At 39.0% G+C, this 144,179-nt stretch overlaps 1 protein-coding gene and 1 pseudogene across 2 annotated transcripts; one reads left to right on the forward strand and one right to left on the reverse strand.

Annotated features, from left to right (window-relative positions):
- The first annotated feature begins 731 nt into the window (after window positions 1–731).
- NMD3 (NMD3 ribosome export adaptor) lies at window positions 732–77,740 on the forward strand. 2 transcript variants are annotated; one of them, XR_004349730.1, is made up of 18 exons: window positions 732–852; window positions 1,406–1,462; window positions 2,563–2,697; window positions 4,827–4,923; window positions 9,523–9,603; window positions 12,459–12,587; window positions 12,864–12,954; window positions 20,403–20,481; window positions 21,401–21,497; window positions 24,325–24,442; window positions 30,672–30,817; window positions 37,210–37,322; window positions 38,096–38,168; window positions 39,434–39,540; window positions 40,443–40,513; window positions 40,838–40,948; window positions 67,718–67,840; window positions 75,760–77,740. XR_004349730.1 is itself a non-coding variant. In XM_032630868.1 (16 exons), exons 2-16 carry the CDS (start codon window positions 1,419–1,421, stop codon window positions 40,966–40,968), a joined length of 1,512 nt encoding a protein of 503 aa, XP_032486759.1. In that variant the 5' UTR covers window positions 732–852; window positions 1,406–1,418; the 3' UTR covers window positions 40,969–42,212. The 2 variants fall into 2 exon arrangements, 1 of the variants encoding a protein (XP_032486759.1); XM_032630868.1 differs by lacking the exons at window positions 67,718–67,840; window positions 75,760–77,740 and having other exon boundaries at window positions 40,838–42,212.
- A 60,408-nt stretch (window positions 77,741–138,148) lies between these two features.
- Window positions 138,149–139,120, reverse strand: LOC116752559 (annotated as a pseudogene).
- Window positions 139,121–144,179: the final 5,059 nt, after the last annotated feature.

Consider the following 144,179-nt stretch of genomic DNA (forward strand, 5'->3'; position numbering starts at 1 on the left):
CGCAAGAAATGGGAGGCCTTCTTTCATGACCTTCTATAAGGCGACCTTGCTTATTTCTTGAAATTTGGGGTGAGAAGACAGAAAAAGAATATGGTTGCACTCTTCAAATATTTGAAATTCTGTCATAAGAAAGTGATTAGACTCTTTCTGAGCTGCTCTAGGATCAAGGTATAAAGTCATAAGGAAATATTAAGTGCGCTATGGGGAAACACATTCTAATAGAGTGGTCTGAAAATAACATAGACTTCTTCACAAATAGTTATTTCTTACATTTCTTTCATCTATTCAACAAATATTCCTTGGAGCAGTTAGGATGTGGCAGGCATTAGGCATATAACGGCGAACAAAATAGACAAAGGCACTGCCCTCGATGGAAGTTACTGTAATTTTTGTCCAACGTGGTACCGTTTATAGATAACTTTTATATAATCATTTAAACAAGAAGCAAGCTCCCAATAGGGGTATCTAAAAAGTGGCTCTGAGTGAACTCTGGCCAAGAAGATCGGGAAGGACGATAACCAAATAGAAGAGTTGTAAAGTCTGTGTGAGTCTCAGGCGCCATAGGACGAGAGACCCAGAGAACCCGCTGCCTTCTCTCCCTCATCTTTTCCACCAGCCTGGCCTCCGCCCCGCCCCGCCCTCTCCGCCCTCCGCTCGCCAGCACCCTCCCCTTTCTCGGTCCCCCACACGCCGCTGTGATTCGCGCTGTCGGCCCGCGAGATTTCGAGCTATTCTCTCGCGAGATCTTCAGTGTACTGGAGTCAGCTGTGGTGGCAGCTGACTAGGCGGTAGGAGCTGGTCCTGTTGCGGTTTTTCGGCACATCTGGCCAGAGTCTGGCCCAGAGGCGCTAAGTAGGTTCTGGGGGCCGAGACCCGGCTTGCAGTCGTGCGGGGTCCCTAAGGAGAGAGGGGGACAGACTCCCTGGGCTCGGGCTACCTCGGGCCGCGTGCGCGCAGCGTGTGTGCCGCCGGCGGGAGCCCGCGTGAGGCCTCACCCGCGGGGTGCGGGGTCGGAGTGGGGTGGGTGGGTGGCCCGCAGGTGCGGTGACACCGCCCGCGGACTCTTACAGTGAGGTTCGAGGCACGGTGAGGGCAGCGGTGAGGGCGTGGGGTGTCCGGTGAGGGCCCGGCCCCCTCTGGCCCCTCCTTGGGTTCGCCGGGGTTGGCGCCCAGGTGCCGCCTGAGGTCAGCGCGCAGTTTAGTGGCTCGAGGGTCTTGCAGACGGGAACCTCCGGAATTCGCTTCTTTGTGTTATTAAAGAAATTACTTCTTCCAAAGGTTCCAGGTGGAATTGGTTTTTCTTATTTGCGGCTTTACGAGGCTTGGCTGCCTTATTCAGAGAGGCAGAAGGAAGATGAGTAACAGATGTCTTAAATCTTACTATTCTCTCTCTTTTTAAAATCAGGATATACAGAAAAATGGAGTATATGACAGAACCCGTGAAGCACACACCTGGACACATGTGAGTCGCGTCCCTTTTCCCCCATCCCTCTTAAGTTTAAAAATGTTAAAAGTGACTCTTTGAAACTTACTGTGGGGAAAGCTTTTCTTTGCGGGGTGGGGTCGGAGGGATTCTTTTGTCTTAAGTGGGAAAAATGAAAAGCCTTGTTTCCTGAGAAAAACGAGTTCATTTTTCGCTGGGAAGTTTGTGGTAGTAAATACTGGTTTAAGAATGTTAAAATATTCACTGTACATTCTTCTAGGTTGGCATCAGCCATTGACTTTTAAATTTAAGGTAATTAAAATGTAATAAAATTATGTATTCATTTGTTCTGTCTACTACCCACATTTCAAGTCCTCAGTAGTCACATTTGCCTGGTGGTTACCATAGTGGACATCAGAGGTTATAGAACTTTCATTCTGGGTAACGTCAATGATTCTTAAACATTTTGTGTTCCCAGTACACCTAGGGTTATGACACTCCCATCATAGTGAGTCACTAGACATGATACTCTTTCCATCCTCCAAAAATTTTTCTCCTTTGGGTTAATGTTTACATTTTGGCAGTCCCTGTGCTATACTGAGGCTTAAAAAAAAATTTGCCTTTGGACTCTAAAGCTGTCTGATGATTACTATTAGCAGTTATTTCGCCTCTCTAGACCCTTTGTACATCGGCCATATTTTGAGGCTTTTTGGAATTGCGGCCATCCTTGGTTTTTTTTCGCCTCAATAATCCAAGGTTTTTTAATCTACTGCATCTTTGAAGTCAGTTTTTTAAAAAGGGCAGAGATATTATGGCCTAACTTGAAGGCTTTGGTTTGTTTGTTTTTTTATTATTATTTTTTGTTGAAGTATAGTTAATTTTTCAGTGTTGTGTTAGTTTGTGGTGTACAGCAATGTGATTCAGTTATATATATATATATTTTTTATATTCTTTTCCATTATTGTTTATTACAGGTTATTGAATATAGTTACCTGTGCTATACAGTGGGACCTTGTTGTTTATCTCTTTTATATATAGTATTATAGTTTGTATCTGCTACTCCCTGTTTGATAGTTTTTTAATTTAACCTGTGCACTTATGAAATCTAATTTGAAAAACGTATGCTTTGTTTATTTAAGCTTGTGCTGCGATTGCGGTGTCCCGATCAGTCCAAATCCTGCCAATATTTGTGTGGCTTGTCTGCGAAGTAAAGTAGATATCAGCCAAGGCATTCCGAAACAAGTCTCTGTATCTTTCTGCAAACAGTGCCAGAGGTACGGTGTCGTACTATTTTATCCTGCTTAAAGTTGAAATTTGTATGTGGGAGAGCCACCAGGATATACTGACAATATTTTAAGAGTGTTAAGATATTCACTGTACATTCTTCTAGATTGGCATCAGCCATTGGCCATATGTGGCTTTTTAAGTTTAAAGTAATTAAAATGTAATAAAATTAAGTATTCAGTTCTGTCTGCTACCCACATTTCAAGTCCTCAGTAGTCACATGTGCCTGGTGGTTACCATAGTGGACATCAGAGGTAATAGAACTTTCATTTTGGATAACGGCAATGATTCTTAAACATTTTGTGTTCCCAGTACACCTAGGGTTATGACACTCACATAATAGTGAATCACTAGACATGATACTCTTTCCATCCTTTAAAAATACATGCGATAAGATACATGTAATAAAGTGCATGTAATTGAGATTTAAGTTTTATTTATGTTGGCCTAGTTAGAGATTTTAGAATTAGCAATTTTGTAGTGTTCTTTTCTATTTTTCTCTGCTAATTTGGTAAAGTTAGTGCAAAGGTATTTGAATCTGTTCTTTTTCTGTTAAGAGATTAATAGGTTTGGTGTATACAATTAATAGATACAAGTTTATGTTTTTAAGGGTGAGAGCAGATTTTAAAGACATATTACTATTAATTACCATGAAGCTTTTGTTTTCCGCTTCAGTCATTTAGAAGCCATGTATGATAAAAAGCACCTTATTTTTTAAGTAATTTAGTGGTGTGTTTTAAATTAAAAATCATGTATTAATCTTCCCATGTAACTAAAATGACTATAGCTGATGGAAAAACAGCTCAGTATATCATATCTAGGATGGTCTGAAATGAAGACTGGATTTTAAGGCAGACTTCTACTGAAAGTTAATGTTTTATTCCTTTTATGTTTTCTTTAGTCGTTGGCATGAACAGCTTATGTCTAGGAGGCCATTGAGTAATACAAAACTACCCATTGAAACTACCCATAAAATTATATGCCTGTGATTTCCCAAATGGGTTAGGACTCTAGTGGCTCTTAACTTTTTTGGGAGGGAGGGGTTCATGAATCCCTTTAAGAATTTAAAAACTGCATCTTCCCAGAAAAATACATTAAAACAAAGACATGAAACTTGTGTACTGTTTCAGGGAGTTTATAGTTTGTAAGCTTGGCAGGTGTGAGGATTAATCTATAATAAATATTCGCTACGCTTAAGAGCATCGGTGGAAAAAAAACACTGGACAAAGAATCAGGAGACCCAGTTTATCTTGAATTTCTCACAAACTAGCTCTTTGATACTCTTGGCCACTTCACCTCTCTAAGCCTTAATTTTCTCATCAGAATGAAGGGGCTTTATTAGATGATATACGAAGCCCTTTCTAACTCCAAAAACATGCTTATAACAAAGGGACCTATATAAATAATTTTTTTCAGTGAAACTTTAAAAGTGAAAATCAGACTATTTACTTAACAAGTAAGGAAAAAAAAGCATTCACATGATACATTTAGAAGTATTAATTTATTGAGCATTTGCTGTATGCTAGGCACTGTCCTAAGTCCTGAGCTGACTGGGCTAAAAAACTTAAAGTACATACATAAAGGATTTCAATTTTAATTTAGTCAGGTTTTATATAAGATTTAAAATTTTACAATTTAAAATTTGAAAAGGGACTTTGAAGTAGATAAATAGTCTGAGATATTATTGATACATAGTATTAGGTACTAATTTACCTTTTTTGTGTGTGAGAAATAAGCAGTTCTTAAGCATTTTAGATGTACATTGTAAACCATTTTAATGCTATTTGGAGGTGATTTTTTCACCTGTTTCAAAGTATAGCTTCAAGGAACATTGGGGCATTTTGTCATCCTCACTGGAATGCTTATTGGTGCTTGAAGTAATAAGACCTTTTAATAAGTTATTTCAGATTGACTTTTTCAAATACTCAGAATTTTATCTTTTTAACTAAATTACTTGTCTAACTGAAAGTTTTCTGGAACTTCTAAAATATATTTTGGTTAAGTGCCTCAGATCAACCTTGGGTATTATTAATTTAATAATCATTGTTACGTCTGCATATTCACATGGAAATTTTTTTTATTTCTGAGAGATCCTGAATTTCAATATATTTTCTCTCAGATATTTCCAGCCACCAGGAACTTGGGTACAATGTGCATTAGAATCTAGGGAACTTCTTGCTTTATGTTTGAAAAAAATCAAAGCCCCTCTGAGTAAGGTAGGTCAAATAGCTAAAATCAGTTTTTGTGGGGGGGTTCTGTGTGTGTGTGTGTGTGTGTGTGTGTGTGTGTGTGTGTGTGTGTGTGTGTGTTTAAGTGTTTAATCTCTCATTTTCAGATAATCCTTGTTTGAGTAGATTTTCCAAAATAACTACTAAATGCTACTGTTGGTAAGCACACTACTACAAATGCTGTTTTCATTTTTAAAGTTGTATATATTCTTTTTTAATGGAAATGAAAATCTTTTTGCTTTAGAATCAAATTTTTTTCATTCATTATTTGAGAACCTCTTATGTGCAATAATCTTTACTGAAAATGTTTATATAAAGCCATTGCTAAACATAATTTGGAGGCTATAGTATTAGGGCTATGGTATTCGGTTTTTTTTTTTTTTTTTTTTTTTTTTTAAATTTTTATTTATTTATTTATGGCTGTGTTGGGTCTTCGTTTCTGTGTGAGGGCTTTCTCTAGTTGCGGCAAGCAGGGACCACTCTTCATCGCGGTGCGCGGGCCTCTCACTATCACGGCCTCTCTTGTTGAGGAGCACAGGCTCCAGACGCGCAGGCTCAGTAGTTGTGGCTCACGGGCCTAGTTGCTCTGCGGCATGTGAGATCCTCCCAGACCAGGGCTCGAACCCCTGTCCCCTGCATTGGCAGGCAGATTCTCAACCACTGCGCCACCAGGGAAGCCCCGGTATTCGGTTTTAAAAAATTTTTTGTTACTGCTCTGGAAAGAAAATATTTGTGCCTATTACTTAAAGTCAGGGTATAAACATCTTCAAAAAACAAATAGGGTTTGTTAGTGTAGTTAGGCGCTCTACATAACACTTTCAGTTTTATTTATGCTAAACTTTATGACTTATTTCCACCAGGTATATTTGTAATTGAAATGGCTTTTTTGGTTTGTCGAGCTTCAGATTCTCTTAAAACTCTGATAAAATTACATGTAAGAGTTCCTTGAAGTTTTTCCCTTTATTTTCCTTGTTTTTTCTCCCTGGAATTTGTATCAATCAAATGTTGGCCCTACTAGCTGAAAGCTTTGCCTTTTTGCCCTTGTATTGTTTTTAATCTTTTTTTTCCTGTGTTCCTGACAGTTTCCTTTATCTTCCAGTTTTTGTATTAATTTTCTTTCAGGAGTAATATTTTAAGTTTAGAGTTTTTAATGTTCTTGATACAGTCTGTTGAATATTTCTGAAGGTTTAATAATATGCTGTTATTGTTTTTTACTTTCCTTCTGTTCCCTGATTTGTCTTAGTTTTTTTTTTTTTTTTCTCCTGGAGTCAGTTTTTGTGTAATTTGGTCTTTTGTTTTCATACTTCAGGCTTTTGTCAGATGTTCATTAATAATTCATTAGCATTCAACAGATGTTTATTAACTCAACTCTGTGCCAATCTACTTTTGGTGTTAGGGATATGGAAGTGAATGAGAGAGACGAAATCCCTGTCTTAGAGAGCTTTTATTTTAGTTGAAGGGGAGGGTGTAGAGTAGTCAATGAACAAAATAAATAGGTATATTAAGAGGTATAAATTCTGTGGAGGAAAAAGCCAGAACTGTGCAGGGAAGAGTTGCAATTTAAAATAGAATGGTTAGGGGAGGCCTCATTGATAAGGTGATACTTGAATAAACATTAAAGGCAGTAGAGGAGGGAGCCACAATCTGGAGGAGAAGAGCATTATGGGTAGACAAAACAAGTGTAGAGGCCAAAGGTGGGAGAATACCTGTGTGGTTAGAGTGGAGTGGGGAGGGAAAAGTAATTGGGGATGAAGCCAGGGAAGGCATGGAAAGTCAGTAGGTCAGGCCTTGTAGGCCCTTTTGAGGCCTGGTTTTTACTCTGAGTATAGTGGGTATAGAGCAGGGGTCCCCATCCCTCAGGTCGCGGACAGGTACTGGTCGGTGCCCTGTTAGGAACTGAGCCGCATAGCAGGAGGTGAGCAGCGGGGGTGGGTGAGCGAGCAAAGCTTCATCTGCTGCTCCCCGTTGCTCCCCATTGCTGGCATTACCACCTGAACAACCGCCCCACCCCCCACCCCCGTCTGTGGAAAAATTGCCTTCTGCAAAACCGGTACCTGGTGCCAGAAAGGTTGGAAGGTTGGGGACCGCTGGTATACAGGGTATAGGGCAGAATAGTGAGATGAATGATTTACAGTTTATCAGCTTCCTTCTGGCTGTGTTTAGAATAGATGTGAGGGGCATGGGCACCTTTAGGAAGCGCTTGTAGTAATCATGAGAAATGATACTTGGATCAGTAGTAGAGGAAGTGAGAAGTGGACAGGTTCTGGCTGTATTTTGAAGGTAGTCAGTAGGATGTTACTCATGAAGCTGGATATATGTTTATGAGTTGGAATAGTCAAGGGTGACTTCCATGGGTCTTAACTTGATCAGCCAGAGGAGGGAGTTACTGATAGTGAAGTAGGAAAGGCTTTAAGAGGAGCAGGTCAGGGGACTTCCCTGGTGGTCCAGTGGGTAAGACTCCTTGTTCCCAATGCAAGGGGCCCAGGTTGAATCCTTGGTCAGGGAACTAGGTCCCGCATGAGTGCAGCAGCTAAGAGTCCGCATGCCACAACTAAGACCTGACACAGCCAAAATAAATAATAAATACATAAATAAAATTTAAAAAAAATGAGGAGCAGGTCAGGCAGGAGAGATCAAAGCTCATCTCAAAGTGGTGCTTAGATGTCCATTAGACATGGAAGTAGAAATAGTGGGGAGCTGGATAAATGAGCAAGGGAGTGGTCCAGACCAGAGATAATAAATTTTGGGTGTGATGGTATTTAAAGCTACAATATTAGATGAGATTTCCTAGAGAGTTTAGAGAAAGGGAGAAATTTCAGGACTGAATCCTGGGATCCTTTAATGATAAAAGTTTGAGAAGATGAGAAAAAAAATCAGTCATTACTTCTAATTAGCTGCAGGGAGAGCAATATATATAATTAGGAGATCTAGAAGGTGAAGGGAATGTTCAGGAAAGAGATTGAGGATTTTGGAAGTTTTGTTGTTAGTGAATGTTGAATTCCAGAGGCCAGTAAAAGGTTTTCAGGATTTGGGGAGGAGTGTTAGATGGGATAGAAAAGGGCATATGTGGACTTACCTGGTGGTGCAGTGGTTGAGAGTCCGCCTGCTGATGCAAGGGACACAGGTTTGTGCCCCAGTCTGGGAAGATCCCACATGCCGCGGAGCGGCTGGGCCCGTGAGCCATGGCCACTGAGCCTGCGCGTCCGGAGCCTGTGCTTCGCAATGGGAGAGGCCACAACGGTGAGGCCCGCGTACTGCAAAAAAAAAAAAAAGAAAAGGGCATATGTGGAACCATATGGAGATTGGAGTGTGGGAGATGGGGGAGTGACTGAGGTAATGGTAAAGAAGAATTAAAGGGCTCCATAAGATGGATTAGTCCTGGTTGTCTGAGGACAGATGGTGTGGTGAGGCTGAGGAATGGGGAATGCAGGTGGAGGCTGAGGGAATAAGAAGCTCTCTGTCACCCTCTGTACCTGGTGTCGCTTGTTGACTACTAGGCTTTGCTTTAGGGAACCAGTAGAATGAGGAGGGTTTTACTCTGGACGGCTGTACCTATACTAGCTTATCTAGTTCTTACCAGAAAGGTCTTGATAAACTTATCTGCCTGCTCTTGTCTCCCAAATCTGTTATCTACAGCTCAGATTTCTCCATAGAGCTCCAGACCAAATAGATATCTCACTATCCACTGAACAGCTTCACTTGGGTATCTTAGATAAATCCTCTTAAACTTAAATGTCTGAAACCAAATATAGCACATTCCTCCCCATTTAATCTGTTTTTTATTTGTGTCAGAAAAATAGTGTTACCTAGATGCCCAAGCTGGATACTTGACCATCATTCTAGAATCTTCTTTTCTTCCTTCCCATATCCAGTTATTATTAAATCCTATAGATTTTATCTCCTAAATAGCTCTTGGCTTGGATCTTTCTGCTGCTGTTATTTCCGACCCCTCAGTTCAGGTCAACTACAACTCCTGCCCAAATTATTGAAACAACCTCCATTTTTGTTCTCCCACCCACTTCCTCAAAACACCCATTTTAGCCATATTGAGCTACATTCAATTTGTCACATATGGCAAACTGTTTCTGGCCTCTGCTGATTTAGCAGTGAGTTAGCATTGTGGATTCAGTATTCGGTGCATGAGACTCCTTGTAATGAATGTTCATTCTTTTTTTTTTTTAAGCCACATACATATTATAGTGAGAATAATAAAAGTAGAAACCTTTGTTCATGAGATTTCTAGTAGATGATGAGGTCATCAGGTCTTTGTTTTCTTTTAAAAAGTGTAATTTCCATTCAAAAAACTATACTGTTTTTAGGGGAAAGGAGTTTTTTTCTATGCAAGTATTTTAATTTTTGCTTGAATTATACCAGTTTCATTAATATAGTCATTAGATTTTCCCTTTATTTGCTGTTTTTGTTGCCATACCTCTGATGATATCTTTTTTTTTTAAACTGGTGATGTTGGGTAGATTAATCATGGATTCCTTAAGCATCTATGAAATCTGTTTATTAATGAGTTATTCTCTAATTTCTTTTCTCCTCAGAGGGGAACTGACGTTTCTTTTTGTTTGTGTTTTGTTGAAGGTACGGCTTGTAGATGCAAGCTTTGTTTGGACTGAGCCCCATTCTAAGAGACTTAAGGTTAAACTAACTATTCAGAAAGAGGTAAGCTATACATAATTTTCTCAGCATGGTTTAAAGTATAGGTAGGATAAGGAGACAAAAGACCTGTATGCAGAAAATTATAAGACACTGATGAAAGAAATTAAAGATGATACAAATAGATGGAGAGATATACCATGTTCCTGGATTGGAAGAATCAACATAGTGAAAATGACTCTACTACCCAAAGCAATCCACAGATTCAATGCAATCCCTATCAAACTACCACTGGCATTTTTCACAGAGCTAGAACAAAAAGTTTCACAATTTGTATGGAAACACAAAAGACCCCGAATAGCCAAAGCAATCTTGAGAACGAAAAATGGAGCTGGAGGAATCAGGCTCCCTGACTTCAGACTATACTACAAAGCTACAGTAATCAAGACAGTATGGTACTGGCACAAAAACAGAAAGATAGATCAGTGGAACAGGATAGAAAACCTAGAGATAAACCGACGCACATATGGTCACTTTATCTTTGATAAAGGAGGCAGGAATGTACAGTGGATTGTACAGTGAATGTACAGCCTCTTCAATAAGTGGTGCTGGGAAAACTGGGCAGGTACATGCAAAAGTATGAGATTAGATCACTCCCTAACACCATACACAAAAATAAGCTCAAAATGGATTAAAGACCTAAATGTAAGGCCAGAAACTATCAAACTCTTAGAGGAAAACATAGGCAGAACACTATGACATAAATCACAGCAAGATCCTTTTTGACCCCCCTCCTAGAGAAAAGGAAATAAAAACAAAAATAAACAAATGGGACCTAATGAAACTTCAGAGCTTTTGCACAGCAAAGGAAACCATAAAAAATACCAAAAGACAACCCTCAGAATGGGAGAAAATATTTGCAAATGAACCAACTGACAAAGGATTAATGTCCAAAATTTATAAGCAGCTCATGCAGCTCAATAACAAAAAACAAACAACCCAATCCAAAAATGGGCAGAAGACCTAAATAGACATTTCTCCAAAGAAAGTATATAGACTGCCAACAAACACATGAAAGAATGCTCAACATCATTAATCATTAGAGAAATGCAAATCAAAACTACAATGAAGTATCACCTCACGCATAGTCAGAATGGCTATCATCAAAAAATCTAGAAACATGGGGCTTCCCTGGTGGCGCAGTGGTTGAGAGTCCGCCTGCCGATGCAGGGGACACGGGTTCGTGCCCCGGTCTGGGAAGATCCCACATGCCGCGGAGAGGCTGGGCCCGTGAGCCATGGCCGCTGAGCCTGCGCGTCCGGAGCCTGTCCTCCGCAACGGGAGAGGCCACAACAGTGAGAGGCCCGCGTAACGCATAAAAAAAAAAAAAAAAAAAAAAATCTAGAAACAATAAATGCTGGAGTGGGTGTGGAGAAAAGGGAACACTCTTGCACTGCTGGTGGGAATGTGAATTAGTACAGCCATTGTGGAGAACAGTATGGAGGTTCCTTAAAAAACTACAAACAGAACTACCATATGACCCAGCAATCCCACTACTGGGCATATACTGTGAGAAAACCATAATTCAAAAAGAGTCATGTACCAAAATGTTCATTGCAGCTCTATTTACAGTAGCCCGGAGGTGGAAACAACCTAAGTGTCCATCATCGTATGAATGGCTAAAGAAGATGTGGCACATATATACAATGGAATATTACTCAGCCATAAAAAGAAACGAAATTGAGCTATTTGTAATGAGGTGGATAGACCTAGCGTCTGTCATACAGAGTGAAGTAAGTCAGAAAGAGAAAGAAATACTGTATGCTAACGCATGTATATGGAATTTAAGAAAAAAAAATGTCATGAAGAACCTAGGGGTAAGACAGGAATAAAGACACCTACTAGAGAATGGACTTGAGGATATGGGGAGCGGGAAGGGTAAGCTGTGACAAAGCGAGAGCGGCATGGACATATATACACTACCAAATGTAAGGTAGGTAGTGGGAAGCAGCCGCATAGCACAGGGAGATCACCTCGGTGCTTTGTGACCCCCTGGAAGGGTGGGATAGGGAGGGTGGGAGGGAGGGAGACGCAAGAGGGAAGAAATATGGGAACATATGTATATGTGTAACTGCTTCACTTTGTTATAAAGCAGAAACTAGCACACCATTGTAAAGCAATTATACTCCAATAAAGATGTAAAAAAAAAAGTATAGGTAGGAAAATGAGGGGCTATTGGTAAATTATATTATGACTTGAACAGCTTAAAAGGAAACAAATGCACTCTTAATTTTAACCCTTTGTTTTCTTTTGGATCATCTGCACAGATGATCAGGTTGATAGTAAGCAGCCATTGTTCATGATAGTGGGCTAAGTTAATCTTCTCAAAGTCATTTTTATTTGGAATAAGATTGAAGTAAAAACATGAGCTAAGGCAGTGCTTCTCAAACTTGGCTGATCAGTTGACTCACAGTGACTGAATCAAACTGGATTCAATTGGATGTAAGATCCAGGAATCTATTAAAGCTTCCCAGGTGATTTCTGATGATTGCCTATGTTTGGGGACAATTAAATTAAGGAATGTCTTCTTTTTTGAGAGTTTTCTTGGTCTCCTAAGGAAGACACACACATGCATATACATGAATATATAGCTATGAAAATTCTTCAAAAAATATCCTTACAACACTTCAACTAAAGGTAAATTTGAAATGTTAATCTAATAAATCCTATGGATTAAACCTATATATCTTTCTTGAAATAGTATGACTTAGGATTTTAAATGTAACTCATTTGTTGTTGATTTCCTCAAAGCATTCATGGAAGAAGATTTTAAGTTAAATATTGAAGGATCTTCTTTTAAGAAAGCTATGTTATTAAACAGAAAGGAAAGAATGAAAGAGTGTGATGGTTTTCTTTGTCAGGTGATGAATGGTGCTATCCTTCAGCAAGTGTTTGTGGTGGATTATGTAGTTCAGCCCCAGATGTGTGGAGATTGCCACAGAGTGGAAGCTAAGGATTTCTGGAAGGCTGTGGTTCAAGTCAGGCAAAAGGTAATGAGAGAAAGATGATGTGTGAATCCTCCATCTTGTATTTCATCTTTGTCGGTTATAAATTGCGAGTAAAACTTTCTCCTTTCCCCTCTTTCCAAATCGTTCAGGCAGTAGGGATATTCCAGGTCTCTGGGGCATTCACCTTTAGAAAGAGATCACTGCCACATTTTAGATAATCTTTAAAGGTTGTTTTTGTTTTAAAAATCAGTGTCCTATATCTGTAGATGGCTTTTTTTTGCATTTCATTTATTAATCCAATAATGCATTTATGTTTAGACTTTGCACAAAAAAACTTTCTACTATCTGGAACAGTTGATTTTGAAATATGGCATGTACCAGAATACACTTCGTATCAAAGACATTCATGGTGAGTTAAAATTTAAAGCATTTGAAATGATGTCAGAATTTTATTGCAGCTATCCTAAGGCGTCTTTTATCTTTACTGATAGTATCTAGAATAGTACTGTCCAAAAGAAATTTCTGTTAGGAAGAAAAAAATCAAATATTCAATAGCCATATGTAGCTATTGAATATTTGAAATGTGGTTAGTGCAACTGGGGAGCTGAATTTTTAATTGAAATTTACACGAAATAGCTACCAGATGAGTAAACCAGTAACTACATTAATAGAATGTAAAGTGGTATGATAGAAATTCGTCAAAAACTTATTTTATGTAGAGGTCAGTTTTCTGATTGAAAGAAAATTAGTTTTGAGATCTGTGAGTTGAGATCTGTGTAATATTTTTGTTTTTCATATGCCTAGCGGCATTTGTGCTGGATACATTAAATCAAAAGGCTAAACTCAGTAATAATAAATAGTGATATACAAATGATATAATTAGATTTCTTGAAGATGGAATTTAAAAATGTGTAATTTCATAATGGCTCCTCACAGCGTGTTCTGTCTTAGCACTTACTATTGATGTAGCACACTTTTATATACTAGCTGATGGATAAATATTTCTTTAATAATAGAAAAAATAAATATTCTTTAGCAAACTCTTAAGTCTCTTGCTAAAAGTTAATATTTTTAGTTGTAGGACATGTGTATAATTTTCCTGGTTGTTAAAGTACAGGTTTAGAGATAGCTATTCTTGAAGGAATGACCAAATTCTTGTACTACTTATTTTACAAGTGTAAGCTCCTCTGTTACTTACTGATCTGTTAGTCATTTATCTCATATGTCTTGAGGAAAGTAATTAGAAGTGTGATTTTAGGTCCTTAAATGGGAAGAAATGAATATCAGTTATGTCACCTGGAGAAAATCTTTTAAGCTTTGTATCTGATTTGAGTGCATTACCACTATAAGGTTAACAGTCTAAATTTGTAAAACATAGTTTACTGAATACTTATTGTGGGGAAGGTACTTTGCAGCCTGTTTAACATGGTGCCTGGATATTTGTGGCTAGCCATCAGGCAAAAATACACCTTTGTTCTGAGTAACTTTGTTTTGAGTAACTTTTGGGGATTAGGGGATCCTAATATTCTAGCAAAGGAAGCAGAAAACTCTGATTATCGTTCATCACCAGGGCAGAAATGTCCTTACACAGAATTTTTTGTAGCAAAACACTTGGATACATTCTGGTACATACCTTTGCAGTCACTTTAAAAATCAAAAATGCTGGAAGTTTAACAATCCTTTTTTTCATCCAGAGGAATTAATCTACTTTTTTTCCCGCTACTGGTTCTTGATTTGATGTAAATGAATCTTTTGTTTGTTTGCTTGTGTGTTTGTAACTTTGTTTTTAAAATCATAACAATTGTAAAAATTTAAACAGAAGTATATATGAATAAAGGACCTCTGTCCCATTTATCCACTTGTTATTCCCAGATGTAGCCCCTTAAAACAAGGTATTACAATGTGTACTCTGTATATGAATTGTGATAGCATTGGTTTTCCCTCATATATGAGACTGTTCTGTAATATTCTGTGACTTGCCATCTTAATATATTTAGAAATGTTTCCACGTCATTGCATATAATCCTATTTTATTATTTTTAACCACTATGGTTGTGTATTTGTTAATCAGTATGTTTTTAATTGTTTAGTTGTTTCCTATTAACTGGTTTACAAGATGCTCTAGTTTTTTTGTTGCTACAAACAGTGCTGTAATAAACATCCTTATGTTTGTGCATAGTGGTTTTTCTGTGGGACTGAGTTCAGGAATTGAAATTACTAGGCAAAAGTATGCAAATGTTAAATTTTATATATGTGCTGCTAGATTGTTTTCCAAAATGGTGCCAGCTTACAGTCCAATCACTTGTGAGAATTTCTGTTTTTCCAAACACTTGCCAACACTGCATAAGATTGTATTGGACTTTCTAAGTTTTGCTGTTCTGATGAAGAGAATAAAGGCATCTTGTTTTTATTTTCATTTCCTTGATTACTAATGAGGGTTAACATTTTCATATGTACTGGTCATTTATGTTTATCTAATGTGAATTGTCTGTTCTGCATATATCTGTTTTTTCCTTACATATTTTGTGTCTGTTATTTAGTATATCAATCTCATTACGTGTGTGTATTATTACATATAGAGAGAGAGGAGCATGCAGAGCATGTGTTTGAGTGTGAGCCTGAGAGAGCAGATACTTTCTTAACAATGTCTCATATCTTTTATCATCTAAATTTTTTTTTCTTTTTCTTTTTTTTTTGTGGTACGCGGGCCTCTCACTGTTGTGGCCTCTCCTTTTGTGGAGCACAGGCTCCAGTCGCACAGGCTCAGCAGCCATGGCTCACAGGCCCAGCCGCTCCGCGGCATGTGGGATCTTCCCGGACCGGGGCACGAACCCGTGTCCCCTGCGTCAGCAGGCGGACTCTCAACCACTGCGCCACCAGGGAAGCCCTAAATTTTTCATTTTTTAGTTTTGTATAGCTATGGCTTATGACTTTCTGTCTTACATAGGAAAGTTTTTTATACTCCAAAGATATTTTTAGAAAGTAAATTTCTGTTTTACTTTTGGATCTTTAATCTTACCTGGTAAGAGTTTTTCCCAGAAAGTTAACTTGCATTGTCTCAATACTTACCTACCAAGTAGTCTGTCCTTTCCCCACTGATTTGAAATATCTCCTTTCTTATATATACTAAATTCCTTTGTACACATGGCTCAGTTCTGGTTTATTTTGTCCCATTGCTTTTATTACAGTATGTAAATTATACTTTATAGTATGTGCCCTTTTATTAATTCTTTTGTAAACCTTGGTTGATAGTGAGTAAGAGCATGGATTTTGGAACCAAGTTTTGTGAATTTGAATCTGTGTCCCACTAGTTTTTTGCTGTGTGACCTTAGGCAAGATATTTAACTTCTCTGAGCCTCAGTTTTCCCATTAATAGAATAGAGAGGATGATAATAACACTACCTCATAGGATTATAGTGAGGATTAAATAATTTGTGTAAAGCACTTAGAACTGTGCCTGGTGCATAATCATGTTTATTTAGTTCTTTTCTGTATTTCAGTGACATGTTATTGTTTTCATTGTGAAGATTTTGAATGTTTCTAGTTTTTTTGGACTATTCTATGCTTCTTATTATTGTGGATGGCAACTGTTTTCATTATATTTTCTAAGTGATCATTGCTAGTATTTTGGAAAACTTGATTTTGTATGTTGATCTTTCTGAAATTTCTTAATCACTAATAGTTTACATTATATTCTTGTGTCATATATTCATGATAATTTACTAGGTAAATTATTGTCTGTACACAATGATAGTTTTATTTCTTCCTTTGCAGTATTATTCCCTCTTTTTTTCCCCTTTGGCTAGGAGTGGAGAATAGCATTGAGTGGTAATGTATCAGGCATTACCATCTTTCTGTGTTTCACCCCTAAATAGAATATTTGTTGAGATTTCTATCTGATACATATGCATACAAAGTTATATTTAAACTGTTCTGTCCCATCATGCTATCAGTTACGTTAGTGACATTGAAACAGTTGGAGTTTTCCCCTCTTTCTGCATACTGTTAATCAACATGTTGAAGTTTTGTAAGAACCTGCCCAGTAAGCCATCCAGTTTGGTATGAGGAAAGGGTGTAAAGGCTCTTCAACTCCTTTATTAGGACGTTAGTCTTTCAGGTATTATACTGCTTCTTGAATCAATTTTAATAGCATTTTCCAAGGAAATTCACCATTTCGTCTAGCTTTTCACATACTTGGCATAAAATTGAACGTGGTATATATATCATAGTGTTAAATCTCATCCATAACTATCGTTGTATCTTCTTTATTTTTGCTAATGTTGTTTGTCTTTTTTCATCTCCCTTCACTTCCTCTCTCTCCGCGTTCCCATCAGATATGCCAAAGTTTTGTCTATTCTAGTTTTTTCAAAGAGTTAGTTTTATCAAGAAAGTCTCACTTTTTCTTAATTTTTGCTTTTGTTACTAATCCTTCTATTTAAAAATTTTTTTAATTGAGATAGAATTGTAGAATTGACATAAAACATTATATTAGTTTCAGGTATACAATATATTGATTGAATATTTGTGTATATTGCTGAATGGTCACCTTATTAAGTCTAGTTAACATACATCACCATACATAGTTATACAATTTTTTTCCCTTCTACTTTCTTTAGTTTTTTGTTTGAATTAATTGAAAGCTTAGTTTATTTTCAGTTTCTAATATGTAGACTTAATAAATTTTCTGAGTATCATATTGGCTCTGTAGCTGGTACTTAAAGCTGTCTTTTTCCACTACCCATTGCATATTTCTTTTTTTTCTCACCAAGTATCTCAGCTATTTGATGCTCTTGAGTACATACCTAGGTGTAGAATTGCTGAGTCATATGGTAAATTTATATTTATCTTTTTAAGAAACACTAAAGTGTTTCCAAAGTGGCTGTATCATTTTATATTCCCATCAGCAGTGTTTTAGGGTTCTAGTTTCTGCATATCCTCATCAACACTTGCTATTGTTTCTTTTTATAAATAGCCGTTTTAGAGGATAATTTGAAGTGGTATCTCATTGTGGTTTTAATTTGCATTTCCCAAATGACTAATGATGGTGATTATCTTTTCATGAGCTTATTAGCCATTTCTGTATCTTTTTTGGTGAAATAGCTGTTTAAGTATTTTGCCCAGTTTTTGATTGGGTTGTCTGAAGTTGTAAGAGTTATTAAAATATACACTGGATACAAGCCCCTTATCACATATGATTTGTAAATATTTTCTCCTAGTTTATCTTTTCATTTTCTTAATGGGGTCTTTTTTTAAAATTGTGATAAGAACACTTAACATAAAATCTACCCTCTTAAATTTTTAAGTGTATAATACATTATAGTTGACTGTGAGTACAGTGTTATACAGCATATCTCTAGAGCTTAATCTCTTGCTTAACTGAAACTTTATGCCCATTAACTAGTCACTCCTCATTTCCCCCTCGTCTCTGGCAACCATCATTCCACTGTTTAATTCAATGAATTTGACTATTTTAGATACGTCATATGAGTAGAATCATGCAGTATTTGTCTTTCTGTGACTGGCTTATTTCACTTTGCATAATGTCCTCAAGGTTAGTCCATGTTTTTGTACATTGTAGAATTTCCTTCCTTTTTAAGGCTGAATAATGTTCCATTGGAGGTGTATATCACATTTTAACCATTCATCTGTTGTGGAAACAACCTAAATGTCCATCATCTTGGCTGTAGTGAATAGTGCTGCAGTAAACATAGGAGATCTTGATTTCACTTCTTTTGGATAAATACCTAGAAATAGGATTACTGGATTATATGGTAGTTCTATTTTTAATATTTTGAAGAACATCTGGACTATCTTCCATAGTGTCTGCACAGTTTTATATTCTCCGTAGTAGTGTACAAGGGTTCCAGTATCTCCATGTTCTCGCCAGTACTAATTGTCTTTTGTGGGTTTTTTTGGTAATAGCCGTCCTGACAGGTGTGAAATGTAAACTCATTGTGGTTTGGATTTGCATTTCCCTGACGATTAACAACATTGAGCTTTTTTCATATACCTATTTGCCATTTGCACATCTTCTTTGGAGAAATGTCTTGTTCCTCTGCCTGTTGCTTAATTGGGTTATTAGTTTTTTTTTGCTGTTGAGCTGTAGGAATTCCTAATAGATTTTGGAGATTAACCCCTTTGCAGATACATGGTCTGCAAATATTTTCTCCAATTCTGTAGGGTTGCCCTTTCACTGTGGTGATTGTTTCTTTTGCCGTGTGGAAGCTTTTTGGGTTTGATGTAGTCTCAGTTGTTTATTTTTGTTTTTGTTTTGGTGTCATCCATGAAATCATTGCCAAGACCAGTGTCATGAAGCTTTTTTTGTATGTTTCCTCGTAGAAGTTCTATAGTTTCAGGTCTTACATTTGAGTCTTTTTAATCTGTTTTGAGTTGATTTTTGTAAGATGAGTTCAATTTCATTCTTTTGCATGTGGATATCCAGTTTTCCCAATGCCGTTTGTTGAAGAGACTATCATTTCCCCACCATGTATTTGTGGCACACTTGTTGAAGATCAGTTAACTGTGTATGTGTGGATTGATTCTATAGACTTGTCTTTTTGTCGATACCATACTGTTTTGATTACTGTAACCTTGTAATATATTTTGAAATTAGGATGTGTGATGCCTGCATGAAATGGTGTCTTTTGAATTGTGAAACTTCTAAATTTTGAAGTCTAATTTATCATTTTTTAAATAGCATGCTTTTGGTGTCATGTTTAAGAACTCTTGTCTAATTGATATCAGAAGGATTTTCTCCTGTTTCTTTCAAATGTTTTATAATTTTAGCTCTTATATTTAAGTCTAACCCTTTTGAGTTAATATTTGTGCATGGTGTAAGGGTCTAAATTCATCTTTTCCCATGTGGATAGCCTGTTTTCCTAGTGAAAAGACTATTCTTTTCCCAATGAATTGCCTTGGATCCTCTGTCAAAGATTTATTGATTATAAATGTAAGGGTTTATTTCTGGATTCTCAAGTCTGTTCCGTAGATCTATATAATCTATCCTTAATATACTAGTACCTCACTGTCTCAATAAAGTTATTGAGTTTTGAAATTGGGAAGTGTAAATTCCTGACAACTTTGGTCACCTTCAAAATTGTTTTGGCTATTCGAAGTTATTTTAGTCTTCCTAGTTAGCTGAGTTGTTTGGAAGAATATCTCTAAACATTTCTTAGCAGGTAGTTTGCTTTTAGTTATCTCTTTGCTGCTTATTTTTAATGGTACTGCATTGTGATCAGATAACATTGTAGTAATTTCTGCTGTTTGGAATTTATTGAATTTTTAAAATTCTTAGATGTGATTATTTTATGAATATTCTATGAATTTTTGAAAATAATAGTCTTTCTTGGGACCATGTTCTACAATGTCAATTAAATCAACCTTGATACTTGGTTTTTCAAGTTCTATGTATCCTCCCTATTTTTGGTCATTTTGGTTTTGATAGTCTTATACTCGTCTCCCACAATGATTGCATGTGTGTTAACATTTGTTAATTTTATTCTTTTTAATAGTTTTTGTTTCCTTCATCTCAGTGCTGTGTTATTAGATGAATTCCTATTGTCTTCTTGGTAGATTGTTCCATTTATTACATAAAATATCCTTCTGTTTAATATTGTTTTCTTTTAACCTTAATTTTATTTTGTCTGAAATTTAAATTGGGCATCTTGTTTTGTTAGTATTTATCGGATTTGTCTATCCTTTTGTCAAACAAGCCTTTAGGTGATAACGGTATTCCTGCTGTGCTATGGCTAGAATATTGTAATTGTTAAATATGCATTGAATTTTTGGTATAGTCATGTTAGCAGAGGAAAATCTTACTTTGTGGTATTATTTTAACATGGCTTTTTTCTTTAAAAGATGGTCTGGATTTCTATTATTCCTCAAAACAACATGCTCAGAAGATGGTAGAATTTCTTCAGTGTACAGTTCCCACTAGGTATGTTTTGAACGTACATGTGATTAAATCCAGGGAACTGGGAATGAACTTAGGTCACATCCATTCTTCAGGCTTTGGCATCCTATCTTAAAATATTTAAATTATAGTAGGGATACTTACACAGTTAGTAAGTATTTATTGGATTAGCCATTTTAAGGGAAGTATTAGCCAAAGAGCATTAACAATCTCTTTGGGGAGCTAGACCTCACCCCACAATAGTAAGCACTGTAGTACTGAACCACTGATTGAATATGTTTAAATAAGCGAGAAGAAAAACGGGGGTAGAGGACTTTGGGGAGAAACTTCATGGAAGAGGAAGAACTTAAGCTCATAAAATGGGGAAATTTTCAAAAGTAGAGTTTGTATTGAAAAGTGAGATTAGTGTGAACAATGACTTTGGGCAGGCATTAGTGTGGCTTTTTTTTTTTTTTTTTTTTTTTTTCTTTTGCAGTACGTGGGCCTTTCACTGTTGTGGCCTCTCCCGTTGCGGAGCACAGGCTCCCGATGTGCAGGCTCAGCAGCCATGGCTCACGGGCCCAGCCGCTCTGCGGCATGTGGGATCTTCCCGGACCAGGGCACGAACCCGTGTCCCCTGCATCGGCAGGTGGACTCTCAACCACTGCGCCACCGGGGAAGCCCTAGTGTGGCTTTTAATGGGTGCTATATGTAGACTAGATTGGTCTAAGCCAAGGGCATGTTTTGGAGGTTTTCAGTAGGTAAAGTTGAAAATAGGTAGGGTGCAGTCAGATTGGTGAAGGTTTTTAAATGAAGTGGACTAAATGAGGGTTCACCATAGCAGGCATCTGCTGTTTCAGACCTTGGACAGTAATGATTTGTTTTGATGAAAATTTATATTCTCGAGACTTGTTACAAGTAAGGACCTTTCTTTTTTTATATGATTAACTTTTTCTCTTAACAGATACAAAGCCTCACAGAGACTGATCTCTCAGGATGTCCATAGTAACACATACAATTACAAAAGCACTTTTTCTGTGGAAATTGTTCCAATATGCAAGGTACTTTTTCTCATTTAATTAATCCATGTCCTTCTTTCTTTTTTTTTTTTTTTTTTTTTTGCGGTACGCGGACCTCTCACTGTTGTGGCCTCTCCCGTTGCGGAGCACAGGCTCCGGACGCGCAGGCTCAGTGGCCATGGCTCACGGGCCCAGCCGCTCCGCAGCATGTGGGATCTTCCCAGACAGGGGCATGAATCCGTGTCCCCTGGATCGGCAGGTGGACTGTCAACCACTGCGCCACCAGGGAAGCCCAGCTTAATCCATGTCCTTCTTAATCGGTTTATATGTAATTATTAGGTCCTGGTTTCCTTCTGGGATTGGTTAAACATTTAGAAAACTTCCTTCTTAATGGTTGCTGACACATTTCAGCCATGTTAAAAAGATGTTTAAAAGTAATCATGCTTAAAATTATAAATTTTTGGTGTACTAATTAAAAGGCCTGGTTGCAGTTTTTATGGTGCGAATTCCTTAAACTTTGCAGTCCTAGTGGACACTTAACAGTTCTGTGAAACTTTGAATATAGGAAATTACTTTAAAATAATTATCAGTGAACCACTTTGTGGAATATATGCAAACTGGATTTTGGCATGATAAAATTAAACAGTATTGTGGAAAGGAGATCACAGAATTATTTTTGTGATTTTTAAAAAAAATTAATTTATTTATTTTTGGCTGTGTTGGGTCTCCGTTGCTGCACGTGGGCTTTCTCTAGTTGCAGCGAGCGGGGGGGCAGCTCTTCGTTGCGGTGCACGAGCTTCTCATGGCGGTGGCTTCTCTTGTTGTGGAGCATGGACTCTAGGCACGCAGGCTTCAGTAGTTGTGGCACACGGGATTAGCTGCTCCGCAGCATGTGGGATCTTCCCGGACCAGGGCTCGAACCCATGTTGCCTGCATTGGCAGGTGGATTCTTAATCACTTCACCACCAGGGAAATCCTTGTGATTTTAAAAATATAATCTGAATAACACTTAAGACATAGATTATCATTTCATTAATTGTACTAAGGTAAAACTCTGCTTCAAAAATATAAATGAATTAAAATTCAACAAATAGTTATTGAGGATCTATTGTATAGAAGGCTGTGTGTTAAGGATTAAGTACTAGAGGTCTCTGCCACATAGGAACTTGCATGTCCATGTTTAAATCACTAATAATAAATGCCATAATTTATTGTGAGCATTCTACATAAAGTTATTATCTCTTATACTTATTATTATAAGTATATTTCACCTCTTCAAGTCTCATAACAACGGGAGTAAGTCATATCATCATTTGAAGATGAGGAAGTTGAAGCTTGGGGAGGTTAGATGACTTGCCCAAAGTTACATAACTACAAAATGATGAAGCCAGGATTTGTGTCTAGGTCTGTGACTCTGAGGCTTTAAAGTTATCACTAATTTATGGTGTAGCACAGTACCAGGGATGAAATGATGGCTTAAAACCGAGTCAGCAAATTTTTTCTGTAAAGAGCCAGATAGTAAATATTTTCAGCTTTTAGGCTATATAATCGGTTTTGCAATTACTCAGCTGTGCTGTTGTTGCACAAAAGTAGCCATAGATAATAGGTAAATGAAGGACTGAGGCTGTGTTCCAGCAAAACTTTATTTACAAAAATTTGGCCTGAGGATCTTATTTGCAGACTCCTAGTTTAAAACGGTGAACATTTTCCTGGTGCAAAACTGGAGAAATATGAATCTAGGTGTGAGGGCATATTTAGGCCATGTGTATTAAGTGCTTTGAGAGACTCATACAGGTATCTGGATAAATACACAGTGTAAAGAAGTTTTTTCATTAATCTTTGGAGACTTACTAAGTTAAAAAAAAAAAAAAGGAAAAGGACTGAACTAGGTACCATTAGGGAGGCACAGAATGTTCCTTCAGTGGGGGAGGCTTGTGAATAGATAAAGCTTAAAATATAACCCAGATCCTTTTTATATTTCAATAACAGCTTAAAAACAGTAAACCACATTGGTGGTAATACTTCCTGATGCACACATAGGCATATGTGCTTTTAAGGGGGCGTTAGATCTTTGATTTCATATTGGTACATGTAGACAAGAAGGAGGAACACGTGGCTCCTCTGAAATTAATTTTTTTTTAATAATGGTTATTTTTTTTAAAAAATTATTTTTAGCTGTGTAGGGTCCTCATTGCTGCATGAGGGCTTTCTCTAGTTGCGGCGAACGGGGGCTGCTCTTCGTTGCAGTGTGTAGGCTTTTCATTGCAGTGGCTTCTCTTGTTGCAGAGCATGGGCTCTGGGCACGGGCTTCAGTAGTTGTGGAATGCAGGCCCTAGAGTACAGGTTGTGGTGCACAGGCTTAGTTGCTCCGTGGCATGTGGGACCTTTGCGGACTAGGGGTCAAACCCGTGTCCCCTGCATTGGTAGGTGGATTCTTAACCACTGTGCCACCAGGGAAGTCCCTGAAATTAATTTTTATAGAGATTAAATGAAGGCACAAATAGATTAGAAAATCACTCTCCTTCTGGTGTTTATAATACTTTGCTTGGAATGTAAACTATATTAACATAGAGTAAAAAGCAGGCGTTCACACTAATAAAATTGAAACAAAATAGTTTGGTGAAGGATCTGGAAAATATTTTTTAAAGCATTTTTATTAAGACAGATATTCCCATCTTAAGAAGGTGTAGCTTATTTTCTGTTTCTTTAAGGTCTGATTCTGTTTTTTAGGCCCTTTGTTGATACATAGAATTAAAAATGACATTTTGGTTTGGGCAAATGCGCTTGGATCAGCTTTACATTGATGATTGTTTACTGGAGACTGTTACTTAGGATTTCCTTCATACTAAATGTTAGTTCTTATGCCTAGGATAATGTTGTTTGTCTGTCTCCAAAACTGGCACAAAGCCTGGGAAACATGAATCAGATTTGTGTGTGTATTCGAGTAACCAGCGTCATCCATCTCATAGATCCAAATACCCTACAAGGTAAGTTTTCGAAGCTATTTGCCTTGACAGTTCTCTCCAGCAAGTAGTAATAATTTGTTAATGTTGTTAATTTTATCAAGCATTCTTAGTAACGTTGTTTTAAAAAAGTACTATACAGTGGTTAAAATTTTTACCATACAGTTTTTTAAAATACTGGAATTTTTAAAGCTTTTAATAAGTTATCCTTGTATTTTTTTGTTTGAAGAAAGATTTCTGTGAACTTTTAAATTTTTATTAGTTGTATTCCATTTAGAGTATAATTGCTTTACAATGGTGTGTTAGTTTCTGCTTTATAACAAACTGAATCAGCTATACATATACATATATCCCTGTGTCTCCTCCCTCTTGCATCTCCCTCACACCCTCCCTATCCCACCACTCTATGTGGTCACAAAGCACTGAGCTGATCTCCCTGTGCTATGTGGCTGCTTCCCACTAGCTATTTATTTTACATTTGGTAGTGTATATATGTCCATGGCACTCTCTCACTTCATCCCAGCTTACCGTCCCCCTCCCCGTGTCCTCAAGTCCATTCTCTATGTCTGCATCTTTATTCCTGTCCTGCTCCTAGGTTCTTCAGGACCGTTTTTTTTTTAGATTCCATATATATGTGTTAGCATACGGTGTTTCTTTTTCTCTTTCTGACTTACTTCACTCTGTATGAGAGTCTCTAGGTCCATCCACCTCACTACAAGTAACTATTTCGTTTCTTTTTATGGCTGAGTAATATTCCAATGTATATATGTGCCACATCTTTATCCATTCATCTGTTGATGGACACTAAGATTGCTTCCATGTCCTGGCTATTGTAAAGAGTGCTGACATGAACACTGTGGTACGTGACTCTTTGAATTATGGTTTTCTCAGGGTATATGCCCAGTAGTGGGATTGCTGGGTCATATGTAGTTCTATTTTTAGTTTTTTTTTTTTTTTTTTTTGCGGTACGCGGGCCTCTCACTGCTGTGGCCTCTCCCGCTGCGGAGCACAGGCTCCAGACGCGCAGGCCCAGCAGCCATGGCTCACGGGCCCAGCCGCTCCGCGGCATGTGGGATCCTCCCGGACCGGGGCACGAACCCGTGTCCCCTGCATCGGCAGGCGGACTCTCAACCACTGCGCCACCAGGGAAGCCCTATTTTTAGTTTTTTAAGGAACCTCCATACTGTTCTCCATAGTGGCTTTATCAATTTACATTCCGAGCAACAGTGCAAGAGGGTTCCCTTTTCTCCACACCCTCTCCAGCATTTATTGTTTGTAGATGTTTTGATGATGGCCATTCTGACCGGTGTGAAATGATACCTCATTGTAGTTTTGATTTGCATTTCTCTAATGATTAGTGATGTTGAGCATCCTTTCATGTGTTTGTTGGCAATCTGTATATCTTCTTTGGAGAAATGTCTATTTAGGTCTTCTGCCCATTTCTGGATTGGGTGGTTTTTTTTTTGATATTGAGCTGCATGAGCTGAATGTATATTTTGGAGATTAATCCTTTGTCAGTTGCTTTGTTGGCAAATACTTCCCATTCTGAGGGTTATCTTTTGGTCTTGTTTATGGTTTCCTTTGCTGTGCAAAAGCGTTTAAGTTTAATTAGGTCCCATTTGTTTATTTTTGTTGTTATTTCCCTTTCTGTAGGAGGTGGGTCAAAAAGGATCTTGCTGTGATTTATGTCATAGAGTGTTCTGCCTATGTTTTCCTCTAAGAGTTTGATAGTGTCCGGCCTTCAATTTAGGTCTTTAATCCATTTTGAGTTTATTTTTGTGTATGGTGTTAGGCAGTGTTCTAATTTCATATTTTTACATGTACCTGTCCAGTTTTCCCAGCACCAGTTATTAAAGGTGATGTCTTTTCTCCATTGTATATTCTTGCCACCTTTACCAAAGATAAGGTGACCATATGTGTGTGGGTTTATCTCTGGGCTTCCTATCCTGTTCCATTGATCTATATTTCTGTTTTTGTGCCAGTACCATACTGTCTTGATTACTGTAGCTTTGTAGTATAGTCTGAAGTCAGGGAGCCTGATTCCTCCAGCTCCATTTTTCTTTCTCAAGATTGCTTTGGCTATTCAGGGTCTTTTGCATTTCCATACAAATTGTGAAATTTTTTGTTCTAGTTCTGTGAAAAATTCCAGTGCTAGTTTGATAGGGATTGCATTGAATCTGTAGGTTGCTTTGGGTAGTATAGTCATTTTCACAATGTTGATTCTTCCAATCCAAGAACATGGTATATCTCTCCATCTATTTGTATCATCTTTAATTTCTTTCATCAGTGTCTTATAATTTTCTGCATACAGGTCTTTTGTCTCCTTAGGTAGGTTTATTCCTAGATATTTTATTCTTTTTGTTGCAGTGGTAAATGGGAGTGTTTTCTTAATTTCACTTTCAGATTTTTTGTCATTAGTGTATTGGAATGCCAGAGATTTCTGTGCATTAATTTTGTGTCCTGCTACTTTACCAAATTCGTTGATTAGCTCTAGTAGTTTTCTGGTAGCATCTTTAGGATTCTGTATGTATAGTATCATGTCATCTGCAAAGAGTGACAACTTTACTTCTTTCCTTTTTGGAATCCTTTTGTTTCTTTTTCTTCCCTGATTGCTATGGCTAAAACTTCCAAAACTATGTTGAATTATAGTGGTGAGAGTTGGCAACCTTGTCTTGTTCCTGATCTTAGTGGAAATGCTTTCAGTTTTTCACCATTGAGCACGATGTTGGCTGTGGGTTTGTCATATATGGCCTTTATTATGTTGAGGAAAGTTCCCTCTATGCCTACTTTCTGCAGGGTTTTTATCATAAATGGGTGTTGAATTTTGTTGAAAGCTTTCTCTGTATTGATTGAGATGATCATATGGTTTTTATCCTTCAGTTTGTTAATATGGTGTATCACATTGATTGGTCTGCGTATACTGAAGAATCCTTGCATTCCTGGGATAAACCCCACTTGATCATGATGTATGATCCTTTTAATGTGCTGTTGGGTTCTGTTTGCTAGTATTTTGTTGAAGATTTCTGCATCTGTGTTCATCAGTGATATCTGCCTCTAGTTTTCTTCTTTTGTGACACCTTTGTCTGGTTTTGGTATCAGGGTGATGTTGGCCTCGTAGAATGAGTTTGGGTGTGTTCCTCCCTGTGCTGTATTTTGGAAGAGTTTGAGAAGGATGGGTGTTAGCCCTTCTCTATATGTTTGATAGAATTCGCCTGTGAAGCCATCTGGTCCTGGGCTTTTGTTTGTTGGAAGATTTTTAATCAGGTTTCAATTTCAGTGCTTGTGATTGGTCTGTTCATATTTTCTATTTCTTCCTGGTTCAGTCTTGGAAGGTTGTGCATTTCTAAGAATTTGTCCATTTCTTCCAGGTTGTCCATTTTATTGGCATATAGTTGCTTGCAGTAATCTCTCATGGTCCTTTGCATTTCTGCAGTGTCAGTTGTTACTTCTCCTTTTTCATTTCTAATTCTGTTGTTTGAGTCTTCTTCCTTTTTTTCTTGATGTGTCTGGGTAATGGTTTATCAGTTTTCTTTATCTCTTCAAAGAACCAGCTGATGTTTGCTATCGTTTCCTTCATTTCTTTTTCATTTATTTCTGATGTGATCTTTATGATTTTGTTCCTTCCGCTAACTTTGTGGTTTTTTTGTTCTTCTTTCTCTAATTGCTTTAAGTGTAATGTTAGTTTGTTTGAGATGTTTCTTGTTTCTTAAGGTAGGATTGTATTGCTGTAAACTTCCCTCTTAGAACTTCTTTTGCTGCATCCTATAGGTTTGGGGTTGTCATGTTTTAATTGTCATTTGTTTGTAGGTATTTTTTGATTTCCTCTTTGATTTCTTCAGTGATCTCTTGGTTATTAAGTAGTGTATTGTCTAGCTTCCATGTGTTTGTATGTTTTACAGATTTTTTCCTGTAATTGACATCTAGTCTCATAGCATTGTGGTCAGAAAAGATACTTGATATAATTTCAGTTTTCTTAAATTTACCAAGGCTTGATTTGTGACCCAAGGTATGATCTATCCTGGAGAATGTTCTGTGAGCACTTGAGACGAATGTGTATTCAGTTGTTTTGGATGGAATGTCCTATAAATATCAATGAAATCCATCTTGTTTAATGTATTATTTAAAGCTTGTGTCTCCTTATTTATTTTTATTTTGCGTGTGCTGTCCATTGGTGAAAGCGAGGTTTTAAAGTCCCCTACTGTGATTGTGTTACTGTCGATTTCCCCTTTTATGGCTGTTAGCATTTGCCTTATGTATTGCAGTGCTCCTTCATTGGGTACATAAATGTTTACAATTGTTATATCTTCTTCTTGGATTGATCCCTTGATCATTATGTAGTGTCCTTCTTTGTCTCTTGTAATAGTCTTTATTTTAAAGTCTATTTTATGTGATATAAGAATTGTTACTCCGGCTTTCTTTTGGTTTCCCATTTGCATGGAATATCTTTTTCCATCCTCTCACTTTCAGTCTGTATGTGTCCCTAGGTCTGAAGTGGGTCTCTTGTAGACAGCATATATATTGGTCTTGTTTTTGTATCCATTCAGCAAGTGTATGTCTTTTGGTTGGAGCATTTAATCCATTTACATTTAAGTTAATTATTGATATGTATGTTTCTGTTGCCATTTTCTTAATTGTTTTGGGTTTGTTATTGAAGGTCTTTTCATTCTCTTGTGTTTCCTGTACAGAGAAGTTCCTTAGCGTTTTTTGTAAAGCTGGTTTGGTGGTGCTGAATTCTCTTAGCTTTTGCTTGTCTGTAAAGGTTTTAATTTCTGCATGGAATCTGAGATCCTTCCTGGGTATAGTAATCTTGGTTGTAGGTTTTTCCCTTTCATCACTTAAAATATGTCCTGCCACTCCCTTCTGGCTTGCAGAGTTTCTGCTGAAAGATCAGCTGTTAACCTTATGAGGATTTTGAATGTTATTTGTTGTTTTTCCCTTGGTGCTATTAATGTTTTTTCTTTGTATTTAATTTTTGATAGTTTGATTAATATGTGTCTTGGCATGTCTCTCCTTGGATTTATCCTGTATGGGACCCTCTGCATTTCCTGGACTTGATTAACTATTTCTTTTCCCATATTAGGGAAGTTTTCAACTATAATCTCTTCGAATATTTTCTCAGTCGCTTTCTTTTTCTCTTCTTCTTCTGGAACCCCTATAATTCGAATGTTGGTGTGTTTAATGTCCCAGAGGTCTCTGAGCCTGTCCTCAATTCTTTTCATTCTTTTTTCTTTATTCTGCTCTGCAGTAGTTATTTTCACTATTTTATCTTCCAGGTCACTTATCTGTTCTTATGCCTCAGTTTTTCTGCTATTGATGCCTTGTAGAGAATTTTTAATTTCATTTATTGTGTTGTTCATCATTGTTTGTTTGTTCTTTAGTTCTTCTGGGTCCTTGTTAAACATTTCTTGTATTTTCTTCATTCTGTTTCCAAGATTTTGGATCATCTTTACTATCATTATTCTGAATTTTTTACTCAGGCAGACTGCCTATTTCGTCTTCATTTGTTTGGTCTGGTGGATTTTTATCTTGCTCTTTCATCTGCTGTGTGTTTCTCTGTCTTCTCATTTTGCTTAACTTACTGTGTTTGGGGTCTCCTTTTCGCAAGCTGCAGGTTTGTAGTTCCCGGTTTTTGGTGTCTGCCCCCAGTGGCTGAGGTTGGTCCAGTGGGTTGTGTAGGCTTCCTGGTGCAGGGTACTGGTGCCTGTGTTCTGGTGGACGAGGCTGGGTATTGTCCTTCTGGTGGGCAGTACTGTGTGTGGGGTGTGTTTTGGGGTGCCTGTTACCTTATTATGGTTTTAGGCAGCCTCTCTGCTAATGGGTGGGGTTGTGTTCCTGTCTTGCTAGTTGTTTGGCATTGGGTGTCCAGCACTGTAGCTTGCTGGTCGTTGAGTTGAGCTGGGTCTTAGCGTTGAGATGGAGACCTCTGGGAGAGTTTTCAAAGCCTTTTGATATTACGTGGAGTCGGGAGGTTTCTGCTGGACCAATGTCCTGAACCTGGCTCTCCTACGTCAGAGTCACAGACCTGACACCTGGCCAGAGCACCAAGACCCTGTCAGCCACATGACTTTTGGGGCCGCCATTGTAGATGAAAGTATAGGTGGAGTCTGAGTGTCTGAAATCTGCCTGCTGGGTTGCTGCTGCTGAAACCCTGGAGGCGGGCTCGGACGCTCTGGTCGTTCACCTGGGACTGCATTTAATGGCTTTTGAAATACTTCAGTTCTTTTGTTCTTTAATGTTCTTTGTTTATTCTTAGTTGCAGATATTGATGGCAACACTTTTTGGAGTCACCCTTTCAATAGTTTATGCCATCCCAAACAGCTAGAGGAGTTTATTGTTATGGAATGCAGCATAGTCCGAGATCTAAAACGCAATGCAGGTGCTGGAATGATATCAAAAAAGGTAAGTTCCATCCTGCTTACCTCCCCCTAACCCCCAACTTACTGTTTTAGTTTCACTATCTCTCTCTTTTTTTTTTGTATCTTTGTTTTTAAAAATTTGTTGGTAATCCCAAAATGTGGTTCCAAATAAGCTAACAGCACATTCAGTTAAAAATGCATTGTGTGTTTGTATAACATTTGCTTTTAACATGTGGTCATTGTGGTGAAAACTGTCAGACTTATACTATCTAGTAAGTTAACTTTTCCTCTTTAATATTGGAAAAATTAAAAAAATATTATTATGAAAAAGCATTTCCTTTCCTTTTGTACAGAAGGACCAAATGACAAGCTTAACCCTCTTTTGCTTTTTAAAAAATTTCAAACATGTTCAATTAAATATATATATATAATCACTAATTACTGAATACTTCAATAATCATCTCTAAAACATAGAAACATTTTCTGTATAATCAAAGTACTATCATACATATAAACTGCATAGTTTGCCAGATTTCCTTATTTGTCCCAAAGTGCCTTTTATGGTTCATTCAAACCAGTGTTTAGTTGGGGACTGTATATTGAATGTGAATATTGTACCTTTTAAATATTTAATAACAGCCCCCCCCATTTTTTTCTCATTCATTTTTTTATGATACCAACTTCCTAATGCAACTAGGGCATTTATTTATCTTGTGGATCTAGTGTTATTGTTTCCTTATGATGTCATTTTTTAAAAAAATTTATTTATTTATTTTTGGCTGTGTTGGGTCTTCGTTTCTGTGCGAGGGCTTTCTCCAGTTGCGGCGAGCGGGGGCCACTCTTCATCGTGGTGTGTGGGCCTCTCACTGCCGCGACCTCTCTCATTGCGGAGCACAAGCTCCAGACGCGCAGCCTCAGTAGTTGTGGCTCACGGGCCCAGTTATTCCGCGGCATGTGGGATCCTCCCAGACCAGGGCTTGAACCCATGTCCCCTGCATTAGCAGGCAGATTTTCAACCACTGCGCCACCAGGGAAGCCCCTCATGATGTCATTTAACTTGCTTCGTAATCTCTTATATTTCCTTTAAACTGGAAAATGGATCTAAAGTCCTATTTAAGTTTAGGTTAATTTTTTTTTGGCAGAACATTTCAGAGGTGATGCTATGTACCTTTTATGATATATCAAGAGGCAAGTAATGTTTGGCTGTTTATCTGATAGCCAGGTGTCTCCATTGTAATTTAAGAATTTTTTCCCTTTGCTACTACCCTCCCTCCTCCCTCCCTCCCTCCCTCCCTCCCTCCTCCCTCCCTCCCTCTCAGATGGCCTCAAATGTAGCCAGTAGGAGCCCCTTCAGAATAGTTTCTATTTCCTTCAAAAAAATATTTTTTAATGACTTACTGTTTTTAGAGCACTTTTAGGTTTGCAGCAAAATTAGGAGGAGGTAAAAGATTTCCTGTATACTCCTTGCCTCCACACACGCATAGCCTCCACCATTATCAAATGCCCTTCTCCTGCCAAAAGAGTGGTACATTTGTTACAATTGATGAATCTACATTGACACATTATAATCACCCATTGTCCATATTTTACATTAGGATTCTCTCTTGGTATTGTACTTTCTATGGGTTTGGACAAACGTATAGTGACATGTATCCATCATTGTAGTATCATGCCAGATATTTTCACTGCCCTTAAAATCCTCCGTGCTCTGCCTTTTCATCCTTCCCTCACTCCTAACCCCTGGCAATCACTGATTTTTTTTTTTTTTAATACTGTCTGTATAGTTTTGCCTTTTCCAGAATGTCATATAATTGGACTCATACAGTCTTTTCATATTGGCTTCTTTCACTTAGTAATGTGCATTTAAATTTTCTCCATGTATTTTCATGGCTTAATAGCTCTTTTTTTTTTAAGTGCCAAATAATATTGTTTTGATGTACCACAGTTTACTCATTCACCTACTGAAGAACATATTGGTTGCTTCCAAGTTTTGGCAGTTATCAATAAAGTTGCTATAAACATTCTTTTGCATATTTTTGTGTGGACATGAGCTTTCAGCTTCTTTGTGTAAATACCAAGGAGCATGTTTAGTTTTGTAAGAAACTGCCAAACTGTCTTCCATAGTGGTGGTATCATCTTGCATTCCCACCAGTAATGTATGAGAGTTCCTGTTGCTCCACATCTTCACCAACATTTGATGTCAGGATTTTGGATTTGTCAGTGTGTAGGGCCTTCCTAATAGGTATATAGTAGTATCTCATTGTCATTTTAATTTGTATTTCCCTCATGACACATGATGAGGAGTATTTTCTCATGCTTATTTGCCATCTGTATGTCTTTTGGTGAGGTGTCTGTTAAGGTCTTTGGCCCATTTTTAAATCAGGTTGTTTGTTTTCTTATTTTTGAGTTTTAAGAGTTATTTTGGTTAAAAGTCCTTTGTTAGATATGTTTTTTGCAAATATTTTCTCCCAGTGTGGTTTATCATCTTATTCTCTTGACATTGTCTTTCATAAAGCAGAAGTTTCTAATTTTAATGAAGTCCAGGTTATCAACTATTCTTTCATGGATCCTGCCTTTGTTATTGTATTGAAAAAGTCATTGCCAAACCCAAGGTCAGCTAGATTTTCTCCTTTGTTATCTTCTAGGATTCTCATAGTTGTGTGTTGTACACTAAGGTCTGTGATCCATTTTGAGTTAATTTTTGTGAAGGGTGTAAGGTTTGTGTCCAGATTGACTTTTTTTTTGCATGTCAGTGTCCAATTATTCTAGCACCATTAGTTGAAAAGACTGTCTTTGTTCCATTGTCAAAGATCAGTTGACTGTATTTATTTGGGTCCCTTGTCAAAGATCAGTTGACTCTATTTATTTGGGTATATTTCTGGGCTCTCTTATTTTGTTCCACTGATGTATAATATTTGTTTATTCTTTTGTCAGTACCACACTGTCATGATTACTGTAGCATTATATTAAGTCTTCAAGTTGGGTAGTGTCAGTCCTACAACTTTGTTCTTCTCCTTTAAAATTGTGTTGACTGTTCAGGATCTTTTGTCTTGGTATAACTTTAAAAGCAGTTGTCAATATCCACAAAATACCTTATTGGAAATTTTTTTTTTTTTTTTTTTTTGCGGTACGCGGGCCTCTCACTGTTGTGGCCTCTCCCGTTGCGGAGCACAGGCTCCGGATGCGCGGCCATGGCTCACGGGTCCAGCCGCTCCGCGGCATGTGGGATCTTCCCAGACCGGGGCACGAACCCGTGTCCCCTGCATCGGCAGGCGGACTCTCAACCACTGCGCCACCAGGGAAGCCCTGGAAATTTTTTTTAATTGAAACATAGTTGACATACAACAGTATGTTATTTTCAGGTGTACTACACAAGTGATTTGATATTTTCATGCATTATGAAATGATCGCCATGATAAGTCTAGTTACCATCTGTCTCCATACAAAATTACTACAGTATTACTGACCATATTCCTTATGCTGTATATTACGCCTCTGTGGCTAAACTTGTTGGGATTTTGATTGGAATTGCATGAATCTGTAGGTCAAGTTGGGCAGAACTTACATCTTGAAAATATTGAGTTTTCCTGTTCATGAACATGGAACATCTCTCTGTTTTAGTTCTTTGATTTTGTTCATCAGAGTTTTGTAGTTTTCCTCATACAGATCTTATACATATTTTGTTAATGAAATACACCTAAGTATTTCATTTTTGGGGGGGTGCTAATGTAAATGGTATTTTTAAAATTCAAATTCCGCTTTTTTATGTTGGTATATAGGAAAGTGACTTTCATTTATAACTTTGTATCCTGTAACCTTGCTGTATTCCGGGAGCTCTTTGGTCCATTTACATTTTCTATGTAGATGACCATGTCATCTGCAAAGATAAGTTTATTTTTACCTTTCCAATTTATATATACCTTTCATTTCCTTTTCTTATCTTTTGTATTAGCTAGGGTTTCCAGTAGGATATTGAAAATGAGTAGTGAGAGGGAACATTCTTGCCTTGTACCTCATCTTAGTGGGAAGGCTGCAAGTTTCTCACCATTAAGTATAATGTTAGGTTTAAGGTTTTTTTTAATAGATATGCTTTATCAGGTAGCAGAAGTTCCCCTCTATTTCTAGTTTACTGAGAGGTTTTTTTTTATCATGAATGGGTGCTGGATTTTGTCAAATGCTTTTTCTTTATTGATATCATCATGTGATTTTTTTTCCTTTTTAACCTGTTGATTTGATTAATGGGCTACATTAATTTGATTTTCACATGTTGAACCAGCCTTGCATACATGGGTTAAATCCCACTTGGTAATGGTGTACAGTTCTTTCATGTTTTGTTGAGGAGTTTTGAATCTGTGTTCATGAGAGATTGGTCTGTAGATTGCTTTCCTTGTAATGTCTTTGTCTGGTATTGGTTATAAGGTAATGTTGACCTTGTAAATAAGTTAGGAAGTATTCCCTCTGTTTCTGCCTTTGGGAAAAGATTCTAGAGGAATGGTATAATTTCTACCTTAAATGTTTGCTAGAATTCACCAGTGAATCCATCAGGGCCTGGTGCTTTCTATTTTGGAAGATTACTAATTATTGACTCAATTTCTTTAATAGATATAGGTCTATTCCTTTGTTCTTTTGACATGACTTTCCTAGTCTTTGAAAGCATCCTTACTTGGTGGGACAACACCACAACATTTTGGTGTTCCAAAATCACAAAATCACATAATTCCTACCCCATATCTGAAATCAGGTGTTTCTTCAAGGATGTAAGTCTGATTTCTTCTACTATAAAATAGTATTTAGAGGCCCCCCCAAACTGTATAGTAGCAGTGCTCATTTCTATTGAGTGCTATTTCTATTGAGGTAATATTGTGTCTTGAGACAAAAATAACTTCCAGTAACTTGAGAAAATGGGAATGGAAGAATTACTTTTCATATTTTTAAAATAAAAAATTTGATTATATGATTAAGAACAAACGTTTAGGGTTTCCCTGGTGGCACAGTGGTTAAGAATCTGCCTGCCAATGCAGGGGACACGGGTTCGAGCCCTGGCCCAGGAAGATCCCACATGCTGCGGAGCAACTGAGCCTGCGCTCTAGAGCCTGTGCTCTGCAACAAGAGAAGCCAAGACAATGAGAAGCCCGCGCACCGCAACAAAGAGTAGCGTCCGCTTGCCTCAACTAGAGAAAGCCCATGAGCAGCAACAAAGACCCAATACAGCTGAAAGTAAAAACAAATTAATAAAGTTATTAAAAAAAAAAAAAGAAATGTTTATCATTTAAGCACCACCACTTCCCCTCAGGCATATATAAAACTACTTTCTTGGGCTTCCCTGGTGGCACAGTGGTTGAGAGTCCGCCTGCCGATGCAGGGGACACGGGTTCGTGCCCCGATCCCACATGCTGCGGAGTGGCTGGGCCCGTGAGCCATGGCCGCTGAGCCTGCGCATCCGGAGCCTGTGCTCCGCAACGGGAGAGGCCACAACAGTGAGAGGCCTGCGTACTGTAAAAAAACCCCCCCAAAAAACAAGCTACTTTCTTTGCTTTCAAAAAATGCATTTAGCTAGAATTTAGTGTTTCCCTGGTGATTCGATTTTTTTTTCCAGTTTTTTCCTAAATCTGGGACCTGTTATTTCAGTTTCTTCCCCTCTCTCTACCTCTTCTTTTCACCTCTTTGAGATTCCTTAATTCTATCTATAATTCTTAGTATTTTGCTCTTGATCCCATTTTACTTGGTTCTGTTTTTGTTAGTAAAAGGTATTGGCATGTGCTATACTTCATTCAGCCGCGAAGTTGGAAATGTCAGTTACAATTGCTTGTAAAATTCCATGTTGGAAAGGGACATTAATGGTTTTCTGCTTTAAAAGTTTAAACTTGAGATGATGTTTCCATGGTAAATAGTTAAAAAAAAAAGTTATACCTCAAAATAGTAGACATTCAAAAAACTGATGAAGATTTGGGTTCTGTTGTGGTGGTAGTGGTGCTGCTGGGATTGCTAGATTATTTTCTCTGAAGGCTGTTTTTTTTAACCTTATGTGTAAAACAAGGGGTTGCTTAAGATATTTTCTGGATTTAAGATTCCCCTACTTTTTTAGTTATTCTTTTTGCTCAGTCTTTGTTGGCCCATCTCCCTGTGAGAACATTTCTTTTGAAAATTCTACATATGTGTCTGTTTTTAGGTGACAATGTTAATGTTTTATAAAAGCCTTGAATAAAATTTTAACAAAAATATTTATTTTATGAATTACTTATGAGTCTTTTTCTGTACTCATAATTCAGTAATCTGTTAATTTTGACAGTGTTTCAGAGATCTGGAAAATAAAACAATTTCTGTCTTTAAAACGAAAATCAGAAAACCAAAATCAACATTGTATTTAATTATTCTATGAGATGCTTTTTAAGGTATGCATAGATTATTGAAGAGTTCATTTTCTTTCCTGTTAAGCATACCCTCGGGGAAGTCTGGGTACAGAAAACATCTGAAATGAATACAGATAAACAGTATTTTTGTCGCACTCATTTGGGACATCTTCTAAATCCTGGAGACCTGGTGTTGGGGTTTGTATTATTTTATATTATTTTAAACTGCAGACTAGCATTGCAGATTTTCTCTGGGAGCCAGCAAAGCTATCTAAAATAAAGTTGTTTATCTTAAAAAGAATTTAAGAGTTCTTAGGAGCCATATAGCTCACTTTATTTTTGATAACTAAATGAAATTATTGATTGGACAGAAACCCATAGTTATTCCATGATTTTGAGTAATTGAACCCTGAAGTAGTATGATTAGATTATGTTTGTAGTTTTTGGGGGGAGCAGGTAGTTTTTTATTATGCATATGCTGTTGTTAAAATATTTCACTTTTAAAATATGGCAGCTATATATGTAAAGGGTCTTTATAGGCATAGGATAGTCCATTCTGATGCAGAGCTTATAAGCATGCCTTAAACGTTATTTTTGCTCTTAGGGTTTCAGTTCCTTTTACTAGAGAATGAGGGGTGTGTTGTTTTTGTTGTCTATAAACTGAATGGAACCATGTAACTGAATCCTAATGTTAGACTGATATATAAGTCTGTTTTGCTTCTTTTACAAGAGTATAGTAAGGTGGGCAATAATGGATGACATGTGAAACTGAGAGATAGAGTGCATTATTATCTTTACCAGGTCTGCAGAAGGCTGTTCACTGTATAGTACACTGCAAAACTTCTAAAGTGGGAAAGCGTATTAAATGTTTGATCTTAGGAGGAACTGTTAGGTGATCATCTATAAAATAAAAAGTTACCTGGAAAGAGTAAGTGTTTTTGTCATTAAGTGTTTCATTGTTTTCATTTCAGGTTTGATTTGGCCAACTGTAACTTAAATGATGAGCATGTCAACAAAATGAAATCAGATAGAGTCCCAGATGTGGTAAGGCTTTAGATTTTCCTCTTTTTCATGTGTTGAAGACGATTGATGTAACTCTTATGAGTAAGATGCATGAGTTCACATTTTTGAAAGTAATCAATTTAGAGATTTCTTTTGAAATTGCAGTTAAGGTATAATAGCAAAACCTTCATTTAAGATAATTATTCTTAGTGGATAAAATCCAAGATTTATTGAGTTTTTTGGTTGCTCTTATAATCAAATTTTCATTCTGTCAAAATACTTGATAGTATCTTTAGAGTAAAAATAAATTTGCAGCTAAAAATGATGACCTTTAGAATTTATCCCTGTTCATTCTTTTAGGCTCAGCTTATTCCATGTATTGTTAAGAAGGCATTTAGAGTTAAAACCATCATTCAGGTTTGAATATAATTGTAGTTGAAAATAATCTTCACAGTGTTAGGTCTTAGAGAAAGAATGTTACTTCTGAAAAAAATCTGTTAAATTCTAACATGAGTTTATCAGAATCCTGAGTAACAGTGAATGTGAAATGTGAAAGACCCTATCTCCTGTTTGCTTTACTTAATCTTTTAAAATAAACATTGATCTCTTTAGCTGTGGGCAAAAATAAAGTCATGGTATAAGAAAGGCTCCCCTCCTCACCACCCAGTTGTGCTTTTATTAATTAATAAATTAGGAAATAGGAGCATGGTTTCGGTGTAATTCTAAATAGGTATTTTTCAAAAAGGTCATAAGAGAAGATCAAATGGTCTTACATAGGTTTTGTATTATAAAGTTATTTTCATTTATTCCACACTTTATTAAATTGTTCTAGGATATACAGTTGTGAAAATATATATATATAATTCTGTAAGTGCTTATTAGTAGGAATGAAAGGGAGAAAAATGTCTGCCTGTAATAATGTTTCAGAGTGATTTATGTGAATGGTAGCTGAAAATGGAACTTTGGTGTAAAGGAAGAAAAAAAACCACCAGAAACGAAATTTTTGGTATAAAAAATTTTAATTTTCAGTCACTGGAAAATTTCAGTTAGTAAATTTTAACAGTTATACAAATAATGGCTAAATGAATTCTCATAAAATATTAAGTACATTAATAAAAATGTTAAAAGTTCTCTTGACACCACTTCTTGATCCCTACTCCTTTCCCTTAAGGTATAACCACTGTCATTAGTTTAGTGTCTTCCTGGCATTCCCATAAGCTTTCATTTTAAAAATTTTGTTGGATTTTGAGGTCCTGTTACCTAGTTCCCATTTTTTGTAACTTTGCAAATATTTCTCTTACTTTTAGGTGTTAATCAAGAAGAGCTATGACCGTACCAAACGTCAGCGTCGTAGAAACTGGAAACTGAAAGAGCTCGCAAGAGATAGAGAAAACATGGATACGGATGATGAAAGGTCCCACTTTCTTTATATTTTATATGTTGTCTCAAAGGAAATTCTTATGATAAATCTTTATGGGTTTTTTTTATCATAAAGAAATAGTCACCACATGCTTGCTCCTTGCACTCAATATTAATTTTCTGTTCTTATCAATATGTTGTTTGGATCAGTATGAACAGATGTAATGACATTTAACACAGATTTAGTTATTATTTCCTGGGTTCTGACCTGACAATTGCAGTGTTATTATTGATGATTCATTTGAAAATATAGTGAGCAATTACCTTGTGGATATCACAAATAGCAAAGTATTACTTATGATTTAGTATAAAAAGAAAATACCACATAGATATCAAATATGCTGTTTTTCATACAACTTAAGGAGAAATGAAGATACTGTGTTCTAGAAAAGTTTATTGGATGATTGGAAAAGTGGCCTTAATGATGACATTAAGTTTAAATAAAAGTTGTGTCATGAAATGTGAGTGGGAAACAGCAATATTTCTAAAATATAGTCTCATAGTATAATTTAAAATACGTATATATAAGTATATAATGTTAAATAGATATTGTAAGTACATATTTGACTATTTCATCTATAGTCTTAAAGTGTGTATTTCAACTTGGCCATACATTTTTTTGGGGGGAGGGTAAAGTATGAAGGGGTCTTGTTATTGTCTTATATTTAATGTCACCTATATTCAGGTGTGTATTTTTTTTAATAATGTAATTTTGAAAGAAAAGAATTTTTAAAAACCTGTTAGTATTTAATTAACATCCATACTTGACCTTCAGTTACTATTTTTAAAGATTTTAATACTTGGAACACACTTATAATGCTGAAGATGAAGAAAACATTAACTTCATACTTTCTTGGTAAAGGTGAAATACTTAAATGTTTCTTTACCCTTCTATAGGCAATACCAAGATTTCCTTGAAGATCTTGAAGAAGATGAGGCAATTAGAAAAAATGTGAACATTTATAGAGGTTGGTGAATTAGGAGCATTTGATTTAAGTTGTAGCTTCTGTAAATAAATATATTAACCCAGTATGAGTATTTTGGTATCTTAAACTCTGATTCCATAAATGACTTTTGTCATTTGTCTTTAAAACTACTGTAAACATTTACCACCCCCCAAAAAAATCCCAAACTTGCACAACAGTAAAACTTATTAAAATGTTGTTTACTGTACCACATTTGATATCATTTGCATCCTAGCATGATCCCTTCCTTAATTTGCTGACCCCTATACAAGTATATTTGTATATTTCCATAGTTGTATTTGAAATCCTCTTTGTTTTTTTTCTTAGATTCAACTATTCCTGTGGAAGGTGACACAGATGATGAAGGAGCACCTCGAATTAGTCTGGCTGAGATGCTTGAAGACCTTCACATTTCCCAAGATGCTACTGGTGAAGAAGGTGAATCGATGATGACATAATGAGATCATGTTGTAGATGGTTTCCACATCCGTAGGCTCAGGATGTTGGACAAAATAATTTTTACTGTCTATTCTGTCTATGCCTTCATATTGAGAGAAGAGAAATTTAGTTTTAAACCTGACTGTTTTGATTGTTCACTTGAAGCACTGATAAAGGTTGATGGCTTTGAAGTTTTAGATAAAAAAATGCAGAATGTAATTATTACTGATATTTAGGCCATTTTACATATGGAATTTTATTGGTTTACTTTTTTATCAGACACTAGTATTTTCACATACTATAGCTCTGGGTTTAAAAGCTCACAAGTTCTGATTCCTTGGAGGTTACCTAAATCTTCAAGCAGAAAACAAGCTTTCATATTCTTTTTATATTGATTGCTTTAGTAGAAGAGCACATGAAGAATCATTTTTAATAAGAACTTGCCATGCACTTAGTCCACTTTAGATCATTTTTATGTCTTTGGGATAGAAAACTTGGGGTTCAGTTTATCGTTGGACATTCAGTAGGAAAGCTGTCTTTTTTATTTGTAATATTTACATCTTCAAAAGCTGTTAAGCTGGAGATTATCTTAATTTTCATTGAAGAAGAAAGTATATTTAAAATATGTGTAGATTTGTAGCAAACAGTATTTAAAGGTTAAATAACAATTTGTACCTTTGTTGTTTTGGCTTGTGCCAGCAGCTTACTGAAGTAGCTACTTATGTCATAAAAATGTCTTCCTATCACTTCAGGGATTTTACTTTTAAAATTTTGGTTTACAAGTTAAGAAGGAATTCTCTTTTTATAAGTTTCTATCACTGAACACATCACTATCAAAAAGAATATTAGAATCCAGCATATAGTTGATGAAGTAATGAAAATGATCTTCATGCTTTATAAAACCACGAATCAGATTTGAATGAGGAATGCCTTCCACATCCTTGAAGGATAAACATTGGCTTGGGTTTTAAAGTGTTCTGAAAATGAAGTATTAAGATCCTATTTCTGTAAGCAAGATCAGACTTACTAAGCGCTAATTCATAAATTCTATACATACCACTATATAAGGAAATTGAGTAAGTGCTGAATAGAACATTTTCCTTTTTTTAAGATCAGACTCCCTAATTCTGAAGTTTTGAATAAAGGCCTGTGCTTTCTAAAGTGGCTTCTGTCTGCATATTTAAAGTTTTTACCTGTGGTCTGTGTTTACCTCTTCTATGTCAAGACTTTAAAAAGCATGAAAATAAAAATGCTCTCCCCCTTTTTTGTGTCCTTGAAGTGATTATGTGGGTGTCATATTTAAATTTCATGCAGGTTTCTGAAGTAGAATTAATGTTATTTAAGTATTGTCATATGACTTTCCCACTGAAAAATGTAATTTCTCACTAACCTTATTTAGTCTTTCTTGTTTTCATGTTGTGTCTTTATGAGTAATGAAATCTGTTGGTTGAAAGAAGGCTGTGACAAGATGAGGGAGTATAGCTAAAAGAAAAGCTGTTAGCCAAGAGTGCACACAGTTATATAGCCTTGATAAATCTATCATTTTAGAGGATAATTTCCAGGCTTATGTCCCAGAGTTGATACAACTTGAGGATGCTGGTATTAATCAGAATAACAGGAACCTGATTTATAACCCAATTTATAATTATTCTAAGTCAGTATGATTGATTATTTTTTTGTGGCCAAATCTGCATTTGAAGCTGCTGTTTTATTGGCAAGAGGCACTTGATGAGCAAGGAAACAGTTGAGGGGAGAGAGTTGCTTGTGTGGTTAGATGTTTAACAGCATCAAGCTAATTCCTTGCCGCAGTGGAACCCAGAATTCCAGACTTTGTGCTAGAGCACACTTCTCTGATCAGTTCTGAGTAAGTGCCAGGAGCTTTCCCATGACTCTTAAAATTTTAGTAAATGTGTTCATGTTGAGTCCCATCCTTTATTTTTTTAAAAATAAGTTTATTTATTTTATTTTTGGCTGCATTTGGTTCATTGCTGCACGCGGGCTTTCTCTAGTGGCGGCGAGCGGGGGCTGCTCTTCGTTATGGTGCGTGGGCTTCTCATTGCGATGGCTTCTCTTGTTGTGGAGCACGGGCTCAGTAATTTATGGAAAAAATAAATATCTAAGATTGTATGTTGCTTTGGGTTCTCTTATGTCTTTAGACTTCTTTCATCTGGATCCATTCCTGATTTTTTTTAATGTAATTGACATTTTTTTTTTTTACCGTACGCGGGCCTCTCACTGTTGTGGCCTCTCCCACTGCGGAGCACAGGCTCCGGACATGCAGGCTCAGCGGCCATGGCTCACGGGCCCAGCCGCTACACGGAATGTGGGATCTTCCCGGACTGGGGCACAAACCCGTGTCCCCTGCATCGGCAGGCGAACTCTCAACCACTGCACCAATTACGGGAAGCCCGTAATTGACATTTTTGAAGAGTCCAAACCAGTTGTTTTATAGAGTGACCTCAGCTTAGGCTTGTCTGACTTTCCTCTTGATTAAACTTATGTTAAGCCCTTTTAGCAGGACTTCCCCAGACGTAATGCTAAATTCTCAATGCATTGCATCAGGAGACGTATGCTGTCTATTAGTCCAGATGTTCTCAAATGTTTTTGGGTTATATTAGTTGGTTTTCTGTTTGAAGGGATTAAAGGATTTAATCCTTTGCAATTGTTATTTTAACTTGATTTTTCTTTTTAAATTCATTAACTTACAGATGGTGAAGCTTATGCTTTGATTTACAGTTCTTTGAATTTTAACATGTGTATATTCATGTAATCACCACTAATTAAAATACAAAAAAATGCTATCATCCTCCCCAGTCCCCCTAAATTCCCTTTGTTTTCAAACCCTTCACCCATCCTTAACTCCTGCCAACTTCCAATCTGTTTTCTAACCTCATGGTTTGCTTTTTCCAAAATATGTAAATGCAGTCATACAGTGTGTGACCATTTGAGTGTGGTTTTTTTCACTTAGCATGGTACACTTGAGATTCATCTAAGGTGTGGTGTATATCAAGAGTTTGTTACTTTTTATTTTGAATAATATTGCATTGTATGGATGTACCACATTTTATTCATTCCTCTGGCGAGGCACATTTGAATTTCCAGGTTTTGATGATTAGGAGTAAAGCTGCTTTGAATATTTGTATACAGGTTTCATTTTATTTGGATAAATAACTAGGGATGCGATTGTTGGATCCTTATAGTATTTGTATATTTAACTGTTTTCCAAGTGGTTCGTGCCTTTTTGCTTTCCCACCAGAAGTGTATCAGCATCTCAGTAACTGTGCATCCTCACCACCACTTGATGTCATTTTTTTAAAACCATCCTAATAGGTGGTTGGTTGTGTCCTTTGTGGTTTTAATTTACATTTCCCTAATGGCTTATCATGTTGAGCATCTTTTCATAGGCTTATTTGTTATCCGTATATCTTCACTGGTAAAATGGCCGTTCAAAACCTTTGCCTACTTTTAAAAATCAGATTGTTTTCTTTTCGCTAATCTTTTCTTTTGTTGCTCACATTATCCCAGAATTGGCTAGTGGGTGCCCCATCAGTGTGGCTCCTGTGTCCTTTTGCCAGGTTCTTCTCCATATATTTGAGTTTATTCATGGATGCTGATAATGTAACTCTTTGAGTAGGTTTTGGATTTCCCTTGTTCAGGACATGTGTACAGTCTCCTCTTGGCTTATTTTCATGATGGGACCAATTTTCCTAAAAATAGACCAATTTTCTTAAAAATAAGCGAGCCTTAGTTGAGTCAGCCTGTGAATTAAGGAATCATGAAATAGCATCATAAGAAACACAGATATAGGCTATTCATTCTCAGTTTATCAATTCTGTCACATGTTAAAATAGCTTGAGCAGTAGGGTGGTGAGCCTTAATGAAGGCAAGAAATCAGTCTCAATATCTCTTTGAATTTAACAGTAGTGTAAGGAGAATAATTGATTTGATACATTTTGAAAGAACCACCTTATTGCCTAGGAAAGAGGCATGCTTGAGGATGCCTCCTGGTAAAACAAGATCTAAATATTTTAAAGTTATTAGAAGTAGGTTTGGCAGTCACTGTGTTTCTGTAGCAGTGCTGCTTGTACAGTTGCTCACTGACTTATGATAGTTCAACTTAGGATTTTTCACCTTTACCATGGTGTGAAAATGACATGCATTCAATAGAAACCATACTTTGAATTTTTATCTTTTTTTTTTTTCTCTCTCTTCTTTTTCCTCCTTTGGCCGCGCTACGCGGCAAGCAGGATCTTAGTTCCCTGACCAGGGATTGAACCCACGCTCCCTGCAGTGGAAACACGGGGTCTTAACCACTGGACCACCCGGGCAGTCCTTGAATTTTGATCTTTTCCCAGGCTAGGAATATGCAGTACGATACTCTCTTGTGATATCGGTCAGTGGCAGAGAGCCTAGCTCCCAGTGCCATGAGGGAGTAAACAGTCAAGGTACTTACGGTCATTCTGTACACATATAACCGTTCTGTTTTTCACTTTCAGTACAGTGTTCATTAAATTACATGGGATGTTCAACACTTTATTATAAAATAGGCTTTGTGTTAGATGATTTTGTCCACTGTAGGCTAATTAAGTATTATGAACATTAAGGTAGGCTAGGCTAATCTGTGATGTTTGATAGATTGGGTGTATTTAAATGCATTTTCAACTTAATGATATTTTCAATTTATGATGGGTTTATCAGGACCTAAACGCATTGTTTTATCTGATGGAGGTTTTGTTTTGTCTTTGGTGGAGTCGGCACTGCAATGGTGCCTGTCACATTTTTCTTCTAACACAGTTTCACATAAATACGGTTATTTAAAACTGACTTCATAGTGTTGTTGTGAAGTACTTTAAGATAATATATGGCACTAGTGAACGAGTAATTCTAGGGAAGCTATATTATCTAAAAATAAAAGCATGTTTGAAGTCAGCTTATCTGCCATCTGTTAGCTCTGTGGCCTAAAATTTCTGAACCTCTAGTTCCTTATCTTTTAAAAAGGCACAGTGGTGTTCTTTTAAAACGGAATAGTAGTGTTCACGGAGTATTGATAAAATTCTTAGCAGGGCTTCCCTGGTGGCACAGTGGTTGAGAGTCTGCCTGCCAATGCACGGGACATGGGGTTCGTGCCCCGGTCTGGGAGGATCCCACATGCCGTGGAGTGGCTGGGCCCTTGAGCCATGGCCGCTGAGCCTGTGCGTCCGGAGCCTGTGCTCCGCAGCGGGAGAGGCCACAACAGTGAGAGGCCCGCGTCCTGCAAAAAAAAAAAAATTCATAGCACAATCAGTATGCAACAAGTTGTAATTATTCAATAAATAGTATCTGCTTTTAAAATTTATAATCACAGTTCTAGTGTTTAGTATTCAAGTAAGTTGAGCAAACAAATCTTACGCTTATATGTTTTAGAGCAACATAGAGCTTATTCTAGAAAATGTGTATGGCACAGAGAACTATAAAGACAAATCATAAATTGCCCATATTTCCAGTAGAGAGAGATCTATCATTTAACACTTGGCTGTTTTTTCTTTTTTAAAATAGACTTTGATTTTTAATAGTTTCAGATCTTCAGAAAAAGTGAGAAGATAGTACTGAGTATATCAAACCCAGCTTCTCCTGTTTTTAACATTTTACATTTTAACATTTTATATACTTTGTTATGCTTAATAAGCCAATATTGATATATTGTTATTAGCTAAGTCCATAGTTGATTTGATTTCCTTAGTTCTTATGTAATGTACTTGTTCTTTTCTGAAATCCTATCCAGGATACCATGTTACATTTGGTTGTCCTGTTTCCTTAGGCTCCTCTTGGCAGGGGCAATTTCTCTGAATTTCTTTTTTTTGATGAACTTAACAGTTTTGAGGAGTACTGGGCACAGATTTTGTAGGATGCCCCACTATTGAGGTTTGTCTGATGTTTTTCTCATGATAAGAATGGGATTATGGGTTATTGGGAGGAAGACCACATGCAAAGTGCTATTTCCATGACATATCAAGGGTATATACTGTTAGCATGATTTATCACTGTTGATGTTGGTCATGGTCACCTGACTGAGATAGTGTTTGTCAGGTTTTTCCACTGTGAGTTACTCTTATTTTTCCCCTTTGCATAATGTACACTTTGGAAGGAAGTCACTGTGCACACTCCACACCTACGAAGTAGTGAGTCATGCTGCTTTTTCTTGAGGGTGGGATATCTACATAAATTATTTTGAATTCCTCTATATGGGAGATGTGTCTCTTTTTTCCCATTTGCAGTCATCCCTCCATATCTTTGGGTTCTGCATCCACTGATTTAACCAACCTCAGATTAAAAATATTTGGGGAAAAAAAGAGTGTATATACGTGTATAATTGAATCAGTTGCTGTACAATAGAAATTAACATTGTAAATCAACTATACTTCAATTAATAAAAGTATTTGGGACAAAAGTTCCAGTAAGTTCCAAAAAAAGCAAAACTTGAATTTGCCAAATGCCCGCAACTATTTACATTGTATTTGCAACTATTTACATAGCATTTATATTATATTAGGTATTTTAAGTAATCTAGAGATGATTTGAAGTATATAGCGGGGTGTGTCCAATATGCAAATACTGTGTCTTTTTACATAAGGGGCTTGAGCATCCTCAAATTTTGGTACTTATGGAGGGTCCTGGAACTAATCCCCTGCAGACTCTGAGGGACAGCTGTACTAGTTTGTTCAGTCATTTATTTAAAGCAACATGGACTCGTGAGTACTTATTTTATATTTTGGGTTATTACCTAATACTATTTTACTTTGCTCTTTGAATTGTTCTAGCTTTGGTCACTTGGAGCTCTTTTGGTTAGCTCCTGTGCTCCTTTGACATAACCCTATTGGGCTTGTGTATGTAGATTTTCTTTTTTCTTTTCCTCCTCTTCCTCTTCTTCCTCCTCCTCCTTCCCTCTCCTCTCTTACCCTTCCCTCTTCCCTACACCCCTCCTCTCCCCTTGTCTCCCTCTCCCTTCACATTCGCATTTCCTTATTCTCTGCCACCATAATTATGGCACTACAGAGTCATTTTGTATATTTACTACCTTAGAATCAGCCATTTTGCCAAGAAATTCTGCTTCCATTTATTGGAGAATGGTTTTAGAAACCAATGTCTAGGCACAAGGAATGCTTGTTGCTCCTGTGTGTCATTTCTTTTACGCCCTCTTAGCTGACAGGCTGAAAAAAAATGCTTTTATACTAACCTATGTATTTACACATATTTATAAGTATTTCTATATGTAACTATCTCTAGCTACATTAAGCTAAACATGAGTTCATACTGTCTCCAACTCTTAATTCATTACATCATGGATCAGTCTAACTTCCCTCGTTTATCTGTAAACTCCCACTCCAATAGTAAAATAAATAAATAAAAACCCTGGTCCCTGTCATCTGCCATTCACTTAATTATTCAATTCTGGTATACATGTATAGCTGTATCAGAATTGTTAACCTCTGCCCATTACAACATTATTTATTACAGTAAGTGCTTATGTGCAGTTCCTTTTGCCTTTAGTCTTACAGACTGCAGTCATTTCCAGAGTTATTTAGTGACCTAAATAAACCTGCCACACCTCCTTCAGTGAGGTTGTTTTTATATATTTGTAATACAGTTAGAATCTCTTGTCACAGTCTGCGTTTAATCCCCTAACCTCCTAAATGATTTTTTTTAATTTGCATGGATTAGGTTAAGGTTCATTTTGTGCTATAAAGTTACATGGGTTTTGACAAATGCATCATGTCTTGTATTCACCATTACAGTATCATACAGAATAGTTTTACTGTCCTAAAAGTCCCCTGTACTTCACCTATTCATCATGAACCCCATACCCTTGGCAACCACTAATCATTTTACTATCTCTATAGTTTAGTCTTTTCCAGTGTCATACATGTGATATACATATCATATATACATATTATATGATATGTAACCTTTCATACTGCCTTCTTTCACTTAGCAATATGCCTTTAATGTTATTCTATCTTTTGTGGCTTGTTAGTGCATTTATTTTTATTGTTGAGTAATATTCCATGGTATAGGTGTACCATACTTTGTTTATTCGTTCATGTGTCAAAACATATCTTGGTTATTTCAAGCTTTTGGTGATGATTAATAAATCTGTTATAAACTTCCATATGCAGGTTTTTGTGTTGATAAAGGTTTTCACATCAATTGGTTGAATACCTAGGGACATATTGATGGCTCTTATGGTAACACTATGTTTAGCTTGGAAGAGACTATCAAACTGTCTTCCAAAGTGGCTGTGCCATTCTACATTCCCACCAGCAATGTGTAAGAGTTCCTGTTGCTTTGCATCCTTGCCAGCATTTGGTATTGTTAACTTTTTTGATTTTAGCTATTCTAATAGGTGCATAGTGGTATTTCATTGTTGTAATTTGTAATCCATGTTGACAAAGGATGATTAGCATCTTTTCATATACTTAATTGCCATCTGTATATGTTCTATAATGAGGTGTCCAGATCTTTTTTTTTTTTTTTTTTTTTTGTGCTACGCGGGCCTCTCACTGTTGTGGCCTCTCCCGTTGCGGAGCACAGGCTTCGGACGCGCAGGCTCAGCAGCCATGGCTCACGGGCCCAGCTGCTCCGCGGCATGTGGGATCTTCCCGGACCAGGGCATGAACCTGTGTCCCCTGCATCAGCAGGCAGACTCTCAACCACTGCGCCACTAGGGAAGCCCTGTTCAGATCTTTGGCCTTTTTTTTTTTAATTGAAGTATAGTTGATTTACAATGTTGTGTTAGTTTCAGGTGTACAGCAAAGTGATTCAGTTACACATACACATATACCTATGGTTTTCAGATTCTTTTCCCTTATAGGTTATTACAAAATACTGAGTATAGTTCCCTGTGCTATACAGTAGATCCTTGTTGGTTATCTATTTTATATATAGTAGTGTGTGTATATGTTAATAACAAACTCCTATTTTATGCCCTCCCCTTTCCCTTTGGTAACCATGTTTGTTTTCTATGTCTGTGGGTCTATTTCTGTTTTGTATATAAGTTCACTTGTATCATTTTTGTTTTGGATTCTACATATAAAAGATATCATATGATATTTGTCTTTGGCAGCCCATTTTTATTTTTTTATTATCATTTTAAAATTAATTAATTTTGGCTGCATTGGGTCTTTGTTGCTGTCTGCGGCTTTCTCTAGTTGCGGGGAGTGGGGGCTACTCTTTGCGATGCGCGGGCTTCTCATTGCGGTGGCTTCTCTTGTTGCGGAGCTTGGGCTCTAGGTGCGCGGGCTTCAGTAGTTGTGGCTTGTGGACTCTAGAGCGCAGGCTCAGTAGTTGTGGCGCACGGGCTGTTACTCCACGGCATGTGGGATCTTCCTGGACCAGGGCTCGAACCCGTGTCCCCTGCATTGGCAGGCAGATTCTTAACCACTGTGCCACCAGGGAAGCCCTGGTGGCCCATTTTTAAATTGAGTTTTTTTTCTTTCAGTTTTACTGAGATATAATTGACATGCAGCACCATATATATTTAAGGTATACAACATAATGATGTACATCATGAAATGATTATCGCAATAAGTTTATTGAACACCGATTATCTCATATAGATACAGAATTAAAGAAATAGAACAAAATATTTTTCCTTGTGATGAGAACTCTTAGGATTTACTCTTAACAACTTTCATATATAACATACAGCAGTGTTAATTATATCTTTATTGAGTTTTAAGAGTTCTTTGTGTATTTTGGATACAGGTCCTTTATCAGATACCTGTTTTGAAAATATATTCTTTATTTGTGGCTTGCCTTTAAAAATATATATGAAAATAATATATGTATATGAATTATTTATATATAATATATGTAATTTACTTATATATGATTATGTAGAGGTGAGATCATACTGCCTGTTTATTTTTGTACCTTCTTTTCTCTTTAACATTATTTTATAAACCTTCTCTAAACCGTTAAATTTTTTAAAAGGTATTTAATAATAAAACAATATTCCACTGGTAGATTGCAGAAATAGCCCCAATTCTTTACTCTTCACTGTGTCCATTCCCTTTACTGTAATTTTACGATAAGACTAAATAATAAACATTTAAGGATTTTCAGGTTATATGGTCTCTGTCACAACTATTCTGCTGTTGTAGCCTGAAAGATCCATAGAAAATATGTAAATGAAAGGAAGTGTCTATATTCTAATAAAACTTTATTTAAAAAAAAAAGGCAGGGGCTTCCCTGGTGGCACAGTGGTTGAGAGTCTGCCTGCCGATGCAGGGGACACGGGTTTGGGACACGGGTTCTATGCCCCGGTCTGGGAAGATCCCACATGCCGCGGAGCAGCTGGGCCCGTGAGCCATGGCCGCTGAGCCTGCGCGTCCGGAGCCTCTGCTCCGCAGCGAGAGAGGCCACAACGGTGAGGCCCGCGTACCGCAAAAAAAAAAAAAAAAAAAAAAAAAAGCAGTAGGTCACATTTTGCCTGTAGCCTATAGTTTGTTGACCCCAGATGTAACTTTGTAGTGCCCTTATACTCTTCTCTGGGTTTTGGTGATTAGAATGAGGTGGAAGTTCTGAGTGTAAGATTCAGGAGGACTTGCACCTCTGTCTTAACTGTGAAAACATGCCTGGTTGAGTGTTGGAGGAAGAGATACAGGTGGCACAGACCAAGTTGCCCCATTGCCCTGTATGAAGCCAGCCAACCCTCAGACGTTGAGCAAGCCCAGCTAAGATCTGCAGAACTGCTGAGCTGACCCCTGACTAACCCGACACGTGAGTAGTAAACTTATATGCCCCTGAAGGTTTGTGTTCACCTCATAGCATTGTTGTGGCATTAGACAATTGGTAGACTGATGTGCCAGCATTTAATTATCCAATTTCTAAAGTTGGTCGTTGCCAGGTGTTTTTCATTTTTTTCCTTTTCTTATAAAAATCTGTCCATTTTGCTCATTGTTTTCTTAGGAGTGAAATTACTGTCAAAGAGCATGTATGAATCTCAGGACACATTACAAAAATCCTTTCCAGAAAGATGCTTTCCATGTGGTAGAATTTTTAGGAGTGTCTCTTTTACAGTCTTACCATTCTTGATATTGACATGTTTCTCTTAATATTTTCTGCTTAAGTAGGTGAGGCCCAGTCCACAGTGATCTGTTTGCTGAACTTCGGTAGCAGTTACTATCTGTTCTACTTGGTTAGTTTTTATATGCCTCCTGAGTTATCATTACTATTTTTATGTGTATTTGTCTTTCTCTCTAACTAGACTGCATTTCCTTAAGGCAACACAAATATAATGCATAAGTCCTCAAATAGATAGGTAGTAGTATGATTTGACTGGTCAATATTTTGAAAAATGGGTATGGTTTTGTTTTAAATAATTCCTTACGAGTCTGGCACGAAATAAGAAATCAAGCAGATCTTACTGGCGTTAGAGAGGCAGTAAGTGGGATTTGTAGGGAGAGTTGTTCATGTTGGTCAAAACTTCATTTTACTTAATAGAAACAAAACCTGCATCTAATTCTAAGCTTGGTAAATTTTATGTGAGTAGTGCTAATTATAATTAATTAACCACAGAAGTCGTATGTTGTAGTATTAACACCAACTGTTCACTGTAACACACAGTAAATAGTTTTCTTACTTTAGGGTACTTTATTGTATATAATAGCACAAATGGTATTTGTAAATGATCATGTGGAGAGAGAAGTAGAAATGACCTATGCAGGGAAGGTAGCTTGTAATCAGAACGATAAACTCTTGGGAAGTATTCAAGAAGTATGAAATATGTCTGGTAGTTTTCCTGTGTTTATGCATTTGGATCAGAATAATGTTGATGTGCTGACTACTTGACAGAGGCTGAGATAAATCAGTGTTCATTTGGGTTGTAGAGTGTCAGCATAAACAAATGCTATAGAAGTCTCCACGGAGTGTTGAGAGACTGGGTTGGTGACACTCTGAATAGTCTGGAATGTGGAATTCTGTGTTTCTGAGAGGATCTTAAAAATATCTGTGTTCTGATTGTAGAGTTCCATTTTGGCATTTTTCCTTTTTATTTTTATTGGAGAATAGTTGGTTTACAATGCTGTGTTAGTTTCTGCTGTACAGCAAAGTGAATCAGTTATACATATACACATATCCACTCTTTTTTAGATTCTTTTCATATATATATATATATGCCATTAGAGTATTGAGTAGAGTTCCCTGTGCTATACAGTAGGTCCTTATTAGTTATCTGTTTTATATATAGTAGTGTGTATATGTCAGTCCCAATTTCCCAATTTATGCCCCCCCCTACACCCAGCCTTCCCTCCTGGTAACCATAAGTTTGTTTTCTACATCTGTGACTATTTCTGTGGCATTTTGCCTTTTATTTTGTGAGAATAGATAGACTCTGATCCTAGGTAAATTTGTAATTTGCAGAAAGCTTGTTTGGGGTTGTTCCCCCAGTCCGTTACTCTGCCTTCCCTAGTCATGTTTGCGTTTTCTTCTTTTCATAGGAAATGGTTTGATATTCATAGTAAGGGATAGAATAAATAGTTATGGAGTGAAGTGTTACTCCTGAGAGTATTTTCATTTTTGTTAGGGACTTAAGCAAAGGCACATTCAAATGGAGGAAATATATTTTGGGAGATAGCAAATCTTCTGAGTGTGGTAGGTTGAATTGTTGGTCACAATTCTTAATTCCTCTGTAAGTAATCAATAGCCTTATATTGCCCCAGTCCTTATGGTCGTGGAGTGTATTTCTTTGTCCCTTAACTTTGGATTTGGCTGTGTGACTTGCTTTGGCAGTGGGGTGTTAGTGGATATGGTAAGAAGATTAAAATGCCTTTGCTTATTTGCATTTGTGTTCCTGTCTTTCTGCCTTCACCAGGAGAAGAAATGTCCTGGATAGTCACTGCCTCATCTCGGCTCAGAATGGAACATTTGAAGCAGTGTCACTCTAAACAACCCCGAGTGTAAGAATAAATGATTAGTTGTTAAGCCTTTGAGTTTTGGGGTGGTGTCTTATGTAGTATCATTGGCAATAGCTAACTGATAGTCTCTTCATCTTTAAAATTCATTAAGTAGTTGTCAGTGGGTACCTTCTCTGATTGTAGAAATAGCCAATCTCCCTTCCCCCATTCATTGGATAGGGTTAAAGTTAAGATGATAGTGGATATACTCCTGTAGAGTCCCTTAAAGCAGCCTGGCGTTTACTGCTGCTTTCACTGTTATGAACAAGTACAAAAATTTTATTGGGTTCATTCCCATGCATTCTCCTTTCTGTCTGTATTATAGGCTTTACTGGTTTAAATAATGGTACCTTGGGCAGATGGGGGAGGCCAAGAAGACCTAGCTCCATTTGTTCCCAACTCTGCTTCAGGCAAGCAGCTTCACTTTTATTTAGGTATTTGGTTTTCATGTAAGATTTTGTTAGGAAAAAAAGTATTTTTTAGAAAATTTAAAAATTGCTTATAAACAAACTTGTACATTCATACCATGGGATATTATTCATCAAAAAGGAATGAACTCTTGATACACATAACTTGGATGAATCTCAAGGGAATTATGCTGAGTGAAAAGAGTCAATCTCAAAAGGTTATATATTGTGTCATTCCATTTATATAACATTCTTGAAACAGCAAATTTATAGATAGAAAATGGCTTAGTGATTGCCAGGGTTTAGGGATGGGTGTGTGTGTGGAGGTTGAGTGTGGCTATAACCGGGTAGCACAAGGGAGGTTTTTGAGGATGGAACAGTTCTGAGGTTTGACTGTGGTAAATGATCACATGAAACTACACAGGTGATAAAATTGCACAGACAGGCAGACAGATACACATACACATGCTTGTAAAACTAATAAGATCTGAATAAGCTCTGTGGATTGTCTCAGCGTCAGTTTCCTGGTTTTGGTCTTGTATTCTAGTTATGCAAGATGTTACCCTGGTGGGAGGATAGGTGGAGAATATACAGGACCTCCCTGTACATTTTTTTTTGTTGTTATTTCAGAATTAAAAGGGGAATTAAAGGCATTGCCATGTGTAAGAGCTAATATTAGAGGGAAAAATTTTTCCTTTAATCAAATAATAAATCATAATAAAAATAAATGATTTATTTGAAAGAAATTTAAGTGAATACTGATACATTTTATTGGCAAGTTATTCATTTCTGATAATCTAAGATGTTCCTTAGAGAAAAGTTAATGTGACAGAAGAGAGGGTGCATGTGTGTATGTGTGTGTGTGTTTATTCAGTTCTGTCAAGTGGAATTTATAGCAGTCCCACAAAAGGACCCATTCTTATTGCTGATATTAGCAAAAGGAAAGAGGAGGATATTAAGTAAGGGAAAAGAGAAGAGAGGGTCTACATTTTATGAGGCAGAAGGCAACTGACAGAGGACTAGCAATTTTCAGTTTTGGCGATCCAGGGAGACCTTTGTGTTAGGAAACTAAAAGCAGTTTTCTTTCCATTAGGAATGTTCAAAGCTGTAAATGTTCACAGTAACATGACCCCTTTCTGTCACATATTTGGGACTAAACTGAAGTTCACAGGAGTTGGATTGAGGCTTACTGGTTTGAGAATAACATCATCTAACAGCCCCTAGCTTTGGACTCTAATCTAATTCAGTGATGTTAACATCACCAATGTCCTATACAAATTTCCCCATTGTTCTGTGATTTGAGAATTTCCAGTGCAAGCAAAAAAATAGAAATGCTTTTTTTAAAAAAGAATTTTAAAGATTGTGATATGATTTGTCTTAGTACTTCTTTTAGTTATTTAAAAAAAATAGTTTATGATGCAAAACAATCTAACATGAGTTATGGGTCTGATAATATGTTTACCCTGTCTGGTGCTTCCCACTGACTAAACCATGGAAAGTTGAGCATCAGACCTGTAGTATGAAATATGGAACCATATTTACCCCAAGCATATGAATGAATGTATCAAGAAGGAAGGGAGGTCAGTCATAACCTTTATTGTATAACTGCTTTTTCATATTTTCCTTTTTCTAAGGTATGAGGATACAAAATAAAAGGCGCACAGGTGGTACTCAGCTGTCTTTACCGTACAGTCACATTTTCTTTTTTTTTTTTGGCGGTACGCGGGCCTCTCACTGCTGTGGTCTCTCCAGACGCACAGGCTCAGCGGCCATGGCTCGTGGGCCCAGCCGCTCCGCGGCATGTGGGATCTTCCCGGACCGGGGCACGAACCCACGTCCCCTGCATTAGCAGGCAGACTCTCAATCACTGCGCCACCAGGGAAGCCCACATTTTCTTTTTTTATATGACATCATATGGTAATACAGTTTTACTCTACTTATATGTGTGTGAAAGGAAGTGCAGAATATAGTTAAGTGCATAGGCTCAAGAGCCAAATGTCCTGAGTTCAGATCCCAGCTGTGATCCTCAGGCAAGTACTTCCCTTCTTTGACTCAATCTACTTATCTGTAAAATGGGAATTCTGTTGTTTAAAATTGTGGTGTCCTATTATTGTGAGGGTAATAGAAATGCAGTATTTTTCAGATGGTCTGTACTGTCTCAACTCACATAAAGGGGCTGGAAGTGCAAAAAGGAAAACAAGTGGGCCTGGAGCAGTAAAAAAGGAAGATGAAGGGATGATACCCAGAGATAGAAGTGCAGATGCTGCCGCCCTTGTGTTGACCTGCTGCTGTACTCTTGAAGGCACAGAGGCAGGCCTGGATCTGCTGAAGAGGTGTCAGTTAACCAAAGGCTGCTGCTTCTGCCCTGGCTGCTCATCTGGAATCCATTTCCATAGCAGCAAGAGTGTCTGCCAGCAACGGTCACACATTGGGAGCCAGGGCCTTTCTCTTTCTTCAGCGTCCTCAGTTCCTTTCAGTGCCTAACAGGAAGCTACCTGGCAAGAGAACTTAGAAGTATAGTTTGATGTTTCCCAGCCCCAGATGTTCAGAGTAGCATATAGAAGGGTAGGTGGGATGAAATATAACAGGTAACTAACCTGTGCAAAGACTATGTATATGCACATATCTTCTATAATCAGTAACTGTGTCTCTAGGAAGAACTTGGGGGCTTGAGCACAGCAGTTGGAGGGATGCATTCATTTTATTCCTTGTCTTTGGGGCTTTGTTTTTAATGCCTTTAGATCTACAGAATTAAGTTGATTTTATTCATTTCATAGCATGTTGATTTTTGTTCATGCAATGCATCATGCCATTCCTTTTTCCCATTGTCACTTATGCCATGTATGTCTACCTCCCATACTTTTATATAGATATATTGAAATTCTTGAAAGAGATTGGGCTGGCGAAAAGGTTCATTAGGTTTTTTCTGTAAGATGGCTTTAGTAGCACTTAGTTGTCTTTAACTTCATTCAAAACAATTTTGTTAGATTGTATGTGACAGCTGTCATCATTAGCGTGCCTTTAAAAAAGACCAAAATTGGTGAATTTTTGTGTAGCCATTTTAATACTGAAGATGGAAAACAACATTTTTGGCATATTATGCTTTATTATTTCAAGAAAGGTAAAAGTGCAGCTGAAACGCAAAAAAAGATTTCTGCAGTGTACGGAGACAGTGCTGTGACTGATCGAACATGTCAAATGTGGTTTGCCAAGTTTTGTGCTGGAGATTTCCTGCTGGATGATGCTCCATGGTCGGGGTAGACCAGTTGAAGTTGATAGCGATCAAATCGAGACATTAATTGAGAACAATCAGTGTTACACCACGCGGGAGATAGCCGACATACTCAAAATATCCAAATCAAGCGTTGAAAATCATTTGCACCATCTTGGTTATGTTCATCACTTTGATGTTTGGGTTCCACGTAAGTTAAGCAAAGAAAACCTCCTTGACCGTATTTCTGCATGTGGTTCTCTACTTAAACGTAATGAAAACGTTCTGTTTTTAAAATAAATTGTGACGGGCAATGAAAAGTGGATACTGTACAATAATGTGGAACGGAAGAGATCGTGGGGCAAGCGAAATGAACCACCACCAACCACACCGAAGGCCGGTCTTCATCCCAAGAAGGTGGTGTTGTGTATATGGTAGGGTTGGAAGGCAGTCCTCTATTGCGAGCTCCTTCCAGAAAATCAAACAATTAATTCCAACAAGTACTGCTCCCAATTAGACCAACTGAAAGCAGCACTCAATGAAAAGCGTCCGGAATTAGTCAACAGGAAACGCATAATTTTCCATCAAGCTAACGCAAGACCACATGTTTCTTTGATGACCAGGCAAAAACTGTTACAGCTTGGCTGGGAAGTTGATTCATCCGCCGTATTCACCAGACATTGCACCTTCGGATTTCCATTTATTTCGGTCTTTACAAAATTCTCTTAATGGAAAGAATGTCAATTCCCTGGAAGACTGTAAAAGGCGCCTGGAACAGTTCTTTGCTCAAAAAGATAAAAAGTTTTGGGAAGATGGAATTATGAAGTTGCCTGAAAAATGGCAGAAGGTAGTGGAACAAAAGGGTGAATACGTTGTTCAATGAAGTTCTTGGTGAAAATGAAAAATGTGTCTTTTATTTTTACTTAAAAACCAAAGGCACTTTTTGGCCCACCCAATATGTAATGTTATTCATGCGCTAAATTTAAATAAATGCTGTTGTGCTAAAATTTTTATTCTTTATTACTTTTTTACACTTAACATTAGGTTTCTGAAATGGATCCATGTTGCTGTATATAAATTTGGTTCACTATTTTTTGTTGCATGATATTCTACCATATACATTTATCACCCTTCCTCATCTGTTTTCTCATAGATGGGCATTTAAGTTGCCTGCAGTTATCTTGCATACAATACTGCAATGAGCAGCTTCATCCCTGTTTTATTTACTTTATATTGATCTGTTGAGAGTTTCTGCGGTATATATCCAGTGTGGCAGGCAGCCTCAAAAATAGCTCCCAATGATCCCTGCCTCCTAATATTCACACCTTGTTTAATCTCCTCCCCTTTCATGTGGACTGACCCTAGCAATTCTCTTCTAGTGAATAGCATCTGGCAATTGTGATGAGATGTCACTTCCAAGATTAGATTTTTAAAGACCTGTGACTTCTGTCTTACTTGCCATTTCTCATTCTCTCTTCTTCGGGGGAAGCAAGTTGCTATGTTAGGAACCACCCTGTGGAGAGGTCCATGTAGCAGGGAACTTAAGTCTCTGACCAACAGCCAACAAGCCTCTGAGATCTGGCAACAGCTTTGTGAGTGAGCTTGGAAGCAGATGCTTCCCAAGTTACCCTTGAGGTAACTGCGGCCCCAGCTGACTCTTGATTGTGACCTTTTGAGAGACCCTACTCAGGCACCTGACTAAACCACATCTGGATTCCTGACCCACAGAAACTTTGAGATAATAATCTTCGGTAATTTGTTGCACAGCAATAGGTAACTAATATACCCAGAAATGTGATTGTTGGGCTGTGGGATATATGCATACTTAAGTACTGTCAGATTTTTTTCTTGTCAGCAATACTTGAGGCTTTTGTTTCTTCACACTTTTCACTAGCACTTACTTGCTAGTATCAGGTGTTTCTAAATAATTTTTTGCAAACCTGATAGGTGTAAAGTGATATCTCATTTTAATTATATTTATTTGATAACATGCTGAATATCCAGTCATATCCCTTTTGGTCAGTGCTTATTTATATTCTTCTTTATTTGATTTTTCTGTCTTGTGTTGATTTGATGAAATGTCTTATAATAGCACTTACTGGTTTCAGAAATTGCAAATATCTTCACTCATTTTATTAGTTGTTAAATTTGCAAATAATATCCTTCATTAAACAGAAGTATTTAACTTTGATGTAGTTATAACAAGAAATTCTTTCTCCTTAAGGTTTGTGCTTCTCTGGATCTTGTTCAAGCAGGACCACTGATATCTATAATTTAGATTTTCTGAATAAATAAAAGTCTTCTCACTAAAAGCTTTTGGATGAATTGAAGCAGGTTTAAAGATATGGAAAAACACTATGCTCTGCTGTTGCCCATTTCATCTGAATTTGCTTTGCAACATCACTGCAGGTACTTACCTTACATATAATGTGATAACTTAACCCATTCATAAATCTGGATAAAGATGAGATGTGGCTGTGTTGCAAGTGACCTGAATTAGGTTAATAGAACCTCGTGGGAGTGAATTAATGCATTGGTCCCCAAGTTATAGAAACTATAAGATAAAGTATGTTGCAAAATAATAAAAGGTATTTTTCTACTTTCTTTTTATTTAAGTTAGAGGAGAAAGCCCCAAACTCTTTTAAATAATACTTTTAGCTTTAGTTTTAAAATGTCCACCAGATGGCACCAGTGCATGATAAGCACTTAATGAAAATCAGAAGCATTATTCTCACACTTATCTTAAAATCTGTTGAAATAAGAATGTATTGACGGTGTAATTCTGGAGATAATTTTGGCTCCCTATTAATTAGTCTTCAGGAAACCCTTTCTGAGGCTCTAGGTTGGGTGAGTTATCTTTCTTCTGTAATTATTTACTAGAGTCTATTTCTTTCACTTGAGGTAGAGATCAGGACATTCTTAGCCTCACTAGGCCATGAATAGTGGGACTTTTATTTTTCTAGTAATCATTAGGTTATGAGTTAAAGCGAGGTTTGGGAGAAGTGAAACCTAAAATATAGACTTTCTAATTTAAACATATCTTTCAACGTGTATAAAACCTGCATGTTGGGAAAATCATGGAGATAAACACTGCATTGCTTTAATTTTATATAATGAATTGATAATGAAAAAATTAGGCAAGATTATCCACCTCATTCACTGGACTGATCTACAAGTACCATTTCCTTTTGGGAAGTAAGCATAGAGAAATTTGTAGACTTTGAAAAATAAATATTAATTAATATATCCAAGGACCATAAGAGTAACTTCCAAGCAACAATCTGTACTCCAAGTATAAAGTGTTCACACCATTTATTCTGAATGGTACTGATGACTCAGGCTCTGTGCCTGGTTCCAAACATCCTAGAAAAGTTTCTATGAGCTCCCTCTCTCTTGTCTTTTGGAGACATGATATCTTTTCTGTGTTACTGATACATTGAGAGGCCCAGCTAAGCATCAGGCTTTCCATCCCTGATATCTCCAGAACCTTCTTACTGCTGTTCACTTGTGGCAGGTACTCAGTATGTTTTCACTATTGAATTCACTTCTAAAAAATGATCAATGCCAGTATTTCCCAAAGTGTGATTAGTGAAACGATAATCTTTCCAGAAGCTACTTGGAAGGTGTTCTGTGGTTAAGCAAACTTTTTTCTCAGCACCGCTCACATTATCATGTTAAAGATTCTCAGGATTCTCATGTAATCCTTACAAAAACTTTATGAGGTAGGTAATAGTGTTATCTTTATTCAGATGAGGAAACTGAGGGAAAAGAAGGTGAAATTGTGTACTCAAGGTTACACAGCTAGTAAGTGGTGGAGAAGGGACAGTATTTTGCCCCAAGTCATACAGTGGCAGAACCCAGATTTGAACCTGGGGAGTCTGGCTTCAGAGAAAAGCTTATAAGATTACCAAAGAGAAACAGGCTAGGGTATACTCAGAACAAGACAGGTGGAATCTTGTGGTTCTCTTTTAGGATGAGTATTGCAAGAACTTCTGTTGAAGACTTAGTTGGCTGAAGGAAAATGTACAACCCAAAAGTTGCGACTTACGTTTTATTCAGGGAGCTTACTGAGGACTGTAGCCCGGGAGACAGCCCTCAGATAGCTCTGAAGAGCTATTCCAAAGAGGTGTAAGGGAGGAGCCAGGATATATAGGAGTTTTTGCTGGGGAAAGAAAAAAGTGTAGTCAAACATCAAAAGATTACTGCTAATCACAAAAAATAGACATCTCAAGTTAATGGTTTTAGTGCTTTCCTATGTATGGGAAGGTGCATGAGTCTGGGCTCACTGAAGTTATTCCTTAGATATGCATCTTATCTAGGACCTGTGTCCTGTTTTTCTCTATCCTGAATTCCCTCTCAGGGGACACCAGTGGGGGTGGCTGCTGTGGCTGAGGGCTTGATGGCGGGCAATATTTACTGGAATGGCAGGCAACGTTTTTTGTCTGCAACTCATTACCAAGTTTGAGCTTTGTTTTGAAATCTAAAAGGGTGTCATGGTATAAGAAGTCTTAGAAGGAACTTCCTACCTCTAAATCTCTCCATTCAGTTGTCATAGTCTCTTAAATTCTATCCATAAAGTATCAGACCTTTGAGTTTTCTTTGGGTTCAACTGTTAGAAAGATATATTCTTAAAAGAGTAACATATTAAACTAATTGACAGACAAGTATCAGTTACTTAGTAGTTTTGAGCAAAGCTGCAAAGAGGTGAGGCTAGAGCCTCCTGTCCATCTTCCTTCCTCCCTCCCTCCCTCCCTCCCTCCCTCCCTCCCTCCCTCCCTTCCTCCCTTCCTTCCTTCCTTCCTTCCTTTCTCTTTCTTTCTTTTCTTTCTTTCCTTTCTTTCCTTTCTTCCTTTCTTCCTTTCTTCCTTCTTTTCTTCCCTCCCTCCCTCCCTCCCTCCTTCCCTCCCTCCCTTCCTTCCTTCCTTCCTTCCTTCCCTGTTTCCTTCCTCTGTCCTTTGGCTTTGTTTATAGCTGCAATCTGAGTAATTTCAACAGCAAATATCAGCAAAAATAGATTTAAAATGAGGAGCAGGACATTTTTATTTGATGCTTGCTGTCAAGTTTTATTAAGCTTTTTTACTGGACTGTCTATTTGTCCCTCTGTGAGTTTGGTGTAAATGTATTACCCATCCAACATGTGGGCCAATGCTCTTTTTCAAGCTTGTGCTAATTAATAAGAGAGACCAGAGCTGGAACTCAGACAAGGCAAATCTACAAGTGGAACACTGGATGGGGAAGCAGGTGCATATCCTGTCTTGAGGTGGTGGTGAGCATGTGGGTGACTAGAGGTGAGGTGCAGTGGACCAGCCTGGGAAAGACGGGGGACCAGTGGGTGTGTACCGAGGGAGTGCCTGCTTGCTCAGGGTTGGGCCCTGGGCACTTCCCATACAATGGCAAACAGGTAAAAGACTTCACTGGCATCCTTCCTGGTTCCTGAATTCAGAGTTTAAAATAAGGGAGGGGCTTCCCTGGTGGCACAGTGGTTAAGAATCCACCTGCCAATGCAGGGGACACGGGTTCAAGACCTGGTCCGGGAAGATCCCACATGCCGGGGAGCAGTGACGCCTGTGTGCCACAACTACTGAGCCTGAGCTCTGGAGCCTGCTAGCCACAACTACTGAAGCCCACATGCCTAGAACCCATGCTCCACAACAAGAGAAGCTACTGCAGTGAGGAGCCCACGCACCACAACGAAGAGTAACCCCCGCTCGCCGCAACTAGAGAAAGCTTGCATGCAGCAACGGAGACCCGATGCAGCCATAAATAAATAAATTAATTATTAATTAAAAACAAAATAAAGGGAATATGTGGAGACTTTAAAGTCTCAGTTGTGATGAAATTTTCCTCAGAACTTAGCAGCACATCTTATCTACCTTAAAATAGTTATCCAAATTGTGATTTTAGATATTTAAAAGCCTGATATAAAGCTAGTTTTACATTCCTTTTACTACATGCCAAAGGTAACATGCATCATAAAGAAAAGATAGATGAGAATTATTTTGTTTCAAACACTACTATGAACACTTTTCGTAAAGTATGTAATAGGTATTAAGAACTAAGGTGCTTTGAATGCTGAACAGTCAGCTACAGAGCAATTCGTCACCTGAGCAACTCACATGGAAAGCATCTGACTGATGAAATCTGGAAATGGCTAAATAAAATGAGTAGATCACAGTGGTATTCCTGGTGGCCATATTTGGCCAGGATTAGGAAACCACAGAATTGGGAATTAGCTGCCTTGGGCTTGCCTCCTGTTTTACTGTGGAACCATGGGAGGTGCAGTTAACCTCTCTGTTAGTGTCTTACTTGCCTACTTCATCAGGGATTATTAGCACCATATACAATGATGAGTGGGAAAGTATCTTAAAAACTGAAACTCTGTACCAATTAAGATATTGTCATTACTCGTTAATCTAGTTCATAATGCAAATAATTTCAATGAGGCTCATTTTTCCTTAGCAAATGTATTCTTTTCTGTTATAACATTCTATTGATAACACTTATTTAAGTAACAGAAACATCAGGCAAACAATAAGTAGCAGTGCTGCAGCTGGAGCCCTGATGACGTTTGAGGGGAATATATGAATATCCTGATTCATCCTGGGGTGTTTCTTTAGGGTCTTTAGGTCACCTGCATTCAGTGCTACTAGGGGTCTCACTTCTTCTAATTTTGTGTAACTAGCTTCTTGCTCAGTGAAGTTGCTATTTTGTCTTCTAAATAGTCAAGAGAGACAAACTTCTGGTTTTAATACATCCCCACATCATTTTTACGGATCATGGACTTTTTCTTCCCGCATGGGCTTCAGTATCTGGGCTCCAGCCTATTTCCTACGGTTGACTGCAGGTAAAAGGGTATCCCCCATTTTATGTCTACACCCATATATTCAGACTAGTCTGAGTCTTCAGGGAGGCTCTGTGTTTTGATGACCTCAGGAGCTGGGGAAATTGCACAGGAGATTCCTGCTGGGGGTGAGCACAGAAAGCTAGCTATACTCTTAGAGGCTCGAGTGGTTCCAGGTCGTCTCTTGAGTCCCAGACTTCTCCATCTTGGCTCTGACCCACCTCATCAGACTTGGATCTGCAGGGCCTGCCCAGAAGAACCCAGAAACCCTCTGAGGGAGCCTTAGAACTGACCAGAGTCCTGAGGCATCTTCCAGGCTGAGCTGCATGGACCACTGGCTGATCTTGGTGGAGAGCTGTGGTTGTCATAAGTTCCCAATATATGTTCTCAGGGTTCTTCTAGGACATCTCCAGTACGTCCTAGGCTTCCTGTGATAGAGACTTCTGTCAAACAGTTAGCTCTGTCTGCCAGAGGGGCACTAGCAGCCCTGAACTCACTCTGGTCTCAGGCTGGGCTGTTCTTCACAGAGTTCTCACTGTGTGGTCAATTTCATTCTTGTCATTATAAGTTCCCCTGAGGTACTGCTTCCTATTTCAAGGCCCAGCTCAAATGTCACTTTTTTCCCCCCGTAGGCTTCCAACTTTAACAGAATAAATTACTCCATAAAGTGCTATCTGTGCTCGTAGTTATTTATCTGTAACTCTAGTGAAACAACACACAGGCGTCTAAATTTAATGTGTCTGCCTTTATGCTTAAAGGGAGCTGTAAACTTCTTGAGAGAAAAGATTACATGTAACTCATTTCATCTATTCATATATTTGCAAGGCCTTGCACTGTGATTGGAACAATACATGTTTATTGACTTAAATTCCTTTAAAGGACAATAAGATGGAGATCAAAGACAGTACCACTCTTTTCCTAATTAATTATTTCAACAAATTTGTTGAGAACCTACTCACATATTAGACACAGGCATGCCCTGAAGAGGCAATTATGAATAAGACACACATAATTCTTACCTCTAGGGAGCTTATAGTCTTCTCTACTTTCATGCCTTGGTCTCTCAGTTTAGTGATAAATCAGTTGTTGCTTCTGGTGGTGGTGAGCTGAGCCAGACCACTCCTTCTCACACACCCAGGACATGGAAAAGTGCTGCTGCTGGTGGTGGTAGAAGAAGCAGACAGCATGGCAGAATTGTGCCCTCCTGACTATACTCATGATTATTGTAGCATGTCCAACCATCACATACTGTTTCCCACTTCTTCCCAAGCAGATGTCAGATAAGCATCTGGATAATGACTAGTTTGGTCTGGGAGCCTAGGCTTGATCTCCTGGGAGTAGATACTCAGGATGGATGAGCCAGGAAATAAGGAGGGGGTCAAATCAGAGAAGCCAAGTCCATTTCAGATCCAAAGGACAAGCATGGGATGGACAGTGGGGGACAATGTTCAAAGTTTAGAGGCAATATTGGACAGGAATAAATCTGGGAATTATAGGAATGGAGCTGGAGGTTAAGAGTTAGGTAGTTGATGGATCCAAGAATTTTGTGGTAAATAAAGCTGGGATGTCCACATTTTTCCATTCATGAATTTCTCAGTTTGCTGAAAGATACAGGGCTGAGCTGTTTGGGGAGTGATGTCAGCCATATGGCTGAATACGACATCACTCATTTGTGGCCCTCCCCCAACAACAACAATTTGGCATCCATCCAGGGACAAAAGTGCCTTTGTGGGAGCTGTGGGATCCAGCCCCATAGGTCAAGGGGTCCAGGAAGAGTCTTGCCCACTCATGTGACAGATAATAGGCAACTGGACCTTGGTCCTGGCTCTGGACCCTGCAATGACCTGTGAACCGGCTCCAGTCCCTCTTGGCTACAGTCCAGGAGCCCCTGGAAAACACTGTCTTAGTCATCCATGAGCAAGAGAGCCTTTGGGGAAGTCAAAATTTCCAGTGGAAAAATCCTAGCACACCACTGAAACAAAAACATATGAGTTTGGATGCAATGGAGTGGGTAAGAGGAACAATTTGACTACCTGCATCACCCCATCCCCAAGACGGCACTGCTTAGGGCCAAGACAGATCTTCTCAGCCTGTGATTTCTCCAGTGGGGGAAATGAGAGTGTGTGAATGAGCACCTGGATTCCCCATTGTGTGGGACACTCTCAAAGAGGCTCATTTCTCTCACCCATCCAGGGTACTGAGTTGTGAGCTGCATGACTGGGCAGGTGCAGGGGAAGACTGGGAGGGCACCAGATTGGACTCTTGGAGGGCGTCAAAGGGACACAGATTCTCCTGTGTCACAGACTCCATCAAGAAGCTTGCCCATGAGCTGCTGGGGGCACCTTGCCAGCAGATCCCCCCAACTGGCCTATGGGTACCCCCAGTGTTCTGTGTGCTTCATTCCCCCCCCCCACCCCCGGCCTACTGTGGTGGCTCCCTGTGCATGCTCCCACTGGTGGCAGCAAGAGTGAGCTTTGGCAAATGGCTAGTGAGCATGTACAGAAAATCGACCTGAATCTGCGGACCAGGGAGAACCTACAAACTTGAGTTTTAGTGCTACTTCTGTAAAAACAAAAAGGAGGCCATCAGTACTCAGCCTGGTTTGTTGCAAAATCAAGAGAAGGTATACAGGCATATCTTTTTTTTTTAAACATCTTTATTGGAGTGTAATTGCTTTACAATGGTGTGTTAGTTTCTGCTTTATAACAAAGTGAGTCAGCTATACATATACACATATCCCCATATCTCCTCCCTCTTGCGTCTCTCTCCCACCCTCCCTACCCCACCCCTCTAGGTGGACACAAAGCACTGAGCTGATCTCCCTGTGCTATGTGGCTGCTTCCCACTAGCTATTTTATGTTTGGTAGTGTATATATATCTTATTTTATTGTGCATGGCTTTACTGCAATTTGCAGGTTATTGTGTTCTTTATAAATTGAAGGTTTGTGGCAACCCTGTGTTGAGCAAGTCTATTGGTGCCATTTTTCCAACCACATTTGCTCACTTTGTGTCTCTGTGTCACATTTTGGTAATTCTCACAATATTTCAAACTTTTTCATTATAATTATATTTGTCATGGTGATCTATGATCAGTGATCTTTGATGTTACTATTGTAATTGTTTTGGGGTGCCACAAACTGTGCCCATATAAGATAGTGAACTTAATCGATTGTTGAAACGACAACAAAGGATTTAGAATATTACATATATTACATAGACTTAGTTGATAAAGCAGCGGCAGGGTTTGAGAGGATTGATTCCAATTTTAGAAAAAGTTCTATTGTGGGTAAAATGCTGTCAAACAGCATTGTGTGCTACAGAGAATCATTTGTAAAAGCAGGAATTGATGTGGCAAACTTCATTCCTGTCTTATTTTAGGAAATCGCCACAGTCACCCCACACTTCAGCAACCACCTGCCTGACGAGTCAGCAGCCATTAACATCGAGACAAGACCCTCCACCAGCAAAAAAAATTGCAACTTGCTGAAGCCTCAGATGATGGTTAGTATTTTTTGGCAACAAAGTTTTTTTAAATTAAGATATGTACATTTTTTAGACATAATGCTATTGGACACTTACTAGACTACAGTATAGTGTAGACATAACTTTTATATGCATTGGGAAACCAAAAACATCATGTGACTTTATTGCGGTATTCACTTTATTGTGGTGGTTTAGAACTGAATCTGCGATATCTTCAATGTATGCCTATAAATTAGGAATTCTTCCACAAGAGGGAGCAAGAAGCATGGAGCAGGTAGAAAGCCTCAGAATAACTAGCAGGGCTGGTGGAAGGTATTTCTTTCTCAAAGGAGGTTAATAAAGACTAAAGGAAGAGACTGTTACTTCAAATGAGAAGATGGCAACACAAAACTTCAAGGACATGAAAAAAATCTAGGGAACAGGACATCACCAAAGGATTATAATTATTTTCCAGTAACTGATCTCAAAGGCATGAAAATCTGTACTTTACATGATAAAGATTTCAAAATAGTTGTTTTAAGGAAACTTAATGAGCTATAAGAAAATACAGTTCAAAAAAATCAGGAAAACAATACATAAAATGAAAAGTTTAACAAAGAGACAGAAATCATAAAGAAGTGAATAAAAATTCTGGAGCTGAAGAATACAAGGAATGAAATGAAAAATGAAATGGAGAGCATCAACATCAGAATGGATCAAGCCAAAGGAAAAATCTATGAGTTAGAAGATAGGAACTTTGAAGGTATCCAGTCAGAGAACAAAGGAAAAAGAATGAAAAAGAATGAAGGAAGCCTATGTGATTTATGGGATACCATGAAAAAAATACTTTGTGAATTATTGGCGTTCCAATAGCAAGAGAGGAAGAGAAAGGGGCAGAAAGCTTATTTAAGGAAATAACAGCCTAGAACTTCTCAAATTTGGACAGAGATTTGGATATCCAAGTTTATGGATTTCATAGGTCACCAAACAAACTCAGCTTTAAGAAATTCTCTTCAAGACACATTATACTAAAACTGTTAAAATTTAAAGACAAAGGGAGAATCTTAAAAGCAGTAAGAGAAAAGAAGCTTGGAAATTACAAGGGAACCCCCATAAGGCTACCAGTGGATTTCTCAGTGTAAACCTTACATCAGAAGAGAGTGGGATGATATGTTCAAAGTGCTAAGAGAAAAAACACTGCCAACCAAGAATACTGTATCTGGCAAAGTTATATTTTAGAAATGAAGGAGAGATAATGACTTTCCCAGAAAAGCAAAAACTGAGAGAGTTCAGCACTACTAAAAATACCTTACAAGAAATGCTGAAAGGCGTTCTTCCAGCAGAAATGTAAGGATGCTAATTAGTAACCTAAAAAATATACAACACACTCTTAAATGATATAAAAAATAAACTCAAAATAGATTAAAGACTTAAATGTAAGACCTGAAACCAAAAATCCTAGAAGAAAACAAAGGCAATAAGCTCTTTGACGTCAGTTTTAGCAATTTTTTTTTTTTTTTTGCATGTCTCCCCAGGAAAGTGTAAGAACAGCAAAAATAAACAAGTGGGACTACATCAAGCTAAAAAGCTTTTGCACAGTGAAGGAAACCATCAATAAAATGAAAAGGCAGCTGACTGAATGGGAGAAGATACTTGCAAATGATGTATCTGGTAAGGGGTTGATATCCAAAATATATAAAGAGCTCAGACAGCTCAATATCTAAAAAAGAAACAACCTGATTAAAAAATGGGCAGAGGAGCTGAAGAGATATTTTTCCAAAGAAGACATACAGATGGTTAACAAACACATAAAAAGATGCTCAACATTACTAATCATCAGGGAAATGCAAATCAAAACCGCAGTGAGAACTCCCAACAAAAAAAAAGTCCAGGACTAGATTGCTTCATGGGTGAATTCTACCAAACATTTAAAAAAGAGTTAACATCTATCCTTCTCAAATTATTCCAAAAACTTGCAGAGGAAGGAATGCTTCCAGACTTATTTTACAAGACCAGCATCACCCAGATACCAAAACTAGACAAAGACACTATAAAAGAATAAAATTACAGGTCAATATCACTGACGGTCATAGATGCAAAAATTCTCAACAAAATACTAGCAAACTGAAGTTGACCATACATTAAAAGGATCATAAACCATGATCAAGTGGGGTTTATCCCAGAGATGCAAGGATGGTTTAATATCTGCAAATCAATAAATATGATACACCACATTAACAAACTGAAGAATAAAACCTTATGATTATCTCAATAGATGCAGAAAAAGCTTCTGACAAAATTCAACATCCATTTATGATAAAAACTTTGAACAAAGTGGGTATAGAGAGAACATACCTCAACATAATAAAGGCCATATCTGACAAACCCACAGCTAACATCATACTCAAAGGTGAAAATCTGAAAGCATTTCTTCTAAAATCAGGAACAAGGCAAAGATTCCACTCTAGCCGCTTTTATTCAACATAGTATTGGAAGTCCTAGTCACAGCGATCAGATGAGAAAAAGAAAGAAAGGGCATCCAAATTGGAAAGGAATAAATAAAACTGTCACTGCTTGCAGATGACATGATACTATACATAGAAAATCCTAAAGATGCCATCACAAAGATATTAGAACTCATCAAGGTATTCAGTAAAGTTGTAAGATATGAAATTAATATACAGAAATCTGTTGCATTTCTATGCATTAACAACACTATCAGAAAGAGAAATTAAGAGAACAATCCCATTTACAATTGCATCAAGAAGAATAAGATACCTAGTAATAAATCTAACCAAGGAGATAAAAGGCCTATACTCAAAAAAACTGTAAGACACTGATGAAAGAAATTGAAGATGACACAAACAAATGGAAAGATAACCCATGCTCCTGGATTGGAAGAATTAATATTGTTAAAATTACCATACTACCCAAGGCAATCTACAGATTCAGTGTAATCCCTATCAAAATACCAGTGGCACATTTCACAGAATTAGAACAAACAATTCTAAAATTTATATGGAAACATGAAAGGCCCTGAACAGACAAATATATCTTGAGGAAGAACAAAGCTGGAGGTATCACCCTCCTTGATTTCAAACCATACTACAAAGCTACAGTAATAGTAAGGAAACTATCAACAAAATGAAAAGGCAACCTATGGAATGGGAGAAGATACTAGCAAATGATGTATTTGATATGTATCTGAAATATATAAAAAACTCAACATCAAAAAAACAGACAATACAATTTTAAAAATGGGCAGAGGATCTGAATAAACATTTTTCCAAAGAAGACATGCAGATGGCCAACAAACACATTTGGTGCAGCCGCTATGGGAAACTGTATGGAGAGTCCTCAAAAAATTCATACCATACAATATGCCTGCTACCATACAATCCAGCAATTCTACTCCTGGGTATTTATCTGCAGAAAATGAAAACACTAATTAAAAAAATTATATAAACTTCTGTGTTCATTATGGCATTATTTACAACAGCCTAGACATGGAAGCAACCTAAACTCTCACTGATAGATGAATGGAAAAAGAAGATGTGGTATATATATATCCATATGTCTATTAATGAGCAATATTCATATATAGGTGTATACCTATCTATATATACTCTGCCATAAAAAAGAATGAAATCTTGCCATTTGTGACAACATGGTTGGACCTAGAGGGTATTATGCTAAGTGAAGTAAGACAAAGACAAATACCATATAATTTCACTCATATGTAGAATTTAAAAAACAACACAAATGAACAAACAAAGCAAAACAAAAAAGACTCATAGAGGGAGTTCCCTGGTAGCCTAGTGGTTAGGATTCTGGGCTTTCACTGCTATGGCCCGGGTGCAATCCCTGGTTGGGGAACCGAGATGCTGCAAGCCATGTGGCATAGCCAAAAAAAAAAAAAGGCTCATAGATACAGAGAACAAACTGATGGCTGCCAGAGGGAAGCGGGTGGGGAAGAGGAGTGAAGTAAGTGAAGGAGATTAATAGGTACAAACTTCCAGCTAGAAAATAAATAAATCATAGGGATATAATATACAACATAGAGAATATAGTCAATAATATTATAATAACTCTGTATGGTGACAGATGGTAACTAGACTTATCATGGTAATAATCATTTAAACATCAAATCACTATGTTGTACACCTGAAACTAACATAATATTGTATGTCAATTATAATTCAATAAAAAAAAGAAAGTATAGAATATACTGGTAAAGGTAAGTTTATAGTTAAATTCAGAATACTCTAATACCTGTAATATGATGGTGTGTTAGCCACTTAAGTGTAGTGTAAAAGTTAAAGAACAAGAGTATTAAAAATAACTATAGGTACCTTAATTTGTTAACAAATACACAATACAAAAAGAGGTAATTGTGACATCAAAAACAAAAAAGGGGGAGGAGTAAAAGGGTGGAGCTTTTACATGTGATTGGAGTTAAGTTGCTATCAACTTAAAATGGACTGTTTTAGCTATAAGATGTTTTATGTAAGCCTCATGGTAACCCCAAAAGCAAAAACCTTTAGTAGATTCACAAAAAATAAAGAGAGGGGAATCAGAGTATACCACCATGGAAAATCACCAATTCACAAAGTTAGGCAGAAAGAGAGGAAAAAGGGAACAATGGAACTACAAAACATCCAGAAAGCAATTAATAAGATGACATTAGTATGTCCTTAATTGTCAATAATTACTCTAAATGTAAATGGATTGAATTCAACAATCAAAAGGCAGAGGGGCTGGATAGATTAAAAAACAAGACCCAACTATATGCTGCCTATAAGAGACTCACTTCAGCCTTAAGGACACACATAGGCTCAAAGTGAAGAGATGGAAAAAAAATGTTTCATGCAAGTGGAAAAGAAAAGAGAGCAGGGGTATATTATACTTATATCAGACAAAATAGACTTTAAACCAAAAAGGGTAACAAGAGACAAACACAGCCTCATTCACAGCCAGCAATCCATGCCGCACAGTTCTCTCAGTTGGGAACCTCAGTGAGATCTGTGTTCAGGCCACAATTTCCATGACAACAGGTAAGGACAACAGCAGAATGGCCAGAATTGCAGCCTCGTCAATCAACTTTATTTTTCTGAAAACCTTATGAAGAATATCTCATGGAAGTATTCCTGGCTCTCGTACTTCAGCCATCGGAAAGTTAAGAGTACCCCCAAACTCTTCTGTTTGACCAAAGAGTGGTGTATAGAAATGGCTGCTCCTTTGAGGTTGGCTTTCTACCACATGTGGATGACATGGATCAATCTGCCTTTGGGACTGGGAGAGTTTCCCAGCTTCACCTGGAGCTTGACTCATCTTGTTGCCTTCTGTTGCCCTTTCTGTGGCATGTTTTCCGTTCTGCTAGATTGCCCTTCAGTGACTGAAAGACGGCCAGTCACCACTTAGGCCTGTTCAGTCATGTAAGTCTTAGTACTAAGTGGGAGCCCCATATGTCTTGATGTCTCTCCCCAAGTTCTGCACTCAACACTTGCCTTTGTCTTAGGAAATTCAGAATTTTGAGTTCCTCTGAGTTATGAAATAAGATGTCTCATTAATAACCAGCTTTCCTGTCCTTGCTTTGCTGTCAGGAGAGAACTGGATAGTAAAACCTATGATTTATTTGGACTGGCTCCATTAAGAACTGACAGAGTGATGACTTAATTCCAGTAATGCTTTATTCTTACTCTGCATTTTGACAATTCCCTCTAGCTGTTCCTCTGCTGGAAGTGACTCTTAGTCACTAATTCTAAACTCACTCCAAGAGTATAAAACAGTACACATCACCTAAAATTTCAGTGGAGTAACCTTTGTCACTATAAAATTTTGTAAGCCTTTCAAAGTCTTTCTCAAATTATTATCAGAAGATTGAAAAGTCCAGACAATTTACAGGTTCTCTTTTTGACTGACTGACTTGCCCTTACAGGTGTTTCAAAAGGACCCTGCAGTTGTACAATGATGAATGTGTTGGTTAGTTCATTCATCATGGGTTTATTGGGTGTCTGTTCTCTGTCATGCTCTGTTGTAGGTGTTGGTAATTGTTCAGTGAATAAAACAGAAACCTGCCCTCATTTAGTGATGGAAGATAGACAAAAAACAGAGGAAATGAAGTAATTGGTTATCTGAGCGTGAGAAGAGCTCATGAGAAGGAGAGAATTGAATTGGGGAAGGAGATGTAGCTTGCTGGTTTGATGGAGACAAGTAGGGAAAGCATTTCAGTTTTAAATAGTGTTGTCTGGAAAGGCCTCACTGAGAAAGTGACATTAGAGCAAAGGTTTAAAGGAGAGAAAGGAGTGAGCCATCTGTATAATGGGGGCAAAATTTGTCCCAGGCAGAGGGACCAGTGAGGACAGGGGTCCTGAGGTAGGAAGTGTCTATTATATTCCAAACCAGGCTGATGATAACAGCACACAGACACAGTGCTTCCTGCATGTCCCACACTGTTCTGAAGGCTTTGTATCCATTATCTCATTCAGTCTTCCATATTTCCCCAGTCCCGATTTATAGATGAAGAAACTGAGGCACAAACAGCTTAAATAACTTGCCCAAGATTACTCAGCTAGAAAGTGGTGGAACCCAGGCAGTCTGGCTCCAGAGTCTGTGTGCTCAACCACTGCGCTTTGCTGCCTGGTGTTTAATCATTTGGAGATGCAGAGGGCACTGCTCATCACACTGCACTGTGCCCCTTTGCTTTCAGGAGGAAATACTTTACTGATCTTAATATTGGCATTAGTTGTGCTTGTCTTGAGCCACTGGTTTATTTCAATCTACCGAACACTGTGATCTGTGATGATTACTGATCATGATTTTATGTCGGCCATTGAATACTTACCACTCATTTCTTTTTCTTTCGTACTTCATGTTGTTATATTTTGTCTGTCATTGTAAACTCCCTTATATCCCTTTAGATATAGGGAATGATGAATGAATAGAAGTACATTTAAAAAGAAGACTCAGAGTCCTTAGAAGTTTGGAACTAGGTGGCTCTGGGAAGAGCCACCCTCCAGCTTGGCCTTGTGCGACTAGGATTCCCATTTCTCCATTCTCCTGGCTATGGCCCTTCTCCTTTTGCTCATACTCGGGGCTCCCGCAGGAACTGACAGAAAGGGACAGAAGCAGGCTTCTCTTTGAAACTCCAGCCTGACTACTACAGTTCATGTGGCAGTTAAGAGCATGGACTGAGATGGGACAAACAATTCATACCCTGACCACCACCTATCTGGGGTCTGAGACCTCACATCTTCATCTGTAAAATGAAGGTAAAAATCGTGTCTACCTCCTAGAGTTGTGAGGATTAAGTAGGATAATGTTCACAAACAAAGTACACAGCACAGAGCTGATGCATATAAACACTATGGAAATCTTAGCTGTTATTATCTTTAGTTACTCTTCTTTAACAACAAACAGAACAAACTACTGTCTTTAAAAACAAACCACTGTCTTTAAAAACAAACAAAAACCCCTGGGCTTGGTTGAAGTCTGGCTCTCCACATTATCCTGCCAGATGCCCTGTGGGGCTTCTCTGTGGTACTGATCCCTCCCATCTTGGCTCTCAAAATGGATATGGCCTATTGGAAACAGAATAAAACAGGTATGAAGAGTGAATAAAACCAACGAGCACAGCCAGGTTCCAACTTACTAAAAGACTCAGTCACGCTAAAGATAGGGTTTCTCAGAGATGCTGTGAGAGAGAGGACAAGTACCTCTGCTTTGTCAGCCTGTCCTCCTTCCCGCAGCACCTTCTAATTGCTCAAGAATAGTCTAGGCTTCTTACAGAATTGGCATTGACTTTTTAAGGATTACTTCAAGTTATGCAAGAAGAAAATGATCCTGCAAAAGAAGCTCACAAAGTTCAGTTAAATATATTTTAATGAATTGTGTTAAAATGAAAGAAAGGCTTTTTCAAAAAGCTTATATGTTTAATAATTTTTTTTTCGTCCTGTAAGAATGTTGAACCCTGACCTTGGAGTGGAATGGCCCGGTACTGTGGAAAAAACATGTGTGTTGAACCCAACTCTCGGCTCTGCATTTGGAGGCTGTAGGAAGTTCCATCAAGGCCACCACGTCCTCATCTGTACAATGGGAATAACACCTACCTCACAAGGCTGTTCAGAGGATTAAGTGGCACGGCTCTAGGAACTTTCCTGGCAGGTAACAGATTTTCAATGATGTTCATCTGATTTTTTGAAGCTTTTTCTTCAGTTATTTTACTTTCTGCCACATCATTAAAACTGCTTAATTATTCAGGATTTTTTACATCCAGTTTATGGATTATCAAAGCCCTTTGCTAATAAGTCTGTCTCCTGCTGACTTTTATTTATTTATTTTTAACATCTTTATTGGAGTATAATTGCTTTACAATGGTGTGTTAGTTTCTGCTGTATAACAAAGTGAATGAGCTATACATAAACATATATCCCCATGTCTCCCCGGTCTTGCATCTCCCTCCCATCCTCCCTATCCCACCCCTCTAGGTGGTCACAAGGCACCGAGCTGACCTCCCTGTGCTATGTGGCTGCTTCCCACTAGCTATCTATTTTACATTTGGTAGTGTATATATGTCCATGCCACTCTCTCATTTCGTCCCAGCTTACCCTTCCCCCCTCCCTGTGTCCTCAAGTCAATTCTCTACGTCTGCGTCTTTATTCCTCCTGCTGACTTTTAAAATTGCAATGTAACTGCCTATCAGCCTGTCAATTATGAGAAATAGCAGATGATTCAACATCAATATTGCTGAATGCCTTGGTAAAATGGTTTTATGAAAAAGTTTGAAGCTATAGTTAAAAGGGAGCTTTATTTATTTGTTTATCTATGGACAGACTTTACAAGTTGATAGTTTTCTCATTTTTAAGATTTATTTTTTCTATTTTGTGCAATTATCACCAAAATGTGAAGGTCAGAATAAAATCACTCATTATTCTATTGCCCAGAAATAACCACTATTAACTTTTAATTTTTTTCCTTTTTATATTCATAGTTATTTTTATGACTTTTTCCACCTAAAAGTCTATCATAAGTACTGCTAACATTTGAATTAGTTTCATACTGGTTATACTGTGACCTACATGATCATTTTTCCTAATTTAGACATTAACATTCTTTGAAACTTCTCTGCAAGAAATGTTTGGGTGTAAGCCTTTGTCTGCATTCCTGATTAGTGCCTGAGGATACATTTCTAGAAGCAAAATTATTGGATCAATATCAGGTCAATATTCTGTGTAACATGTCCTGCAAACTTAAAACCTAGTCACTTAAAACTTAAAACAGCAATCATTCATTTGCTTGCAATTTGGGGACAATTTGTCTTTGCTCCACGTGTTAGCTGGCTGGAGTGGCTTGGCTGGGTCTAGAGGATCCACTTCCGAGGTAACTTTCACATGACTGACAAGTTGGTGCTGGCTGTTGGCTGGGGCCTCAGTTCCTCTCCAAGGTGGGTATCTCCACTGGGTTCAGAGAGGGAGGAGGTGGAAGCTGCCAGTCCTCTTAAAGGTTAGGCCTGGAACTGGCACAGAGTCTCTTCCACCATGCGCTCTCCGTCAAAGTAGTCACAGGTCAGATTCCAGAGGCGGGGGAAGTGACAAGGAATTTGTGGCCATATTTAATCTACCATAGTCAAAGAGCATATTGGGGACTTCCCTGGTGAAGCCGTGGTTAAGAATCTGCCTGCCAACGCAGGGGACACGGGTTCCAGCCCTAGTCCGGGAAGATCCCACATGCCACAGAGCAACTAAGCCCGAGCGCCACAACTCCTGAGCCTGTGCTGTAGAGCCGACGTGCCACAACTACTGAAGCCTGCGCACCTAGAGCCCATGCTCGGCAACAAGAGAAGCCACTGCAATGAGAAGCCCGCTCACCGCAGCAAAAGAGTAGCCCCCACTCGCCGCAACTAGAGAAAACCACACACAGCAACAAAGACCCAACGCAGCCAAAAATAAAAAAAAAAAAAATTAAAAAAATTTAAAAAAAAAGAGCATATTGTTGAAGGATCTTTATACACATTACCAAGTCATTTTCCAGAAAGGTGCTGATATGCAGTTCTACCAGCAGTTCATGAGAATGCACACTTACCAACATTAAATATTAAAAAGTTAAAAATCTCTACTTTATTCAACATATGAAATGTGGGATATCATTGTTTTACTTTGAATTTACTTCATTATTCGTGAGCTTCCATATGTTTGATAAAAATTTATATTTCTTCCTTTGTGAACTGTCTGCTCATTTTGGGGGCAATTTGTTTATGTGTTAAAGAAACTTATAGAATTACATGAGTTTATTACTGACATTAAGAATGGGCCATATTTGTTGTAAATATTCCTTTCATTTCTCTGTTAAAAATCAAAAGCCTTTCCCTGTTATTTGAGAAAAAAGTTAGACAAAACTACTTTCTATTAAATTCACATGATTTTTATAAGAGTCTGGCAGCCATACATTGGTCTTAAAATATTGATATATATTATAATAAAATATTTTGGATAAATGTCAGTTTTACTCACCTAACATGTCAAGAGAAACCCAGGAGATAATTTGATTTATTAATTATCTTCATTTTGGAGGGACTGAACCAAAAAAGAGTTTAGATACCTTTACTGGAACAGAAATGGAGGAACAAAATTGTGTCAGTATACCTTAATTTTCTCTTTATCCCTTTAGCTCTCTGGTAGGCAAACCCATTAACCTCTCTGAGCCTCAACTTTCTTAACTGTAAAATGCAGATAATAGCAGGTATGCTCTGAGGCTTAGAGAAGATGTTTTTAAGGGGCCTAGCACAGGCAGGGGCCTGGTCTGTGGTGGGCACCATCAATTGTTTGCCTCTTATGTTCTGCCTTGTGAATCAAGAAAGACTTTACTAGGCCTGAATGTCAGAGTGAGTTCTCTGAATGGCTTTCCAGGCCAGGACTTGGATTGTGTGGATGACATCATTCAGCTCACCTCTGTCCATTAGTCATGGGTAGGTGTTACTACACAGTGCATTGCACTGTGGTGCAAATCAGGTGCTTTGTTCCAAATAGCACATTACGATTGTCAGGCCACAGCTGGAGCAAATGTCTGTGTTGTCATATGGTATACTCCTTGAGACTGACCCTTGGAGGAGCTTCTCAGAGCAATCTGGTGTCCAATCTTAACACTCTGAGAGTTCCATGCCAGTATTATGACTAATAATACCTTTTACTTGTATGGCACTAGATAGTTTTCACAGGACTTTCATGTGTTTTGTCTCCTTTGATCTTCATAGCCATCCTGGGAGGCCTGCAGGTCAAGGAATATTATTTCCCTTATATGCGTACGAAAGTCAAGGCTTGGAGGCATTATGACTTGCCCAAAGTTACAAAGCTAGTAGGTGCCAGACCCAGTACCAGAGGGCTCCCACAGGCCCCATCCAGAATTTTTCTATTGGATCATATGCTGCCTAACTCCACCACCAAGGACATTACAGCAGGTGACTCTAGGGTGAGGAGATGTATAGGATGGATTTTTTTTTTCTGTCTTCCATTAAAATGGGTGGGTGAGTGTAGTGGTCAGTATGGACTCTGGAGTCATTATCTACATTTGGATCCTGGTTCCATCTCTTGTTAGCTGTGTGTCCTTGAGGAAATTATTTAACCTCTCTGTACCTCAGTTTCTTCATATATACAATGAGAATACTGGTACCTAACTTATTAGACTGTTGGGGGTTTAAATGAGACCATCTATGAGAAACACTAGCACAATGCCTGGCATCTAAGTAAACACTAACTAAAGCCCCTGTTCTTACTTGGTGTGATCTGAGAAACTGAAAGCTTACTTCCCTTTAAAACGTCTGCACTGCAAGCCTTCCGCGGAGCCTTGGACTTCAGGCACTGGTTTCAGGAAGCCTCTGTTTGTAAGAGAGCCATCGTCCCTGGGAGAGGCAGCTGTCCGCACTATACTGCACTGCACTGAGTGTCCTCCACCACTTATCACAGTTTATCAGATTGGCCCTGAGGGGCTGGAGCACAGGACAGGTAAACATTGATTGTTTTAAAAAAAAAAAAAAAAACCACCCATTTACCACAGTTAACATTTTGGTGTATTCCTTGCCCACTTTATACAACCTTTAAAAATTTTGAATTGAAGGAAAGTAGAATATGCTACCCCCAAATATGCCATTTTGTTGTATCAATTACTTTGGATTAAAGTTACCTAAGAAACAGCTGGTGCAAGAACACTCTGACCCTCCTTTGTACCCCTGAAAGCAGCAAATAAATATCCTATGTGAAAGGAACCCTCCTGGTACCAGGAGGCTAGAAGGCATCCTTATCACCAGAGACAGGGAATTTAGGACTGAGACGGCTATATAAACAAACCTTGTTACTTCTTCACTAATTTACTACTCCAGGCTCAAACTCCTTTGTCTTGTCAATTCTTTACAAATTTATTGTTTCCTTGTCAAGCAGGTATAAAAGCTGCCTGCTTTGGTCACTTCTTTGAGTCTTACATATTTTATTGGGCTCCTGTACTTATGAAATTTAATTTGTTTTTCTCCTGTTAATCTATCTTATGTCAATTTAATTATTAGGCCAGGCAAAGAAACTGGAAGGGAAGAAGGGAAAAGTTTTCTGCCCCTGCAGAATCATATTGTATAAAGACATTTTGTGATTTGCTTTCTTCACTTCATATTTACATTGTCTTTCCATCTCCTTAGTAATCCTGAAAAACCAGCTTGCATTGTTGCATTGGATTCCATAGGTGGAGACACTGTTATTACCAATTTGGTATGTGAGATAGTTAGTTTTATTTTTATATTATAAATAATGCTACAGTAAACATCCTTTTACGCATATTTTTGAGATCTTCTCTGATTATATCCTTAAAATAAGTTCCTAGAAGTGGGATTATTAAATCAAAGGTTATATGCATTTTGAGAAATACTGCCAAACTGCTCACTAGAAAGTTGTATAAATTTACTACTCCCACCAACAGTGTATCAGAGATGAAATCATTCAAGGCCTTCCACATTTTTCCTGACTTTTCTTTCCACCTAAATTATTCCAAATATATTCCTGTATAAAGCCTTTACTTCAGATCTGCCCTCAGTTACTGCTACACTGTTTTGATTTCAAACATCCTTCCATGGGTACCATCTCAGGGCCCTTCGCATACCTTCCTGGAAATGTCTTCATCCTCTTCATCCATCTCTGAATCATATGTCCTTAACTCAAATCCCTAGCCATCTGCAAAGCCTTTCCTGATTGTCGAATTTAGTAAACTACCCTTCCTTCTCTGAAGTCCTTCCATCCTCTATTGTCTGTGCCACCTGTATGTCAGTTGTCACATGCTGCCTATCCTTGTGAATTGTTTTTTTTTATGTATGCTTATACTGTTTCCTGAAAGGCTCGTATATTACAAAATTACACTTTAAAATGCTTTATGTTACCCATTACATACACAAATGTAGCTTTGTATATGTAATTGTATTGTAATCTGTATATGTATATAATAATATATAGTATAAAACTCCAGTGAGGGATCATAGTGAAAACTTAAGTCACCTTTTGGGTAACTGTCCCACCAGATCAAATCCTCCCCATTGTTTTAGTCACCAACAAAAAACAGGTATCCCTGTCGGGCCTGTCCCAGATATCCGGGAGGCTCGGACCCCAGCCTCTTTGAATTTAAACTTCCTTTGAACTATGCTTATCTAAATTAAAAATGATAGGAGCTCTTTTAAATCATAAAATTATGAAAAGAACAATCTGTTTAATGTCTAGAATCAGGAATTAAAGTCAATTTGACAAAGGATATATGCATATTGCAACAAAAAACCTTTAATCTGAATGATATAGGAAGTCTAGATACTGTTAGTGGTCAGAAATGATAGCTATTTTAAGAAATACTAAGATTGAAAACATCTTAATTAAGTCACATTATATAAATAGTTACATAATGCGAACATACTACAAGAATCTGAAAATTCTATAATTTCATGTTGCATTTAGATATAATGAGTGCTTCTTCATCATAACTAGATCACTAATGATCTAGTTAACTTTCCTGGCAATCTTAGAAGACAAGGTATATGAGAAAATAGTTAAAAGTGATATTCGTAATACTTTATAGAGTCCATCATCCTGCTGGAGTAGCATGACGATACTTTCAGAGAGGCATTAATTGTACAAATGAAGAATCGGAGAACTGAGGAGATTAAAACCTTGGTTAAAGCCATACAACCATAAGTGAGGTTCCCAGGTCTCACACCCAGGTCTGCCTGCTCTTAGTCTAGTTTACACTCAAGAATTTCTTTGCCTTTTAATTTGCTTTATTTTCCTCAAAGCACTTCCCAGCCTCTGGTAATATTATATATTTACTTGCTAACACTCACATGTAAGCTCTGCAAGGACAGGAGTAAAAATTCCTAATAAAAATTGCTCTTGGGGACTTCCCTGGTGGCGCGGTGGTTAAGAATCCGCCTGCCAATGCAGGGGACACAGATTCGATCCCTGGTCTGGGAAGATCCCACATGCTGCGGAGCAACTAAGCCCGTGCACCATAACTAATGAGCCTGTGCTCTAGAGCCCACGAGCCACAACTACTGAGCCCACGTGCCACAACTACTGAAACCCGTGTGCCTGCAGCCCGTGCTCAGAAACAAAGAGAAGCCACCGCAATGACAAGCCTGCACACCGCAACGAAGAGTAGCCCCCAATCACTGCAACTAGAGAAAAGTCCGCAAGCAGGAACGAAGACCCAATGCAGCCAAAACTAACTAACTAACTAAATAATTGCTCTGTTCCCTGCTGTATCCCAGACCTAGAGCAATGGCTGGCATCTAGAAGACAATCAATAAATATTTGTAAAATGTATACAAATTAAAAAATAAATCCATGTAATTTCAAGTTTGAATTGTTAGCAGTAAGATTGGCTTCTATGGCAGCAGTTTGAATGGCCTGATTCCTAGATCCGAGTTCTTCATTCATTCACTCATTCACTCTGCTTTGATTTTCTTCACATACCTTATCACGCATGAAACTTTAATATACACTTATTTATTGTCTCCTTCCTTTATTTTAATATAAGCTCCAAGAAAGAAGGGGTTTTGCCTGCCTTGTAAAGTGCTATATCTCCACGTAGAAAACAGTATCTGGCACATAACAGGTGTTTGAGAAATATCCCTTATCATGAATTAAATAAGTGTATTCATGTAAGAAACATTTGTTGAGCGCCTACTACACGGCTGGAACAATTTATCTTTAGTCTCATGAGGGAGTAAGACAAGTCAACAGAGAATTTTTTTTTTTTTAACATCTTTATTGGAGTATAATTGCTTTACAATGATGTGTTAGTTTCTGCTTTATAACAAAGTGAATCAGTTATACATATACATATGTGCCCATATCTCTTCCCTCTTGCGTCTCCCTCCCTCCCACCATCCCTATCCCACCCCTCCAGGCGGTCACAAAGCACCGAGCTGATCTCCCTGTGCTATACAGCTGCTTCCCACTAGCTATCTACCTTACGTTTGTTAGTGTATATATGTCCATGCCTCTCTCTCACTTTGTTACAGCTTACCCTTCCCCCTCCCCATGTCCTCAAGTCCATCCTCTAGTAGGTCTGTGTCTTTATTCCTGTCTTACCCCTAGGTTCTTCATGACATTTTTTCCCTTAAATTCCATATATATGTGTTAGCATATGGTATTTGTCTTTCTCTTTCTGACTTACTTCACTATGTATGACAGACTCTAGGTCTATCCACCTCATTACAAATAGCTCAATTTCATTTCTTTTTATGGCTGAGTAATATTCTATTGTATATATGTGCCACATCTTCTTTATCCATTCATCTGTTGATGGACACTTAGGTTGTTTCCATCTCTGGGCTATTGTAAATAGAGCTGCAATGAACATTTTGGTACATGACTCTTTTTGAATTATGGTTTTCTCAGGGTATATGCCCAGTAGTGGGATTGCTGGGTCATATGGTAGTTCTACTTGTAGTTTTTTAAGGAACCTCCATACTGTTCTCCACAATGGCTGTATCAATTGACATTCCCACCAACAGTGCAAGAGGGTTCCCTTTTCTCCACACCCACTCCAGCATTTATTGTTTCTAGAGTTTTTGATGATGGCCATTCTGCCGGGTGTGAGATGATATCTCATTGTAGTTTTGATTTGCATTTCTCTAATGATTAATGAAGTTGAGCACTCTTTCATGTGTTTGTTCGCAGTCTGTATATCTTCTTTGGAGAAATGTCTATTTAGGTCTTCTGCCCATTTTTGGATTGGGTTGTTTGTTTTTTTGTTATTGAGCTGCATAAGCTGCTTATAAATTTTGGAGATTAATCCTTTGTCAGTTGCTTCATTTGCAAATAGTTTCTCCCATTCTGAGGGCTGTCTTTTGGTCTTGTTTATGGTTTCCTTTACTGTGCAAAAGCTTTGAAGTTTCATTAGGTCCCATTTGTTTATTTTTGTTTTTATTTCCATTTCTCTAGGAGGTGGGTCAAAAAGGATCTTGCTGTGATTTATGTCATAGAGTGTTCTGCCTATGTTTTCCTCTAAGAGTTTGATAGTTTCTGGCCCTACATTTAGGTCTTTAATCCATTTTGAGCTTATTTTTGTGTATGGTGTTAGGGAGTGATCTAATCTCATACTTTTACATGTACCTGTCCAGTTTTCCCAGCACCACTTATTGAAAAGGCTGTCCTTTCTCCACTGTATATTCTTGCCCCCTTTATCAAAGATAAGGTGACCATATGTGCATGGGTTTATCTCTGGGCTTTCTATCCTGCTCCATTGATCTATCTTTCTTTTTTTTTTTTCTACGGTATGCGGGTCTCTCACTGTTGTGGACTCTCCCGTTGTGGAGCACAGGCCCCAGACACGCAGGTTCAGCGGCCATGGCTCATGGGCCCAGCCGCTCTCTGGCATGTGGGATCTTCCCAGACTGGGGCATGAACCCGTGTCCCCTGCATCAGCAGGTGGACTCTCAACCACTGCGCCACCAGGGAAGCCCTATCTTTCTGATTTTGTGCCAGTACCATACTGTCTTGATCACTGTAGCTTTGTAGTATAGTCTGAAGTCAGGGAACCTGATACCTCCAGCTCCCTTTTTCGTTCTCAAGATTGCTTTGGCTATTCAGGGTCTTTTGTGTTTCCATACAAATTGTGAAATTTTTTGTTCTAGTTTTGTGAAAAATACCAGTGGTAGTTTAATAGGGATTGCACTGAATCTGTAGATTGCTTTGGGTAGTAGAGTCATTTTCACAATGTTGATTCTTCCAATCCAAGAACATGGTATATCTCTCCATCTATTTGTATCATCTTTAATTTCTTTCATCATTGTCTTATAATTTTCAGCATACAGGTCTTTTGTCTCCTTAGGTAGGTTTATTCCTAGATATTTTATTCTTTTTGTTGCAATGGTAAATGGGAGTGTTTTCATGATTTCACTTTCAGATTTTTCATCATTAGTGTATAGGAATGCCAGAGATTTCTGTGTATTAATTTTGTATCCTGCAACTTTACCAAATTCATTGATTAGCTCTAGTAGTTTTCTGGTAGCATCTTTAGGATTCTCTATGTATAGTATCATGTTATCTGCAAACAGTGATAGCTTTACTTCTTCTTTTCCGATTTGGATTCCTTTTATTTCCTTTTCTTCTCTGATTGCTGTGGCTAAAACTTCCAAAACTATGTTGAATAAGAGTGGTGAGAGTGGGCAACCTTGTCTTATTCCTGATCTTAGTGGAAATGCTTTCAGTTTTTCACCATTGAGGATGATGTTGGCTGTGCGTTTGTCATATATTGGCCTTTATTATGTTGAGGAAAGTTCCCTCTATGCCTACTTTCTGCAGGGTTTTTATCATAAATGGGTGTTGAATTTTGTTGAAAGCTTTCTCTGCATCTATTGAGATGATCATATGGTTTTTCTCCTTCAGCTTGTTAATATGGTTTATCACATTGATTGTTTTGCATATATTGAAGAATCCTTGCATTCCTGGAATAAACCCCACGTGATCATGGTGTATAATCCTTTTAATGTGCTGTTGGATTTTGTTTGCTAGTATTTGGTTGAGGATTTTTGCATCTATGTTCATCAGTGATATTGGCCTGTAGTTTTCTTTCTTTGTGACATCCTTGTCTGGTTTTGGTATCAAGGTGATGGTGGCCTCGGAGAATGAGTTTGGGAGTGTTTCTCCCTCTGCTATATTTTGGAAGAGTTTTAGAAGGATAGGTGTTAGCTCTTCTCTAAATGTTTGATAGAATTCGCCTGTGAAGCCATCTGGTCCTGGGCTTTTGTTTGTTGGAAGCTTTTTTTTTTTTGCGGTACGTGGGTCTCTCACTGCTGCGGCCTTTCCTGTTGTGGACCACAGGCTCTGGATGCACAGGCTCAACGGCCATGGCTCACGGGCCCAGCCACTCCGTAGCATGTGGGATCTTCCCAGACCGGGGCATGAACCCGTGTCCCCTGCATCGGCAGGCAGACTCTCAACCACTGCGCCACCAGGGTAGCCTTTGTTGGAAGATTTTTAATCACACTTTCAATTTCAGTGCTTGTGATTGGTCTGTTCATATTTTCTATTTCTTCCTGATTCAGTATTGGCAGGTGGTGCATTTATAAGAATTTGTCCATTTCTTCCAGGTTGTCCATTTTATTGGCATAGAGTTGCTTGTAGTAAGCTCTCATGATCTTTTGTATTTCTGCAGTGTCAGTTGTTACTTCTCCTTTTTCATTTCTAATTCTATTGATTTGAGTCTTCTCCCTTTTTTTCTTGATGAGTCTGGCTAATGGTTTATCAATTTTGTTTATCTTCTCAAAGAACCACCTTTTAGTTTTATTGATCTTTGCTATTGTTTCCTTCATTTCTTTTTCATCTATTTCTGATCTGATCTTTATGATTTCTTTCCTTCTGCTAACTTCGGAGTTTCTTTGTTCTTCTTTCTCTAATTGCTTTAGGTGCAACATTAGGTTGTTTATTCGAGATGTTTCCTGTTTCTTAAGGTAGGATTGTATTGCTATAAACTTCCCTCTTAGAACGGCTTTTGCTGCATCCCACAGATTTTGGGTCATTGTGTCTCCATTGTCATTTGTTTCTAGGTATTTTTTAATTTCCTCTTTGATTTCTTCAGTGATCACTTCGTTATTAAGTAGTGTATTGTTTAGCCTCCATGTGTTTGTATTTTATTATAGATCTTTTCCTGTAATTGATATCTAGTCTCATAGCGTTGTGGTCAGAAAAGATACTTGAAACAATTTCAATTTTCTTAAATTTACCAAGGCTTTACCAAGATATGATCTATCCTGGAGAATGTTCCATGAGAAAAATGTGTATTCTGTTGTTTTTGGATGGAATGTCCTATAAATATCAATTAAATCCATCTTGTTTAATGTATCATTTAAAGCTTGTGTTTCCTTATTTATTTTCACTTTGGGTGATCTGTCCATTGGTGAAAGTGGGGTGTTAAAGTCCCTTACTATGAATGTGTTACTGTCGATTTCCCCTTTTACGGCTGTTAGTATTTGCCTTATGTATTGAGGTGCCCCTATGTTGGGTGCATAAATATTTACAATTGTTATATCTTCTTCTTGGATCAATCCCTTGATCATTATGTAGTGTCCTTTTTTGTCTCTTCTAATAGTCTTTATTTTAAAGTCTATTTTGTCTGATATGAGAATTGCTACTCCAGCTTTCTTTTGGTTTCCATTTGCATGAAATATCTTTTTCCATTCCCTTACTTTCAGTCTGTATGTGTCTCTAGGTCTGAAGTGGGTCTCTTGTAGACAGCAAATATGTGGGTCTTGTTTTTGTATACATTCAGCCAATCTGTGTCTTTTGGTGGGAGCATTTAGTCCATTTACATTTAAGGTAATTATCGATATGTATGTTCCTATTCACATTTTCTTAATTTTTTTCGGTTCATTATTGTAGGTCTTTTCCTTCGCTTGTGCTTCCTGCCTGGAGAATTTCCTTTAGCAGTTGTTGTAAAGCTGGTTTGGTGGTGCTGAACTCTCTCAGCTTTTGCTTGTCTGTAAAGGTTTTAATTTCTCCATCAAATCTGAATGAGATCCTTGCTGGGTAGAGTAATCTTGGTTGCAGGTTTTTCTCCTTCATCACTTTAAATATGTCCTTCCAGTCACTTCTGGCTTGCAGAATTTCTGCTGAAAGATCAGCTGTTAACCTTATGGGGATTCCCTTGTGTATTATTTGTTGTTTCCCCCTTGCTTTTAATATGTTTTCTTTGTATTTAATTTTTGACAGTTTGATTAATATGTTTCTTGGCATATTTCTCCTTGGATTTATCCTGTATGGGACTCTCTGTGCTTCCTCAACTTGATTATTTCCTTTTCCATATTAGGGAAGTTTTCAACTATAATCTTTTCAAATATCTTCTCAGTCCCTTTCTTTTTCTCTTCTTCTTCTGCAACCCCTATAATTCGAATGTTGGTGCGTTTAATGTTGTCCCAGAGGTCTCTGAGACTGTCCGCAGTTCTTTTCATTCTTTTTTCTTTATTCTGCTCTGCAGTAGTTATTTCCACTATTTTATGTTCCAGGTCACTTATCTGTTCTTCTGCCTCAGTTATTCTGCTATTGATCCCATCTAGAGTATTTTTAATTTCATTTATTGTGTTGTTCATCATTGTTTTTTTCATCTTTAGTTCTTCTAGATCCTTGTTAAATGTTTCTTGCATTTGGTACATTCTATTTCCAAGATTTTGGATCATCTTTACTGTCATTATTCTGAATTCTCTTTCAGGTAGACTGCCTATTTCCTCTTCATTTGTTCAGTCTGGTGGGTTTTTCTCTTGCTCCTTCATCTGCTGTGTGTTTTTCTGGCTTCTCATTTTGCTTATCTTACTGTGTTTGGGGTCTCCTTTTTGCTGGCTGCAGGCTTGTAGTTCCCGTTGTTTTTGGTGTCTGTCCCCAGTGGCTAAGGTTGGTTCAGTGGGTTGTGTAGGCTTCCTGGTGGAGGGGACTAGTGCCTGTGTTCTGGTGGATGAGGGTGGATCTTGTCTTTCTGGTGGGCAGGTCCACATCTGTTGGTGTGTTTTGTGGTGTCTGTGGACTTATTATGATTTTAGGCAGCCTCTCTGCTAATGGGTGGGGTTGTGTTCCTGTCTTGCTAGTTGTTTGGCATAGGATGTCCAGCACTGTAGCTTGCTGGTCGTTGAGCAAAGCTGGGTGCTGGTGTTGAGATGGAGATCTCTGGGAGATCGTCACCGTTTGATATTATGTGGAGCTGGGAGGTCTCTTGTGGACCAGTGTCCTGAAGTTGGCTCTTCCACCTCAGAGGCACAGCACTGACTCCTGGCTGCAGCACCAAGAGCCTTTCATCCACACGGCTCAGAATAAAAGGGAGAAAAAGTAGAAAGAAAGAATTACTAGAAGTAGAAAGAAAGAAAGGAGGGAGGGAGAGAGAGAGGGAGGTAGGAGGGAAGGAAGGAAAAAAAGAAAGAAAGAAAGAAGATAAAGTAAAATAAAATAAAGTAAGATAAAATATAATAAAGTTATTAAAATAAAAAAATAAGTATTAAGAAAAAAAATTAAAAAAGAAGAAAAGAAAAACAAAACGAACAAACAAACAAAAAAAACAGACGGATAGACCCCTAGGACAAATGTTGGAAGCAAAGCTATACAGCATAAATCTTTCTCTCAAGGTCCACCTCCTCAATTTGGGATGATTCGTTGTCTATTCATGTATTCCACAGACATCAAGTTGATTGTGGAGCTTTAATCCGCTGCTTCTGAGGCTGCTGGGAGAGACTTCTCTTTCTCTTCTTTGTTGTCACAGCTCCCAGGGGCTCAGCTTTGGATTTGCCCCGCCTCTGCGTGTAGGTCGCCGGAGGGCGTCTGTTCTTCGCTCAGACAGGACGGGGTTAAAGGAGCCGCTGATTCAGGGGCTCTGCCTCACTCAGGCCGGGGCGAGGGAGGGGCACGGAGTGTGGGGTGGGCCTGCGGCGGCAGAGGCCAGCATGACGTTGCACCATACTGAGGCGCGCCGTGCGTCCTCCCGGGTAAGTTGTCCCTGGATCCCGGGACCTTGGCAGTGGCGGTCTGGACAGGCTCCCTGGAAGGCGGGGTGTGGATAGTAACCTGTACTCACACACAGGCTTCTTGGTGGCGGCAGTAGCAGCTTTAGCGTCTCGCGCCCGTCTCTGGAGCTGCTTTAAGCAGCGCTCTTAATCGCCTCTCCTCGCGCACCAGGAAAAAAGAGGGAAGAAAAAGTCTCTTGCCTTTTCGGCAGGTCCAGACTTTTCCCCGGACTCCCTCCCGGCTAGCAGTGGTGCACTAACCCCTTCAGGCTGTGTTCACGCCACAAACTCCAGTCCTTTCCCGGCGCTCCGACCGAAGCCAGAGCCTCAACTCTCAGCCCCGCCCGCCCTGGTGGGTGAGCAGACAAGCCTCTCGGGCTGGTGAGTGCTGGTCGGCACCGATCCTCTGTGCGGGAATGTCTCCGCTTTGCCCTCCACACCCCTGTGGCTGCGCTCTCCTCCGCGGCGCCGAAGCTCTCCCCCTCTGCCACCCGCAGTCTCCGCCCGTGAAGGGGCTTCCTAGTGTGTGGAAACCTTTCCCCCTTCACAGCTCCCTCTCCCTGGTGCAGGTCCCATCCCTATCCTTTTGTCTCTGTTTATTCTTTTTTCTTTTGCCCTACCCAGGTACCTGGGGGGGTTTCTTGCCTTTGGGGAGGTCTGAGTTCTTCTGCCAGCGTTCAGTAGGTGTTCTGTAGGAGTTGTTCCACGTGTAGATGTATTTCTGGTGTATCTGTGGGGAGGAAGGTGATCTCCGCGTCTTACTCTTCCGCCATCTTCCTGGAAGCCCCCCAACAGAGAATTTTGACACAGGTAAGATTTAACTATAGAAGAAGGAAACACAGAGAGACCCCTAACCTGACTATGATGGGTCACAGAGAACTTTCCAGGTAGGATTTGTCCTGAGTCAAGCTTGAAGGGTGACAGCATATGCAAAGGCACTGGGCCAAGTGAGAATATGGCAAAGTGTTTGGCGTGCAAATATTTTGATATGAGACTAGGAGTTAGGGTTGGAGAAGGGGCCAGAGAAAGCTGGAAAGCCAAGGAGCTTCTATGATATGCTGGGATGTTGGACTTTATTCTGAGGTCAATGGAAGATTTTAAGCAGGAATTTGATGTGAACAGATTCTCTTTATTATTTCACTGTAAGCTTGAGAGGAAGGACAAGGCAGCAAAATTGATCCTCATATTAACTCCACAAAGTCATCAAGTTGTAGGTTTGACACGACAACTGAGCTCTTCAGTTTGTCAAGCACAGGCATGAGATGGAACTGTACAGCCCAATTAGCCTCCTTCCTGGTTGGTGAAGAAAGCTGGTTATGGGCTCAGCCTTTCATGAGTGGGAGGCTGGGGTGTGCCATGGCTCCATGAAGATGGTCTAATTCCAGTACAGCTCCTGGTGACAGTTTATGGGTATTTTTGAAATGCCTGCCAGGAGATTTCTCACTAGTGTAAAACTTAGAATTAAGTAAAAATCTAAATATCTAAAAATCTTGATAAGCTAGTAATTAATACTCTAACTCTAGAGTGCCAGTGCCCTAAGACCTCAGCTTTTATCAGAACCTCATGCCAGCCCAGGAAATCACACTGTTGTCCTGTCTGTCCTGTAGCTTGGAGCAGGGCGGGAGTTGACCACTAACCCTGGTTCCCCATACCATGAGATCAAAAAGTCATCTCTGCATTTGAAAGAGATGTGGAGTGTGTTCATGGGGGTAGTGGCTCAGCAAATCAGGTTTACTAGAGTCATGGGGCAGGTGGAGCAGGCTGGTCTCACCTCCTTCCCAACTTACCACTGATGTACCAGCCACCGGCTCTCGTGGGTAAGCTCTCGACAGCCACCCAGCATATGCCATAGTCCTACACTCTTGCCTTCCCCCATCCATGTCATGTGAAAGGACTCTTTTTAATAAATGAGCAAGTGTTCTATGTGACATTATCCAGAGATTATCTTTTCCATCTTCAAATCCTGTGACTGGGATCACTCAACAGCACTGTGATGTATTATTTTCAATGAGATGCCTTTCTTAACTGTCCAAATGCTGCCTGTTTTGCCCCTAAATCAATAAAGTGTGTTGAATGTTTGTTAAAAAAAAAAAAAAAAGTTGGTGACCTGTGGCCTTTTGGAAAGGCCACAGGTCACCAACTCCATGAAGTAGCAAATTGGTCCTTGTTTTGGAAAATCCTCCAGGTATTTATCCAGAAATATATGTTCATGAAATTCTGAAACATCATCAAAACCTGCTTCGTTGTTAATTGGGAACTCCCACAATTTCCCCTCTTTTGTCCACTGGATCATCTCTTCAAAACCATTCTGAAAGTGTTGTTCATTGACTGCTGCTAACTGCTTAGCAAATTTTTTTTTTTCATTTTGAAAAAGCTATTTACTTTTTTCCAAATACATGTTTTACAGGCCACTATGGGTCAGAAACATTCTATAAAAGAAAGCATTTTGATAGACATTGGAAATAATTTTAATAGAAGAAAAAGCTCGTATTTATCTAGATGTGGCTATGTTACACAGGAAGATTTCAGCATCCAAAGTGCAAAGACAAAATGACTGCGGCCTTTCTTGCCACTCAAAATATAGACAATCTTCCCTTACAGCCTACTCTTAATTATTAGTTGGGTGCCAAAGAGACGGTACACTGACCTTTAGAAGCAGGGCTTCTAAATGGACATGGGGGTGGGGGGTGTCAAGCATCAGAATGAATTCAACTTAGGAACAACCTGGCTTTGACCCCAACCAAACCCAAAGTCCAGCCAGAGGCCCATTAGAAATAAATATAAATCTTAGTATCACTTTTACAGGGTTGTGCCACTTAACACTATTAAACCTAATCAATTCAAATTAAAGCTAAGCACACTCCCATTATTAGTTCAGTCCTTACCGTATAGGAAGATAAAAACTCTCCTTTCCCTACTTTAATCATGCATACAATTTTAAGTATTAATACAAATATTACATTTAATACTTGGAGATTTTTTAAAATAATAAGGTGGGTGAGCAGAAAGTCAAAGTGATAATATGAATTAACTTTGAATCTCCAGTTTGTTGAGACCCTATGCCAATCTGTATCAGCAAAGCCTACTTCCACCTGTGTGTAATAGGGAGCTAGATAATAGGGGGCCTGCGAATGTATGTTGGGATAGAGGGATATGTGCCTCTGGGGGAAAACTCCCAGCCTAGTGAGAGAAAATGCTTGGTGAGGAGAGTGTCCGTTTACCCAGCTCACCTGTAGTTGGCCCTATGTATGAAAAGTATGATGTTAACTATATACCTATAGTAATCAAGGCTGGATGGTATTAAACAGACCCACATAAATATGTCCAACTTTTTAAAAAAAAAATTGAGGTCAAATTCCTATAACATAAAATTAACATTTTAAAGTGACATTTAGTGCATCCACAATGTTTTGCAACCACTGTCTCTATCTAGTTCCAAAACATTTTTATCACCCCAGGGGAAACCCTGTACCTATTAAGAAGTTGCTCTCAATTTCTCCTCTCCCCTGCTCCTGGGCACTACCAATCTGCATTCCCACTCTATGAATTTACCTTTTCAGGGTATTTCATGTAAATGGAATCACACAATATGTGACCTCTTGTGTCTGCCTTCTTTCACTTATATAATGTTTAGAGGTTCATCCACCTTGTAGCATGTATCAGTACTTCATTCCTTTATATGGCTAAATAATATTCCATTATATATATGTATGTGTATATATATATATATGTATACATGCTAAAAGTAGTGATAATACCAAATGCCAGAGAGAATGCCGAGAAACTAGATTCCTCATATATTGCTACTGGGAATGGCATAGCCACTCTGGAAAGATAGCTTGGCAGTTTTTTTTAAAACTGAACATGCACTTACCATATGACCCAGCAATTGTACTCTTGGGCATTTATCCCAGATAAAGGAAAACTTACGTTCACACAAACATCTATACATGAATGTTTATAGCAGCTTTATTTGTAATACCTCCAAACTGGAAACAAACTCTGGTACATTCATATCTTGGAATACTACTCAGCAATAAAAATTAATGAACTATTGATACACAAAACAACCTGGATGGATCTCAAGGGCATTATGCTGAAAAAAGTCAACATCAAGAGGTTTTATACTTTAAAATCTTTAAAGGCTTTATACACACTTTATAATTTCATTTGCATAACATTCTCAAAATGGTAAACTATAGTTGGAGAACAGATTACTGGTTGCCATGGGGCAGGGATAGATGTCGGGGGGATGTGAAGATAAATGGAGAGTATGAGCAGGATCCTTTGCGATTATGGAACAGCTCTGTATCTTGACTGTGGCTACATAAATGTATATACATGGGATTGCATATGCATATAGTGCATAGAAACACATACAAATGAGTGCATGTAAAAATTGATGAACATTGAACACTGTCTGTAGTCTAGTTAAGAGTATTGTACCGATGTCAGTTTCCTGTTTTGATCTTGTGTTCAACATGTTGCCACTGGGGGAAGCTGGATAAAGGGCATTATAAATGTTTTAAAATAAAAAGTTAAAAAATTCCCCTAGGTAGTGAGTAAAAATGCTTATAAAAACATAGAAGTATCTGTATTTTATTAATAACTTGAAAAAAAAGGCAATAATGACTTTGAACATAAGAATAGAAGTGTGATTTTAGGCCTTGCTGAACATTCTAGGTGAGTTAGAGGGAGTCCTTGCCCTCTAGGTGCTTACAGGCAGTGGGAAAGATAGTTCAGTGAATGGCACATTGTCTACTGGGAGGTGAGCATGTAAACAACCATATATAATCTCTGAGTCAAATAAATTGAATAATTACAAGCAAAGTGTGGCAGGAATTGAGAGGAAGGAGATTTTAAAGTGGTCTGAGGAGCTGGGGGGAAATTTATTGGAGGAGGTGATTTCTGAAGTGAAGCTTGAAGGATGGATCTGATTCTGAAGTTACAGAAGAGAGTAAGGAAGTTTTTTTTTATGTATATCCTAGACTTTTTGGTTATTATTTTCTTATTCAAACTTCTACTTTTTCTCCAAACATATTCTTTCATGCCTTTAGCCTATGAAATTAGATGTGTTTATATATGGTAAAAATTCACCATGGGGACTAGCTTGAGATGTTCTTTTTTTGAAGCCCAAAGAGCATTTAGAGTGACTCTGTGGTTCTTCAAAGAGAAATATTTTGAGAGAGAACTTGAAGTCCTGGGTTCTATTGCCATTTGCCTGGAGGTACCAACCTGCAGTCATGTAGCTGGGAACCCTGCTAGAATAAAAGAGTATTTCTTCCACCCTCATAGCTTTTTCTTTTTTTTTTTTAGGTCAGGAAGAACTTGAAAAATGAATTGAAGTTGAAAACTAAGTACTGCTGACAATAAAGAATATTGTCCCAGATAGGGACACAACAAATCATTGCAGGTGTTTACTTAAATTCAAGCTCCAGCCCAGAGGAGCCAAATTCCAAAGGAAAGCTAAATGCCAGATATAAATAGACCTGGAGCACAGGCAGTTTATTTCATCATTTATTGACATGAGAGATTTACATTTTACTTGGGTTGACCTTATCTTATTGGCAAGTGTTAACTGTATTATTTACCTAGTGAAGTTTTACTCTATTTTGGCAGACACGAATTTTTACTTTAGGAGAAGATTGAAAGAGCCCTTTAAACTATCTGTAGAGAAAAGATGCCCTTACAGAGCCAACCATTAGAGTGCACGTGCAATTATAGAAAGAACCTTGGATGTTTGGCTGAAATGAGCCCTGAAGATCACCTTATTCAATAGCTTTATTTCACAGGTGAGGAAACTGAGACCAGAAGAAAATGCTCCTTCTTCCTCAGAGAATAACTGGTTTTCAAGGTATTCATTCATTCGTTTGTTTGCTCAGTACCTTCTGAGTACCTAAGAGCCACATACTGTTCTGGGTGTTGGGGATATAGAGACCTGCACCAGGGAGCTTACCTAAGTGTGTTTGTGAAGGAGGGACTAGATAATTTTTAAAAAGTAGACAAATGAACTGCCCATTTCATCACAGAGTTAGGTGTTGTAAAGAAAAGAAGTCCAAGGAGAGGGACTTTCTAATGGGGGTGGGAGGAGCTCAGGGAGGGCCTTTTTGAGGAGATGACATTTAAGCTGAGGCTTGAATGATGAGAAGGAGCCATCTGTGTTAAGGCACTGTGGGAGATTGTTACAGGTTAGAGGAATTGCCTAGGCCCTGGGGCAGGAAGGCAGGTTCAAAGAGTCCAAAGCAGACCAGTGTATAGGGAAGGAGATGTGCTGTTAGGTGAAGAGCTTGAGGGCTGGACCCTTCAGGCCTTGTGGCTCTAGGGGGAGACTTTTGAGGCCATTGAGGGTTTAAACACAGGAGTTGTGGGAGCTGATTTATATTTTAAAAATATTTTGTTGAGTGTGATGTGGAATGGTAGAGAGGCAAGAGCAGAGGTAGGGAGGCTAGCACTGCAGGTCAGACCAGGCAAGAAAGTTCTGGCCCAACTAGATGGTGGTGGTAGAGGCAAGCAAGAGAAGTGAATGGATTTAGGATATATATTTGGAGACAGAACCCTTCAGACTGCAGTTCCTTTGGATGTGGGTTTGAGGACAAATGAGAAGGACTCAGAAGAACTGAGGTTTTTGGCTTAAGCGATTGGGTAGGACTGTCTCCTGAGATGGGCAGGTCTGGAGAGGAGCAGGTTGGGAACAGTGCCGGTGGGGTGAGAAATCATTTATCAGAAAAAAATCAGTAGGTATTGAGATCGAGAAAAACAGGAGTAGATCCATTTTGGCAGAGCAGTTAATAAAGGCCTCACTCAGAAGTTGACATTTAAGGTGAGATATGAAAGGTACGAAGAGCCAACAGAGAGAACATTCCAGATAGAGGGAACCATAGGTGCACAGGCACAAAGGGAGGAAACAGCAAGTCAGAGGTAAGCAACAGGAACTATTGTGGCTTCAGGGTGGGGAGTGAGGTAATCAGAAGAGTGGTTTCTGTTTTTCACATTGCTCAGGGACAGGTTTAACACTGTAACTTAGATGTGCAAAAAGAAATATTGCTTTTTCTCTCTGTAGAGCTGACCTGAATTTTCTCACAGCTGCCACCCTGAATGAGAGTTGAGACTGAAAGAAGGGACCAGAAATTTAAACCTGCCAGTTTGTGATATATTCATCACTTTCAGATGACTCCATTGTCTTTGCAAGGTGGCAGGGAAGAGAGGCCCCAGGTCCACACACCAGTTTTCTGCTGCCCTCTGGCTCCTCCTGTCTCCATCTTGACAGGTGGAGCCAGAGCTCTGGTCTTGCCCTTGTCCATCCAGTCAGGTGATGGGGTTGGGGGCACTTTGCTTACCTGTCTCTGGAGAACTCTCAGTCTGTTCTCTGGGCTCAGTTGGTCCAGAAGTCTTTCCTACAGACTCACCCTACTTCCATTTTCTCTGATGCCACAGTTTCTTCTCCCTATGGTCTGAGGATGCCTGTGATTCCCAATTTAAAGCTCTTCAGAGTGACCTCATCATTGCTCTGTGGTACCTTTGCCATCAGCAACATCATCTTCTCACATCCTTCATGGGATAGGCAGAAACCTCTAAATTTCTCCTGTGCCACAAGGAAGGCTCTGGGTAATTGATGCTCTCATTACCTAACCGGGCTGGGCTGCCATTTTCACTTTGTTGCATCATTCATTGGGTTGCCTTATGTGGTGACATCTTCCCAGAATTGTGAATGGGAGGTGGTTGAGGCTTCTCTACTTTTGGCTTTCTTCTTGACTCTTTACTGTCTGATACCAGCCGCTCAGATCTTATGGTCTGGGGAGGTGTGGTGGTGATCCCTAGCACATATGCATCTGACAATTTGCTTCCCCTACCTCTCTTCTCTTTCAAGTAAATTCTCTGAGCTGGAAGGAGTAGGTGTCCTTCCTTATGGTGGTTGTGAAACGTGTCTGCAAATTCCTTGATGCTCTTTTCATCAAGAGGTACAGTCTATGTCACTTCTTGTGAACCTAGGTGGACATTTGTGACTTGCTTAATGAAAAGAATATGGCAGAAGCGATGCAGTATGACATGAGGCTAGATTAGAAAAGGCCATGCCATTTCTGCCAGTTTCTCTTGGGACTTGCTCTGGGAGGCTTCAGCCCCCACGTGAGAAGTCCAGCTATCGTGAGGCAACCATTTGGGGAGAGCATGTGGAGATGGTAGAAAGAGTTAGAGAGGGAGGAAGGGAGGGAGCTGGGGGGGAAGAGAGAGAGATCTGAGGAGCTTGAGCTGTTAGCTGTTCAAGTGTGCCCAACCCAGGTGCTGACATGCAAGTTAAGAAGGCTTCAAGATGGTATCAGTTTCAATTACTGTCTGACTGCAACCTCAAGAGACACCCTGAGCAAGAAACACCCAGCTAAGCCCATTCAATGCTCAGATTCACGAGCAAAAGAAATGACTGCTCATATTTTAAGTCACTCTTTTGGGGTGGTTTGTTCATAGATGACTGAAGCACTCACTCCTTCTGGAGCTCACATTCTTACCAGTCTTTCTCTTCTATCTTAAATAATCTCTACACTATGGCTCATAACTAAACTGTAGGTCCAGACTCTAAGTGGAGCGACTGATTACCCTGATTTGGGACTGAGGGGGTTCCTGGGGTATGGGACTCTCAGTGCTAAAACTGGGAACATCCTGGGCAAATCAAGATGCGTTGGTCAAGGTTTGCTTTTGTTATATAAAGGAAGCTGAAAGAATTTAGAGATTTTAAAATTGGTGATTACTATTTTTTTTAATAAGAATTTTAATAAGAAGCAGTTTTGGACATGGATGCTGACCCTTTCTTACAGATGGTATCTGCCCTCCCAAAGGAATGGATGCTTCAGAGTCAAAGAGTGGACTACTATAGGCAAGGATAATTGTAGGACATGAAAGTACTTTAAAAATGTCTCATAATATACAGATAGGGAAACTAAATCCAGACCAGGTCACTGACTTTCTCAAGGGCTAATCGTGACTAGGTCATGACTGGGATGCAGATAGTTGAACTTCAGCCCAGGGCTCTTACCCCCATATTATGTCATTTCCAATCCATATCAATATTTACCATGTGAGTATGGTATAATAGTGAACCCTGGAAAATAATTAGGCTGAGGGAGAGGTGTCTTTACCAGTAAGATGACTCACATCTTCAGCTCTAGGCAGCACTGATTAGATTAAAATCTAATCTCAGCCATACCTGGACAAACTAAGAACCAGAAAATACATCTGGCTTTAAAACAAAACCCTAAGCCAACTTCAGACCTGTTTTGAAATGAAGTGTTTAACAATCTCATTAAATGTTAGTGAAAATTTGTTGGCTCTGGTGCTGCTGTCCCAGAAGAAGCCAGGTTAACTTTGGGCTCTGATTTTAGGGCCCAAACGTGAAGTATGGGAGCCTTCCAGCTGGCAGCACAGCCAGTGAAACTGGGTATGGGCTGATGAGCCTTCCTAAGTGTATCTTTTGGCAAAGAAACCCAGACTGCTTACACTAATAAATAGGAGGCTAGTAACTGTCTGCACTGCCTAGAGCTGAACATGGCAAACTAGGTGGGAGGGAGGGTGGAGGAGGACAGCATTACTGACTTGGCAGGAAACGGACATCATGGTGCTTGCCCCACCTCTGTTTAGAAAGTATACGTAGTGTGCTTGGGTGTGGGCTCTGTGTGTACCTAACAATCAGAGTAGAGCTTTTATCAAAGAAGGCAAATTGCTCATTGATATGACTCCAATGACTTGGCTACCAAGAGCCAGCCTCATCCTGTCCAAGGGAACCAGGAGGAAACTGTTCTGACGAGCAAGGCAACGGTAACTCGGCCATGAATCACAGAGAGATTAGATTCAGCTGTTGTGAGCAGGCATGAGTGCATTTCATGTAATGATTACAAGAAAGAGCCCTATAATTTTGCACAACCCTTGGACTCATTCATGAGAAACTAAAAGTTAAAAAAGAAATGAGTTAAAGCTCTTGGGATGGGATACTATTTTGAGATTTTTAAACTTTGCTTTTCTTCTGTGTTTTCTCCTTTCTCTTCCTTCCGTTGAAGCCGAGTAAAGTCTGTTCTTTGCTTCTGTGGAGGGATATGGTTGGGAGAAAATGAAGCATAGTCTACATGTTTTCCTGGCCCTGTGGGCAGAGGTGGGGATGGTATGGGTCAGAAACAACATATTGGCCAGACACCCCCAAAAATAAAAACTTCTCTGATGCTAGAGAGAGATTTTCCAGGGCTGGAGAGAGGGAACATAAGGAAAGCAGAGCGCTCCGAAGTCCTGGGACAAAGAAGGAACATGCACTGAGTCTTTCAACATTCATTCATTCTTTAACTTCTTTAACTTCTGTATACACCATGCACTGGTCTAAGAGCAGTGAACAAATACACAAAGATCCTTGCCCTCATGGAGATTACATTTTAGTGAATATCAAAACGTGTGGGATTCTGGTATGCCAGACACTATTCTAAGTGCATGGCATGTATTTACTTCTTATAACCTGTTGAGTTAGATACTATTGATATATTCCCAGCTGACAAATGAAGAAATTGAGACATAGAGAGGTTACATAATTTGCTGATCTCATAGCTAGTAGGTATCAGAGCTGAATATTGAACCCAGAAAGCTGGTTTTGTTTTTCTTAACTGCTTGCTTAATTTCTAGGCAGGGCTTTGGGAGGGTGGAAAGACTCTAGAGTTGAGAAAGCTGCTTGGGGCAGTTTCATGGAGACTCCCAGGCCTCAGCTAGGTTACGCAGCAGTGGGAAAACTCTGAAATTCCAGGGACTGCTGCCTCTATGTTGGATGTCTCCAAGTCTGTCTTTCCCTGACTGCCTTCCACTGCCCAAGATTCTAGGACCCCAGCATGACCAGAGGGGAGGAACCATGGCTTGAGGCTGGGTTTCCTCCCTGCCCAGCATGATGGGAACCCAAAACAGAAATTAAGCTGAATTAAAAGAATAAAGAATAAAATAGAAAGAATGAGTGAATTCCCTGGCAGTCCAGTGGTTATGCCTCCATGCTCTCACTGCCAAGGGCCCGGGTTCAGTCCCTGGTCAGGGAACTAAGATCCCACAAGCCCCTCGGCGCAGCCAAAAAAAAGAAAAGAAAAGAAAGGAATGACAAAAATAATAAGAATAAATATTTTTTTGTAATCCTGAATTTGTGGGCTAAGATCCAGCTCCAATATTCTGGGAAGCGTGGAATTAGAAAGAACTAAGCGCAGCCAGTGGGAGGAGTTAAAAATCTGAATCTCCATCTCACATTTACCCCCTAATATTAGGGCCTTGTAAAAGGAGGAACTAGGATTTCATGATTGCTAAAGATGGAGACCTAATCAAGTCAGAATATTCACTCATTTTTTCAGAGTGGGTGTGGTCTACTCTGTGTGTCTATCAACATTCCATTAAGAAAATAAATGAACAATATGCAATATAATTATTCTATAATCAGTACAAATAAGATTATTTAGTTTTCTCACAAAACACAAACCAGGATCTGTAGTAAAGTTTGGGAATGAACTCTCTGTAATCAGTGCCCTCAGCTTCCCACACTGGGAAAAGATTTTCAAATCTACCCTACTTGTTATAATCCAGAGACATAAAGAGATGCAAGTCCTGTCCACATAGAGGAAGCGTGTTCAGTTTCTTTCTGTTTAAAAAATAAATTAGAAGTCACTGCTAATGCATTGGTTTTTTAAAGCCAACTTTTCTTAAGGTATGAGGCCATATCCCTTGAATAACTTTTGGTAATTCATTCAGGTGGCCTAAACTCTCTACATTATTTTTTTTTTTTATCAAGTTGGATAACTGCAGATAATATATTCTGATTCAATTTGTCTTGCTCCTATAAAACTTGCTGTCCCTGGGCTATAATTGAAGAGTATGCTCTTGTTTTCTTGAGGTTTTAAGAATGTCTCTATAAAACTGCTGCTTGAAGACATTATCTGTTTTGTTATAAATTTCCCTTTATATATGAATCCAGTGCTTTGTTCTTTCTAGAATTTATGGACAGACAAATTTGTTTCCTTTTACGACAAGCAGTATGAACTCATGGTCCACACTCACTGGCTGTCTGATTTCCTCATCTCCTGACTGTGAATCAGCGCTCTAAAAGTAAGCTTTCTGCTCAGTACTCGCCCCAGTCAGAGGACCAGTGACTTTCAATTTTCTGTATTCCTCCTTCAACTCTTATCACACATGCTGAGTGGCTGTCTTGCTCTTCCTCATGTGTGCTCATGCAGAAACTTGCATCACACAGCCTTGTCTGTTCCTAAATGAACCTAAGGCATAAGGTGGTCTGCAGTGTCAAAGGGGAAAGGGGACAAAGATGTTTGTATTAGTTTCCTATTGCCGTTATAACGAATTACCACAAACTGAGTGCGTTAAAACAGCAAAACTCTGTCTTGCACAGTTCTGGAGGTCAGAAGTCCCAAATCAGTTTCATTGGGCTAAAGTCAAGGTGTTGGCAGGGCTGGTTCCTTCTGGCACCTCTGGGGAGAATCCATTTCCTTGCTTCTTGCAGTTTCTATGGCCACCTTCCTTGGCTTTCTTGCCTTGTGGCCCCTCCCTCATCTTAAAGTTCATCACCACAAACTCTGTTTCTGATATCACATTACCTTCTCTCTGACTCTGACCTCTCCTGCCTCCTACCTCCTGCCTCCTTATAAGGACCATTGTGATTATATCGGGCCAAACTGGATAATACACGATTATCTCCTTACTTCAAGATCCTTAACTTAATCACATCTGTAAAGCCCCTTTTGCATGTAAGGTAATGTATTCACAGGGTCTGGGGATTAGCATATGGATATATTTGGGGGACCATTATTCAGCCTACCACAAAAGGTTGGTAGTGAACCTGCCAAACTGGGGGTCCTTCCAGCCCCCAGTACATCCAAGTCTGGGAGGTTCAGCAACCCTGCCTCAGTGAGAACACTGCTCAGTGTTGTTCGGGAACTCCCAGCAGCTCTACTGCCCACTGTGATCTGTGATGCAACAACAGCTCAACACACCTGGTCACCCTGTCTTCCCTTCAGGATTGAGCAGTGCTGCTCCCTGCTGCTGCTTCCTCTGTGTGTGTCCACATCCACCCTTCCCAAGGGTGTTAGTCAGGGTTGGCCAGAGAAACAGAACAATAGGATACCTGTATATATAGATATAGATATAGCCAATAGGATATCTATCTCTCTCTCTATCTATCTATCTATCATCTATCATGTCTATGTCTATACCTATATCTATATCTATCTATAGCTATAAGAATTGGTTCACACAATGATGGAGACTGAGAAGTCCCATAATCCATTGTCTGCAACCTGGAGACCCAGGAAAGCCAGTGATGTAATTTAGTCCGAGTTCAAAGGTCTGAGAACCAGGGAAGCTGATGGTGTAAATCCCAATCTGAGGACTGGAGAAGATGAATGAGGTGTCCCATCTCAAGCAGTGAGGCAGGGAAGAAAGGGACAAATTCTTCCTTCTTCCACCTTTTGTTCTATTCAGACCTTCAATGGGCTGGATGATGCTCACCCATATTGGGGAGGGCAATCTACTTTACTGAGTCCACTGATTCAAATGCTCATCTCATCTGGAAACACCTTCAAAGATACACCTAGAAATAATGTTTAATCTGGGCACCCGTGGCCAGTCAAATTGACACATAAAATTAACCATCACATTGGTTAATGTGAGGCTGTGCCTGCATGGACTCGCCACCATCCATTAGGAAGCGCCCCTACTGGGCATGGCTGAGTTCTTGTTGATCAAATTCCCTTTAGGTTGAATTGACCAAATGTCAATTAGTGATGCACAGTCTTAAAACTGCAGGTTGTGTGAACTGCTCTTGAATAAAGCTGCATGGCCCATGTTTTATATTTTATATAGCCCAGAATATGTTTTTATTTTTCTAGGTACATATCCAGCCATTTTGAATTGAATGGATTTTGAACTTGAGACACTGCAAATACATGTCACTTCCCAAAGAGGAAACAATTAAAACTTTACACAGATTGATTGTGTTTATTACTACAAACTGCACTTGTTTCCTCACCTGAAATCCCAAGTATTCTTTTGTATGTGTTATCCTCTAGTTAGGGCATCTAGTGCATGGAAACCCCTGTTTGTGAATTCAGTCTTAGGTAGTCACCTGCTTCTCCTTCAGGAGAGGGAATACTCCTGACTCCAGAAAGTGCTCCTGTAACATCCTGTACATATTTCAATTGCTAAATTGAATTCATTCCATTGTCATCATTATGTCTGTCTACGCTACTGGATGCTGGGCTCTTCAGGTCATTGTTATATCGTCTATCTTTATATCCGCACAGGGAGCATGATATCTGAGGCATTGTGAGTACTCCACAGATATTTGTTAAATGGATTTGTTTATTGAAGGAAGAACTCATGTACTTTATTTGATTACCTGATGGGAGCTTTGCATCATTTTCTGGTTTTCTTTTCCCTTGCATGACAGAAAACTTCAAGCCAGATTTTATGCTCTGCTGTGATAATAGCTACCTTATCCCAATTCTAAAAGACTTCTGCTTATTTTTCTTTAAGTTAGCCTGACTACATATTTTTATTATAAGTGATGTCAAATGCATTTTAGAACTACAAATAACATAAATTATAAAGATATTTGGCAAATTTTGGCTCGTCTCTGATTCATGTTTAAGGAAAATTAATGCCTTTCGCCATAGTGAACTTAATCGCTGTGATGGTAACATTAAGAAAAATCAAGGAGCAATGACTATTAGATAAACATGGGAAGGTGGTATGTATTATGCTTATAAATAGGAAGGAAAAATGAGGATCATTCCAAGAATTGACTTCTGATGTATAAACTATAAATACATATATTTATATGGAGAGAGTTGCTGAAGTTAACTTGGTGTGGATGGATATTATGTAGCTGGAAGAACCATGTGTTGAAAAAGTATTTTACCTTTAGTTATTTAATCGTTTTTATTTTTTTTTATATCTAAGAGAAGGAGAAAAGGACATAGAAAATCCAAAGAATTTCTCAGAGGAAAAGGAATATTATAAACCTGGTGAGAAAGCTGCACAGTGGTCCAATTACGAGAAAGGCAGTTATAAGATATATGTACTAAGGTCAGACAGCACAGTCTGAAAGGTGTACTTCTATCCCAATGAGAGAAAAACAGTATTAGATTTGAGATTGGGGAATGGTTGCCTTGGCTAGTTACAGTGACATAAATCAACAAGAATATTACTTTGTGAAGCGAGGAGGATAGTCTTTGTCAAATTACTCTTGGTTTTGTTATAGGCTAACCAAAAGGCCTAGAGCCAGAGTGAAATGGGAAAACAAGAAACAATAGGAGAGAAAAGAAAAATCAAAATGCTTGATGACAAGCCAGAGCTTTATTTATTAAAGTTTTACTTTGGAAAATTTGAGGAAGTAAAGTAGTCCAGCATTTTCTTGAGCTGAAAACAGACCATTGGTCCTACTTCTAAAGCAAACAACACTTTCTAAATGAAAACAAATAAGTGAAAGAATCAACAAAGAAGCAGTCATCTCACCACGAAATGAGTCAATATTTGCTCTTTATGGTAACCAGAAATATCTGGTTTTGTTTTTTAAACCTGATGCTATAACATTTTAGAAATTCTTACTAAAGTTTAAAAAAGGTACATAGTCCAACCTTTAGTAAAAAATTGGAAAGAACTTTCTAACAGTAGGAGAGTTTTGCTCTTACAAATGAACTCCAGTTTTAGAATAAAAAGTGTACTCATTTAAAGTGTTTTTGTTTGTCAAAGTTGATAGAAATGTCTAGACATTGGGAGGTGGGAAAGTAACATGCCTGTGGAAAGTGCTGGGGTGGGAAAGAAAGCTCCGAGGGTGTTGGCTGAGCTTGGCCTGTAGTGAGAGCTCTCATCCTTGACAGTTGCTCTCAAAGGGCACAAAACATTTAGGCCTCATTATATTTGAAATTCCCTATATTCATTATTAACATTTAATCATGAAATTTCACATGCAAATCCACATTTCTGATTTCTCTTGAAAAATCTGATAGCATTCCACAATAGTAGCTCTCACTGAATAAGACTGAATAGTGGCTGCTCATTTGGGACAGAGCCAGTTCCCCATTGTCCATTCCCCTCTCACCCTTTTATTTTCTCCAGACGTGGAGGCTGAATGTCAGTTGTAATCCATCCATCCATGAGATGGTTATTTGTCTGATGGTAGAATTAACAGAATATTAGAATATGTCTGATAACCTCATTTGTATCAAAATGCATGATGCAGACCAAGATGCCACATGATTCAAGAACAATGAGAGAAAGCATATTTCCTTGTGGAAGTGAGAGTATCCTAGGGATTCATATGCATTTAAATAGATCTCTGCAGAAATCACCTGCGTGTTTTGCTCATTTACTCACTTACAGACTTTGTGTTTAAGATACCCAGTTTAGCTTTTGTACCTGTGATCTTATCTTCAGGCACGGATCATCCCTGAGGCTGAAATAATATGTTTATTATTCCAAGAGACATTCCCCTTTTCTTTCTTTTCAATGAAACTCAGATTTTTTATGGTGGCAAGGTGTGTATAGCTGGGTCTATGCCTAAATTTTTAATCACATTCCTGTATTTCTCAGCTTCTCTTGTTTCTAGCCATGTAACCCAGTTGTAACCAATGAGATGTAGGCAGAGGATGCTGATGAGCCGGGGAATATTTTTTTTCTCTATAAAAGACGACAGGCACAGTTGGTTTGGCCCTTTGACCATTCCCGCTTTCTTCCTGCTTTGAAATGAACAAGTTCTCTGGAGATGCAAAATCTACCTTGTTCCCATGGGGATAGCCATGGGAGCAAAAGCCAATCTGTGAAGAGTACTGAGCAGAAATAAAGCAAGAGTCTTGGCCCTTGGGTGCGACTGAGTAGCTAAAACAATTGCCAGGATCTGTTTAGTTTTGGTTATACGAGAGAACTAAATTCTTCACTGTTTAATTCATGGTTGTTCAGCTTTTCTGTTACTTGCAGACAAAGGCATTCCTAGTCGATACATTCCTTTTCCCTCTCCTCCACTCATATATGCACAATGCTTCCCACCATTCCTGTACGTCCCACATTTGCCAAATTATGCCAACACCCCAATTCAGTTCCTACTGGACAATATTTGCAAGGCATGGCACTTGGAGTGAGGGTTCTATGAAGATAAGACAAATTATTTGTCTTTAAATAGCTTGTTATCTAGAAGGGAAAATTAGATACATGCACACATAATTGCAACACAAAGTAGAATAGGACAGTGTTATGGAAGTGCAGGTTGTTGTGGCATGTTTGGGGTGGCGGATGACATAAGTGCAATTTTTGGTTCACAGCCTCCTTGGGAGCTTCCTGGGTGTAATCTGAAACTGGCTCCCATACACAGGGGGCAGCAAGAGACTCAAGAAAGAGGCAAATCACTCTACATTGGTAGGTGGCAAGTTAAATAAGGGAGGGAACAAACCTACAATGCTTGTTTTGGGCGGCCACAAGATGAGTAGATTTCCGCACCCGCTCACCAGAGTCTTAAAATGGAGGGCAGCTTTTATTATTAGAGACCCTTCCGTGTTCACTAAAGATAGGCCTTGCTGGCTTTCACTGAATGCTTGCTGGGTGAATTTAGTAAGGGCTTCTATGTGTGCTATAATGTCCTCCAGGCCAACAGAGGGAACAAATGGTGACCAAATGATTGTACCAGTGGAAAACAGAACATGCCCCCCTGGCCTTCAAGAGAGGGAGGTTGGCAGCTTTAGGAAACTGACCTGGCTGTGCACACCATACATACTGGCTGGGGAGGCAGCAATCTCAGGCACGAGGAGACGGACTGGGGGTGAGATATACCAGACCAGGACCCCCACCTTCTCCCCTCTTTCAATGGTGTGTGTTCCATTTCAAGTATAATGTGTTTCAACAGGTCCAGCTTGCAGCAGGACAGTGGGATCCCTGAGGAGATTGCATAGTTTCCTTTCACCCAGGGGTGCAAAGTCTCCGATCTGGATGAGATGTCCTATTGCGAATTCCAGGAGACAATTCCCAGGTGTGATGGGGCCCAGTGTTCTCAACAGCATAGCAGGTTGATCCATGGTGAGAGTTGGGACAATGGCTTTTTCCTGCCATTTCCATACTTCTACAGTATTGGGTGCCTTGGCAGAGGTCCCTAGTCTGGCATGTGGGATAACAGGCCATACTGGTTGATCATTCAAATGTATTAAAGCCTAAGACAGTACTTTAGTTCACCCTGCCAAGGTGATTTCACTTGATAGTAATTTAATCTGCTGTCTTAATATTCCATGTTTCCTTCCTACCAGCCCTTTGCTTGCAGATTGTAGGGGAGATGGAACCTCTATTTAATGTCATGTTCTTTTGCCCAGTCTTGCACATCATGACCTTTGCAATGTGATCACTGATCACTATCACTGGTACTCAAAAAGAGTATCCATACATGGTACTCAGCTTCTCTAATCCCCTAACAGTGGTAGCCTGGTTTGTGTGGCTTAGGTTAAACCAGACCCAGTGTCCACACAAACCAAGACATGTTTAAACCTTCACTTGCAGGGAAGGGGCCAACATAATCAATTTGCCAGTCCCTCCCCAGTTGGGAACTACAGTGGATGGGTCCAATCATCCGTAACGTTGCCTTGTGCATTGCTTAGAACACACAGGACATGTTGTACTGCCATTAACCAAGTCACTGTATTTCAAGGGCAATTTGACATCCTTGGCAATATGCCATCCTAACCAAGCATTGTGGTGGCTGCTCCTTTTATACACCCAAATCTGCTGTATCTGCTAAAGGGTCAGTTGCTAGGGCTTGTGTCTGAACTGGAGCATCAGCTTCCTGATTGCCAGGGGGTGTCAGTGCCTTACTAGCTGGGATGTGGAAAAGAATGAGGATTGCCTCAGGCTCTTGGAGGCAAACCCAAATGTCCCTCCACACATCCTGACCAACAAGGACCCACTCATGAATCATATGCCCTTGTTTCCCATTGTCCAGAGCTGGGACCAAAATCCGAGGGGCACTCTCCCCTCTGTTGTCTCTGTCACAGTGCCTGACCCATACCTTCTGGAGGCACAGACGCCTCTAACCCAAATGCTAGTTCTGCTTGGTAGATGTGCAGAGCTTTCATCTGCTTCTCTAGTATTTTTGCCTTCTCAAAGGAGGCTTGCTGCTCTGATCCCCAGTCCCAAATGTGCCCTTTCTTTACCAGGTGGAGACAATGTGCTGGGTAGGGAATAAAAGTCCTCCAAAACCCTAAAATCCCTACAAAGGCTGGCATCTCTTTCACATTCTTAGGGGTTGGATAGGCTTTGCATCTTAAACACAGCTTTTGGGACAGCACATGTCTAACCTGACCGAACGACTCCCCCAAAAGCTTTGCAGTGGTGCCTGGGCCTTGACTTTTCTGTAAGTTCACTGCACATCTCCCTTGCAGATGTTCTAGCAAAGCCTGCAGAGTGACCTGCAGCAGAGGCAATCATCAGTGTAATGGGCCATTTTACTAATGTGGGGAAGGGGAACAGGGACAGGTCTTGGCTACCATCCCATGACATATTGTGGGGCTGTGCAGGTAGACTTGGGGAAGCACTTGAAAGGTCCATTATTGCCCCTCCTATATGAAGGCAAGTTGATCTTAGTTATCAGAAACCTGTACTTGTCAAAATCTTTTCCATGAATCTCCTCGAAGATAAAGCACTTTTTCAGTAACAGTTTGTCAAAGCATCAGAGTAAAACAATAACTGCCTGCAAACGACAAAAGACAAAAAGTAGCCATGGTTAAAGATCTGATTAAAGTTCATTATAATGCAGTTGTCAAGAGAATTTGGTTATTTTTGTGACATACATTTTAAAATTATGACTGATAACATTATACCAAGGCATATCAGGTTTTTAGGAATTTCATACAAGTATACCCTAAAGAAAGTGTACCACTTCTTAAATTTGACAATGCTTCCCATGAAATTTAACATATACAAAAAGTTATATGGTTGTAAAACACTTAGTTTCTTTAATAGAGAAGGCTCAGGTTTCTTAAGTAATCAAGGACCTGATAAAAGACAAAACACAAAATCTTTGTTTTCTAGACAGATTACATTAAAGGCAAAGAAAAACCTTTATTTATAATTTCTTACTAGAGCAAGCCAATAATCTAAGAAAACTTTGTCCTTTTAACAGAGAGAAAACCAAATTCTAATTTTGCAGTGTACTTTTGATATTAAAACTCTCCGTTTCACAGGGAGATCAGCTTGGTGCTTTGTGACCGCCTGGAGGGGTGGGATAGGGAGGGTGGGAGGGAGGGAGATGCAAGAGGGAAGACATATGGGAACATATGTATATGTATAACTGATTCACTTTGTTATAAAGCAGAAACTAACACACCATTGTAAAGCAATTATACCCCAATAAAGATGTTTAAAAAAAAAAACTCTCCGTTTTTTCTTTTTAACTTAAATCTATTTCAACTTTAGCTTGACTACACATAACATTTCTTTCTCAATATTTTTTTCTGCGAAACTGCAACTTTCTATATCCATTCAGCTTTTGTCCTTTTTTTTTTTTCCAATCTTGGAACAATCATTTTACTTTAGGACAAAATTGCTTTCTTTTTTTCTTTACCAAAACAAATAATGTTCTTTATCTAAAAAAAACCACGTTCTATTTTTTTTACCTACTTTTCTTATACAGTCATTTTCTTTCACCTTTATTATTTCTAATAGATTTGTAAAATACCTTATCTCTTTTACAGATAAATTTTGGTAATACCCTCTGCAGGTAGAAAAACATCACACATTCACAATACACATCTATAGACATATTACATAAACATACAGACAGACACAAACGGAAACTCCATGGCTTTCATTCCAAAACTTAAGCCATGGATCAGGTACCCACTCACATGGCTAAAGCTTTTTACTGATATTTGTGATCTTATGGAGGCTGTGGACTAGATTTTTGGGCAAAGGAACTTCTACAGCAGTCTGTATTTTAAAAAAGCCTCTTTCCCTGCCTTTTAAATTAAAAAAAAATTTTTTTTACAGTCTCTGTGGGCAATGTTTTGGTTATCTCCAGGGTGTTTATATTTCAAACACATGATAAGATTTACAACCTCAGAAGACAGAGAAAGAATGTAAGTTTTCTCCTAGGGGTTTTGAGGTCATTACTATTTAAATTTTTCCTTTGTAATAGGAGGCACAGGGTGTTTCACCTGCTTCCTCATCAATCACCATAACATTATCCTCTTTATTCTCATCACATTCCCAGGGATTCCACCCCTTAGTGTCTCAGTCAGGCTTTGTCATAAGCACTTGGAGCTTAATCCACAGCAATTTGCACCCTTCTAGCTCTGCAAAATGGTACACTAAGGTCTCCAACTTATTATCCTGCTCTCCCACCTTGTCTGGCAGCCCTGAAGCTAGCAGAGTAGTGGACAACTGCATGTCTTTCTCTTACCTCAGCTTTTCTTCTAACTCTCTAACTCAAGCTCCAGCCTCCAGTTGGGCACTGATATCCAGCTGAACTGCCCACAGTAGAGTACAGCCCATTGCAAGAGCCCTTCATTTCCCTTTGCTGCAGTATGCTATGTGCAGTTTCTCAAGCAAAAAATGGCAGCTGCCATTTTTCGGACATCCCCATACTCATGGAGCAGTCCACAAGCATCTAACATATGGGCCACCCTTCCCCACATGAAGATTTTTTTTTTTAAACATCTTTATTGGAGTATAATTGCTTTACAATGTTGTGTTAGTTTCTGCTTTATAACAAAGTGAATCAGCCATATGCATACATATATCCCCATATCCCCTCCCTCTTGCGTCTCCCTCCCTCCCACCCTCCCTATCCCACCCCTCTAGATGGTCACAAAGCACCGAGCTGATCAGCCTGTGCTATGTGGCTGCTTCCCACTAGCTATCTGTTTTACATTTGGTAGTGTATATATGTCCACCCACCTGAAGATTGATGGCTAACTCAGGATTTCCCCTGTGGATGCCTCTTTCCCAAGGCTAGGGAATTTAAGAGGCTTGTATGGGCCACCCCTCCCCACACAGAGGTCCATGGCCACCTCAGGATTTCCCCCATGGATGCCTTTTTCCCAAAGCTCATTTCTTTGGTCTCCTGCCTGGCTTGCCAATTATAGGTTTGCAATCTCCTCAGGAGCTTCCTGGGTGTAATCTGAAACTGACCCCCATACACAGAGGGCTGGGAGAGACCCAAGAAAGAGGTAAATCACTCCAGATTGGAGGGTGGCAGGTTTAATAAGCAAGGGAACTTACTTACAAGGCTTGTCTTTGCTCAGCCGCGTAGATTTCTGCACCCACCTGCCAGAATCTGAAAAGTTTATATAGAGGCCTAAACTGGGTTCAGTCACATACACTGTCCAGATGGTCTCAGGAATACCTTGCTTTCTCTGTGTCCTTGGAACAGCTCCCACTGTGGGAATGGTAGGTAGAGTGTACATTCCAAGGACAGGGGAGGGGGTAAGAAGGTTTCAGCTCAACGGTCATGTCTTTTCGATGACCTTCCCCAACACTACTGCACCTAGTTCCTGGCTGGAGTTGTCAAGAGAGATTTCCTAAAGAAGTTGGGATTTGAGATGAGTCTTGAATGTTGGATAAAATTTTAGAGACTGGCAGGAGGAAAGTCATAGAGGCAGGAACATGTGGATCATCCTGGGGAGCATGGGTTCTGCAGCTCCCTGTTCCCACACTCCAGGCCCACTGTCCTCTGTTGTTCTTCCAGTGAGCAAGCCTGTCCCAGCTCTGTGTCCTCACACCTGCTCTTCCTCCTGCTCGTGGGTCTCCCTTTTCCTCCAGTCTGCTGGCCATCCTGAGAATAATGTTTCCTTAGGGAGAACGTCTCTGAGTACCCAAACAAGTAAGTCCCAACTGCTTTGTCTCTTGTACTGTATTCTTTGCCTTTACAAAGTTTATATGCTCACTTATTTAGCAATTGTTAATATTTATTGAAGACCTGTTGCATTCCAGGCACTGGATTCCTTTAGTAGCTACATTAGTGAATAAAAAAGTCAAGTCCCATGCTTGTACCTTCAGATAGAGGGACAGACAATAAACAAGCAAGCACACAAAATTGTTACCTATTGTGTTAAATGCTAGGAAGGAAATAAGTGTAATCTGCTTGGGAGAAACCTGGGTGCTGTTTATTAACTCTGTTAATAATAGGACCTATTCAAATGACTTTGTAATGATAATAAAGATAATATACATAAAGAGCTAAATAGAATGACTGACACATAACACTAAAGTTAGTAATTACAAATTTGTGTGTGTTTCTGAGTAAACATTTTATTGAAATACATATACAGGAGAGAACACAAAAGTGTGTGCTTCAAGAATTTTTATAAGTGAAACACACATATGTAACCAGGCCCAGATCAAAAAACAGAGTATGACTGACTCAAAGCCCCATCATGTTTCCTTCTAGTCACTTTTCGACCTGAAGGGTAATTACTATTTTGACCTCCAACGGTATAGAATGATTTTGCCAGCTTTTTGAACTTTACGTAAATAAATTTAAGAAGTATGTATCCCTTAGTGCTTGTTTCTTTTTCCCTCTTAATAAATGATGTATTTAAGAGTGTGGGAATTTAAAAAAATTATATAAATTTCAGGTGTACAGCATTATAATTTGACATCTATATACACTATAAAGTGATCACCACCACCACTCTGGCCATCCTGGGAAAAATAATGTTTTCTTAGAGAGAAGGAGACATATAGTTGACCCCCTTTGACTGTTTTGCCCACCTTCCAAACCCCTTCCCCTCTGATAACCACTAATCTGTTCTCAATATTTATTTATTTATTTATTTTAAAATCTGTTTGTCGTGTTTGTTTTTTTAGATCCCACATATGAGTGAAATTACATATTTGTCTTTTGCTGTCTGACGTATTTTATTTACTATAGTACTTTCAAGGTTCATTCATTTTGTCCCAAATGGCAGGATTTCACTCTTTTTCTCACTGTTTTTTATATATATGTGTGTATATATATATATATATATATATATATATATATGTATACATATGGTTGGCCCAAAAGTTCGTTCGAGTTTCCGTAAGATGTTACAGCAAAACACGAACAAACTTTTTGGCCAACTATATATATATATATATATGTATACACATATATGTGTATATTTATATACATAGAAATATACACATATACCACTTCTTCTTTATCCATTCATCCATTGATGGACCCTCTAGGTTATTTCCATGTCTATTGTAAATAGCACTGCAATGAACACAGGGGTGTATATATCTTTTCAAGTTAGTGTTTTTGTGTTCTTTGGATAAATACCCAGAAGTGGAATAGCTGGGTCATATGGTAGTTCTTTTCTTAAATTTTTGAAGATCCTCCATACTGTTTTCCATAATGACTGCACCAATTTACAGTCACACCAACAGTGCACAAGGGTTCCCTTCCCTCCCCATTCTCTCCAACACTTGTTATTTCTTGTCTTTTCCATAATAGCCTCTCTAACAGGTGTGAGGTGATATCTCATTGTGCTTTTGATTTGCATTTCCCTGATGATTAGTGATGTTGAACATCTTTTCATGTGTCTGTTGGTCATCTGTATGTCTTCTTTGGAAAAATGTCTATTCATATCCTCTGCCTATTTTTTAATCAGGTTGATTTTTTGTTGTTGAGTTGTGTGATTTCTTTATATATTTTGGATATTAATCCCTTATCAGATATATGATTTGCAAATATCTTCTTCCATTCAGTAGTTTGCCTTTTCATTTGGTTGATTGTTTCCTTCACTATGCAGAAGCTTTTTAGTTTGGTGTAGTCCCATTTGTTTATTTTTGGTTTTGGTTCCCTTGCCTGAGGAGACATATTCAAAAAAATATTGCTAAAATTGATGTCAAAGAACATACTGCCTATGTATTCTTGTAGCAATTTTACAATTTCAGGTCTTACATTTAAGTCTTTAATCCATTTTGAGTTTATTTTTGTACATGGTGTGAGAAAGTAATCCAGTTTGATTCTCTTGTATGTAACTGTCCAGTTTTTTCAACACCATTTATTGAAGAGGCTTTCTTCCATTGTGTGTTCTTGCCTCCTTTATTAGATTAATTGCCCATATAAGTGTGGGTTCCTTTCTGGGCTCTCTATTCTGTTTCCGTTGATCTGTGTGTCTGTTTTTGTGTCAGTGCTGTAATGTTTTTGATTACTATAGCTTTGTAGTATAGTTTGAAATCAGGGAGTGTGATACTTCCAGCTCTGTTCTTCTTTCTCAAGACTTTTTTGGCTATTCAAGGTTTTTGTGGTTCCATACAAATTTTAGAATTATTTGTTCTAGTTCTGTGAAATATGCCATTGGAATTTTGATAGGTATTACATTGAATTGGTAGACTGCTTTAGATAGAATGGACATTTTAGCAATTAATTATTCCAATCCATGAACACAGAATATTGTTCCATTTATTTGTATCATCTTCAGTTTCTTTCATCAGTGTCTTATAGTTTTCAGTGTTTAGGTCTTTCACCTCCTTGGTTAAATTTATTCCTAGGTATTTCATTATTTTTTGACACAGTTATAAATGGAATTGCTTTCTTAATTTCTCTTTCTGATAGTTGTTTTATTTTGTTTTGTTTTAATATTTATTTATTTATTTGGTTGTGCTGGGTCTTAGTTGCAGCAGGCGGGCTCCTTAGTTGCAGCTCACAGGCTCCTTAGTTGCAGCTCATGGGCTCCTTAGTTGTGACATGCATGTGGGATCTAGTTCCCTGACCAGGGATTGAACCCGGGGCTCCCTGCATTGGGAGCACAGAGTCTCAACCACTGCACCACCAGGAAATGTGGGATCTTTCGTTGCAGCATGCTGGCTTCTTGTGGCACGCAGGCTTCTCTCTAGTTGTGTCGTGTGGGCTCCATAGCACATGGGCTCTGTAGTTTGTGGCATGCAGGCTCTCTAGCTGAGGTGCACAGGCTCAGTAGTTGTGGTGTGTGGACTTGGTTACCCCATGGCATGTGGTATCTTAGTTCCCCAACCAGGGATCGAACCCATGTCCCCTGCACTGGAAGTTGGATTCTTTACCACTGGGCCACCAGGGAAGTACCTCTGATAGTTTGTTTTTAGTGTATAGAAAAGCCACAGATTTCTGTTTGTTGGTTTTGTATGCTGACACTTTACTGAATTCATTTATTAGTTCTAATACTTTTTTTAGTGAAGTTTTTAGGGTTTTCTATATATAATATCATGTCTATATATAATAATAAATAGTGACAGTTTTACTTCTTCCTTCCCAATTTGGATGCCCTTTCTTTCTTCTTCTTCTTCTTTTTTTTGCCTAATTTCTGCTGCTAGGACTTCCAATATTATGTGGGATAAAAGTGGTGAGAGTGGGCATCCTTGTCTTGTTCCTGATCTTAAAGGGAAAGCTTTCAGCTTTTTACTGTATGGTGTTAGCTGTGGGTTTGTCATATATGGCCTTTATTATGTTGAGGTGTGTTACCTCTATACCAACTTTGTTGAGGGTTTTTATCATAAGTGGATGTTGAATTTTGTCAAGAGATTGTTTGCATCTATTGAGATGATCAAATGGTTTTTATTACTCAGTTTGTTAATGTGGGGTATCACACTGATTGATTTGCAGATACTGAACCATCCTTGCATCCCTAGAATAAATCCCACTTGATCATGGTGTATTATCTTTTTAACGTATTGTTGAATTCAGTTTGCTATTATTTTGTTGAGATTTTTTGCACCTATGATCATCAGAGTTATTGGCCTGCAATTTTCTTTTTGTGTGTGATGTCTTGTCTAGTTTTGGTATCTGGGTGATGCTGGCCTCATAGAATGAGTTTGGAAGTGTTTCTTCCTCTGCAATTTTTAGAATAGTTTGAGAATGGTAGGTGTTAACTGTTCCCTAAATGTTTGATAGAATTCACCTGTGAAGCCATCTGGTCCTGGACTTTTTTAGGAGTTCTCATTGTGGTTTTGATTTGCATTTCCCCGATAATTAGTGATGTTGAGCATATTTTCATGTGTCTATTGACCATCTGTATGTCTTCTTTGGAAAAATGTCTATTCAAATCCTCTGTTCACCTTTTAATTGGGTTGTTCATGTTTTTTTTTTTTTTTTTTTTGCGGTACGCGGGCCTCTCACTGTTGTGGCCTCTCCCGTTGCGGAACACAGACTCCGGACGCGCAGGCTCAGCGGCCATGGCTCACGGGCCCAGCCGCTCCGCGGCATGTGGGATCCTCCCAGACCGGGGCACGAACCCGCGTCCCCTGCATCGGCCGGCGGACTCCCAACCACTGCGCCACCAGGGAAGCCCTGTTCATGTTTTTGACACTGAGTTGTACGAATTCTTTATACATATTTGGATATCAACCCCTTATTGAATATATCATTTGCATATATATCTCTCATTCAGTAGGTTGCCTTGTCACTTTGTTAATGGTTTCCTTTGCTGTGCAAAAACTTTTTAGTTTGGTGTAGTCCCATTTGCTTATTTTTGCTATTGTTGCCCTTGCCTGAGGAGATATATCCAAAAAATATTGTTAAAACTGATATCAAAGAGCTAACTGCCTATGTTTCTTTCTAGAATTTTTATGGTTTCAATCTTAATTTAAGTCTTTAATCCAGTTTATTTTTGTACATAGTTTAAGAGTGTGTTGTACATTTTCATGTTACTAATTAGCATCCTCTTATTTCAGCTGGAAGAACTCCTTTCAGTATGTCTTACTACCATTTCAGTAAGGTAGGTCTACTGGTGATGAACTCCCTCAGCTTTCATTTGTCTGGGAAAGTCTTTATCCTCCTTCATTTCTGATGGATAACTTAGACAAATACAGTATTCTCGGTTGGCAGTATTTTTCTTTCAGCATTTTGAATATATCATCCTACTGTCTCCTGGCCTTTAAGGTTTATGCTGAGAAATCCACTGATAGCCTTATGGGGAGTTCCCTAACAAGTTGTTTTCTCTTGTTGCTTTTAGGATTCTCTCTTTATCCTTAACTTTTACCATATTAATTATAGTGTGTCTCTGGGCTTATCTTATTCAGAACTCTCTGGGCTTCCTAGACCTGGATGTCTGTTTCCTTCTCCAGATTAGAGAAGTTTTCAGCCAGTATTTCTTCAAGTAATTTTTCTGGCCCTTTTTTGTTCTCTTCTGCTGGGATCCCTATAATGTAAATGTTATTCCACTTGATTTTGTCTCAAAATCCCTTGAGGTATCTTCACTTTTTAAAATTCTTTTTTTCATTTTCCTGCACTGTGTGGGTGAGTTCAATTGTTTTGTCTTCCAGCTTGCTGATTTATTTTTCTACCTCATCCAGTCTGCTGTCGAACCCCTGTAGCATATTTTTCAGTTTGATACTTTCTTGTATTTTCTATCTCTTTGTTGAAGTTCTCACTGTGTTCATCCATTCTTCTTCTGAGTTTGGTCAACATCTTTATGACCATTACTTTGAACTCTTTATCAAGGAGATTGCTTATCTCCATTTTGTTTAGTTCTTTTTCTGAGGTTTTATCTTGTTCTTTCAGCTGGAACATATTCCTCTGTCTCCTCATTTTGCCTAATTTCTTGTGCTTATTTCTATGTATTAGGTAAATCAGCTATCTCTCCTAGTCTTGAAGGAGTGACCTTATTTAGGAGATGTCCCGTGGAGCTCAGAAGTGCAATCCCACCTGTCCACCAGAGCCAGGAGGTCAAGGGGTGTTCCCTGTGTGGCCTATGTGCACCTTCCTGTTGTGGTGGGACCACAGCTGCTGCGGTGTGCTGATGGGCTGGGCTATTGCCCCACTCCCCCAACTGTGAGGCCCAGCTGAGGTGTAGGGATGGGCAGGGCTCTCAATGGCCATGCCCACTGGTGCTAAAAGGTTAGAGGGAGAATTCCAAAACGGCACCCTCCAGTGCTGGCATTAGTAAGGTAGCCTCAGATCACAAAAATGGCTGCCATCAATGTCTCAGTCCCTGGAGAGTGTCCCAACTGGTTCCTGCCTCTCCAGCAAATGCATTAAGATTAGTAAGTCCCCTTCACCTATGGTCCATGTGCTTTTCAGTCTGGTGTTTTTATGCTGGATTTTGGGTCAAGTTAGCCTGCACATGAGCTCTATGAGAGTGGATTTTCTGTTACCTGCAGTTCTGTAGTTTTCCTGGGTATATTTTCCATTGGTTTTCAAAGTCAAATATTTTGGGGGTTCATTTCTCTTGTGCAGGATCTAGGGGCTGGGGTGCCTGATGTGGAGCTCAGATCTCTCATTCCTCAGGGAAAAGATCCATACCTTTGTGATTCCTCTTAATAGTGGATCACTGTGGCTGGGATGTGCATTTTTTCTTGGTGAGACAGTATCTCTGCCTCTCCTCCGTGTCTTGATGTGGTCCTTTTACCGTTTGTTGTGGAACTCGGTTCATCCAGTTTTCAGGTTCCTTTCCAAGGGAATTATTCTATATGTAGTCATAGATATGTTGTGTTTGTGGGAGGAGGTGAGTCAGGATCTTCCTGTGCTGCCATCTTGAACACATCCCCATGTGGGATTTTTTTTAATGTTTAAATTCTGTTGAAAATATTGATATTCAAAAAAGTGGTTTTGGATATATTCTAAAAATTTAGATGTCGCCAATTAATTAAAATCAGAAGTGTTGGTTTTATTGTTAAAAGAAATATTCATTCTTATAAGACTTAACTGAGACTTAATTTCTACCTGAATGCTTGCTAAACAAAGTATCAAATATGAATTGTAGTGTAGCAAGAAAATACATGGGCATAAATAATTATTTACACAGCAAAGGAAACAATCAACAAAGTGAAGAGATAACCTACAGAATGGGAAAAAATATTTGCAAACCGTATATCCAAGAGGATGGTTAATATACAAAATATATAAAAAACTCATTCGGGCTTCCCTGGTGGCGCAGTGGTTGAGAGTCTGCCTGCCGATGCAGGGGACATGCGTTCGTGCCCTGGTCCGGGAAGATCCCACATGCTGCAGAGCGGCTGGGCCGCTGAGCCTGCGCAACCAGAGCCTGTGCTCTGCAACTGGAGAGGTCACAACAGTGAGAGGCCCGTGTACCACAAAAAAAAAAAAAAAAAAAAAAAAAAAAAAGAAAAACTCATTCAACTCAATAGAAAAACAAACAAATAATCCAACTTTAAAAATGGGCAAAAAACCCGAATAGACATTTTTTTCAAAGAAGATATAGGAATGACCAACAGGTACATGAAAAGATGCTTAACTTTATTAGTCATTAAGGAAATGCAAATCAAAACCACAGTGAGATACTACCTCACACCTGTTAGAATGGCCATCATCAAAAAGAGAAGAGATAACAAATGCTTGTGAGGATCTGGAGAAATGGGAACCCTTGTGCACTACTGTTGGTGGGATTGTAAACTGGTACAGCCACGATGGAAAACAGTATGGAAGATCCTCAAAAAATTAAAAATTGAACTACCATATGATCCAACAATTCTACTTCTGGGAATATATCAAAAGAAAACAAAAACACCAACTGGAAAAGGTATCTTCACCCCTATTTTCATAGCAGCATTATTTACAATATTCAAGACAGGGAAACAACCTAAGTGTTCATCAGTGGATGAATAGATAAAGAAGTTATGATATACAAGTAATAGAATATTATTCAGCCATTCCTGCTATTTGCAGCAACTTGGATGGACCTTGAGGCATTATCCTAAGTGAAACAAGTCAGATGGAGATAGACAAATACCATATTATTTTAGTCATATGTGGAATCTTTTTTTTTTTTTTTCAGTATTTTTTATTTGGCTCCGTCGGGTCTTAGTTGTGGTGTGCAGGTTCTTTGTTGCGGCACGCGGACTCTCTAGTTGTGGCTCTCGGGCCCTAAAGCACGTGGGCTTAGTTGCCTCGCGGCATGTGGGATCTTAATTCCCTGACCAGGGATCGAACCTGCATCCCCTGCATTGGAAGGCAGATTCTTAACCACTGGACCACCAGGGAAGTCCCCATATGTGGAATCTTAAAACAAAACAAAACAAACTCATAGAGAAAGAGATCATATTTTGGTTACCGGAGGTGGGGTGGGGGGAGGTAGAATTGGAAGAAGGTGGTCAAAAGGTACAAACTTCTAGTAATAAGTAAGTACTAGGGATGTAATGTATAATATGATGACTGTAGTTAGCAGTGCTGTCTGATATATATGAAAATTATTAACGGAGTAAATCCTAAAAGTTCTCATCACCAGTAAAACAATTTTTTCTTTTTTGGTTTTTAAAAAAATTGTGTCTATATGCGATGGTGGATACTACATAAATTTATTGTGGTCATCATTTCACAGTATATGTAAATCAAACCATTATGCTGTACACCTTAAACTTATACATGTATCAATTACATCTCAATAAAACCGGAAAAAAGGGCTTCCCTGGTGGCACAATGGTTGAGAGTCCGTCTGCCGATGCAGGAGACACGGGTTCGTGTTCCGGTCCGGGAGGATCCCACATGCCGCGGAGCGGCTGGGCCCGTGAGCCATGGCCGCTGAGCCTGCGCGTCCGGAGCCTGTGCTCCGCAACGGGAGAGGCCACAGCAGTGAGAAGCCCATGTACCGTAAAAAAAAATTTTTTAAAAACTGGAAAAAAAGAAAAAATAACCAGTAGCAATAATCCAGACTACCTTTTCATGGATTTTGGATACACAAAGAATGGGAAAATATTGTCATAAGATTTTGCAGCATACAAAAGCATTTGATCCTAATTCATCATTGTTAATACTCCTGTCTTCGGCAGTAGTGATGGACCTAAGTTATATACGTCTGCCGATTTATTTTATTTTTTGTTTATTTTTATTTTTTTTCTGGCCATGCCACCACGGCTTGCAGGATCTTAGTTCCCCTACCAGGGATCGAACCCGGGCCCTCGGCAGTGAGAGTGCAGAGTCCTAACCACTGGACAGCCAGGGAATTCCCTCATTAGGTTTATTACATGAGCCATAATGCAGGCATATGTGCAGGATAGGTCTTGAATGCCAACATCTTCCATAGGCTGCTTTAGTAAGAAACAGGACTTCACCATTGATTTCATTTACTAGGCATATCCTTTTCCTCTGAGATGTATCATGCTACCCTTCTGGTGTTTTTTTCTTCAGGAGGTATGAATGAGCTGTAAGGTAGACAAATAATGCACTTAACTACTAGAACAGGCAATAAGCAAAGCAAGGCAGAAGAGAAAGCCATTCTGACACTGTGAACTCTGAGGGGCTGGGATGGCTCAGGATACACTGGAAGCAGCACCTTTCCCACGCAGGCCATGTTCTCTAGCACTTCTTCAGAGTACCTTTACCTTTAGTTGAAACTACCGGTTCTGCATCAGCATTGGTTGCCTCAGTCTTAGCTGGGCCATTCTGTTGCCTGTGGTTGTAGCTTGTTCATTTTCTTTGCTGTATAGCATTCCATCGTTTGAAACTGCCACAATTTATTTATCTATTTTAATATTGATAAATTCTTTCTTTCTTTTCTTTTTTTTTTTTTGAGCGGGCCTCTCACTGTTGTGGCCTCTCCCATTGTGGAGCACAGGCTCCGGATGCGCAGGCTCAGCGGCCATGGCTCACGGGCCCAGCCGCTCCGTGGCATGTGGGATCTTCCCAGACTGGGGCACGAACCCGTGTCCCCTGCATCGGCAGGCGGACTCTCAACCACTGCGCCACCAGGGAAGCCCGATAAATTCTTTCTTAACATCTGTCATTCCTCTAGGCCGCATGTCCATACAGAGTTCAATAGATTTTTGTTGGATAAATGGCTACTAAGTAGGTGATGTGAAATAATACTGGAAAGCTATTTGGGGCCATAATGTAGAGAAACCTAGAAGTCTAGTAAGAAATGTGCACTAGTTTCTTGGACAAACAAGCTTCAGGGAGGAGAGGTTAAAATGATGGACTATGGAGCAGACTATTTGAATTTGACAGCCAGTTCTACTTACTAGCATTTACTGTCTATATAAATTGGGGCAACTTACCTAATATCTCTGTGCCTTAGTTTCCTTATCTAAAACAAATGAGTATCATAGGGTAATTGTAAAGATTAAATGAGTTAATATTTATAAATTGCTTAGACCAGTACCCAGCACTTAGTAAGTTTTACAGCAGCAATTGCTAAGTAAAATGGGCATCCACTGTAGGTTTTTGAACAGGGAAGTGGCATTTTTGGTGCAGGGTGAAAGGGTAATAAAGGGAGGGCCAGCAGTCCAGTTACAGCTACTGTTTTTGTCAGGAGGCTGGCTCTCATTGACCCAAGGAATTTTGCCTGAATAAGAAACACTAGTGAGCAACTCACCTGAAGAGAAAAAACTTGAAAATTAGAATGAGAAATTTACATTTCAAAGATTCCATCCTTTGCCTCCACAGACAAATTGTGAATGGGTGGTTTGGAATTATAACCTGTAATTAGAAAATTTTCATCTTTTATAACCATCAGTTAGTGAGCAAACTATAATTGTTACAGCAGTGGAATTTCAGACCAGCGGGAGAGGGATTTCTTTCCATTTCACTGAAATGGCACAAAGTAAGAATTTCCCTCTTGCCTAAGCATCTGGCTGGTCTGGTGAGATTTGCAGAAATTTCCACTGGAAGTTTCCTGCAGTGAAGTTGTCTGTGTTGTGCTGGCTTATCTCATGGAGCCAAACTATGGAACAGTGAATATAACGGAGTCTGGGAAGAAACATGCTGCACTCCAACAGCATAATTTGAAAATAATTTAAGAAAAGGACCACTTATGGAGTTAGGAAAAACAACAAAGGATACTGCAGAATCTTAGACTAGAAACCCTGGGAAGACCTGACCACCCTAGGCTGAAGGGGAAGTGGGAGGAAGTGTTTACCAGAACCTGGAGAGGGCTGAGGACAGAAGCCGTGGGCTTTGGTTGAGGAGTCATCCAACCAATGGCTCCCTGGTAAGGAGGGAGCTACGAGAATGAACACGGGATAAATACCAGACTTTCCTCTTACCCCACCTCCCAGTCTCCTGCCAGCACACCCATTGGCTGAACCTGTCTGGAAGCTGGAAGGTGTGGGGGTCCACTGATGCAGTTCATAAGGGTGAGCCTTCCTAAGGCTCAGAGCACGTGGAGAAGGCAGAGGCGTGGACCTGAAGGGGCAAATAACGAATGTCCAACAGAAACAGAGAACAATGGCATGGGCCAGGTAGCCCATTTGGCTATTTCCAGAGTCAACCTAATCTCATAAAACAGCCGTAATTAATAGTAGTAATAACTGGTATAGTAAAAATGTGGCTTTTATCTATTGGGCATACCCTATGGGCCATGCAGTGTACTCAGAAAGTTGCATACTTTATTTTATTTAATCCTCACAATATTCCCATAGCTAGTATCATTGCTATCTTGCAGAATAGAAAAACTGAGGTTTAGAGAAGTTGGGTGATTTGCCCCAAATCCCATAGATCATAAGAAACAGGAAAACTAGTTAGTCTCATGTTTTCTAATGCCAAAGTCCATGCCCTTTTTACCACTTCATTGGTAATCAGTAAAGTAATTTACTGATTACTTTTATTTGTGCATTCACTTAAAGTATTTTCTACTCAGTTAAGTGAACTTATTTGTATAAAAATAGAAGCAATGCAGAAATTATAGATTCAAAAGTTCAGTTTCATCTCTGTCCCTCAAAACATGTCCCTCCTCAGGAGTTTTCACTGTTAATGGTAGGTTATGTCTCCTTCTTCCAGAATCTTTTTTTCCTATGTATTTACAAATTTGTATATAGGTAAGCACCTACATAGCTATTCTATTTTACATAAATAGGGTCATTTTGTTTATAATTTGTTCAACTTCCTACTCTGGCCTTTTTTTCCCCCCTCTTTGGACCCCTCCCTACCATAGTGACTTATGTTATTATCCCGTGGCTTAAATACATAGTTATATAATCAGGTATAAAATTCCTAATTTTGTGCTTCTAGGTGGTATACAACTATAAAACCCAAATAAAGAACCAACAAAATTTCAAAATAAAAAATTAAATTATCAATGTTAATGTAATGCAGTTTAATGTAATTGAAATTAAATTGTCAGTGGTTCAGTTTAGTAATAGGAAGATGTTTTATCTTTTACTTGTTGACTTTATCCTTTTGATTTTGAGCATGATGGGCCATTATTTATGGCATCATCATTATCATTTTATTATTTTTCCTTTTAAACAATAAACAGTACACTCTCTTTTGATCCTGTGAGCAATTAATATAATAGTGCATACCCAAATATACTGAAAAATTTTAAAAGGACCATTTAACAGAAACATTTTCCATGCATCTCTATAATTATGTGTTCTGGTAGTGAACTTTTGCAAGCTAATTAGATCAGAGGGAGATACATACAAAGAATCCACTTTCTTCCTAAATGGTATTAACAATTATACTGCTATATCTGGATTAATGTCTATAGTATGACACAACTCTCAAACAAATATTTCTCTCCTCAAACTATTGTTAAGCTTTTAGGTAGGACAAAATGAGGTAATTTTTGGCCTCCATTTGACTTAGGTGCCTTATTTCCATTCTAGTTCTGCCTCAATTCTTTCCTCGTTAGACTGTTCCATTAGAGTATACTACTGAACACTGTCATTTTCATGATGTATAGCAAAATCCCAATTTATTAAGTTACTTAAGAAACTAAAGTTTTAGTCCATGAAAATGTCTTTCAATTTTGAGTATCACTGCAAATCTCAGGATTTATCTTTATAATTGGTTAAAATAAATGACCTAAGTACAACAGCAGATATAGAATGTTGTCATTTGGATATTAGGACATGCCAGCTCAAATGCATTCAGTTACGCCTATTAGAACATAGAAGTTAAATGCTACCTCTTCAAATGATCAGTTGATAATAACCTGATTATAAACCACTGTGCAAAAATGAGAACATTGGAATTAGTATCTGTTTGTGGGTATTGAGTGGTCATCCTGATTGACCCAGAATATATCTATGTTATTTTTTTCCAAGAGTTTCAATCAATCATGTGAGAATAAAGAATTATAATAATCTCAGGGTATTTGTGGATACGGCTTCCCCCGCCCCCGCCCTGGTGTAAGTGAGCGTTTCCCAGTTTGAGAATCACTGTGCACTATGTTCTACTTTCCTGCATGGGGTACAGAGGCCATCAGGATTGGTGGCAGTTACCACTCTGCTAGTTTGTACTGTGGCTTTGAGGCCCTTTTTTCCTCTTTCAAGATATACTCACTTACTCTAAATGATCAGAGGGAAAGTCATAATGGTTATATTGGTATGTAATGACGTCAGAAATGTATTATCCTGCTGTGTAACTCATCCAGGTGGCATGACTGCCAGAAATGTGTTTTGTTTCTAGATCTTTCCTTAGTATTCAATATGGGAATATCTCATTGAAAAGGAAGTGTCCCCTTAAAATGCTACTTGTTTTCAAAGTTACTGATAGTTAAGAAAAAGACACAAAAGGTTAATTTTCCTTTTTTTCCCCTCCCTCCCTCCTTTCCCTCTTTTCCTTTCTCCTCTCCTCCTCTTTCTTCTCCTCCTCTTACAACTTCTTTTTTTCTGAAAAATATACTTTAGGCTACCTCCTTTGCCTTGAAAGTATAAAACAGACATATTCCCAAGTTGATAAAGCTTGTTGGGGGCAGAACTGTTACTAGACTAGGATCTCCAAGCCTCCCAGGACTGTGCTCTACATACTAGATATCTTCTGAGGAGCATAAATCAATAATATATTAAGAAACATGCAGCCTTACACAATTCCAATTAATAAATATAGTAGGAATGAGGGAACTATAAAACCACCATGAGGCAAATACCACAGTAGTAATTGTTGCAGGCAAGATCCACTGATGGATAAAATCAGTGGGTGAAAGATAGGGTAGAAATAGCATATTAGCAAAATCTCAAAACAATCTGCCCCCCAGGGAAAATGATAACTTGTAATAGTAATTTGCAATGAAGAAACCCAACAGACGCCATAATGACCAAGTGTTCAAGGTCAATGTCCCTGGTACTGAGACATATCAGTATCTCATACCTCTTGATATCATGCACTGAGAAGTACACAAGATCACTTTTGCAGTAATCTTGCCAGAAAAGGTACAAACTTCTCTTTAATCATGAGAAAACATCACATAAACCCAAATTGAGCAACATTCTACAGAATACCTGTCTACTACTCCTTAAAAGTATCAAGGCCATGAAAGACAAGGAAAGACTGAGGAATTGTCACAGATTGGAGGAGACTAAGGAGACAACCAAATGCAATGTGGGATCCTAAATTGATCCTGGAACACTAAAAGGACATTAAGAGAAATACTAGAGAAATTCAAATAAGATCTGTAGTTCAGTCAACAGTATTGACTGAATATTGGCATATTAATTTCCTGGTTTTGATACATGTTAACATTAGAAGAAGCTAAGTAAAGGGTATATGGAAACGCTTTGTACTGTTTTTGAAACTTTCAAATTATTTCAAAATAGAAAGTTTAAAAAAGTAAAGAAAAGGTAGAATTGGTTCAAGATGGTCGGGGTAGAAGGACGTGTGCTCACTCCCTCTTGCAAGAGCACCAGAATCACAATAAACTACTGAACAGTCATGACAGGAAGACACTGGAACACACCAAAAAAGATACCCCACATCCAGTGACAAAGGAGAAGCTGCAGTGAGACGGTAGGAGAGGCGCAATCACAATAAAATCAAATCCCATAACCTCTGGGTGGGTGACTCACAAACTGGTGAACAGTTATACCACAGAAGTCCACCCACTGGAGTGAAGGTTCTGAGCCCCATGCCAGGCTTCCCAACCTGGGCGTCTGATAATAGGAGGAGGAATTCCCGGAGAATCAGACTTTGAAGGCAAGCGAGATTTGATTGCAGGATTTTAACAGGACTGGGGAAAACAGAGACTCCACTCTTGGAGGGCACACACAAAGTAGTGTGTGCTTTAGGACCCAGGGTGAAGGAGCAGTGACCCCATAGGAGACTGAACCAGACCTACCTGCTAGTGTTGGAGGGTCTCCTGCAGAGGCTGGGAGAGCTGTGGCTCACCACAGGGACAAGGACACTGGCAGCAGAAGTTCTGGGAAGTACTCCTTGACATGAGCCCTCCCAAGTCTGCCATTAGCCCCACCAAAGAGTCTGTAGACTCCAGTGCTGGGTTGCCTCAGGCCAAACTACCAACAGGGAGGGAACTCAGCCCCACCCATCAACAGACAAGTGGATTAAAGTTTTACTGAGCTCTGCTTACCAGAGCAACACCTAGCTATACCCACCACAAATCCCTCCCATCAGGAAGATTGCACAAACCTCTTAGATAGCCTCATCCATCAAAGGGCAGACAGCAGAAGCAAGAAGTACTACAATCCTGCAGCCTGTGGAAGGAAAACCACATTCACAGAAAGATAGACAAAATGAAAAGGCAGAGGACTATGTACCAGATGAAGGAAGAAGATAAGACTACAGAAAACACTCTGAGACACATAGTAATCAAACTGACAAAAATTAAAGGCAAAGAAAAATTATTAACAGAAACAAGGGAAAAACGACGAAGAACATACAAGGGAACTCCCATAAGGTTGACAGCTTATTTCTCAGCAGAAACTCTACAAGCCATAAAGGAGTGGCATGATATATTTAAAGAGATAAAAGGGAAGAACCTACAACCAAGATTACTCTACTTGGCAAAGATCTCATTCAGACTGGAAGGAGAAATCAAAAGCTTTACAGACAAACAAAAGCTAAGAGAATTCAGCATCACCAAACCAGCTCTACAGCAAATGCTAAAGGAACTTCTCTAAGTGGGAAACACAAGAGAAGAAAACGACCTACAAAAACAAACCCAAAGCAATTAAGAAAATGGTAATAGGAACATACATACCGATAATTACCTTACATGCGAATGGATTAAATGCTCCAAGCAAAAGACACAGCCTTGCTGAATGGATACAAAAAGAGACCCATATACATGCTGTCTATAAGAGACCCACTTCAGACCTAGGGGCACATACAAACTGAAAGTGAGGGGATGGAAAAAGATATTCCATGCAAATGGAAATCAAAAGAAAGCTGGATTAGCAATACTCATTTCGGATTAAATAGACTTTAAAATAAAGAATGTTACAAGAGACAAGGAAGGACACTACATAATGATCAAGGGATCAATCCAAGAAGAAGATATAACAGTTAAAAATATATATGCACCCAACATAGGAGCACCTCAATATATAAGGCAAATGCTAACAGCTATAAAAGAGGAAATCGACAGTAACACAATAATAGTGGGGGATGTTAACACCTCACTTACACCAATGGACAGATCATCCAGACAGAAAATTAATAGGAAACATGAGCTTTAAATGACACAATAGACCAGATAGATTTAACTGATATTTGTAGGACTTTCCATCCAAAAACACCAGATTACACTTTCTTCTCAAGTGCGCATGGAACATTCTCCAGGATAGATCACATCTTGGGTCACAAATCAAGCCTCAGTAAATTTAAGAAAATTGAAATCATATGAAGCATCTTTTCTGACCACTACGCTATGAGATCAGAAGTCAACTACAGGGAAAAAACCGTAAAAAGCACAAACACATGGAGGCTAAACAATACGTTACTAAATAATCAAGAGCTCACTGAAGAAATCAAAGCGGAAATCAGAAAATACATAGAGACAAATGACAACGAAAACATGATGATCCAAAAACTGTGGAATGCAGCAAAAGCAGTTTTAAGAGGGAAGTTTATAGCAATACAATCCTACCTCAAGAAACAAGACAAGTCTCAAGTAAACAATCTAACCTTACACCTAAAGGAGCTAGAGAAAGAAGAAAAAACAAGACCTAAAGTTAGTAGAAGGAAAGAAGTCATAAAGATCAGAGCAGAAATAAATGAAATAGAAAACAAAGAAAATAGCAAAGATCAATACAACTAAATGTTGGTTCTTTGAGAAGATAAACAAAATTGATAAACCATTAGCTAGACTCATCAAGAAAAAGAGGGAGAGGACTCAAATCAATAAAATTAGAAATGAAAAAGGAGAATTTACAATGGACACTGCAGAAATACAAAGCATCGCGAGAGACTACTACAAGCAACTCTATGCCAAAAACTGACAACCTGGAAGAAATGGACAAATTCTTAGAAAGCTATAACCTTTGAAGACTGAACCAGGAAGAAACAGAAAATATGAACAGACCAATCACAAGTAATGAAATTGAAACTGTGATTAAAAATCTTCCAACAAACCAAAGTCCAGGGCCAGATGGGTTCACAAGTGAATTCTATGAAACATTTAGAGAGGAGCTAACACCCATCCTTCTCAAACTCTTCCAAAAAATTGCAGAGGAAGGAACACTCCCAAACTCATTCTACAAGGCCACCATCACCCTGATGCCAAAACCAGACAAAGATACTACATAAAAAGAAAATTACAGACCAAAATCACTGATGAATATAGATGCAAAAATCCTTAACAAAATACTAGCAAACAGAATCCAACAACACATTAAAAGGATCATACACCATGATCAAGTGGATTTATCCCAGGGATGCAAGGATTCTTCAATATACACAAATCAATCAATGTGATAAACCATATTAACAAATTGAAGAATAAAAACCATATGACCATCTCAGTAGTTGCAGGAACAGCTTTTGACAAAATTCAACAGCCATTTATGATAAAAACTCTCCAGAAAGTGGGCATAGAGGGAACCTACCTCAACATAATAAAGGCCATATATGACAAAGCCACAGCAAACGTCATTCTCAATGGTGAAAAACTGAAAGCATTTCCTCTATCTAAGATCAGGATCAAGACAAGGATGTCCACTCTTGTTGCTGTTATTCAACATAGATTACGAAGTCCTAGCCATGGCAATCAGAGAAGAAAAAGAAATAAAAAGAATACAAATTGGAAAAGAAGAAGTAAAACTGTCACTGTTTGCAGATGACATGATACTATACATAGAGAATCCTAAAGATGCCACCAGAAAACTACTAGAGGTAATTAATGAATTTGGTAAAGTTGCAGGATACAAAATTAATGCACAGGATACAAAATGCAGGATACAAAATTTTGCACATTAATGCAAAATTAATGCACAAATCTCTTGCATTCCTATACACTAACAACAAAAGATCAGAAAGAGAAATTAAGGAAACAATCCCATTCACCATTGCAACAAAAAGAATAAAATACCTAGGAATAAACCTACCTAAGGAGGTAAAAGACCTGTACTCAGAAAACTATAAGACACTGATGAAAGAAATCACAGTTGACACAAACAGATGGAGAGATATACCATGTTCGTGGATTGGAAGAATGAATATTGTGAAAATGACTATGCTACCCAAAGCAATCTTCAGATTCATCACAATCTGTATTACATTACCAATGGCAATTTTTACAGGACTAGAACAAAAAAATCTTAAAATTTTTATGGAGACACAGAAGACCCCAAATAGCCAAAGCAATCTTGAGGGAGAAAAATGGAGCTGGTGGAATCAGACTCCCTGACTTCAGACTATACTACAAAGCTACAGTAATCAAGACAATATGGTACTGGCACAAAACCAGAAATATAGATCAATGGAACAGGATAGAAAGCCCAGAGATAAACCCATGAACCTATGGTCAACTAATCTATGATGAAGGAGGCAAAGATATACAATGGAGAAAGGACAGTCTCTTCAGTAAGTGGTGCTGAGAAAACTGGACAGCTACATGTAAAAGAATGAAATTAGAACACTCCCTAACACCATACACAAAAATAAACTCCAAATGAATCAAAGACCTAAATGTAAGGCCAGACACTATAAAACTCTTAGAGGGAAACATAGGAAGAACACTCTCTTGACATAAATCACAGCAAGATCTTTTTTGATCCACTTCCTAGAGTAATGGAAATAGAAACAAAAATAAACAAATGGTACCTAATGAAACTTCAAAGCTTTTCCACAGCAAAGGAAACAATACGAAAAGACAACCCTCAGAATGGGAGAAAATATTTGCAAACAAATCAACGGACCAAGGATTAATCTCCAAAATATACAAACAGCTCATGTAGCTCAATATTAAAAAAACAAACAACCCAATCAAAAATGGGCAGAGGACCTAAATAGACATTTCTTCAAAGGAGACATACAGGTGGCCAAGAAGCACATGAAAAGCTGCTCAACATCACTAATTATTGGAGAAATGCAAATCAAAACTACAATGAGGTATTACCTCATACTGGTTAGAATGGGCATCATCAGAAAATCTGCAAACAATGAATGCTGGAGAGGGTATGGAGAAAACGGAACCCTCTTGCACTGTTGGTGGGAATGTAAATTGATACAGCCACTATGGAGAACAGTATGGAGGTTCCTTAAAAGACTAAAAATAGAATTACCATATGACCCAGCAATCCCACTACTGGACTTATACCCAGAGAAAACCACAATTCAAAAAGACACATGCACCCTAATGTTCTTTGTAGCCCTATTTACAATAGCCAGGTTATGGAAGCAACCAAAATGCCCGTCGACAGATGAATGGATAAAGAAGGTGTGGTACATATATGCAATGGAATATTACTCAGCTGTAAAAAGGAACGAAATTGGGTCATTTCTACACATATGGGTGGACCAAGAGAGTGTCATAGAGAGTGAAGTAAGTCAGAAAGAGAAAAACAAATATCATATATTAGCACATATATGTGGAATCTAGAAAAATTGTACAGATGAACTGGTTTTCAAGGCAGAAATAGAGACACAGATGTAGAGAACAAATGTGTGGACACCAAGGAGGGAAAGCGGAGATGGGGTGGGGAGGGTGGGATGAACTGGGAGATTGGGATTGACATATATACACTAATATGTATAAAATAGATAACTAATAAGAACCTGCTGTATAAAAAATTAAATAAAATTAAATTTAAAAAGATTTGAAAGGTAAAAATAAATAAAACTAAAAAAAAAGGTAAAGAAAAAAATATTCAGGGCAGAGATTCTCTCCTCTTGAGAAGGGAAGAAAAGTTTGAAATTTTTAAGACCATCTTTAGAGGGTCAGTCAAGTTGACAGGATAAAGTTCTTTGAGAACACTTATATACTGTAGTTTGCCTGAGGAATTCATTTTTTTTAACTTTTAAGAATATATGTTTATTTATTTGGCTGCATCGGGTCTTAGTTGTGGCTTGTGGAATCTTTGTTGCAGCATGCGGGTTTCTCTCTAATTGTGGCGCGTGGACTCCAGAGCACGCGGGCTCAGTAGTTGTGGGCTTAGTTGCCCTGCGGCACGTGGGATCTAAGTTCCCCGACCAGGGACCAAATCTGCGTCCCCTGCATTGGAAGGCAGATTCTTAACCACCGGACCACCAGAGAAGTCCCATGAGGAATTTTATTGATTTCATTTTGTCTTCCCTTTCCTATTCTCCACCAGAATATCTTGTTATTCCTTAACAAGTGTGACTTGAAAATTGTGTTGTATATTAAATGTTATTTTATAAAATTCTGACCACACAAATTTTTCCTGTTGAGAACTCATTTCCAACTTTACAGGGAGATGAAATGAGTTTTGGTTCCCCCAGTTATCTGCGGTAGTCTGCTTTTACGGACTGTATCTCATCTTTTAAATGAGTCACAGTTGTATCTAAATCTGATAAAGTTAACCAATCAGCAAGTGTCTACTTACCACTTGCTGAGAACCCAGAACATAGCCACAGTCCTCAATAAGCTCACAATGTCTTTGAAGAAAGAAGATGAACACAGAGAAATCAGGGCAAAACCCTTAATGAAGTCCTGAATGAGGTCCTGGTGTAGAATTTAAGCACTGTTGGAGGAAAGGGGTTAGGAACTGGAATGGTCAATGTAAGTTTCCTGCATAAAAAATTATTTGTGTCAATACATCAAGTTGTACCTCTTAAATAAATACAATTTTTATATGTCAAAGATAATCTCAATAAAGCTGTTAAATAAGAAATTATTTGATCTAAGTCTTGAATTGTGGGCAGAAGTCCATAGATGGTGGAGAAGGAAAGGATTTCAGATAGAGAACAAGTCATCACTGGAGTGGTCAATGGCAGGAACAGGCTGCCTAGATGTTGTGGCAGTGGATGTTGACCTGAGGTTGGATCAATAGTCAGTGGTAGGAGAAGAGGGGAGACTGGATTATGGAGATTCCTGAAAACCAAGTCAAGGATATTAGAGTACAAGCCTGCTGCAGATAATAGAGAGCCTTTGCATGTTTGGGAATAAGGAGGCTGTTGTAATAATCCAGATGGGACCTGAGACCATGCTAGGTTGGCATGTTGATAGTGGGGCTGAAGAATGGATATGACTTAGAATACCATAGGAAACATTAAGATTTGATGAATATGAGGGAAATGGAAAGGAGTGACAGAGGACTTGAAGATTTTACGCTCAGATAGGTGGATGCCCGTACCACTGACAGCAGGAAATTCAGGAGGCAAAGAAATTTAGGGAAAAAGGATATCATTCTGGTGTAAAGTTTGAGAAATTGCAAGAGGTTCAAATGAAAATGTTTTAATAGCTTTATAAACTCATTCATCCAACAAACGATCACTTGTTTTGTGCTGGAATTTAATGCTAGGTGCTGAGGATAAAAAAAACCTATGATATGGGGCTTATCCTAAGGGAGTCTGGTAGAGACAAACATACAGGCTATGGTTGTAGGGAGGATGAAAAGGTTCTAGGAGCACAAAGGAGGGACAATTTCCCCAAGGTTTTGGGAGTATGGGATTATAGGTCAGGCAAAATATGAAAGACCTGAAACATGTTGAGTCATTAGCAAGAAGTAGTAAGTGGTATCTTAGATTGGCTAAGTCCAATTTTTTAAAAATTAATTAATTAATTTATTTTTGGCTGAGTTGGGGCTTTGTTGCCGCACACAGGCTTTCTCTAGTTGCAGTGAGTGGGGGCTACTCTTCATTGTGGTGCACCGGCTTCTCATTGCGGTGGCTTCTCTTGTTGCGGAGCATGGGCTCTAGGTGTGTGGGCTTCAGTAGTTGTGGCACGCGGGCTCAGTAGTTGTAGCTCACGGGCTCTAGAGCACAGGCTCAGTAGTTGTGGCACACGGGCTTAGTTGCTCCGCGGCATGTGGGATCTTCCTGGACTAGGGCTTGAACCTGTGTCCTCTGCATTGGCAGGCGGATTCTTAACCACTCCGCCACTAGGGAAGCCTGCTAAGTCCAATTTTAATGAAAGAAAAAAAGGCAGACAATCAAGGTGTGAGTCCTGCTGATACTCTTACTGAGAGAACAGGAGAAAGTTGAGAGTCAGTGATAGAAACGGAGAAAGTACTGGAAAAGTTGCAGGAGAATTTGTAGTGGTGCCACAGACACTGAGTTTCAAGGAGGAGAGAGTTTGCCAATTGTTTGGATTTGAAACAGCTTTGAGGGGATTATTTCAGTGAAGTGGAAAGGGCAGAAGTTGGAGAGTAACTAGAGAGGAAATAAAAGCATTGAGCACTCATTTGAAAAGTATGTAATAAAAGAAAGCTGTAGGGCTTCCCTGGTGGCGCAGTGGTTAAGAATCTGCCTGCCGATGCAGGGGACACGGGTTCGAGCCCTGGTCTGGGAAGATACCACATGCCGCGGAACAACTAGTCCCGTGAGCCACAACTACTGAGCCTGTGCGTCTGGAGCCTGTGCGCCGCAACGGGAGAGGCCGTGACAGTGAGAGGCCCGCGCACCATGATGAAGAGTGGCCTCCGCTCGCCACAACTGGAGAAAGCCCTCGCACAGAAACGAAGACCCAACACAGCCAGAAATAAATAAATAAATTTATAAAAAAAAAAAAGAAAGAAAGAAAGCTGTAAAATAGGAAGGTAACCAGAGGGGCACCAAGAGCGAGTGCAGTAAAATCTTCTCCACTCATTCACTCTACTCAAAAAATGTTGAGTCATTTGCCAGACACCGGGATGGGTACTTCACATATATTTTCTCTTTTAGTCCTCACAGTTTTTTGAATGGGTATTATCTCTTCAGCAAATATTTATTGAGGGCTCCTTGGTGCCAGATAGTATTTCAGGTGATGAGGATACAATAGTGGACAAAAATAGTCACAGTTCCTGCCCTCTTGGTGCTTATTGTCTAAAGGGAGAATTGACATTAGATAAATCATGTCACACATTATGAAAAATTGCAACAGGAAGAAAGTATACTATTATGGGATAGTGATCATTCAAATAGGGCGGTGTTCCAGTTCACCTTTGTCTGTGACCAAAAGTTTTGCTCAACAAGTTAATAGAGGAAAGGTCATGACATCTTTATGAAAAATGTTCCAACTTGCAGAGAAGTGTGCAAATGGGCACACTGGGTTTGCTGTGACTTTTAGGGCCACTATGATTGTGGGCACTGATGTTAGATGACTTCAAGTGGAGACCTGTTCTGCTGCCCTCCTGAATCTTTTGACTCATCAAAGGTGCCTTTTCAAAGTCAAGAATGGTTCCAAGATTGTGCTCCGAAAGTGGTGGAGCTCGTGTTTAAATCTGAACCTGGGAAGCTGGTTCAGGTTGACCAAATGTCCTCTTCTCCCCAGCCATCCTGGAATTTAGAACCTCCAGACAGCCCACCCAGAGGTGGGAACCATGGAGTTTCTGGGCAGCATTCCTACTCCAGCCTCTGGAGTTTCTCATTTGGCCTTGACTCCCTATTTCTGTTCTCGTAGTTCCTGATTATTTTCCTTTTTGCCCAGATGCTGACCTCAGTTTTTAACTCCTGCCTGGTAAATTGAAATCACCTCTGACTGGTTTCTTGTTTGTAAGTTGGTTTCTGTCTCTGGAAGAGTTGTGCTCCCATCTCCTGATAGGTTTCATCATTGTTTCCCCTTCCCCGTCATCTGGGAGGCAGGCAACTTCAAGTTTCCAGGATATATGATCATCTTGAAAGCAGATCGACTTTTGAGCTTCGTTTAGTGTCCTATTATGGTGATTAACCCAGAGTCATCCTGGTGTGGCTTTGAAGAAGTGAAATACATCCTCCCTGCATTCTTCTCTGAGCTTCTTAGTGCTTTCAGGTCTTACAGGTAAATGTGTCTTACAAGGCTTGTGTCTTTGTGTGTCTGTGGAACAAGTTACCATCGTGAGCAGGTTGAAAATTATTATTGTAACAAATTTGAAAAATAAGACTGTTAAATAAATTCATGATCACCAAACCAGAAACAAAAGTAAGGCTCAAACCTGGTCCCTTTTTATTCTCTCCCTTAGCAGCATGCTTTCCTGTTAGCCCAATCCTCCCTAAACTAGGTCTCAGAGTGTAAAAGTGGAACCAATTTTTGTTTGTCTGGAACTCACCAAAATGTAGCATCTTTTCCCTCACATCCTCATGGAGTTACCAGCTCATTATGTTTGATTTACTGGAGAGTCTGAAGCTCTTGACCGTAAGAAGAATTGATTTCCCACACTCTCTTGTGCCCTGAAGTATTTTCTTCTTTCCTCATCAAGAGTTTTATTAAATCTTTCCCTCCCTTTCTAACGACACAAGAACATGACCTGGAAGTGACCTTTTAAAGCTTTTCATATGTAAAGCAATTTACCATAATTATGATAGGACTGAACTTTTTTCTTGAGTTTGAGGAAAATTTAATATGAATCCATTCATTTTATTTATTTTATGTATTTTTAATTTTTATTTTTAAAAATAAGTTTATTTATTTAATTTTGGCCGTGTTGGGTCTTTGTTGCTGCACACGGGCTTTCTCTAGTTGCGGTAAGCTGGGGTTACTCTTTGTTGTGGTGCGCGGGCTTCTCATTGCTGTGGCTTCTCTTGTTGTGGAGCACAGGCTCTAGGCGTGTGGGCTTAAATAGTTGTGGTGCGAGGGCTCAGTAGTCGTGGCTCGAGGGCTCTAGAGTACAGGCTCAATAGTTGTGGTACACAGGTTTAGTTGCTCCACGGCACGTGGGATCTTCCCGAACCAGGGCTCAATCCCGTGTCCCCTGCATTGGCAGGTGGGTTCTTAACCACCGCGCCACCAGGGAAGTCCAGAATCCATTCATTTTATATTTAAGTTCGTGAGTCACACCCACATTATGTCCCTGGTAAAAATTCTGAAAGGCCACAGCAAGAAGCAGAAAAGGGCCACCTCCATAAGAGTGTCTGTCTATGAGCCCATGTTTGCTTTCCAGCCCTAAACAGAAACGCCTGACTCAGCACTGTCTGGGAAAATCAGCCTTTGATTCAAAAAGATGTTGTTCAATGATGGTGTCACAGTCCCAGCCATAGCATCAGCCCACCAGGAAGTCTGAGGAAGGGAGGCAGGCAGCCAGAAGGACAGAACTTTCTTCTCACCAGGAAGTACCTACCTCTAAGCGAGAGATGGATCACTTGGTGCCACCAGGGGAAAGATAATTTAGCCATTGTGTTCACGATTAAGAAGCATTCCTCTTTACTCATGGAAGAGTTTCAGTGTCACTACCGCCTGGAACCAAATGAAATCCTCCCGAGCCATGGTTGGGATCGAGAATTAACCACAGAACATGGTCACAGTGAGTTTGTGGCCTGGGCTGGACACTCTGTAATTGAGCTTGGGTTGAGACCAATCTTCTCCACAGTCGCGGTGGCCCTGTGCCATTAGTATGGTGCCCATGAGTGGAGGAGGCTGCAGCTCACTGAAGGTGCCAGCCGTGAAAATGGCTCAGAAGAGACGTCGCAAACAAGCTGCTGTGCTCAGGCTCGGGTCCATGCTGTTGGTGGCCAAACAGGACAAGTCAAGGTCGTAGAACTGAGATAGGCTGGGACCTGGGACCCTTTACTGGAGTGCTTGCCCTTGCACCCGGACAAACGTCTCCTCGAGCAACAGAATGCAAAGCACCTATAAGGGACTGAAAATCACTGCACGCATGCACCAACTACCATTTCTGAGGTGCTGAGAGCAAAAGCAGGGTATTATGCATGGTCCCTGCACATAGCACTACCAAGGGGGCGGGCAGACCCCCTAAGCCACCCCTCCGGCCTAACCCACTGATATGCCCCCACCCTCATCCCATTTAAGGGACCAGCCTGTCCTCCTCATAGAGCGAGCGAGGGCACCTGTTACTTGTTTTCCCTCCCTTGTGCAGCAGCGCAAGTCCCAGTAAAATGTTGCCTGAATTCCTCATCAATTTCTATTGATTAAAGAGTTCAAGGACCCGGGTCAGTAACAGAACAACTTGGGACTTAGGGCATTGCCCAAGGAGCATCAGCACTTGGGGTTCTAGTGACCAGGCAAAGAGACCCTCCAGGTGTCTGAGCACACCCTCCAGTTCTGCCAGGGTATGTTGGCATTTCTGCTGCTCGCCTCAGCAGTGGCCAGAGGTTTCTTCTTCTCCCTGTCCTCCGCCAGGGACTGCACTTCCAGCTCTGGAGCTGCCATCACGACCCCCAGGACTGAACTTTATTCTTGCAGGTAATTTAATGTTTTCTTTGAGTTTGGGGGAGGGATAGTCAACTCCGTTTATAAAAGGATGTATCCTGGGGTCCAAGCAATATAACCAATTGGCAAGGGAGAATGTTTGTATTAGAGAACAAACAGACCCTAAGTGCCGATTTTAACGTGGTTGATTGGTATTTATTCTTTAATAACTCATAACTCAGGCATCACTTCATGTAGGAAGCCTATTCTGAATTTCCCCACCCTCATCCAAAGACACTGAGTCAGCAAACCAGGATGTATGGTCACCCTCTATAAAGTTATGTCTGAATCTCAAAGTACTTACCACACTAATCAATCTTCTGTAATCACACAATCAGAAAATGATAGAATGCAAAAAACAAAGTATGGTGTAGGGGATGGTTGATTTGGATATTCAGAAATGTGTTTACCATTGGATATTTCATCCAATGGTAAACACATTTCTCTAGAGCAGACTGCCTCGGTTCAAATTTAAGCTGTCTCACTGACTGTGTAATATTGAGCAAGTCACTCAATCTGTGCCTCGGCTTTCCCCATCTGTAGAAGAGGAATAATAATAGTATCTACCTAACAGGGTTGCTGTGAAGATTAAATGAATTACTTGTGCAAGATGCTTACAACAGTGCCTGAAGCATAGTAAATGCTACCTAAATATTACCAATTATTATTATGGCATGTGGTTGGTCCAGTAGAAGAGGTAGAATTTGAAAGGGAGCTGAAGGATAAGTGTGCTAGGTAAAGACAGCTGTTTACCAGTATGCGGGGACACACTTTTTTAAGGCTGTAAAGGTTAGCAGCTAAGGTGATGTAAATAGTTGTTTTCATTTTATTTCTACTGGTCTACATTCACTGCTTTGGTTTGGGAAAGTAATTCTCTGGTTTTTGGCCCAGTGGAACTTAAACTCCACTTCCCTTCTCCTGAGCTCATGACAGACACTGATATGTTGATAATGGTATCTTTTCCAGTGAGCAGATGAAGCCTCAGAATGCTTCTCACCATGGCCCTCCAGAAAGGTCCTGCCAGTGCGACTGAAAAGACAAGAACACATATGCCATTCCCAGGTGAGTCCCTCGTTTCACAGCAGAGGGACCTGGAGCCTAGAGAAGTGAAGTGACTTGCCCAAGGCCACACAGCCAGCCAGAGCAAGAACTGGAACTTGGGTTTGTCCCCTCTTTTGTTGGTATTTGTCTTGCCATCATGTATGGTGGTATTTATTTTCCTAACATATCACTTGGTTAGCTTAGTTTCTGGTTAGAATGGCCCCTGCCACCAATTACATTGATGTAGCTTTAGATGGTTAAATATACATATATATAAAATATACGTGTGTGTGTATGTATATGTATTGTCAAAAGTTCATAAATAACAGAAGTAAAACCAGTGAATCATTGAAGTAGTAATCAGTAAAAGTTTATTGTGCACATACCACAAAGACAGTTCATGAGCCAGAAGCACTCAAACCAAAACATGGAATGAGGCTCAAGGTGTACTGTTAAAAAACAAATTATATACTGGGAAGGCAGTGACTGTTTATTCTTCACCATGATTGGTTATAATATTAGAATAAATGATAGGGAATTGGTTAGTGGCCACCGCATATCAGTTTGGAGAAACAGTTTAAGTTTTGCTTATGATTTTCAGAGGCATAAGCAAGAAATGACCCAGGTCAAGTTAGTCTTGCAAAATGAGCTAAATTAAGCTTTGCTTGTATGATTAAACTGATTCTGTCTGCTCAGGGACTTTTCCAGGCGGGTCTCTTTGGTTTTGATTTTAACAATATCACATCGTATATTTATTACATTAAAGACATATGGCTGCAAATAATTAAAAACAAAAGGAAGCAAGGTACAATCATTCATCCAGGAGATGCCCTACAACACTGTAGTGAAATTCATAAGCCTTGCTTGCTCTGCAGCAGTGCTGATGGCACTATCTATCTGGCTTAACCAAATTACTGTGGCATGATCTTGTAGTCAGGTTGCAAATGAAGGACTCCAGGCTAATCAACAGCAGACTGAGTGTACTTAGAGCTTCGTGCCTATAAGCATAAATTGTGATATTTTACTGCTTTTAAATGATGCATGATGAAATGATTGAAGACATCATTACATGGAACAATATCCAACAGGGAATGTGATATTTTTAATGATTTAGCACTTTCAGCTCTTATGGGAGTGTTAAGTACTTTTACTGAAGAACTGTAGGGAAGTGGTGTGTTTTAAGATTAAGACTGGATCTAGACAAACAGTGGAGTCTTGACCATATCACAGACATGTTCAGGGAACCTGGCGAGTGGGTGAAAGTGGAGGGTCTAGCTCTCAGCTGGATCTGAGTGATTTAATTAGCATTGCTGAAACCCTAGTAAAATGGTTCTCAGGCTTGGCTGAATATTAGAATCACCTGGGGAGCTTTTAAACCTCCCATGCTGGGGCCCCCTCCAGGGATTGTGAGTTAATTTTCTGGGTGGGGCCAGGCATTGATGTTTCTAAAGCTCCCAGATGGTTCTAATGTATAGGCACAGAGGTAAACAAATGGTGTGGTCCTTGAGGAGCAAATACATCAGCCTTTTTTGGATCCTCCTCCTTTATTAACAACGCTGGTGTAGGGATTGCTGTGAGAATAAATGCAGGAGCAGAGAGAAGGCGAAACAGGTAGGAGAATACAGGGGAGGGTCAGCAATTTCTCAAAACCTTCACCTACTTGTTCAGAGTTTCAAAACTCTCCTCATAGGTGAATCATTCCATACAATTTCTAAGGACAAATCATGTCTGGAATATGATCCTATGCCTCCTAACCTCGAATTGCAAAAAGGACTTGATGTATCCATCAATCCGTTCACTTAATGAGCTTTTACAAGAATACCTGGGGCCAAAAAACAGTATGTGCTCTCCAGAAGCAACACCTACATAACTTTTTGGAAATTGACACAGGAGAGGCACAGAATATGCATATATGGGCAATGGACTTTTCTTCTTCCCTCTCCTTCTTTGGAGCCAGTTACTGTCTCTGGTTCACGAAAACGTAACTCAGGACTGGGAGGATGGTATTGCCTTTGCATAATAAGGTGCAAGAGATAAAACTACCAGAAGGGCATATTCGACCGCTGATGTTCTTGGACACTTTGCCTGTTGGCTACACCAGGACATGAACCCCTTCCCTTTTTTTTTTTTAACATCTTTATTGGAGTATAATTGCTTTACAGTGTTGTGTTATTTTCTGCCATATAACAAAGTGAATCAGCCATGTGCATATGTATATCCCCTCCCTCTTGAGTCTCCCTCCCACCCTCTCTATCCCACCCTTCTAGGTAGTTGCAAAGCACAAAGCACCAAGCTGATCTCCCTGTGTCGTGCAGCTGCTGCCCACTAGCTATCTATTTTACATTTGGGAGTGGATATATGTCCGTGCCCCTCTCTCACTTCGTCCCAGTTTACCCTTCCCCCTCCCCATGTCCTCAAGTCCATTCTCTACATCTGCGTCTTTATTCCTGTCCTGCCCCTAGGTTCTTCAGAACCATTTTTTTTTTTGATTCCATATATGTGTGTTAGCATATAGTATTTGGAGGTTCCTTAAAAAACTAAAAATAGAACTACCATATGACCCAGCAATCCCACTACTGGGCATATACCCCGAGAAAACCATAATTCAAAAAGAGTCATGTACCACAGTGTGCATTGCAGCACTATTTACAATAGCCAGGACATGGAAGCAACCTTTCCTCTTTTTTGATACTACTTGGAGCCGTACTTCCTCAGCCCTGATCTCTCACGTTCCTCCCATCCAGTGGTGAAAATTGAGGTTGCAGAGAATGACAGTAAACCCTCCCTGGTCCTGCATGTAAGAGTTGACAGGGTGAGGGCCATGAGGAGGTTGAAAGGACTGAGGGGCTATGGGGGATTGGGCGGAGGGGGTATGGAGTAGGGGTAGCTACTGAAATGCAAGCCGAACCCCGCAGGGAGGCCTATCCCATAAGCCCACTAACCACTGAATGAATAGATTTTCTCACCTCAATCTCAGGTACAAGACTGATTGATTGTTCTTTGGGATTTTGTATATTTGTTTGCTCTTTTGTTTTTATTTATAGACTATATTATATTACCTTTCACAACAATGATGGTTAGTGCTGGGGTAATAAAGGCCATAGAATTTCAGAGAAAGGTCAGGCTCCAGTCAATAACCAAAGCTTCAGGAAGCTGAAATGCTGAAAGTCACTAGAATTTCATAGACTATAGACTTTTTAATTGGAAAAATCACTGGAGAGACTTCACTCCACTCACTAATTTTCTAATGAAGTGACCTAACTTCTAGAAATAGTGAGGGAGTGGGGTCGAGATGAGATGAGACAGAGGGAACCTTATAAGCCACGCTCTAAGAGGAGGGAAGACATAAGACCCACTGGAGGATGGAGAAATCGGCCGCCTGGTTATTCAGGTTTGCTTTAACCTTGGGCAAAAGTGAATTACTTTAACAAAAGAGACTGAAATATTAATATGAACAAGATGTAAAGCACTTAGATATGGCTCATGTTAGGAAAAAATATGAGATCAGGGAAGTTCTGTGAGGGATAAGGCAGAGGAGAAGCATTGCAATTTACTTGGAAGTGAGACCTTCCCATATAAACTTAGAAAACAAAAGGGTGACGCTTCTTCCTTTTCCTTTTTCCCTCTTCGCTGCTCTCCCCCATTCTCTCTCTCCTCTTCCCGCCTCATCGCTTTCTCCAGTCCAGTGTCATCACTGAGTGGGAATCCATGTTGAGTGACATGAGGCTCTCCTCAGTCAGTGCTTCCCTAGTGATCAAGACCGTGCCATCCAGGGAATTAACCTGCCATGTGTGTGGGGGTGGCTGTGCAGGCAGAGGCTGGGAAGGTAGGGCATAGGGAGCTCTCACCTATATTTAGCAGTCTCCCTCTGTCCCACACTCAGACATCTGGGTTGAGTGCTACCTCTGTTAGAAATAAAAATACAATAATAAAAAGGAGCAATTTGAATTTTGAATTTCATATGGAAATGATTAGAAGTGTGAAT

The sequence above is a fragment of the Phocoena sinus genome, chromosome 4 (assembly GCF_008692025.1).
Source record: "Phocoena sinus isolate mPhoSin1 chromosome 4, mPhoSin1.pri, whole genome shotgun sequence".
In the NCBI taxonomy this organism is placed as follows: domain Eukaryota; kingdom Metazoa; phylum Chordata; class Mammalia; order Artiodactyla; family Phocoenidae; genus Phocoena; species Phocoena sinus.

Coding starts and splice junctions, on each gene's coding strand:
- NMD3 (XM_032630868.1), top strand. CDS start 1,419: ATGGAGTATATGACAGAACCCGTGAAGCACACACCTGGACACAT. Junction 24,443..30,671: donor AGATCCAAATACCCTACAAG/GTAAGTTTTCGA, acceptor GTTTATTCTTAG/TTGCAGATATTGATGGCAAC. Junction 40,514..40,837: donor AAATGTGAACATTTATAGAG/GTTGGTGAATTA, acceptor TTTTTTTCTTAG/ATTCAACTATTCCTGTGGAA.